This window comes from Xyrauchen texanus, chromosome 27, assembly GCF_025860055.1.
Source record: "Xyrauchen texanus isolate HMW12.3.18 chromosome 27, RBS_HiC_50CHRs, whole genome shotgun sequence".
Lineage (NCBI taxonomy): Eukaryota > Metazoa > Chordata > Actinopteri > Cypriniformes > Catostomidae > Xyrauchen > Xyrauchen texanus.
In genome coordinates, this window is record NC_068302.1 from 12,230,419 (window position 1) to 12,346,392 (window position 115,974).

The following is a 115,974-nucleotide window of genomic DNA, read 5'->3' on the forward strand; positions in this document are numbered from 1 at the left end:
ATTTAAAGGAATATCCCAGGTTCAATACAAGTTAATCTCAATTGACAGCATTTGTGACATAATGTTGATTACCACAAAAATGTGTTTTGACTCGTCCCTCCTTTCTTTAAAAAAAGCAAACATCTGGGTGACAGTGAGGCACTTACATTGGAAGTGAATGGGGCCAATTTTTTCAAATTAAAATACTAACTTTTTCAAAAGTATAAACAATATGTGTGTAAACATGATTTTAGTGTGAAAAGTCCAATTTTGCTAGAAATTATTCTCCCTGCCCAGTAGGGGGCATATGCAAGAAGAATGTGAATCACCAAAAACACAAGAAGATGAATGTGAAAGTGAAAGTTAAAGTGGAGATTGACTGAGCAGAGAGGATAATTTATAGTAAATTATGATTTAAACACACCTGTTTCTCACCCACACCTATCATATCACTTCTGAAGATATTAATTTAACCACCGGAGTCTTTATGTGATGTTTGGAGCTTCAACATTTTGGCACCCATTTACTTGCATTGTGAGGATCTACAGAGCTGAGAAATTCTTCTAAAAATATTAATTTAGTAATTAAGAGTAAACGATGGAGAGAATTGTTATTTTTGGGTGAACTGTCCCTTTAATGCATTAGGTGTCATGAACTAATAATAAACAATATCTTTTTTACAACATTTATTAGTCTTTGATAATGTTCGTTAATAAAAATGCAATTGTTCATTGTTAATGTTAGTTCATACTGTATCGACAAATGTTTACGTATAGAACTTTTGATTTAAAAAATTTATATACTGTACAATGTACATCTTAAAATTAACCAAGATTAATAAATGCTTTAAAAGTTCAATGTTAGTTCATGTTAACCTAAGCAACCTAATGCCTTATGGATTGTCCCGGATCCCCCAGTAATATAGATAGATAGATAGATAGATAGATAGATAGATAGATAGATAGATAGATAGATAGATAGATAGATAGATAGATAGATAGATGGATGGATGGATGGATGGACGGACGGACGGACGGACGGACGGACGGACGGACGGATGGAAGGCAAAGTTTCCCACATGGATTTGATTTAAAGGGACATTTAACCCTTATGAGGGCATATTTTTTTCTGACCGTTTAAAACACTAACAATGTCTCATACTTAAATTGTTTCGATTTGTTAATACAAATTCTAAAGATTGAGAAAGCATTTTTGCCGCAAGCTTCCCTTATTCCCTTACAGAATACAATCATTTTGTAATTCCCACCGTGCACCACGAGTACATCTCCCACAGTACACGTCCAGAGGGCGGCGCTTTTGAGCAGTGTTTCCAGCGGGGTTTCGCTTTCAGAAGGCGGAGACAGTTTAGTGAGACAGAGTGATGTTGACTGGATGGACACAATGTTGACGCTTGTTTGGACAGTTACGCTGTAATCTTTTTTGTCTGCCGTCTGGTCTCTTGAATCACTTGAATTACACTTCAGTCCACTTTGAAATCAATTTTACACATCCAGAAACGGACACAGAGATGAACTCTGGAAGCGACCGACAACATTTACCTTTTAAGCTTTGAGGATTTCCAGCAATGGACAAGCAAAAAGGTATTTCTCTCTGTCTGTGAAATGCTCATAAATGTGGAAGTTTAAAAAATAAATAAAAGGTTTACTAGATCTGCTTCATATCATCCACACAGCAACCTTTTCAGACTTTTTTTTTGTTGTTGTTGTATTTAGTAAACTAGTGAGTGTAGTGGTTAAACTTTGGGCTGGTACAGGTAGTTAACGGTTGTATGTTTAGTAATAAATGGTAATAAATGTACTGTACGTTTGTCCAGTTACTGGATGATACTGGGACATTTTTGTCTTTTTCATTTTAGTTTTTTCGAGCATTTGGGCTGTGTTAATGCCAACGACATACATTTCGCCAAAGGTGGGAATTTTTGGGAGGAATTTTTATATTTCAACCTCAGTTCCTATAATACATCTATAATACACTGGGTACACAAAATTACACTCAGGACCTAAAAGACAAAAACGTCCCCATTGAAAATCATTAATATTGCAATATTTGATATCAGTGACAATAAAGCATACAATCATTCTGGTTTTATTCTGGAGCCCTGGTTACAACATTTTTTATATTTTCCACCAGATGGCAAAATTGTTCTCATGTTTAGCCTATGGAGCAAATACATCCTTTTTTTCCTATTTTCTGTTTGCTGTATTATAGAGAACTGCAGGCCAATTGAATAAATGATGCAGGCAGCTAAAATTGTGGGGGTGTGTTGGTATGGATGTCAGAGTGTGTTTTGTATGTGTGTGTATTGAGACATTTGTGTGTGTGTGGAAAAACAACAGTGGCATTATGTAAACAAACTAGGATTTAAAGGGTTAAAACCCTGAAACTGAATTAATATTTGGTAGTTATGATCAGGACTGATGTTGGTTAAAAAAATCAGTGAAAATTGGAAAATAATAATAATACATTGGTGGCCAAAAGTTTGGAATACTGTACAGATTTTGGTCTTATAAATGCCACTTTTATTCACCGAAGTGGCATTCAACTGATCACAATGTATAGTCAGTCAGGACATTAATAACATGAAAAATTACTATTACAATTTGAAAAAAAATGTCAGAACTTCTTAAACTACTTCAATGAGTTCTCATTAAAAAATCCTCCATGTGCAGCAATGTTTTGCAGATCTTTGACATTCTAGCTGTCAGTTTGTCCAGATACTCAGGTGACATTTCACCCCACACTTCCTGTAGCACTTGCCATAGATGTGGCTGTCTTGTCGGGCACTCCTCTCACACCTTACAGTCTAACTGATCCCACAAAAGCTCAGTGGGGTTAAGATCCATAACACTCTTTTCCAATTATCTGTTGTCTAATGTCTGTTTCTTTGCCCACTCAAACCTTTTCTTTTTGTTTTTCTGTTTCAAAAGTGGCTTTTTCTTTGCAGTTCTTCCCATAACGTCTGCACCCCTGAGTCTTCTGTTTACTGTTGTACATGAAACTGGTGTTGAGCGGGTAGAATTCAATGAAGCTGTCAGCTGAGGACATGTGAGGCGTCTATTTCTCAAACTAGAGACTCTGATGTATTTATCCTCTTGTTTAGTTGTACATCTGGCCTTCCACATCTCTTTCTGTCCTTGTAAGAGCCAGTTGTCCTTCGTCTTTGAGGACCGTAGTGTACACCTTTTTAGCAATTTCAAGCATTGTATAGCCTTCATTCCTTAAAACAATGATTGACTGATGAGTTTCTAAAGAAAGATGTTTCTTTTTTGCCATTTTTGACCTAATTGTTACCTTAAGACATGCCAGTCTATTGCATACTGTGGCAACTCAAAAACAAACACAATGTTAAGCTTCATTTAATGAACCAAATAACTTTCAACTGTGTTTGATATAATGGCAAGTGATTTTCTAGTAACAAATGATCAATTTAGCATGATTACTCAAGGATAAGTTGTTGGAGTGTTGACTGCTGGAAATTGGATCTGTCTAGATTTGATAAAAAATTACCATTTTCAAATAGTGATGGTGCTGTTTTTTAACATCAGTAATGTCCAAACTATACTTTGTGATCAGTTGAATGCCACTTTGATGAATTAATGTACCAATTTCCTTCCGAAACAGCAAAACCTGTAAATTATTCCAAACTTTTGGCCGTTAGCAGTGTATTTATTATTTTTATTGCAGTTTTTTGACGCAGACATTTTTTTGTCCTGTAAGGAGTGTTTGTTTTTAATCTGACATGGCACAAAAAATAATAATGCATCAAAATCAATGTTGTTGCTAATCATTGACATATCCCAGACCTTAGCATTTAGTATATGGAAATTATTTTTTTCATAAAAAACAACAGTGGCATTATATAAACAAACTGGTATTTAAATGGTTAAAATCCTGAAAATGAATGAGTATTTGGTAGTTATGATCAGGACTTAAATAATGTAACTCATTAAAAGTGGAAAATAATATTAAAATATAATATTATTTTGCCAGTTTTTACGTGGACATTTTTGTCCTCTAAGGACCTCTCAGTAACATTTTTCAATTGACGCACAAGGGTTAAATAGTTTCTTAAGTGCACAGATAGGTTGCAAATTTGGACACCTCTTTTGCCTGTTTTGTGCCCCAACTTAAAAGGTTGTATTAAACGTGCTTACTAACAATAAAGAGGACAAAATCATCTTTTAAAAATACCTCTAAATTACATTCACTGAATTAAAGGGGGAAAAATACTTTGGAATATTATTGTAAAGGAGTTCAATGGGAAGGAGGAGGCGAGAACCGGCTTGGCAATATAAATAATATTTTAATGAATAATTTAAACCACAAGACAAACACACACATGACGGACCTGTCCGTAAACTATCTCTCTCTCTTCGCACCACCGTCTGCCATCGGCCTTTATCCCTCTCGGAGGCTTAATTAGCCTGATAAGGGACCGGGTGTGTATAATCACAACCCGGCCCCGCCCTCCGCCCTGCCACATTCCTCCCTTGTTCTCTCAGGCTGGGGAGCCCCATGACCTGCCCCATGACCTGCCGGCAGATCCGGCTTAAAGCACGCCCCCCACACACACTTTCACTGGGGGAGGGCGTGCTTTAAGCCTGATCTGCCGGCAGGTCATCCCCATCTACCTGGACGAGGGAGGGGTTAAGGGGAGGGAAACAGAAATAATTAAACTTCATGTAACAGTGTAGTACCCCCCCCCAAAAAAAAAACACTAAAATTTAAACGAGAGGGAAAAGGCCAATCTACTTGTTTGGTTATCTTTTGGTTACACCCCATAGTGGAATCAACTGCTATGTAGATGGAAACGTGTATGTGTATTTCTGTGTTTTTTTCTGTGTTTACTCATTTTCTAAACACAGTACCACTTCAAGGGCATTAGCGGCCGTTCTGTTGCGAGCACAGAATATGGTGATGATATGAGAACAGCACTCTTTAAATCTAACTGTCAATGTTCCTGTATGATTGAATTAGACTTTGCAATAACCTCCTTTACACTTGGTGATTACGTAATAGATTTATACAATCACATTTCTCAGTGTAACTAACACGTTATGAGAACTAATTGTGATGGAATTATTAAAACAAGCACCCGCAGAAAGTCACAGATCATGACATCACAATGAGCTTTATTACAAGGTATGCTTCCACGCACAATGAATTTGTCATGGTAACAGAAGCTTCCAGTGCACAAACAATACAACAACAAGACAGAAATAATAAAAAATAGAATAAAGAATGAAAATAAGTGAACAGAATATAAAGTTTATATTAAAAACAAAATAAGACACAAAAATGTACGGATATACAAACACAATACAGATAGTGCAAGGGAATGTAATGTGCGGAAGATTTAGGATATGTTAAATAAGTATAATTGACTAAGTTTGTTATTGCACATAATTAATTATTGCTTGTTGGGGCAGTTATAACTGTTCATGAGATGGATAACATGAGGGAAAAAACTTTCTGGTGCTCAGTGCTCTGTAGCGTCGTCCAGAAGGCAACAGTTCAAAGAGGTAGTGGGCCGGGTTAGTGGGGTCCAGGGTGATTTATCCAGCCCTTTTCCTCAAGTGCACAGTTCTTGAAGGGAGGGGCAGGGGAGAACCAATAATCAGCTCAGCAGTCCGAACTGTCGTTTGTAGTCTTCTGATGTCTGATTTCGTAGCTGTTAAGGAAGTACACAGGACAGACTTAATGACTGTTGAGTAGAACTTGTTGTACTTACTCAACTGTCGAAGGAAGTACAACCTCTACTGGACATTTCTTTTACAATGTGGGTCTCCCATTGATGGTAATGCCCAGGAACCTGAATGACTCCACTGCTGACACAGTGCTGTTTAGAACGGTGAGCGGGGTCAATATTGGGGTGTTCCTCCTAAAGTCCACTATCACCTCCACTGTTTTAAACTTGTTCACTTGGTTACTTGGGTGTGCTATGTGGCTAGTCAGTTGCTTACTAGGGATAGGAATCGTAAGGAATTTAACATTTCTGGTTCTGATTCATCTAAACAGTTCCATCAATGATACTTTTCGTACTATTGAGAAAGAAATATTCGGAAATAGGAAATGCAATTCTTATTGGATTTAATGCTCTCAGATCATTTAATATTTTTACAGATCAGATTCTTGCAAAAGGTGTTTACACAGACTTTTTAATTAAGATATTTTATTAATTGATTCATTTTAAAAGAACCAAGTCATTATATTCATTCACTCCTGAATTCGGACTTAACTGGTTGAACTATATGTTTCACGCTGTAGGTTTTTAAAAAAGTGGCACATGAGTAATTTGTTCAGGAATCAGACTATTGATTCCTGAACATGTTTCACGCTGTATGTTTCACACTGTAGATTCAAAGGAACTGGCGGGACTAAACTGGTTGCATTGTACGTTTTGCGCTGCATATTCAAAATGAACGGCTCATAAGAGTCATTAGTTCGGAAATCCGACTAAACTGGTCGTGCTGTATGTTTCACGCTGCAAATTCAAAAGACCCGGCTAATAAGAGTAATTTGTTTGTGATTCATACTTTAGATTCAAAAGAACCGCATCATAAGAGCCATTCGTTTGAACTGTTAACCGTAAACGGAAACGAAAGTCATGAAAACAATTCGGTTCCAGTATTTTCTTTTTAAAAGTTCCTCTGAGAACTGGTTCTCACTCAGTTCCCAACCATATTGCTATCGGGAAGTATAGTAGCTTTTCTTTCCTTTTTTAGCTTTTTACATCTGTGTTGTGACTGCTTTATGATCCATCTGAGATCATGTGATTGTGCTACCGTGGACCTCTGCTTGAGATTTCATTCATCCTGTGTTCAGAAAGACTATCTATTGTGTCAGACAAAAGGGTCGACTGGACAACAAGGGGTCAAGTCAGTTGACATGAGGTTAAACAGCCTTTTGAAGCATTTCAGCAAGGAGCGCAAAATGTCTCTCTGTGTCCTCACCAACACAAACAAACAAAGTGGGAGTTCGAGGCATTTCCGAAATGTTGATGACGCCCATGCACCTCGGGGCATTCGTTTTGCTAATGAATCAAATGCAGAGTGGTCTCGCCTCCTCATAGAACGTGACAGCTAAATAATGAGCCTGAAGTGCTTGCTGTTTTGGCATGAGTGTGAATGAAGCCACTGTAGTGTGTTTGGAAAGATTCAATGACTGAGCATAAATTACATTCTAAGGGCTGAGATTTTATATTGATTAAGGTAACAAAAAAATACAATCAAGCATACACAATTTTTTTAGTAATGTAAAGCAGACACATTAGTAACACCAAATCAGTAGGGATGGGACAGTATGGTTATCTTATGATTAGGTTCAATGTCAAGTCAAGTCTTGATTTGATATAACAACCAGGAGTGAAACTACAGGGAGAGCAGAGTGGCCAGCCACCCTAGCGCCCAGGGTGAGAGCAATGACTGCGGGCCTGACAAGTGATGATAAGCGAACCAGTCCACTATCTCCACTCTTTTGAGCATGTTTAGCTCAAGGTTGTTGTGATTGCACTAGACAGCCAGCTGTTCAGCCTCCCATCTGTATGCAAACTCGTCACAGTCATGGATGAGACCAATGACTGTGGTGTCGTCTGCAAACTTCAGGAGCTTGACAGAGGGGTCCTTTGCAGTGCAGTCATTTGTGTACAGGGAGAAGAGCAATGGAGAATGATTGCATCTCTGAGAAGCATCAGTGCTAATAGTGAGGGTCCTGGATGGGAGTTTCCCCAGTCTCACTAGCTGCTGCCTGTCTGTCAGAAAGCTGTTGATCCACTGACAGATTGTATTGAAGGCTGAAGTCCACAAATAGAATCCTTGCATAGGTCCCAGTTCTGTCAAGGTGTTGGTAAATGCATGTTCCACTGCTTCTCGTTTTCCCCGATGAACATGATCCGCTCTGAACAGCCAGAAGCCCGGCAGATGTAACTCGCTGTCTGGGATGGCTTCATTCAGAACAGAAAAGTTCTTATTTGTTTGAGTGAGCAGAAACAGTTCGTCTGTTTTGTCGGTGAGGGAGCGAACATTCTGCACATGAATACTCGTCAGCGGAGTCCTAAAGCCGTGTTGACGAAGCTTCACAAGCAGGCTGGCTCGCTTACCTCGCTTGCGTCTCTTGGATAGCTTGTAGAGCACCGATGCTCCTTCAGCTAAGATGTCAAATATAACGTCCGAATAATCAAACATTGGCAAAAAGTGATCAGGTTTTCTCTGCAGAATATTCAGCAGTTCATCCCAGGTGAAACTGATCGGAAAAGAGTGACAAAAAAACATGACAAACAAACAAAAGTTACAAAAAGCTAGAGAGTTCCACACCGAAGCAGCCATGCACGTTGCCATCTCCGAACTCAGACAGTAATTCTTTTAATATGTCGATTTGTATGTCGGACTTACACTGACACCTAGGGCTGTGGATGCAATATCATTACAACACTACAGTTTTCAGTTTTAGACGCCATTGTAGAAATATAGTGTTCACAGTGAGCCACAATTACTTTAATCAATGAGTGAAAGTGTCAAATAACAGGACTGTGACTGAGATTAAGCAAGCAGTATTCGGCAGGTCATGTGATTCTAACATGGCCGCCCCCATGTGCGGACCCTCTCCATGTAGAATAAAACAGCTTTTATAAGGTTTTTGATATGCTTGGAGTCTTTTACAATTTTATTTTATCATTAGTTTTTGATCATTTTGGTCAAATTTTAGCACTTTAAAAACAAAGTCAAAGTCCTTGTATTCTATCAATAAATAGGCCTATGTCTTAAAATTGCATATATTATATTGCATATATACTGTATAGATACTATGTAGTGGCAAATTCCAAATAACAAAAACGTTATGCCACTTCTTTGATACAGGGGTACATTTTCCAATGCACAAAAGGTAGTCAAAAGGGTCTGTGACGAGGAGAAGGGCGGGGCCTGGCCTTGAGTGCGCACGACCGGCCCCTAATCGGGCTAATCAAGCCTCACCCTCCTCCTCGTCACAGGGTCCTTGTCCTTAATTTATTTATTATTTTCCTTTTTTTCCATTCAATGGAGATGTGTGTGGTTTGAAAACGATATGCTCACCCCTGCACACACGCTCCCCCCACAGTTAAAAATGTACTGTATATTGCATGTTGACAAATCACATTAAAGGTGGTGCTGGGTAGTAAATTAACACACAGAAAAGTAAAAATAAACATTCATATTATAACTGGCTCCTACATACTATATATACAGTATATACAGTATATACTGTATATATATATATATATATATATATATATATATATATATATATATATTTATAAAATACATTTTTTAAGCAATATCTCACGAGCAAGAGTGCGATATGGCTCTACCTCTTCTTTGCTGTAGGTAATCACAGCAGTGCTGATTTAGGTCCATATAGCATGATTGCGAGTGTGATATTGCTTATAAACAACAGTTCAGTGGACAAGTAAATTTTAAAAACTTGGTAAAACTGATTACGGTCATAAAAACGCATTTGTGTATGGAAATACTTTCTTACGCGACGAATCAGAATCTGCCGTTGCTGGTTCAAACCAAATGATGCGTCCATGCCTTCGTTAGTAATTCAAAAATGTCACTTCAGAAATAGTATCACGGCTTGTGCTGTTTCAAACAAGTTATTGGATAAACAAGGATGGATGGGTGTGTGTGTGTGTGTGAGTGTGAGAGAAAAAGAGCGAGAGAGAGAGAGAGAGAGAGAGAGAGAGAGAGAGAGATGGAGTGATGTGTGATCACCTGTTTCCACACCCAAGCAGAGTTGCTGTCAGCTTTCTGAAGATCAGCTTTCTCAGTGGAAAAACAGCATCCAAGCGGAGGTATTTCTCCCTATTTCACGGTAGCTGGTATGCAAGCGTCGATCACTATAGAAAGTGCAATGTCCTCTGCCATTTTAAACAGTACCCATTGTGTAGTAAATCAGTCTGTTGTGTCTCTCATCTGTGCTTATCCGTAATGCTGAAGTTGTTCTTTTAAAGCCGTTTAAAGCTATTTCCTAGCTTTAGTATTGTAGTAATACATGCGATCACGAAGAGCTGTTGTATGTAAACACTAGCTGACGCGGATTCACTTCACGTCACCAACTGCTCATAACACACAAATGATCATTTGCCACCACCTGCTGGCTAACATTTGTAATGTAAAAAAAAAAAAAAAAAAGACAAACAGTAGCTCTTAACACATATACACTGCTCTTACACTTATTAGTTATTTCTTTAATGATTACATGGAGAGAAAACAATTATGCAAATTCAGATATATCGAATTTTACCTCTATATGATTCATAATTTATTTTGCCGATATTTTGCATTTTGAGATGTTGTCCCATCCCTACAAATCAGTTTAGTATAATTTAAGTAGTTACTACGGCTGTCAATCAATAAAAAAATTTTATTCAATTTAATTACATAATATGCTAATATACTGTATATAGTAATATTTGCAGAGAAAGGCCCATAAATAAAGATAATTCAGTAAACTATCATTAAAAATAAATATAGCATTGTGCATTCATTCCTAAATTTAATGTTGTGATATGCATCCCTTAGTGAATCGGGTGCTAAAACAACACAGGCAGCATGTGCAAATAAACGGTGCTACAAGCGTGCACAATTCATTCTTAATACATTTCACCCATAGTGACCCAAATCAATGTAAAGAGAGTAACAAGTAACAAGTGCCCTCTATGTTTTTCAAACCTTGATGGATAAAACCACTTACCCTTAGGGCTCTGTCATGGTGAGGGAAGGTTAAATATAGAGATAATGAAATAACAGAGTACAATTTTTACAAAGAGTAGAGTAATTCACCTCATCAAACAGTTCATGTGAAATGGGAACAAAATGTTTAACCAGCATTTGTGTTCAGCAACATTACAGTAAACTGAGTTTGGGCATGTGTTTGTTTTTAATGGAAACCAGTAGGCGCCTTTCAGCTGGTTAGTTTGACCTTTGACCTTTATTTTATATTTATCCTCCACACATTTTACAGTACCTGCATCAAAAGCGAGAATGGGTGGGGCAACTTCATAGCGATCAGTTGTTATTGGCTCAAGTCTACAAAAATGTCAAATGAATAAAATCCTATTTAACCTAAATGTGAAAATAAAGAAATAAAACATGTAAATGCCATGTATTATTACATCTAGTGAAATGTTTCGTATTTGTACATAAACAGTCATTTAAAGGGAGTAAAGATGAAGTCTACAGATTGTTTTGATCATCTGTTCATGGAAGAGGAGCTAAAAGTTGCCCAAACACTGTGAGCAGGGGGAAATGGAGGACTCCGGAGAAGAAGTGAGGCTAGTTTGAAGACTGAAACCTTGGGAATGACAATCTGAAGGATGTAGAGCCTCCACCACAGTCAGCCATTGACATCTGGTTAAGGCTCTGTTTGCTTAATGACTTTACTGTTAGCACTCCAGTGCAAACTCTGTCACATGTGAAGGTCAGCGTGTTCAATAAATGAAAATCACATTTAATCTCAAACTTTTTAAAGGAAGCTTCTGGAATCGGTGGTAACTATGTAAGTGATATTTGCCATCTCCTTACAGCCCTCAATTTCCTTAAAAAAACAGCTTTCTGGTCATTTCCATACAATATTTAACTTTAAGTTGTGCCTCTATGCTAACTTTTATTTTAGTTTATTTGTTCTTTATTTATTGTATGTTAATACGAAATCTGGAAGTTATCTGATAACTTACAGGGGGCTGCCAAAGATGCAATTTTTAAACAACAATGTTTATACATTTACTTTACTAGGACCCTATGAACTTTTTCCAAATTCCTTTTTATTTTTTCCCAAATTCTGTGTTCTCTGTTAAATTTTTTTCTGAATTCAATGTTTTTGCACTTTCAGTTTGTATGTTTCTGATGACACAGCTTCACACCTTCACAAAAAGCAGTTTGCTTTATGGCCTGATGTGCTTATTTAATGGCAAAAGCCTTTGATTTAAAAAGAATAAATGCAGTATATAGTCTGCACAGAGCGAGCGTGCCTCACACATTCCTTTTGAAGTGCGCAGCACATGCAGACTGTAAAAGTATTCAATTAAATCTATTCCTTTTGTGGTTTATATCATCACAATTTTTATTTGACTAAATTTGCATTCATGCATTTATTTTATCCCAAATATATCAAATTCTGTGACATTCCGCATTTGGTTCATTCCGTTTTTATGACTGGATTCCACGATTCTGCATTATGGTATTATATTGCCCTACTTAACAAACCTTTTTAACACAGTTTCAGCCAAAGTACCATAGTTAGTTATTGACAGTCCTAGTTTATATACATTATGATAAATGTATGTATGTATGTATGTATATACATTGTATACAACATAGGTAACTAAATCTCCATCCCATCCCGCCAAAATATTATTTTTGCAACATTATTATTATGAACGTGTGGAATGCAGGAGAAGGCAGACGGGTGGTTTGGATCCAGTTGCGGTTTTATTAAATAATAATAGAAGGAACACAAAACACTGGAACAAAATAAAAGGTCCACGATGGGAAAAGTAACTCAAACATAAGCTAACACACGGGTGAAAAGAACACTAACACTGGAACAAATAAAAGGTCCACAATGGGAAAATGAAATTAACACACGAACACAAAACATCCACGAAGGGCAAGGCTATCCTCGAACGAACAAACATGGGAACAAGAGCAGGCATAAAACATTGGAAAACATGAAACATCACATACAACGATCGACGAGGGAAAGGAAAACAAACAGGGTTTAAATACACGAGGTGATGGAACTAAACGATAAACAGGTGAAAACAGTGAGTGAGTGCTGGCAGGTGGTGAGGGCAAGGAAAGATGGGAAGTGTAGTTTTCTTAGACAAGGACTGGTGAAAACACGGGCCGGACAACAAGGAAACGTAACATGGAGTGTGACGTGCTGAGTGAAACAGAAAACACGGGGCGGACAACAAGGGATCGTGACAATTATTATCACTTTACAACATTTCTGCAGGCTCAGTCACCGTCCACACTAATACGATATCACTAATAGTTCTTTGCTATGTTTACACCTCACATCCACACCAGAGCTACGCCCACATTAATCTGGATATATTTGAAAACAGAGTTTTCGTTTTCTAAACACTCTCCATTCACACGAAATGCAATTACCCTCAAGTTCCATCACCGGACAGAAGTCTGCGTAAACTTCCCATCACCTTTGAAGGAATGAACTGTGATTGTTGTTCAAAGTACCATTTATCTTTAACAATGCTATCAAAGTGAATATCAGGCACAACATGGGGCGCCATCTTAGTTGTTTTGGGTTGAATGATCACATGACTGCATCCAAGACAATCGTTTTCATATATCTCTGTTTTCCCAGTCCACACTACAATGCGAAGACAACGTTTTCAAATGTATCCACTTGGAAGAGCGCTTTCAAAAAGATCCAATTTCGCTGGACAAAACCGCTGTCTCAGTGTGGATGGAAGGCCAAAACATAGAGAAAATTATGCATTTTCAAACGAAAACGTATTAGTGTGGACGTGGACTGGAACAGTATTTTGAAAACTCTCTCCAATAACGCATACTTTGAAAAACAATGATGTTAGGAAATTGAAAACTGAGTTTTCAAACAGGGTCTTTCAATATTTCTGCAGATTTCCACAGAATTGGATCGCCAATCTTTCAGAAAGTTCTCCCACACCTCTTGAATGTTTTTTATTTTGGCTAATTTGATTTTGCTTTCATCTACAAATAAGAGTGTAGCAATCTCAGCTCCATTTAACACATTTTATGAAACATATTATTTAAATACAGAATTCCACAGATTTCCTCTCAAAATGCAAAAAAGTCTACAAATTCCATGTGGACTAGCATATCTTTTAATAAACCTCAAAGAATCCTGAAGCCACTGGAAAATAGAAACAAGCTTTTCACCATCAGCTCCCTTGTTCCATGTTCTCCAGAGTTTGGTCAAACAAGATCCCCAGTCTTAAGAAGGTACACACATTTTTTATTGTGGTTGGATTTACTGGGTTCTCAAATCTCTTTTTGTGTTCTTGCAAAGGTTGCTTGAGCTGCACTACAGAGGCATTGTCAGATGTCTAGAGTACTAATCAATGACCATATTTGAACCCATGAGAATGGCTTATTTAAGCTGGTTTGAATACTTGGTTTGGGTTGGTTCACCTAGCCCGATCGGATATGTTGCTTTAGGGGTGTAAAATTAGATGCATTTGTACACTACAGCTAGACAGGGCACAGTGGAATGGAGCATAATGTAGGGTCATCACATTGTCATTTAAATGCAACACTCATGGCAGATACTCCGTTTGAATTAGATGACCGTCTGAATGTGAATGGCTCTGCTGGTGGTGCTTTAAAGAGAATACATTTAGAGACACATTTCCAAGAGGTTTACCATGCATACTGTATTCACTGCAGACTAATTTAAGCACCACTGATAAAACAGATTGATCTTACTCTTAATTAAGGCGACATTTTGGTTGAAATATTTTTTTTTTTAGCTTGAAGCGGTCTGTTCTTATTTTAACCACTGCAAAATGGTTATTTAACTTTCAGATGCAACATGATTCGTGCAAAAGGAACCCAGACCAAGTATTGAGTGTAACTTAACACTTTTCAGAAGGTGGAAATTTTTTTGAGATACTGGATTTTTGATTTCCATGAGCTGTAAGCCGTAATCATCAAGATTACAACAAACAAAGGCTTGATATATTTCACTTTATGTGTAATTAATCTAGAATATATGAAAGTTCCACTTTTTGAATTAAATTATGGATAAACTGAACTTTTTTTTTTTTAAAATGCACCTGTATACCCCTGTGAACAAGATGAGTCATCAATATATTTAGTCCATTTTACTTTGGGAAAAAAAGACTAAATTTATATTAAAATATCTGCTAAAGGTCTATTTAATCAACCTTTAGGTATACAAACTACACTAGCTAGCATATAATGAACTCAAAGCTAACAGATATGGACTAAAATACTCAAATTATGATTTCATGGGGTCTATAAATTAGTTATGAATCATCAGTTGTACCCATGGGTTTCAAAAGCTCCATGCAGGTCTTGAAGTGGTTGCTATAGGGAGCTTTTCAAAAGACCATTAAGTTTGATCAGAAGAGCTCACCTGTGTTGAGGTTTTTCACTAAATAGAGATCGTCATGGTGTATTGTGAAGGACTAGGATTTTCTGTTGTGATTCATCACATGGGATGAAGAGAAGGGACATATAAATACAGTAATAGTGTCACTTGCCTTAGCAAAAACCACTAACTAGATATACTTTGAGATACAGGGAGAGCGAGAGTGTGAAATTGTGTGTGTGTGTGTGTGTGTGTGTGTGTGTGTGTGTGTGTGTGTGTGTGTGTGTGTGTGTGTGTGTGTGTAAGTGAGAGAGAGAGAGAGAGAGAGAGAGAAAGATTGACTGCAGCACAAAGGCCCACTGATGGTGTCTCTGTAATGTACACAGTATGTAGAGTCTCTGTATGTTTACTGTGGTAAGGGCTTGAACAGTGGCCTGTTTGTCTGCAGCCAACATAAAAAGGGCAAGACAGAGAACAGACCTCTCGCTAAAATATTATACAACAGGACTTTTTCTCCTCAAGTCACCACATATCACAGCGTGATCAAAAATCACAGTCCTCAAGAGAGGAGGGTAATTCAATTCTAAATGACTTTTGCCAGCATGCAATAAAGATACAACCACACACATGGCATGCGCCAGTGTTAGTGAGCGTGTTTACATGCACGTTCTAACACCGATTATGCTTAATAAGCCAACAACGTGTTAGGTCATGTAATACTTTAAACGGTTTTCCTTCGGGAGGTAAGGTCATGAACAGTTTAAGTAAAAACCAATATGCCCCTGCAGCTTTTTGGCCATTGCCCCAATTTAAAATTTTGCACATGGGCATTCTTATCGTTTTCCAATTTGCGCAAGGGTTATGTATATGACTGTTTACACTAAGCAAAATCCTGCTGGGGGCTTTAAGTGAAATCGAAATATAAGAATAGAAATAAAAACGAAAGTAAAAATGTATGACTATGGTAACCATTATGCATCTGTGTCAGGGCGGAGGGCGGGGCCGGGTCGTGATGCTACACGCCTGGCCCCTAATCAGGCTAATCAAGTCTCAGAGAGGGATAAAGGCCAACTGGAGACTGCAGTAAGACAGAGAGAGAGATTTACGGGCAGCTGTCCAACACCTTTGTGTGTTTGACTTTTTGGTTGATTTTCATTTTGAAATATTATTTATATTGTCAAGCCAGTTCTCGTCTCCTCCCTTTCCATTAATCCATTTACAGCATCTGTGTGTGTGTGTGTGTGCTAGAGACATGTGTTTTGCTGTTTATGTAGATGCAGGCCTGATTACTTGTGTGGTTTATAAATCAAAAACAGATCTTTCCTGGAAACAATGAGCATTAGTTATAGGTTATAGTACTCTATAGTTATTGTTACAGGTTAGTCAGGGAGATAGTTTTAACTTGTGTTTATGTTCAGATAAGTTCATTCAAGATATCCTTTTGGTTTCTATTCATAACTTCATAAAATGGTTGTGGTTTTACCCTTGATGTGCTGTAGGATTAAATGTTTTCTGAATGCCGTGTGGTTTGTTTGATTCTGCAGTGCTGGCCCGGCTGGTTTTGGACCTGCAGGCATTCCTGTTGGTTCTGGAGAGTGAGAATCTCAGCTATATTGCTCAGGCCCAGAAAAAATCCATCTCAGAGCTGCTTTCTAAACTGCAGGACAATAAGGACACACCAGGTAAACAGGTCATTCTCATCCGTATGGTGTGAAGAATGAGCGACTGTATGTATAACCAATATATGCCAAGTATATGTTCAACCCCAATTCTAAAATGTTTGGGACTGTATGAAAAATGCTAATAATAAAGAAATAAGGACTGATTTGTAAATTATATTCATACATTATGCTATAATGAAAGCTGTACAACTACACATTATATGATGTTTTACCTTGTGAATTTCATTGTTTGTTTTTTAATGAACAGTAATTTCAAATCTGATGATTGCAATACACTCCAAATAAGTTGAGTCAGTTGAGTGTTTAACACTGTGAAACATCACCATTTCTTCTAATAACACTTATTAAGCATTTGGGCACTGAAGACACAAGTTTGTTAAGTTTAGAATTATGTTTACATTATGTAGGTTTTGCTGCACAATTGTACAGGGTCTTCGTTGCCGGATGGTGTGCTAAATAATGCACCATACATTCTAAACTGGAGATGGTCTGGACTGCAGGCTGGCCAATTTAGCACCCACACTCTCTACTTACGCAGCCATGCTCTTATAGTCCGGGCAGTGTGTGGTTTGAAGTTGTCCTGCTGGAACATTTCAGGACTTCCCTGGAATAGACATTGCTGGATGGCAGTATATGTTGCTCCAAAATGTTTACATATCTGTCTGTATTAATGGTGTTCTCACAGATGTGCGAGTTACCTATACCATGGGCACTGAAACAACCCTGGCCCATACAGACACTGGCTTTTGGACCTGACGCTGATAACAGCTTGGATGGTCCTTTTACTCTTTGGCCCGGATAACAAAAAGCCCAGAGAAGTCGGCAACTCTTCTGCACAGTGTTGATGTATGGCTTCTGCTTTGCATAGTAAAGTCTTAACTTGCATCTGTGGATGCAGCGGCGAGTGGTGTTGAGTAACAAAGGTTTACTTAAGTAATCCCAAGTCCATGTTCATGATATCTATTACAGATGAATGATGTTTAAGACAGTGATGTCTGAGGAATTAGAGATCATGTGCATTCAGAAGTGGTTTTCATCTTGCCCTTTACACACAGACATTTCCTTGAATCTTTTAACTATATTGTGCACTTTAGAGGGTGAAATGCCCAAAATCCTTCCAATTTGTCTTTAGGGAACATTGTTCTCAAAGTGCTGGATTATTTGCTGAAGCATCTGATGGCAAATTAACAAGTCTCGAATGATCCTTGCTCTTGAAGGACTAGACTGTTTTTGGAGGCTCCTTATATACTATGACACGATTGCCTCACCTGTTTAACATCTCCTGTTTCAAATCACCTTGTTATTTCAATACGTCAAATTGTTATTAGTGTAAAATTGCATGTGTCTCAACTTTTTTGGAGCATGTCGCAATCATCTGATTTTAAATTTCAGTACATTGTCAAAAAACAATAAAATTCACAAGGTAAAATATATAATATAATGTGTAGTTGTGGTGCTTTCAATATAGCAAATGGTGAATATAATATACGAATCATTAGTTTTGTTTTTATTAGCATTATTCATACTGTCCCAACTTTTTTGGAATTGGGGTTGTACAAGTCATACTCTATATTTTTTGTAGTTTGCATGTTAATGCACACAGTTCCTTTTATGTAAAGAAATCAAAAATATGTGTAAGTTTTGAGTTTGGTTATTTGTGTGGATAACACATATGGCAGCATATATGTAATATAGAGTGTATAGTATTTATCATATATATTTTATTCTGGGCTGTGGCCATCAAAAGTTATTGTTACTAGTCCTAGGTCTAACCCTAAAGGTCTAAATAATTTTAACCCAATCTCAGTAAGGTTGGAATGAAGATTTATTCCCCTCTTTCCCATTAATGGGTTTTTACAGAAGGTCAATAAGTTTAAAGCCACCTGCACAGATTGAACAGTTATCAGTTGAACAGAGGCCATGTGCAGGAGAGTTGCTGTATAAAAGAGAGTGATTGTGGGGTCATGGAGAGGTTGCGACGGACAGATGTCAAATTCAGAGACTGCTTTATCCCTCATTCTCTCTTGCCTGTAAATTCCTCTGCACTCGTAAACATTCAAGCCTTTCTGTGCTATCCTGACTGTGACCTCATCTCTGTGGGACAGAGCCAAGTTGAGACTGTGCAGCATCATGGTTTATTCACATTGCACAATGATGTTGTCAACACAATGGACCTTATGGTTGCAAAAGTTAAAAGGGACTATATTGTACACTTTTGCAGCATTTTATTTCTTTTATATTTAGGGATGTCAACAGAGCTGAGAAATGATTATTCCTTTTTTTTTACTGAAATATTACTATTATTGAAATATTATTAATTATATTTTAGATATATTCACATTATTTCAGGTTGAAATGTCTAAAAGACATCTGATTTTTTTTTTTTATCAATGTTGTCTCCTGCGTCCAGAAGAGGGCACAACAAATCAATTTAAACCAATCAGCACAATGTTATAGCTATTGCTTCTTGCAAAGAACATATCTTGTGTTAACAAATGTGCGTAAAATTATAGTAAAAACATTAAGCCAGTTCCTATTCTCAAATATTAAAGGGGTCATGAAAAGCTCTTTTTTTAACAGTTTTATTATCTTCCCTGAGGTCAACTGATAGTGTTAGTAATAAATTATACTTTTTCACCCTATCTCGGGCCCTCTGTCTGAAACGCTCGGTTTTGGCCTAAGCAACTCCTTAAAACTTAACGTAAAATTTAAACACCCAATGTTTTGATTGGCTAACATCGTGCAGCCCCTTGAATAGAGCCATTTTTTTAAACTCAATAGGAAGAAACAAGCATCAAACATTATAAAACTAAATGTCAGGGTTTACACATAATGCACATCCAACACATTGCATATGAATATATGAAACTGTTCATCTGAAGCACAACTGTTAACACTCACACCCTGTCTACACCAGACGTGAGTGTCGCGTTGCGTCAAAAGCGATAGAATCCATTATAATGAATGATGTTGTCTACCATGGAAGCGTGCGTCTGTTGCAACGTGACATGACGACAGTAAACAGATATTCCATTCCATTCTGTGGTGCATGCGCTGGTGCTACTACTGTCAACAACACAAATAAAGGGTTTCGAAAGTTTGTGTCGACGCACTCAGTGTAGACAGCCTCAAGGTGTTGCATCGTGTCAACCGACACGCCCGGTGTCATGATGACATATTATATATTCATGAATTAAACTGTGTACTCATGTTTTTTGTGATTGCGTCAGTGTTTTTAACTGCCCCATCCTTCAGACTAAAACAACTAAAAATAGTGCAGATGGGCGAAAGAAATCGTCCATGATGCGTTTGTGCTTAAAACAGCAGAGCAGCAGCTGAATAAAAGAGAGTTTTCCCTCTTCAGAGTTGTAACTTGACACTGCGTATTTAAAAAATGAGATTTGTATCAAGCCATTAAAGATGTCTGTGTACATTTTTATGTAGAAAAACATTTAAATCCAGACACGCACATGAAGGTGTCCTGTGTAAGTCCCCTTTGGATGAAGTACCAGTAGGTGGGGCCAAGGGTGCAATGGCAGAAAACTAGGCAGGTAATTGGTCCTCATGACGGCACAAGTTCCACGAATTCCATTGCAGCTTGGTTTAAATAAATGCTCTTTTTCTATTAAGGAGGAAGTTTTCAGTTCTGAAACTTCTGGGGGCCGTTCACTCCGAACACGTACATCTTTTTCTATGCAAGCATGCACTAGACTGAAATGTGTCAGACCGCAATTAATAACCTAAAGGTATAATTCACCAAAAATGTAAATTATCACATCATTTACTCACCCTCATTCCATTCCAGATGTGTATTTCTTTCTTCTGCGCAACACTAATTAAACATTTTAGAAGAATATTTCAGCTCTGTAGGTCCATACAATGCAAGTGAATGGGTGTCAAAACCTATGTGATTTTTGGAGCTTAAACATTTTGGCACCCATTCACTTGCAATGAAAGGATGAAAAGAGCAGAGAGATTCTTCTAAAATTCTTCATTTTTGTTCTGCTGAAAAATAAGTAAATTATAAGAACATTTTCATTTTTGGGTGAACCATTTCTGTAACACAACTATTCGTTGCATTCTCAACGTTACCACAAGGGGCGCTATAGCAAGATTAGTATGTCCATTTCAACTACTGTCATGGCGGAGCAACAGTTTGATGAAAATATTAACGAGCAAGTAAGTTAAAGTCAGTATATTTATAATAACTTATTAGAATAATAACATGTTCAGTTTAAGGGCACAGCCGTTTGAAAACAACTCTATCGCCCCCCTGAGTACTGAGATTTGTTCCCACCACAGTAACCCAAGAACGCACATTAAACATGTTCAACCAGACCGTGCGTAGACAATGCAGTGGCCTTGTGCTTGTATCTGCGTTCACATACTTGCCTAGAGTGCATTTCGCCTTAAGTCACATATGTAAGTGATTTACTCGCATTGTGATGGTTGCACATAGAGTATAGGCCAAAGTATGCTTTGGTTATCCGCGTTGCTAATCTCTCTGTGCGCAGTATGTGTGACGCAAATTTCATCATTAGCATCGTCTGGCAGCCCAGTGTTTCTCGACCCATGCACAGTCCTCATCTGTGTGTATCATTGTGGGATTGCCATTAACCGGAATCAGATGTTTCATCAGTTGTGTATCAGTTCATCAATATGTATTCATAGTAGCTCTTGTTTTCCATGATATGTACTATTTAGGGTTTATGGTATGTGTGTGTATTTTTAGCAGAGGATGCGGAGTACATGATTATGAACTGTCCCTCTGGAGGCCCCAGTGATCTCAGGGAAAGCACCACTGCTGAGGCTGAATTCATGGACGAACCTGTTTCAAACACCTCTACTGAAAGGCTGCAGTCAGGGGTGAGTCCTGTTCTTCGTTCAAGAGTCATAGTTACTACAATATTATCAAATACAGCTACATTAATATGATGACACGTTACACGTAAATGTATATAAGTCAACATAAAATCGAAATTGACCTATTAATAAATGTTCATGTTAATAAGTTGTTGTGCATGAAGAATTACTCCACCTCTGATGTCACCAAACCCTCGTTTTTCAACCCTGAACTTTATATAGAGCAGTGTTTCCCAACCACTATGCCAAAGATTGTCAGGTATGCCGTGGAAAATTATAAAATTCCACAAAAATAAATAAATGCATGAAAAAAAATAATAAAACATCTTCAGGGATACAAACTCCTCACCTTTCTGAGAAATTTGCCGTTTTGAAACCATAATCGGTCAAATCGGTTCAGTGCTGCAGAATACATTGAAGTCTATGAAGTGATGTCATTTTACACCAACATGTGTTTGCACAGCAGCAAAACAAGTGTTTTACACACACACGTTTTTGCTTCACCAATAATGTCTTTTGTGAAGAGACATTGAATGTCTCATAATTACTTTTAATGAAATATTACCTTATCGTTTAGGAGTATCAGAGACCCCAGTTATTAAACTCATTTAAATTCACCAAGCAAAACGCTTAGACCAAAATATAAAGGAGTCATTTTATTACTTTCTGCTATCAAAGCAACTGCAAGATTTTGTTATCTCTTCCAAATACATGTTTTCAATGTTTATTGTGCACACCTCCCGCTTTTTTACGTGGCAAATTTGTAAAATCGCCCCTCTGTGGTGCTTTCTGCAACTCTTATCATCTGGAGGGTGATGCAGCACTTGACACTGGGTTCTATCTGAGGCAAAGAGTGGTGGTGGCGGTGGCGTAGTGGCTAAAGCACAGGGCTGTTAATCAGAAGGTCGCTGGTTCTAACCCCACGGCCACCACCATTGTGTCCTTGAGCAAGGCGCTTAACTCCTGGTTGTTCCGGGGGGATTGTCCCTGTAATAATTGCACTGTAAGTCGCTTTGGATAAAAGCGTCTGCCAAATGCATAAATGTAAATGTAAGATGCAAAATTGAATGACAATTGCCTCAGCAGTAATAATAGATTATGACGGAAATTTTACGACCCTGTCTGTCAAAATGACAGTCTAACACAAGCACTGTAAGTGACATGTTTTGTTTTTTTGCATAGCTGAATTTCAAACATTACAAGTAAACACGCTACTAAGAAGGACAGAAAACATGGACAAGTTCTTGAAAAGGAAAAATATTGACGATGGTTAGCCTATGTGGGATAGTGGTGTGTCGTAAAAAGTGTGCCGTGGCAGAAAACAGGTTGGGAAACACTGATATAGAGACCACACCCAGCTAGCACTTTAAAAGATCCAATCAATTCCTGATGGCTAAAATGAAGTCCCATCCTACATTAATTTCTCATTAGAAATCTTTTTTGCTTGCAAACACCGCATTACGGAAGTAAACTGTGTTGCGAATGATGTATCATGATGACTTTAATTTTAAAAGGATTTATGGAAGGTAATAATGGTCTCAAACTGTAATATACATTTCATCCAGTGTAATCATGGAAAGCTACCACATACTGTTTATATGAGTCACTTAGCAAACATTTGTTAGTGAAGTATTACATCATGTACATCAATACAATTTAATGTGACTCTGAAGTCTCGCTCACATGCAGGCTAGAATTGACTACAGGCCTCAAAGTATCAAAGAGATATTGTTCAAATGAAAAAGTTTAATCAGTGGCTTAGTCATATGCTTGTATCATTTACAAGCCTGAGGTAGCTTGATATTATCATTTGAAAAATGTATATTTTTTCTAGTCCATTGACACACCATGCACAACAGCATTGAGCACCAAAAATTGTATGAATGGACACCCGGTACCATTCACAAGCATTACATGTCATGAGAGTTTGTGTGTATGTGGGGCAGCTTTTTCATTCGTAATTCCAGAAATACATTAATATGTTATTCAGCCCAGTAACAGTGTAGACAATTGTGCATCAAGTACTCTGTCTATGTTTTTTTGGTGATAACAACAAGCTATCGAAAAATAACATTCAGTTCTCTGGGTCCTTTAAGGTGAAAAAACAAAGATAAAAGAATTTGCTTCAAGGACATAATCCACCACTAAATTATGAGCGGAGAAATTAAATGTAGTTTCCTTTTGTCTACTAAAGTAAACATCAAAAACTAAAACCAAAAACTACCATCAGACATGCAATATGAGTCTATACTGCTTAAATTATTGGCCAAAGTTCAGTAAATGACATATTTAATATTCAAACTTACAAACGTTGATCAAGATATATACTGCATCCAGTAAGTTCTGTGGTTGGGAGACGGGTGCCCATTCATCTCCTTAGATCTTCAGTGGTGATCTTGTTCATGTAAGATCATCGTTAGATCATTGTAACAAGGTTAAGGCTGGGAAAGGAGGTGGCGGGAACCGGCTGAACAGTTAAAATAATATTTAATAAGAATTTAAACAAAAAGACATAAACACACACGGCAGCTGCACGTAGCTCTCTCTCTCTCCTGAACTGCTGCGTCCAGCTGCACTTATCCCTCTCCTCGGCTGATTAGCCCAATTGGGGGCCGGGCAGGCCCCACCCTCCACATATTTGGCCTTGAATTATATTTGACCTTGAAAATTAAAAACAGCCATTTGCAATTGGAATTTGTGCGATTCCTGAAAATGTTAAATCTATCAATAGCAGCTGTGGGGCAAATGGGTCTTAATAGAGCAGCCACAATCACAATGACGGTGATACGTGCAATGTGCCATTCACTCTCTCGAATGCTCTCATTAAAAACTAAGCTGTCTAATCAGTATAATAAATAAATTATTTACACCGCGTCTTTGTCTTTATTAGAATGGGAGTGTTTTAGTTTTATCACGTTGCTCATTAGCAGTGTGGTTACCATCTATATTGTAAGTGAGCGGCGCAACAGGCAATGAATCCAGAATAATTCTGAAAGTGTGTTTCACCATGATCTACAAATTATTTTCAAATGTCAGGTGATGATGACATATTGATAGGAAATTGGTCTTGATGGACTAGTCAAGTCATTTTATTTGTATAGCGCCTTTCACAACACACATCGTTTCAAAGTAGCTTTACAGAAAATCATGCATTAACAGAAAATTAAACTGTAATATCTATAATGTCATAGAGTCATCATTGTGTAGTTTGATAAAATACAATTTTGAAATGTGTTTTAAAATAAGTAATTTAATAATAATTGTATTTAGATACCCAGTGAATAAGCCGAAGGCAACTGTGGAAAGAAACACAAAATTCCATAAATATTGGTTAATGGAGAAAAATTACCTTGGGAGAAACTAGGCTCACTGTGGGGGCCAGTTCTCCTCTGGCTAAACAGCATGAATATAGAGCTGGGTGATATGGCCAAAATGTCATCACGATAATCTTTTTCATATTGTTCGATATCGATATTTATCACGATATACATTTACACATTGCACTTTCTTTTTTTTATTTCAAAGTTGACGGAAGAAGAGTAAATAAATTCTAAACCGTCAAAATAGTCTCTACAAAACTGGACAGGGGGTCCAGAGACGGCCAAAGCAGTGGGGTCTGCAGGATCTTTTACCAAAATATTTTATAGTTTATCAATTGAAAATAAATGTTTAAATATAATCTGTTTGTTCTGAAGCATAGTGATATGCTGATCATTCCAGTATTTGTTGAAAAAAAAAAAAAAAACATTTGTATATTTTCATTAAAGTGAGAGACTAGTCTACCGATTTGTTTATTATTAAAGGCTCGTAACATGCAGATTAATAAAGATACATTTAGAAGGGAAAACCATTTTGGTCTAAAAGGTGCTTTGAAACCACGTTAACTCATGCGGCTCTTCATGTCTGCACACATGCAGGGAAAAGGGGCAACGTGTGCGGAGAGGGACAGGGCAGAATTTATGCATGTATGGTGCTAAAGAACAATATTCAAGATTACAGCGCAGAAAGATCAGAGCTGTTGACACATCACTGTTGTTCTGTCGCGCTCTTCACTAGAGATGATGAGAGGGCGCAACTGTTGTCATGCGGTGCGGATGGAATCAATCCGGTGTCCGATGTAGCCTAATCGTTAGCAAGGCAGCTAGCATTAGCAAGTTCATCCAGTCTGACCCTACGTTACCACTGGCGCATTGTGAGCGAAGCTGAGAGCGTTTTCAATTCATTTCTATGAAAGCTGATGCTCGCAAGGTGGATCGTAGGATTGGCAGTGGTGCAGAGCAAGCGCTCTCCTAAGACTGTGACTGTTTTTCCGCCCCATTGGAAATGCAGCCTGAGAAAGCCAAACTGCTTGTGTTTTAGCAACACACAGTAAATATAGAAAATTCGAGATAAGCTTTTGAGGAATTTTCTTTATCATAATAAATATCGATATCGTTTTATCACCCAGCTCTACATGAATATAATGCCAATATTACTTGTTTGTGTGCAGTGCAAGTCATGATTTTAAAATGATTAAACTAAGGGTCAGTGTTTAAACAACATTTTGTAAGAACTGTAAGTTTAATTACTAATGTCTTTGAACTTCATCCTGGATTTACTGCAGAAGTTCACATAGATGCATTGTTCTTTGTTAGTTGGCTGATGAAGGGATTTTTTGGCAATTAACTGATAGTCTATGCATTCCATTATAAGAGTGTAGTCCATCATTAGGCCGAGGTGAAACAGGCAGAGATCAGTGAGGTGCCTCGCAGTTCAACCGGCCAGTCATTTCGGTGAGGAGAAGTTGGCATCAGTTCATCCTCTGAAGTCCATCGTAATAGACTGAAGTGATGTTTGGCTGGCAACGGCTGCATTTAGTCGTCATCACTCAGAGACCTGTAGGAGTAGAGTCCAACACGAAGCAGGAATGGAGCTGGATCTAGCCTGTTCTGGTGACCTCAGGATAGGAGTCCAGATCTCAGGATAGGAGTCCAGAGGAGTCCAGAGGTTGAGAAAGGGATACAAACAGAATAATATTGGGACAGTGTTGTATATTTTAGAGGACACTAGTGTTTGATGATGTTGTATACTCCAGGGCACACTACAGAGTATTTTAAGAGACACTAGCACTACGGCCATAATAACAGGGCAGATGGGCAGGCTGCACACTAGCGGTTGTGATGCCCAGAGCCTCGGGTTTGGACCAGAGCTTATGTTGTGGCTGCTTGATTACTACCGCCCAGCTTCACCACACCATCACTGTAGTCTTGTCCCCTCATCTTACCCAAGGGTTGTACAGGGCAGGATGTCAGATCTTGCCTCATAACCAAGGTTTTTTAAGTGGCCAACCACATATAAAAACAGGGATGACAAGAACTGAAAGAGAAGACTCTGAGCACTGAAGGAGTAACTGCTGTGAAATCTCACTCATGGCTGTTGATAGACAGAGTGTTAGAATCAGTTAGAACTAGATTTAGAAATTTACTTAAAATGTGAGTGGTGATGGCCTGTGCAAAACTCACTGTCATGGTACTAGGGTGTTTTGAACAGTTCCATGGGGCTGCTATGTGGTTGCTATAGAGTGCAACAGTCTGGTTCCAGATGTAAAAATCTCATATATTTTTTCATTAGGGAATTGATCATTAATAACTTATAAACCTTTAAAGACAGAGCTACCATTAGCTCAGTGGTTGTTAATCAATGGTACACTGATGAGCCAAAATATATATGACCACTCAAAGGTGAAGCGAATAACGTATATCATCCATTAACAAGGCCACATGTCAAGGTCTGGGTAGATAGATGGTAAGCGAACAATCACCTCTCATAGTCAACATGTTGAATGCAGAAGAAATTGGCTGGAGGTAAAACCTGAGCAACTTTGACAAGGGCCAAATTGTTATGGCCAGATGACTAGATCAGAGCATCTCTGTAACGGCAAGACTTGTGGGGTGCTCCCGGTCAGCATTGATGAGTACCTACCGATAGTGGTCCGAAGAGGGACAAACCACAAACCTGCAACAGGGTTTCGGGCGACCAAGGCTCACCGATGTACGATGGCAACTGTCATGACCAGCTCATAGCTGTGGCAAATTAAAGGAGGACACAGTGAATTGGCAGGTTTAAGTTAATTGAAACATTTATTAAATAAAATAGAATGATTTTAAACAGTAAGCAACTTCCTCTCTTAAAGAGACAAATCCGCTGACGGTGCATCTCATCTACTCGAGCCATTCCGCTGATTGCTGTTGCCAGGGGAGATGCTGATTTGTGTATAGGTGACTCCTGACCCAGGGCTTGTCACCGCATTTTTCCTGTGGAGAAGGGAATTTCTTACCAGACCTGACCCATGGCTGAACATTAATGAGCGGCCATCCACGTTTCTATGGGCTGGTCCAGCCCAATGTCTCACAGAGAAATAGAAATTCTGAAATGCCAGGAACCATTGTGTAATTCGAGCATTAGGGTCCTGCACCTTGGGCATCCATTGCTGTGGGGCATGGTCCGTGACCAGAGTGAACGTTCTTCCGAGCAGGTAATACCGGAACTCTTGGACTGCCCATTTGATTGCCAAGGCCTCCTTCTCCACTGTGGCATACTTGGATTCAGCCAAGTTCAGCTTCCGACTAATGTAAGTTAATGGATGTCCCTCCTCACAACATGCTGGGACAGGACGGCCCCTAGTCCTGTGTCAGATGCATCGGTCTGTAGAATGCAGGGAGTTGTCTGGTGCATGTAGAATGGGCTGTGATGTCAGGGTCATCTTGAAATGTTGAAGTGCCTGTTTGGCTTCCTTCATCCACAGCACCTTCTCTGGCTGCTCTTTATTGGTCAGGTTTGTAAGAGGACCAGCCACAGAGGAAAAATACAGGATAAAGCACCAATAATATCCCACCAACCCTAAAAAAGCATGTACCTGGGACTTCATGATGGGGCAAGGGTAATCTTGGATTTTTCCTCTGGGCCATGGCTAGCTGACTTCCTAGATCTACCACTGGCAGTTCTTCCTGTGCCAACAGTACAGGGTTTCCCCTGGGTTCTACCCACCACTTCAACAGGATGATGTGGTAGATCTGCTCGGCCCTGCGTTCAGCCGGTTGGACACAGGTCCCACCCTCTCCATCATGGTGTAGAGTCCCTGCCAAGAAGCCAGAAATGTACAATTAACATTGTATTTGGCGATGTTCACCAATATGGCTTTTCAGAGTGATAAAGCTTCCGGGTACCTTGTGACATAGTCGATGATCACCAGAATATGCTCATGTCCCTGGGAGGACAATGGTAATGGCTCCACAAGATCCATACCTATTTGCTCAAATGGTACCTTGATGATAAGCAGTGGGACCAGGGGGCTGGGGGGCAGTCTCTGAGGGGTTGTTCATTGACACCTTTTACAACTGTGGCAGTATTGTCAGACTTCCACTTCCATCCCGGGCCAGTGGAACCAATCTCGAAGGTGTTGTAGAGTGTTTAGGCACCCAAATGCCCGGCCATGGGGTGTGTATGGGCCAATGCAAGAACCACCTCCAGCTTGGTCCATGGCACCACCAAAAGCTGTTTCTCCTCACCCTGCATGATTGCCATGCTGTACAATAAGCCATTCTGGACCACAAAGTGGGGAGTGGGGTGAGGCAGCTATTTTGATGCTCCTGACCTGGGTCCAACAGTACTTCAGTCGATCGTCCTTCTGCTGTTCACATCCAAAGGAGCCTCCTGATGTTGTCTTTTTTCGAACAGATCAGAATACACATTGAAGTGATCTGAAGCAGACTCACCTTCCTGTTCACTCCACGTGGCCAAAAGTGCCAGCCGGGGGCTTCCAATACCTCCTGGAGGGGGAGCGAGAAACCCTAAAAAACCCTAAAAGTCCCTCCCCAGCAGCAAAGGAACTGGTAAATCCTCCACCACACCAGCCTCCACAGTCCATGAACCTGGCTCCACAGCAATAGTCACAATATGGGCTGAAACATAGTGAGTATCACCGTAGATGGAGGTAATGGCAAAAAGGACTGACCCAGATTTTCTTTTATAATTCAAGGTTGGATCAGGCTGACCGAGCTCCCGGTGTCCAGTATGGCTCATATTCTGTGCCCATTCAGCCATACTTTTCGCCCAGGTGCTCCATTTGACAAATCCCAGGCTCATGCTTCCGGAGGGTTCTGGTCAGTGAGGACTGGATGGCTTGAGGTACCCTCCGGTTCTGTATAGTTCCCCTGGTGCACTCCTTGGGAAAGTTGCAGTTCTCTCTCCAGTGACCCGTTTGGGTAGCTTCGACAATATTCCCATTAAAAAAAAACTGGGCTGCACACACTAGTGATAGCCCCACCCTGGCGAGTACCGCTCGCTTCAGCTCAGGATAAGTGTCAGCCAAGGCCGCTGGTAGGGATTAGTAAGCCTGCTGCACTTCCCCCATTAAAAAGGGGCTATAATGCATGTCCACTCTTCGGGCTCCCATCTCTCCCATTCGGCCACCACTTCAAATGTATATGTGTTGGGCCAGGTGGAGCAGAGTGAGGATGGAGAGGTGCGAGGCTGAGGTGTGCACCTGGAGCGAATGATCTCGCCCAGCTACGAGTGATGACGGCATGAGTACGTGGGGGATAAAGCCTGGAGCAGATTTGCAGATGATGAAGGCAGAGGTGTTCACCTGGGGTGAATGATCTTGCCCAACTGCGAGTTATGATGGTATGAGGACGTGGGGGATAAAGCCAGGAGCAGAGTTACAGTCAAGAGAGAGACACAGAGAGAGAGAGATCTTGAAGCTGTGTGTGTTTATGTAGCTGTGTGATTAGTTTGATGTGGTGTTTGAATTAAAGTTCATAAATTGTCAATCCGGTTCCTGCTTCCTCCTTTCTTGAATCTTGTTACAGTATGTAAATAGGCTTCTTCTTCATCCTGATTCATGAGCTTTGTTAAACACTGCTGGGCATCATGCATTATCTTAGGTCCGCTGTCCGCCTGTGCTTCCACCCACAGTCGAACAATCTCTTCCTCCATGCGGAGCTGGAGGAAGAGATTGTAATACTGTTTTCCGTAATTCCTTGCTGGCGAATTGTGACTCTGGCAAGTTGTCTAAGGAATTCCTCCATTTCGAGAGAGAGGGCTGCATCTGCAACAGAGAACAGATGGGATAAATAGCTGATTCGGAAGACCTGCCCCGGGGAAGAAGCCCGACACCAGTGTAGCGGGGTAAAGAGACATGAACAACGGAAGCCAGTGAATTTAACCTGAGGGCAATTTATTACAATGAACAGGTGAGTAAAGCAGAGGTGAATTTGTCATGTAAAGTCCTTTAAAGAGTGTGGGGTGCATTGTGTTGGTGATGGCTTGTGGTGGGTGAGAGACGCCATAAGAAGTTGTTTCTGGTTGTCTTCGTCCAGTTAATCGCTTCTTGCAAAAGCATAAAGAGAGAAAAACTTTTTAATTTGCAGGAGCTGGACCACCACCCTACTGCTCCTTACTCTGCCATTGATATCTTCCTCAATTAATGAGACAAATCCGCTGCAGGTGCATCTCATTGAATCAAGCCATGCCGCTGATTGATTTTGCCAGGGGACATGCTGATTTGTGTATAGGCATATGATCTTTTCATCGCCCTCATCCTGGTTCTCCCCAACATGCAACCCTACAGACCTTCCAGCAACCTTGGCACCTAGGAAGCAAAATTAAGGTAGGACTAGAGAGAGAACAGATAGAAGAGGGAGAATATATTAGAGGTCATGTGACCACACTTATGTTGTATGACATGAGACAAGACATCAGCTATTATGTTTCCTGAGACTTGCAATAGGAAAGGTTGGTCAAATTTGGGAGCAGCCTATATGGGTAATTCTGCTAGCAGCACCTTTTTTTGCACAAAAGCCTGCTGACAAACAGAAGTCCAGTGAAACTTAACTCCTCCCTGAAAAAAAATCGTAAGGGGCAACGCAACAACTGAAAAATACCTACAAAAACAATGTTAATACCCAACCATTCCCAAGAAACACATTAGTTCCTTTTGGTATTGGGAATGGGAAAATTATTGAGTGCCTCCACCTTAGCTCAGACGGAGCCACATTTCCAAGGTAGATAACTGTTGCCCTCACAAAGTCACACTTTTAGGTAAGAAAGCAAGCCACCCCAGCGGCTCCCTGCCTCGGTCCATCAACCTATGGGTATGAGGCCAGTGCAGCGTGCACTGGGGGCGATTTGGGGACCGCAATGGGACCACTTCTGCCGGTTAAATCCCCACGTACCTCCCATTTCCTCCCACGCCCGTTTGCTCCGGTTAGGCATTCGGATGAGGTAAGTACGGGTCAACCGGCCAGGTATACCTCTTGTGCCTAGCACCTTTCACCTCCCTTAAGCTGAAGATGTGCGTTGTTGATTCCCAGCAGTGTTCACAGATGTGTTCCCTGGTTGATTTCCTCCTAGCCCTGCGGCAGATGAGTTCGCTGAGAAACTCACTGCCAGCCCAGTACTTGTGCTAACTATGCCCAGTACTGGGACATGTGCTTCGCATGCGCTAGTTCCCCATAGGCAACCCCTTGCGAGGTATATTCCGCTGAAAAACGGTTCCCTGTTGGCAAACTGCATCTTCATTGGGCAGAGGCCCCTCTGCCCCAGTCTCCATGCTTTTTCTTTGTGTTTGTATTTTCTTAAGTTACCATATGTGCATCTTATGTTTGTTGTGCTTGTGTAGTTTTGTATAATCCCTAATATCAGTCTTCTTTCACTGATTCTTCAAAATGTATAAAATTATTGCATCTCTGACAGTATAAATAATCAAATTAAATAATGTCCCTTTGCTGACTTATAATGAAACATTAAAGATCCTGGAGTTAAATGTTTAATCCCATTTTCCATAGTGAAATTCCTAGGCTTTCTTAATGACATCACTTTTTTCGCTATCTTCTAAAAACCCAACATGGGCTTTTCTAGATAACGGCAATTAAGTGCAATGGGAAGTTCACCCAATATCAGAAGCACAGCAAATCAAAAGCTTGTTTGAAAAAGACTGAGGGGGATGAAGTGAGGGGGAGGGGCCATATCTTGGACAGGAAATGCCATGTTTAAGCAGGAGGCCCATCTCGACAAGCCAACGCTGCACCATGATTGGCTGGAAAAGAGGCAGAGGGGAGGAAGTGGATAATTATGGCTGTTTACTAGATTGAGGGATCAAGAGACAGCGATGTAGAGACGATAGAGTGATAGAGAGATGGACTGATAGGACAACTGCACAGAGGAAGGAAGTCGGATGTGCAGGAGGATCTCATGGGAGATGTGGTAGGGATGAGGTCACTCAAAAAGTGTGCACCAAAGTCCAGGGTTTTTCATGCCAACCAAATGGGCTCAGTACGGTGAGCATGTGTGCAGTTTAGCGCACATACACATGTATTGGATGTTGTGGAAGCTCATGCATGCATATTCAGTTTGATTATATACTGATAATGAGTGGTTTCAATTTATCCCTATTTATACATCAGTTAACATAGTAACTGTTTGTTTAATTTTGTAAGAATTAATACTTTTTATTTTTCTAATATTATAATATAATTTAAGTTCAAACGTTACTAACAAACTAAATATTTATATTTTTAATGGTAGGGTGTTATTAGAGGTTACCAGGGTGTTGTACTGTTTTGTAAATAATTGTTTTATTCTAAATAGTTTTCTGAGTGGAATTCAGAATTCCACAGTACAAATGCTAATAATAGAATAGAATCCTTTATTTTGGTCACACATTATACACACAGTTTTTTGCATATATACAGTGAAATTTATTAGTTTTCACATATCCCAGCTAAGCTGGGGTCAGAGTGCAGGGTCAGCCATGAATGGACTAATTATGCACTGAAGTTACTTGGGTTTAGGGGTATGTTCAAACCCAACAAATCCATTAGTTTGTTTAAATAGTGATGTAAGCAAATTTATTCATACTGCGCAAAATCATGACAAAGATTATTTTTTTAAATATTAAATATAAATATTACTTTTTTAATGTGTTTGTTTGATGATATTTTTTTTAAATACTTAGCCATGGATAGTTCAGCTTTTCTAAGAGCATTGATGATTAGTTTAAACAGTAGGTGCGATTTGCACATGAAGTTCTTTATTTATATATCTAATTTTAAAATGCTTTAATTCATTCAGCTTCTTCCATTCCAATTGGCAAAAAAAAGTACCATGTATTGCTATTGCTGTTATTTACAATGGTTGCCAAAAGTTTGGAATAATGTGCAGGTTTTGCTGTTTCAGAAGGAAATTGGTACTTTAATTCACCAAAGTGGCATTCAACTGATTACAAGGTATAGTCAGGACATTACTGATGTAAAAAACAGCACACCACTATTTGAAAAAAGTAATTTTTGATAAAATCTAGACAGCAGCCAACACCTTATCCTTAAGTAATCATGCTAAATTAATCATTTGGAACTTGAAAATCACTTGCCATTATATCAAACACAGTTGAAAGCTATTTGGTTTGTTAAATGAAGCTTAACATTGTCTTTGTGTTTGTTTTTGAGTTGCCACAGTATGCAATATACTTGAAGAAACAGCTTTCTCTAGAAACTCACCAGTCAATCATTGTTTTGAGGGATGAAGGCTATACAATGCTTGAAATTGCCAAAAAATACTAAAGATTTCATAAAAAGGTGTACACTACAGTCTTCAAAGATGAAGGACAACTGGCTCTAACAAGGACAGAAAGAGATGTGGAAGACCAGATGTACAACTAAACAAGAGGATAAGTACATCAGAGTCTCTAGTTTGAGAAATGGACGCCTCACATGTCCTCAGCTGACAGCTTCATTGAATTCTACCCGCTCAACACCAGTTTCATGTACAACAGTAAAGAGAAGACTCAGGGGTGCAGGCCTTATGGGAAGAACTGCAAAGAAAAAGACACTTTTGAAGCTGAAAAAGAAAAAGTTGGAGTGGACAAAGAAACAGACATTGGACAACAGATAACTGGAAAAGAGTGTTATGGATCTTAACCCCATTGAGCTTTTGTGGGATCAGCTAGACTGTACGGTGTGTGAGAAGTGCCCGACAAGACAGCCACATCTATGGCAAGTGAAATGTCACCTGAGTATCTGGACAAACTGACAGCTAGAATGCCAAGGATCTGCAAAGCTATCATTGCTGCACATGTGTTATGAATGCGGGAAGCAGGAGAAGGCAGACGGGTGGTAAGGATCCAAATGCGGTTTATTTCAAAATAACAAATAAGCAAAACACAAACAAAAGTCCACGAGGGGAAAAACTAACTCAAATACAAAAGAACACACAGCGGGTAGAACAGACAGCAAAACATCCACAACGAAAAAGGAACCTCGAGCGAACAAGAACAACATATCAACATACAACAACCGACAAGGGAGTGGAGGAACAAACAGGGTTTAAATACACAAGGACACAATAAAGACTAAACGAGACACAGGTGAGAACAATGAAGTGAGGGAGGCCGGGAACTGTGGGAATTGTAGATTTCTACAAGGACAGTGAGACTTGGGGCGGACAACAAGGAAAACATGACATGGAATGTGATCCGTGAAGGGTGAAACGGAAAACACAGGGCAGACAACAAGGAAACGTGACATGGAACGTGAAAAGCGGCATGTGGAACAGACAACACGGGGCAGACAACACAGGAACGTGACAACGTGGAGGATTTTTTGATGAGAATTCTTTGAAGTAGTTTAAGAAGTTCTGAACTTTTTTTTTTTTTCAAATTGTAATAGGAATTATTCCCATTATTAATGTTCTGACTATACATCGTGATTAGTCGAATGCCACTTTGGTGAATAAAAGTGCCAATTTCTTTCCATAAGCGCAAAATTGGTACATTATTCCAAACGTTTGGCCGCCAGTGTATATCTCATTATTGCTATGTTCCATGTTTATAATGATACTAAAGTGATAAAAAATATGATATAACACAAACAGACATATTGAAATTATGTAGAGTTTGATTGAAAATCTCAAACATTGATAGTGGTATCTTCTTATTAACAATAAAAGTTGTTCTAAAAGCCAAAGGCAACAAATAAAACCAGAAAATGTAGGCTGTCAACCCTACAGCACGATGAGATGAAGCATACACGTTAACTTGGCCATTTCACCAAAAGTGAAGTGCTGCCTGATTCATCTGTGCCTCGATATAAGTGACTCGTAATACGCAAATGTTTTACACGGCCTGCGCTCATTTATTGACTTCTGCATTCTCATCACACTTTAATAGTGTTTAGCTTCCCATTCAGCTCTTAACTACATAAAACAGGCCTTCATATAAATAAAATACATACACCTCCTTCTCGCTGTTGCACAAGTGCCAGTGATTGGTGGCCAGTGGTGGCACATGTGCCAAAAGGTTGCCGACCCCTGCTTTAGATCAAACATGTAGGGATATACAAATTCACACTCACACATGCATTAAACTCTGCACACCTGTAGCTCTTTCTCAGCTCTTTTTAGAGGATCTCTGGCTGAGAAATTAAATCATTCTTTCAGTAGTCCTTACATAAGGCTAGTTGGTTTGAGTATGTGGGTTTGCAAGGGAGGTGGGAGGTTTGCAGGCTTAGACTGTTTCCTCCTGTGCTTCATGAGGTAACTTAACAAGCTCAATTTGACGGGGTTACAATGACCCACACATGTTTGTGTATACGCTTATACACTTGTCTGTGTGATGACTGTCTCTCTTCATTAAATTTGATCATGGTTTGTGTGAGACTGATTGCTCAGATTGTGTATAGAGGGAAATGAGGAATGTGCAGTGAATGTTTTACAGGCTTAGCAAGTAGAAACTCACCCTTCTGCCTCTGTTGCCCATCTTAAAAGAATAGTTCACCCAAAAATAAAAGTGATGTCATTATTTATGCACTCTTTTGTCATTACTGAGACTATTTAGCCTGAGATGAATACTGTTATTAAAATGAATTGGAGAAGTGGGAATGGCCAATATGGCGGATGTAGAAAAGAAATCCCCACCTTAGAGGTAAAAGAGCCAATCACCTTTGAGATACAGACATCGCTTGTCAATCAACTCAAGAACGTGCATGTGCATTAGCTGGACTAGCCTTAAAAATTGCATTTTTTAGTGTGATCTAAGCTAAAGAAGCACAATTTATGATACCATTGTTGTCAGATTTAACTGCTGATTTGAAATATGTTCCTTGATTTTAGTGTTTCCCCATTCAATTAGATGTCTGCTGTTATTTGTTCTGTGAGATACAAAAGTAGAAATGTTTGAAGATTCTGTATGCTAAACTATATAATGACAATTCATAGTGACCATGTTTTTCAAGCTACAAAAGGACAAAAAAGCTTTATAAAAACACCCTAAAAGTAGTCCATACAACTTCTGCGCTAGATTCCAAGTTCTTTGAAGCCATATGATAGCTTAAAATAAAATAGTTTGACATTTCAAATGTTTTTTTTTTGGTTCATTATGAAGCATGACAGATACGGGTGGGAGATATAACCAAAATCTTATATCACGATATTAGTCATTTTATATCACAATAACATTATATATCACAATATAGTAAAAGTTTTCTGGAAAATCAACAAAAATGGGTTTATATATTAAATAACCATATTGTAATGCCTATTTTTGGAACTCCAGTCAGTGAATTAAAAACTTTATAAATTAAAAATACTTCCTCTTTATTAGGATCAAGACAAACAATGTCAAAATAAATAAATAAAAATCAACATGTTTTAAAAAATCAACCTTATCAAAATTGAATTAATGCAGAGTTCATCTTTTGTCTTTCATAATATTCTTTTGCGTTCTTCATTTTTAAGGTGGTAAAACAGATTGCTTGTATTACGAGTGATTATCGCCGCTTGGAACAGTTTGCAGATTACATTTTTCTGCCCTGTACTCCATGTTGCACCTGTTTTAATAACAAGCTCCTCTTCATTTTCTTGACCTATTTGGGAGTCATCCTGTTCTGTGGAGATTTCTTTCTCCATTCGGGGTTTTCCTGGATAAAAAATGATTGAGTAGCACAACTGATCCCGCTCTGAGCTCTCTTGTATCTGGAGCACAAATATCGGAAAGCCTGCAGGACTCGCATGCACTTCGGAGCTCCAGAGACAGCGCGCTCCACAATCATGTGAAACATTTGCGTGTCAGATGAGGTCAATATTTTGCACTTTTAAAGCTCAAACGTACGATGAAGGTCAATAAACTTGCTTGAGCGGCCGCAGATAAATTTTCGGAAAACCCTGTCCATGTTTCTTCAATTCTCTCAGTCTCACGTGAAGCCCTGCCCACTGATAGATAAGCCTACACTGCTCACATGGATATTTACATATCATGCACTATTCCTTTAACAACCCCGCCAACTTTAACTTTGTCTGTAGTGAATGCAATTTTACAGAGTGTTTTGCTCAGTCTAACACTCGTTCTTTACTTCATTTTCTTGTCCTCAGTACTTTGTTCTTATCATTCTTATGAATCTTTTGCAGGCTTATGGCACCCTCCTCAAATGTTTTCTAGCCTTACATTCCTATTTGTTCTGCTCCTTCTTTCTATGACCCTGTCCTCTGTCTCACAGACTCGTGGGCACACAAAAACTCTTTTCATCTTTCATTCACAGATATGTATCTGAACCCCAGAGCTATACATGCGGTGCTCTCAATTCCAACCATTCCTTCCCCCAAGAGCTGGAGGGGGTAAATGAAAAGAATGATAATATGTAAGAGATAAAAGAAAAGAAACACTAAAAACAACATTTTTATTAACATTGTTCATTCTTGAGTGAAACACCCACATTACCACATATACACGAATGAGGATAAGAAAAGAGATCATTAACACATTTGTTTAAGGCAAGTCCATTTCAGCCAACTGTGGATGTTAAAAGAATGTTATTTGTGAAAAACAAAACAAAAAAAACACTTAAGGTCAACATGAAATCAAAATTGATGAAACTTGCATTCTTGATTTAATTATTGATCAATTAAATCAAGTCGTGTCCTACTTTTTTCTCTCTCTTTGAATATCATCTTTTACTTGGAAAATATGGCATGTTACAGAAGTAAAATGGGTTGCGACCAGCTTGACCGATTTGACAGATGTGGTCTTCAAAAGTCTGCAGTATTTTCCAGACAATTTTCACAAGGTTTGATTTGCCATGAACATCTGAAAATATTGTAGATTAAATAATTATTGCAAATCATACAAAGCATTGTTAAAACACTGCCTGATGCTTGAAGTTTCTAATAAAAGCATTGGGATCATAAATGCAATGGTATGGATAGGTCATATGCATAAATGAATCTAGCTCCAAAAACATCAATAATATATTTATTTATACAAATCATGTTTGTTTTCAGTTCATATTGTATATGGCAGCAACCCTTCACATAGTAAGTTCTATCCATATGTTTTATAAACTATAAGATTGGCTATTAAACATAATTCATAATTAGAGAGTAAATAATTGCAGTGCAATTTTATAGTCTATAATTTACATATACAGTATACATTACCATAAAATGACATTGTATTACACAGGTATCAAATAATGATACTGCTGTATTCATAATCTATATTAAAGGAGTAGTTCACCCAAAATGATAACTCTCTCGTCATACACACCCTTATGTCGTCTCAAACTTGACTTTCTTCCGTTGAACACATAAAATTATATTTGAATGGAGATATGATGTCTGTTTGTCTATACAATGCAAGTAAACGGTGACTAGCATTTTTAAGCTTTAAAAATAAGGGGCACTTAAATGGGGGTGGGATCACGGTTCCTAACCACATCCTCCACAGTTTTTGCAATAAATGCTTTGAGTTACTATGCATTATTAATAAAAATTGTGTACCTTTCTTATATGCTGAAATTAGAACGTTCCTGCCCCCCGATTTATATATAAAAAAAACATCTTTTATATGTTAAATAGATTTACCCGGACATACGGGTATAAAGGGAAGCGGATATGCGTCTGTCTGTCAGATTTTTTCTTCTGAGCCGAGCAGTTGTGCAGCAGCAAGCTGAATCTCACTACTGTTCCACTCACCTCTACAATCAGAGAATTGCTGTTGGATCTACGGCGCATTACCAGTGGCTTTCTCCCTCTCTGCACACCCCTGGGCGCTTCGACAGCGCTTCTGTTAAAAGAGTGTATTCCTCTAAAAGATAATTCAAAAGAGCAATACACGGCAGGCGTTGAACCTCCTTTTCAGGACGTGTCTTTTTAAAGATGCTCTTCAGACTGCGAGAATATGACCATGACAACATTGCGGTCGCGGCTTTCATTTCTTAAAGTGAATGCCAATTCAGCGGCCCCCTGCATCACTCCTTCTTCCGACAGGATTGAGGACGACCCGGTTGGCGATGGAGGCGATTTAGGGATGACAGCGGGCTCGGTTTCGCTAGGTACGTCCCCACGAACCACCCGCCCCAGCACACTCGCTTGCTTCCGTCCGGGCTCGAGGTGAGTGCGGCTCGCCAAGGCCAAGTGTGCACTCATTAGGCCATGCAAATGTATGACATGCTATCACTAATGATCAACTGTTGAAGATGACAATATGACAATGTTTACTTAAAAAAAAAAATTCTCCCAAATTTGGCATGCCCAATTCCCAATGCTCTCCAAGTCCTCGTGGTGGTGTAGTGACTCGCCTCAATCCGGTTGGTGGAGGACGAATCTCAGTTGCCTCTGCATCTGAGAACGTCAATCCGTGCATCTTATCTCGTGGCTTGTTTAGTGCGTTACCTCAGAGACATAGTGAATGTGGAGGCTTCATGCTATTCTCCGCGGCATCCATGCACAACTAACCACGTGCCCCACCAAGAGCAAATCCCATTATAAGAACCACGAGGAGGTTACCCCATGTGACTCTACCCTTCCTTGCAAAAGGGCCAATTTGGTTGCTTAGGAGACCTGGCTGGAGTCACTCAGCATGCCCTGGATTTGTTTATATTGTAATACGTTATAGAGTATTGTAGGAGTGCACATTTTATTTCCCTTATTTGTTTGATTGAGCAGCACACATTTCAAAATAAGAGTCCCCGGTATATTTCAGCTTTTAAATGTAAAAGTTCCACACTATGAAACAAATCTTTTTAATTTTTTTCCTCCCGGTTATTGGTATTTTGGTTGTACCATAAAGTGCATCTGGAATTTAATTCAATTTGGACACTGGTAGCCTCTGTCTGGCCCTCCCCATCGCAGGAAGGGAAGACTAAGAACATTTAATATATGCTTCCGATTTTTAAATCTATTGGCAGATTAACTGCCTTTCCTTCAACTTATTATGGGGCGGCTGTGGCTCATGGGGTAGAGCGGATTGTCAACTAATCACAGGGTTGGTGTTTCGATTCCTGGCCCACACGACTCTGCATGCCGTTGTGTCCTTGGGCAAGATATTGATCCCCAATTCGCTCCCAACGGCAGGCTAGTGCCTTGCATGGCAGCTCTGCTGTCATTGGTGTGTGAATGGGTGAATGAGACGCTGTGTAAAGCGCTTTGAATACTGCTAAGTTTAAAAAGGCACTACATAAATGCAGACCATTTACCATTATCGTATCAGCAAAATCCAATATTGGTCAACCTCTAATTTGTATTTATTTATATAATAGTACATAAACCAATTTTAATGTGATATACTGTTTATGTGGAAAACATGTCTTGAATATTTAAAACTTGCATATATATCCTACCCTGATTTACTGATAAGCAATCTTAAGGCCATGTTGAATGTGTGCCCCTGCCTGTATAAGTAAGTAAGAGTCTGTGATACATGATTTATTTTGAGATTGTGTGGGTTTGTTTTGGTATCAGGATACGGTATTAATGTGATTTGTTCAGGTCTTGAAAAAGGTTTTTAAAAGCCTTAAATTTGCTTTTATAAACTCTGCAGCAACCCTGGTGTAATCGAGCTTGAAATCATGACTGCAATGCGAGATATACAGTGAAGGAGTTACATTTAGGTCCATTCTCCACTATTGACTTGCATTTAAACGGAGCTCCTTGTTGATCATTCCAAAATGGCAGTGTGGTTGATGTATCCGAACCGGCTAAATGCTGTATCTACGTCTGTATATCTATGGGTTTAATAGATTAGTTTACTTTGCCTGTGCAAAGTTACTGCATATCCAATATTTCAACCTTTAAAAAAGTTAAGGCAATTGTTCATGTCCCTCTGACCAGACATATTTCCTTAATATGGATTTTCCCTACCAAAGGAGCCATCCAAGATTGAAGTACCACCTTCATAGTTTGACGAATCCCAAACAAAAATGTATCTGCTTAGAAAAGTAGTTCCCCTCAGACAATTTTAAGGTTCAAATTACAAAAATGTTTCATGTGCTTCCTACAAGCATCACTTATCTGTGATAAGATTACTTTTTAGGTGTGCATTACAGTAAACTCATTTTCTGTTCTTTTTTTATAAACAGAGGGATGAGTCAATTATTTTCAATGGTAATCGACAGCATGCCACAGATATTCCTTTTTATTCCAAAGGCTACTTCATTACATCTCCCGAAGACAAACCTGTATTTGAATCAAGTCAAGGCACATTGGAATTCAATTTATGATTTAGGACCCAAAAAATCTCTATATGATCTCTGCTTTTGCCTTGCTGTTTTGAACTCCCAGAAACCTTTCTTTCAGAGCCACTGATTTGCTCTTCTGCCCTCAGTGTCTGACTACAAATTACTGACCCCAGAGCAGACCACAGCCATTGTCCCTCAGCTGTTCTCCTCTAGAACAGTCTGCTCCATACCCTCATAAACACTGTGGACCGAGTGACCCTTTGTACAGCTAAAAACATACCCTCTCTCACTTCCTGTAAATGCAGAGCTGTATTTAAACTCTTGGTTGTGAGCTCCATATGAGAAGGCTATCATCTGAAATTGATTTATTTCTTTAAGTAGTGGAACCGAATATGAATGTTCATTATGTTCGGTTCATTAACAGTCCTTGAACTTCTGCATTCTTCAGTAATGGAATCATAAAGGAATTGGAATCAGAACCAGAACTGTTAAATGCTCCGACTGCAATTTCTCTTTGTTCGTCCCTGTAAGTCTCAGATATGATGCTTCTCATGTGCACACTCAGGTGATCCGTTTAGACAGCAGTGTTGTCGTCATTCTTGGCTGTGCAGTTGCTGTGAGCAACTCATGTGAATGTTCAATTGATCAGGGTCCAGATTGGTTGTGTTTGTGTACTTCACTGTGGGTTAATGAGCTGAAACTAGAGTAGTGTATTTGAGTGCTGTTCATTGTCCTGTGTTTTTAGTCTGAAAATAAATCTATTCTGCTTTTTTTTTTTATCTTCAGCCTGTGGGTCCTGCTGTTCCCCCACACCCTCCGTGTTTAGAGGACAAAGACTTTTATGAGGAGGCAGAACCGTTTGTGCCAGCCAGTCAGACTACAGGTCAGTACAGAAACCAACTATTACAAATCAAACATAATGTTGAACACTAAAATAAATAGCATTCAGCTGCATAAAATGGATACAATTGCTATTACCGTAGTTCAAAATACAATAGGGCTCATTTTATAAACATAAGCAGGAACAAATTTTTTTTAATAGTTTTGTAAAACCGTTCTTACTGATATTGAATTAGACCTAGTGAGTGTTTACTTAACACTAGAAAGTTTATTAATTTACAGAAAGAGATATTATAGCTATTGAAACAGTTTAAAGCTGAAGTGTTTCATTTCTGTGCCACTAAAGTCTACTATTGCAAAAATAATCACTAATTTGAAGCAGATTTCAGAAAATCTCCACGTCTTCTATTGGTTGTACAAAGAGTCAGAGGAATGTTACACATTGTGACACTTTTAGGTGAAATCTACAAATGGCTTACTTATATTTGACTGCATATTAAGCTGGTATATGAAAAATAATTGTAACCTCCTATGGTAAAATGGCACCTTCCTTTGGTTTTTAGCGGCCATTTTTGACCAGAAGGTTTAGGTGCGTAACCCTTACTTTTTTTGTGTGATAATGATAAAAAAAATTCTTCCCTGTAGAACAATTAAATCATGTGTTTCTTTTTGGATTTTATGCTATTTTGATCTTATTTACATGTAACAAAAATGTTACCATTAATTTGAATGTACAAATAAGCTCATTTTTGGGAGAAAAATATATAATTTAGAACCTTAATTTCTACAAGTTGAAACATTTTGAAAATGAGAGTGTGACATAAATTGGAGGCAAATTGCTGCCATCTGGTGAACAAAATATAAATAACCATGTCATGCCAGTAACAGCCAGTAGATGGCTATAGCATTTTTTTATATTTATTTTTAATACAATAATTGTAATATTTTAATAATTTTATTTAAAACTTTCTATTGTAAAAATGTATTTTGCAAACGTGTGTGTGTGTGTGTGTGTGTGTGTGTTCTGCATTGTGTGTGTGTTATCATCTCAACCATTAATTTTTGAGTGTGTATGTTTAGCTTTGTGGCTGATTTATTGGTTTTATTTGACAAATGTAAAAACAAATAATTTGTGTTAAAGTCTCACCAGTTCATTCTTGTGTTCGGGTGTGGTGGCTCAGTCGCAGGCCGCTCCCTTTGAGCCCCTTGAGTCAGCAGAGCTAAAGGCGCTCTCTCTCAAGTCCGCCCTCCTGATGGCGCTCAAATCTATCAAGAGGTTAGGGGACCGGCAGGCGTTCTCTGTCAGGGAACTGTGCCTAGAGTTCGGTCTGGCTTACTCTCACATCATCCTGAGACCCCGACCGGGCTACGTGCCCAAGGTTCCCACGACCCCTTTTAGGGATCAGGTGGTGAACCTGCAAGCACTGCCCCAGGAGAAGACAGACACAGCCTTGGCGTTGCTGTGTCCGGTGCGCGCTCTTCGCATCTACTTGGATCGCACGCAGAGCTTTAGAAGCTCCGAGCAGCTCTTTGTCTGCTTCGGTGGACAGCAGAAGGGAAGCGCTGTCTCCAAACAGAGGATCCCGCCTTGCACCGCCAGTCTGCGTAACTTGGTTCAGCTCTTGTGGCGTTTTCCATTGGGAGCCCTAGTGTCAACACATCAACACACCGTCGACTGATGGAGGGAAAGAGACGTTGTGTCCCTCCTGCCACAACACTGTACCAACCGCTGAAATGGCCAGGTCTTTGGCTCAGCTTCTCAGTGCGATACCTGATGTGTGTTTGTTGCGTCACTCCTTTTATACCCGTATGTGGCATGCAAATTCCACACGTCAACTCCATTGGCCTTTTCTCAAGATCAGAGATGTCTGATCAGGGAACGGAGGTTACATTAGTAACCAAGATGTTTTTTTTTTTATGTAAAAAAAATCCAGAGAGCATGATTATACTAGCGATCTAATAGTAGCTGCACGCTTTCACTACATACATACTTTCACTGTGCTAAAATTCATAACACTGAAAAATCAAGCTCAGCTAAATCTCTTAGGTGGGTCACTTTTCTCAATTCCTGTATAGGACAGATAGAACCTGGGTCAGAAATCAACTTTTCCATTTTAGGGAAATATTTGATTTCCAGGGGGAAAAAATTATTTTCTAACCTTATAAAATGACAGTGACGTCCATTTATGTTATAATAAAAGCAATTCATTCAATTTGAAAAATGGCATGTTTCAGTAATTACAAAATTGCTACGATATGTACATTGCATATGTGCATTGTTACTCATTTACATATTTATTAAATGTTTTGGCTATTAAATTAACATAGACTAAAAAACAAATGCATCGACATGGAGGAAACAATGCAAAAAAAAATATTTCACAATGAAAATTAGTCAGAGATGTGATTCATACACTAAAAGTGGTTAACTCTTTCCCCGCCAAACACGGAATTTTCCGGGTATCCGTGTTTTAGGTGGTATACGGTAAGGAAGACCCGCGCGCATGTTTTGAAAGAGTACGCAACTCTTTGATCAAAGAAACAGACTGCGATCGTCTCAAACGTGAAGTGGAACACCATATTAATACTAAAGCACTTGTTTGATAAAAATGCCTTTTTCTCAGCTTTTTGTCCGAAATGTTGTTTTTGACAAAACCTACCTCTGTTCAAGTGGCAATAAAAAAAGAACAAATGAAGATAAAATAAAATCTTTTTTTTTTTGCCTAAAAGCAGAGGCTCAGATCTTTATTTTGATATATAGCATCTTCATATATTCATGGAAGAAAATATTCTGCAGGCCATTAAAATTTAGCAAAAATCATCAAAAACCCTGGCGGTGGCTGGCAACTTTTTTTAAAAACGCTGGCGGGGAAAGAGTTAATGTAAAATTATTATTGTTAAAATCAAGGCTATTTATCCAGATATTATTTTTGTTAATATTATTATTTACTATAGTGTAGCATTTGGCTGTTATATTTTGTGTTTTCTCAGACCTGAATTACTTAATAAATATACAGTATAACATCCATCTTTCCCAAACTTTTGACTTCTAGTTAGGCTTTTTAAACAGATAGACACAGGAGATGAGCCGATGGCAGGGAAGTAGCACAGGGAGTGTTACTCACTAGGACAGTGTTTGAATAAATGACACCGAGCTGCTATGGAGCATGAGAAGCGGAGAGCCAATCTGTGCGTTGATGGCATGAGCATCCGCCACTGTCTCAGCAACATCTGCACAAAGAGACGGCACGAATTGTGTGCAATACCTGAAATCCCATGCCGAATTTCAGGCCCTGGATAAGCTGTTATCAAGAATTGTCAAATTTCACTAACAACTACAGAAATGTTGATATTGTATGTATATATAGTATATGCGCAAGTTAGATCTTGCTGCAATAACATGAAAAAGTAGATTTCATTCCATAGAAGTGTGAGCGCCCCTGCTGTAAATGGTGGCCATGGAGGCATTTCTTTATTTTCAAATCAATCAAATCACTTTATTGTCACACTACCATGTACACAAGTGCAACAGTAGGTGAAAGTCTTGTGTGCAGTTCTGAGCAACATAGCAGTCATGACAGTGACGAGACATATACCAATTACAATAAACAACATATTTACTACCATGCGTAATATTAAATAACTACCATATGACAATATGGCCTCTTCTCCTACCCAGTGCAGTTTACATTTCTGTTGCAGAGAATCAAATTGATTGCATAAGTGTACTTTCAGCTGGGCATGTGGGGATCCTAAGCGAAATCCTGCTTGGAGGCTACCCACAATAATATTATTTACAGATTGGACATTGGGCAGTCCATCTATATGACCTACATTACCCAAATGCCTGTTTTTCCCATTCTCCAATGTCCAATAATATAAATACTGAAACGTAAATAAAACCTTAATGTTCTAAAAAACTAAAACTTAAAAGAACTAACAAACAAAATGAGAACTAAACTAAACTGGAGTGAAAAATTTAAAATGAAATAGAAATACAAATTAAATTAAAAACTCAAATGTATTATAACCTTGATCTCAACACAAACACTTGTTTAGAAAGAACCTAGTTGAATTGGGTAAACCCAACAAAATTGGACGTGTCAATGTAACTAATAAATCTCTCTTATTTCTTTATGTACTAACTAGTAAAAGTGAATATTACCATGATAAATACATGCTGGTTGGAAGCACTACAGAGTGCAGTTTAGTAACTTTGCTTTGTTTAGTACAGCAATTGCTTAACAAAGTGAGCAATCCATTTCAAATGCGACATTTTCCTGTCCTCGTTAGCTCTCTTCACCATAATGGTAACCCCCAAAACTCAAACATAACAGAAACAAAACGTGAATCACTAACAATAACCCCTTTATATTAATCTTCCACAAAAACACATAAAATATCACTTAATTTTAATATTTACTCTCACTTTCGAGTCCAATGCAAAGCATGCTGGGAAAGAAAAATCCCCTCCCAAGTTTCATCAATGCTACATTAACACCACAAAATGTATTCATGTAGTCCCAACTCAAATTGATTAAGTAAATTTCCATTTTACAAATTTAAATGGACAGAACACAGTGTAATCAAGTTGTGACAAAATGTTCTTGAATTTTGTTGATTTAGTTCATGTTAATTAAGTAAACTGAACAAGCAGTAAAAACCCTTTGTTTTTTAGTGTATGCTAGAGATCCAGAAAATCTGTGAAATGCGACGCAACCACAGTGATGCCCTCCAGTAGTATCCGTCTAACGCATATGTACATAGACCAACGCAAGAACGAGTCCTGTGAGAACAGCCCTTTTGCAAAATGGATTACGGTGGCCAGTGATAGGCATATGTTCAATGATGTGGAAGTAAAGCAAACAATATATTGACTTCTACAGCCACTTTTATATTGTCTAATCGTCTGCCACAATAATGTAATGTCTTTGAGTTATCTTAATTATTGTATTTATATTTATTTTAAATTATATTTACTTGAGGGCCTTTTTAACTATATTGATAAATGTGATTAATTAATCAGTTGGCTTGTAATTCATTTGATGTAAAACTTTAATCAATTGACAGCTCCAACAAAAAATACCTTTGTCTTTACTTCAGATAACGTGGATTCAGACAGTAGTCACTATGAGTCGTATGGTGAAGAGGAGGATGAGGAATTTGTGAAGGACAAAGCTCACTACATCCAGTGGAGCTCCTCTCAGCCCTGCTTAAGACCCGTCCCAGAGTCACGCATCTGTGGATATCTCTGGAGAAAGAAGTGGCTTGGCCAGTGGACGCGCCAGCTCTTCATTATTAAACACAACACACTACTGGTAAGAGCCTCACTATAGTTTGACTCAACTGAACATATATGACCTTGTGAAAAGAGCAGTGTAGCTGGTCACCAGAATGATATGCCATGTGCTGGTGTCACCAGGCTTCTTAACCAGTAATATGGTAAATGGTCTGCACTTATATAGTGCCTTTTTAACCTTAACAGTATTCAAAGCACTTTACACTGTGACTCATTCACACACCAATGGTGGCAGAGCTGCCATGCAAGGCGCTAGCCTGCAATTGGGAGCAACTTGGGGTTCAGTGTCTTGCCCAAGGACACTTCAGCATGTGGAGTCATGTGGGCCAGGATTCAAACCACCAATCCTGCGATTGGTTGACCCACTCTACCAACTGAGCCACAGCCGCCCTTGAAAATATATACTATTTTGGGAAACCAGGTTCATCAGATAGAACCTGCTACATTTACATTTATGCATTTAACAGATACTTTCATCGGTACATTTAAGATATACAATTTGTCAGTATGTGTGTTCCCTTGGAACTTTGTGATCCTCTGTGTTTCTGTTCTTCTAACTATGAATTACTTACTTTTCTGTCTGAAATTATTATTTTTTATATGTAGATTTACTAATATATCTGTTTTTATTTCTACATGTTTTTCCCTGGCAGTGTTTTAAGTGTGCGAAAGACCTGCACCCTCTGCTGGAGCTCAACCTGATGGGTTGTTATGTGGTCTACAAATCCAAGCACAATAAGAAGATGCAGCACGAGCTGAAGGTGGTTTCTGGTGCTGAAACACTCATCATGGGCTTCCAAAGTAGCACACAGGCAGAAGAGTGGAGGAAGGTCTGACCATAGGAAATATCTTACTTTAAAGGAAGGTTCTGGACTATTTACAACTTAAGTTTTATTGACAGCATATGTGGCGTGTTATCGAATACCACAGATAATAATTTAGATTCGTCCCTCATTTTGTTAAACAAATGATTGTTAACAGTAATACACTTAAAGTGGGTGCCTAGCTGGCAAGCAGGCAGCAATGGTACAAAAAAAAAAATGGGTAGACTGATATATTAGTTTAACAGATTAATCAATGCCAGTTTACAGTTACTTTTGTAAAATCTATAATCGTCTCATTATGGGAAGACTTCATACATTTTTACTTTCGGCCGATTAATCGGTTTCAGCCTTTTCCATCACATCGCCATTGTCAAAAACCACTATCGGTTGACCCCTAGGGAAATTTAGTTTTTTATATGCAACTATTGCACTGTTTCGGAAGTACAACCATAAAACGTATCAAAATGGACTCTGCAGAGTTACGTTCAATCCAAACTCACGTCATGACCAATTAAAAAGTAAATTTGGTTATATTCACTCAGTATCCACACAAGGCATGGACATTTATTTTGGCTTTGCTATATGCAACGCATAATTTAAATTCATTTAAATCAGCTGATCTCAGTTCAGGAGACTCTGGGCTATCAGTAAAGGGTTAAGCTTTCGACGCACCGAGTCATGTGACAAAACAACATGGCGCCGATCACAGCATAGTTGGTCTTTGGGAGAAACGCCAACCTAACTACATCTGGTAAGAAAACTCATTATGTTTCTACATTGAAACCTGTTTGAGTCAAAAGATTAGAGTCTCTAGTTTCATCCGATATGACACTTTTAAAATTTGAGCAATTTATTGTGAAACGCTGCACTGCTAAACACAATGTACATTGATGTGTACTTTAGCGCTATTTTCCCATAGAAATCCTATTTATTTACTGTGTATTATCACATTTAGAATCAATGGGTTCATCCAAAATCTGAAATATGTTGCTTTCAGAGAATTTATATAGAGATAGGATGAAAATATTGTCCATTTCAAACTGTTCTGAGACCAGTGCAGACAGACAGCTCACTGGAGGTTAAGTCATTCACTAAATAGGGAACAAGTAGCATCCTATAGCTCTCTATGCAGCTAAGTGCATTCAATCCTAAAATCAGACCAGATGTTTAGTTTCAGGCTGCAGATGATTATTGAACCTCTCAACATGTTTGCAGATATGGGATTAGGGGCAGACTGGGACCTGGACTTTCACCCAGAGCGGCCCACCCTCAATTTCAAATGTATATGTTGAAAAAAAGACATTTCTGTTGACTACTAGTCATGACAACAGGCCCCACCAGTGCAAAAATTGTAAATGTGATGAGTGGATTTTTTAGAGAACGCACAAAAAATAAGCACTTAATAGATCAGACAAATAACATGTCAGAATTATTTTTTTCTCTAACATATAGTTATAATGTGCATGAAAGTACTAGGGAAAGTGTGCACTTTAGGTGCTGTGACAAGTCAGCATTTATTCAAAGATTTTATAGATCTTAATAAACTTTCAAATAGTGTAAATAAACTATTCTCTTAGTTAATATGAGGTTGTGGAAACAACAAGTATAATAATAATATGTTATTATATATATATATATACAGTGTATATATATGTATATATATATATATATATACCGAGGTATGCAGCAAAGCATTTGTGAAGCCACAACACGCACAACTTTGAGGCGGATGGGCTACAACAGCAGAAGACCCCACCGGGTACCACTCATCTCCACTAAAAATAGGAAAAAGAGGCTACAATTTGCAAGAGCTCACCAAAATTGGATAGTTGAAGACTGGAAAAATGTTGCCTGGTCTGATGAGTCTCGATTTCTGTTGAGACATTCAGATGGTAGAGTCAGAATTTGGCGTAAACAGAATGAGAACATGGATCCATCATGCCTTGTTACCACTGTGCAGACTGCTGGTGGTGGTGTAATGGTGTGGGGGATGTTTTCTTGGCACACTTTAGGCCCCTTAGTGCCAATTGGGCATTGCTTAAATGCCACGGCCTACCTGAGCATTGTTTCTGACCATGTCCATCCCTTTATGGCCACCATGTACCCATCCTCTGATGGCTACTTCCAGCAGGATAATGCACCATGTCACAAAGCTCGAATCATTTCAAATTGGTTTCTTGAACATGACAATGAGTTCACTGTACTAAAATGGCCCCCACAGTCACCAGATCTCAACCCATTAGAGCATCTTTGGGATGTGGTGGAACGGGAGCTTCGTGCCCTGGATGTGCATCCCACAAATCTCCATCAACTGCAAGATGCTATCCTATCAATATGGGCCAACAGTTCTAAAGAATGCTTTCAGCACCTTGTTGAATCAATGCCACGTAGAATTAAGGCAGTTCTGAAGGCGAAAGGGGGTCAAACACAGTATTAGTATGGTGTTCCTAATAATCCTTTAGGTGAGTGTATATATATAGCTATACAAGATCATAAAATGTGGTTTAAAATAATTAGATGAAGAAAGTGTCTCACAGCAGGACACTGATGACAATGCTTAAAATGTCATGTTATTTACTCACATAAATGTTTATTTTGAATAATGGGTGAAAACAAATTTGGCCAGATTATATACACTGGCGGCTTAAAGTATAATAATGTACAGATTTTGCTCTTATGGAAAGAAATTGTCATTCTAGGTTGTACATCTGGCCTTCAACATCTTTTTCTGTCCTTTGTCTTTAAATGTTTTTAGTATACACCTTTAGATGAAATCTTCAGTTTTTTGGCAATTTCAAGCATTGCATAGCCTTCATTCCTCAAAACAATGATTGACTGACGAGTTTCTAGAGAAAGCTGTTTCTTTTCTGCCATTTTTGACCTAATATTGACCTTAAGACATGCCAGTCTATTGTATACTGTGGCAACTCAAAAACAAACACAAACACAAAGACAATGTTAAGCTTCATTTAATGAACAAAATAGCTTTCAACTGTGTTTGATATAATGGCAAGTGATTTGCTAGTACCAAATTATAAATTTAGCATGATTACTCAAAAGTGATGGCTGCTGGAAATTGGGCCTGTCTAGATTTGATCAATAATGACTTTTTTCAAATAGTGATGGTGCTGTTTTTTACATCAGTAATGTCCTCCTGACTATACTGTGATCAGATGAATCCCACTTTGTGAATAAAAGTACCAATTTCCTGCACATTATTCCAAACTTTTGTCTGCCAATATATATATATATATATATATATATATATATATATATATATATATATATATATATATATATATATAAATATACAAATATAAATACTGTATATGTATATAAATAACTAAATAAACATATTTCTTTGCAGATATTTATCAGATGAATTGCTCATATTTTCCCTCTATGTGAGTTTGTAGTTTATTTATATCTGCAGTTTTAATTCCTTCCCTAGATTATTCTTGAGAAAAAGCTCAATGCTTTGACAAATGCTGTTTCTGCTATCCTTTAAACAAAGTAAGCCTCAAAGACTCAAATAGCCACAAATAAATATTTTTCATGACTTATTGTCTGCATTTGTATCAGGGGTGAGCATTATTCTGGCAAACGAATCGGTTAACTAACGTAACCTCGGTTCTCTCTAGATGAGGGAACGAGTATTGCGTAAGCTAGCTTACGCTACGGGAAAGATTCATCTTTTCTGAGATATTGAAGCCAAAAAATTATCCTTAATTTTGTATCCATTGTCAACGCAGTGCAGCAGCTGCATACCTTGAGCGGGCTAGCTTGCGAGCTCATTGGTTGCTCTGCGGCAACTGCTGCAGCCTATAGACGAACTTGAGTGAACTCGCGTCCAATGAGAGGCCAGCGCCGTCACTGTATCAAAGCCCGCCAGAATGGGCGTGGCTAGAGTGCATATAAGTGTAAGTTCGTGAGGCTGGAACCCTGGTTTTCATTGAACGAAGAGAAAGTCGCTGCGTGGCGCGAAGCACGGCCGGCTACGCAACACTCGTTCCCTCATCTAGAGAGAACCGAGGTTACGTTAGGTAACCGATTCGTTCTCTTCACGAAAGGTTCTCTCGTATGCGTAAGCTAGCTTACGCTACGGGAACCCATTGTCAACGCCGTGCGCGCCAAGCATCCACTGCATGAGCCCGGGGGTGGGGGACCCGGGGAGCCCTTGTGAGTGGGGGAATAATATTTGGCCGGCAAGAGTGCAGGCCAGTGTGTGTGTAATACATAAGCACATAGTGGGAAGGGAAAGACAGAGCGGCGGTGCCGATCTGTGTGGAATGTGTCCCGTCAGTGCAGCTCACCAGGGGAGCTGTAACGTATTAAACCGCTAGTAGTTTTGCCTGCAGGGCGGGCACTTCCAGATTGTAAAATCTGACAAAGGTGGAGGGGGAAGCCCAGCCCGCTGCCACACATATGTCGTGAATGGAAATCCCGCTGGACCATGCCCACGAGGAGGCCATGCCTCTAGTAGAGTGAGCCCTAATGCCTAACGGGCATGGTAGGTCTTTTTACGCGTACGCGGAAGCAATAGCGTCCGCTATCCATCTAGACAGTGTCTGTTTCGAGGCGGCGAAACCTTTGGTGCGCCCTCCGAACGAAACGAAAAGCTGCTCAGAGCGTCTGAAAGAGGCGGAGCGCGCAGTATACAATCTCAGTACTCTGACTGGGCAAAGGAGATTGGCGTCGCATTTGCTATCGGATGCTGGCAGCGCCGATAGGGAAATGATTTGTGCTCGGAAAGGAGTACCGATCACCTTGGGGACATAGCCGTGTCTAGGCTTTAAAATGACCTTGGAGTCACTTGGTCCAAACTCAAGACACGCAGCGCTGACAGACAGCGCGTGAAGGTTTCCCACACGTTTAACTGATGACAGGGCAGTTAGAAAAACGGTTTTGAGTGAAAGGTATTTCAAATCCACGGATTGAAGCGGTTCGAAAGGAGGGGCTTTCATAGCTTCGAGAACTACAGAAAGATCCCAGATAGGAACCGATGGGGGGCGCGGGGGGTTCATCCTTCTAGCTCCCCTGAGGAAGCGGATGACCAGCTCGTTTTTTCCCAGTGACTGGCCGTGCAGGGGTTCAGCGAACGCCGCGATGGCCGCCACGTACACTTTGAGCGTGGATGGGGATCTGCCCTTATCCAGCAGCTCTTGTAAAAACACGAGCAGCGACGACACCCCACATGTCCGTGGGTCCAGGTCTCTGTCAGTGCACCATTTTGAAAACACAGACCATTTGGACACATAGAGTCTTCTCGTGGAAGGGGCTCTAGCGTGTATGATAGTGTTTATTACTCCTTTTGGCAAAGCGACGGGTAGTCGTTGATCACCCACGCGTGCAGCGCCCAGCGCTCTGGGTGGGGATGCCAGATCGTGCCGCGAGCTTGAGAGAGGAGATCTGCTCTCACTGGAATGTGCCACGGGGCTGTCAGTGACAGCTGCGTAAGCTCCGGGAACCATGTCTGATTCTCCCAGCGCGGGGCTATGAGGAGCACCGAGTGACGCGTTTCCCTGATCCTCTGCATTACCTGTGGCAATAGCAAGACGGGAGGGAAGGCGTAAAGCGGGCGGTTGGGCCAGTCCTGGGCCAGCGCGTCCTCGCTTTTCGAGAAAAATACTGGGCAGTGAGAGTTCTCTTCTGACGCAAAGAGGTCTATCGCTGCTCTGCCGAATATGCTCCATAACTTCTGGACTGTTTGAGCGTGCAGGGACCATTCCCCTGGGGAAATATTGTCTCTGGACAGTCTGTCTGGGCCGTCGTTCAGGTGGCCTGGCACGTGCATCGCCCTCAGCGAGCGCAGGTGGCACTGGGACCAACTCAGTATGCGTTTTGTCAGATGGAAGGACGGTTTAGATAGGATACCACAGATCTGTTGTCCGAACAGACCAGGACGTGGTGACCCTGAATGACCGGGAGGAAGCGACGCAGCGTGCATCGACCGCTATCATTTCCAGACAATTTATGTGAAGGAGCTTTTCCTGAACTGACCATAGGCCAAAAACCGGAGAGCCCTCGCGAGACCGCGCCCCAGCCCGTGTTGGACGCTGCCTGTCGAGATGACTTTTCAGCGAGATACAGCTCCCATCGTCACTCCCCGCTGATACCATTCGGCCACTGCCCAGGGCTGCAGAGCTGAGATACAGGTCTGAGTCACTCTGATCGGCTGGCGGCCCATGGCCCAAGCCCGGCGAGACGCGCGGTGTTTAGCCAATGCTGAAGCGGGCGATGCACAGTAAACCCAGCTGAAGTACTGCTGCGGCTGAGACCATGTAACCTAGCATTCTCTGAAATTTTTTCAGAGGCGTGAGGCTGTTCATCTGAAAGGACGCGGCTAGTCGCTGAACACGGCGCTGCTGTGTAGATAAGCGAGCCGTCATCGCCATGGAGTCTAGTTCTATTCCAAGGAAGAAAATTGCCTGACTGGGCTGTAGTGAGCTCTTGGTCCAATTGACTGCAAGACCCAAACTGTTCAGATGACTGAGGAGAACTGTCCTGTGAGACAGAAGCTCCGTATGTGACTGTGCCAAAATCAGCCAATCGTCCAAATAGTTCAGAATTCGCAAGCCCTGACTCCGCAGGGGTGCGAGCGCCGCATCCATGCACTTCGTGAAAGTACGGGGTGCTAAAGACAGGCCGAACGGAAGGATGGTGTATTGATAAACCTGGCCGTCGAGGCGAATCTCAAGAATGGCCTGTGACGGGATTTATCTGAATCTGAAAGTAGGCATCTTTCAGATCGAGAGAAATAAACCAGTCCCCCTGGCGCACATGCGCGAGGAGTTTCCTGATTGTAAGCATTTTGAACGGCCTTTTTGCGAGCACCTTGTTCAAAACCCTGAGATCTAATATTGGTCTGAGGCCGCCGTCTTTCTTGGGGACAAGAAAATTACGGCTGTAAAACCCCGACTCGCTCAGAGAAGGTGGCACTCTCTCTATGGCCCTTTTGCACAGAAGGTTTGCTATTTCTGAACGAAGCATGCAGGCTGCTTCCGTGTTCACAATAGTTTCGAGCCGCGCCCTGAAGCGGGGAGGGCGGCGATCGAACTGTAGCAAATAGCCCTGTTTTATTGTGCTTAACACCCATTTGGATATCCCTGGGATAGCTTTCCACGCTTTGAAGCGTAACGCTAGAGGGTGAATGGCCAAGTCGCCCTGATTGCCGCACACAGCAGCTGAACAGAATGTGTGAGCAGCTTACTGTGCTTATGCATGACTGCTCGCAGACAGCAGGGACAGGCTGTTCTGTGAGTGACTTCCCGATTGAGGTGAATGGGGAAAGAGTCACATCTGTTAAGTGATGCGCGAGCATAGTCACGGGCATGGGACTTACATACAGAGAGGTGTTTGCTGGCCGTGTGACAGAGCGGGCAGAGCAGGGGCGCGCGCACGGACTTGTGGGCGCTTTTATTGACTCTAACACTCGAGCTGGCTGTGCCCGCTTTATGTGAGTGGGCTCTGATAGGGACACGGGAAGTGTAATGCTTGTGTGTAGGGGTGAACACTGGATTGTGGGCACATTTTCTACACATAAGGCATGTTTGCTTTTTACAAGATTTCTTTGTGTCGCCGTGAAAACGGCATTTGAGTGCAGGCAAGCGGGCTGTATCACCGGCTTGTTGGCTGCTGAATCCACCACTGCAGTAGCATGAGAGAAGGGGACTGACAGGGGGCGAAGCTTTGACGGTGGTCCGGCCGCGGCGGGACTGAACCGTCGTTTCCTCAACAAATCTAGGAGGACTTCGGTTGCTCAGGTTTCAGCGCAATCTTAGGCCGAGGCCCGCGGGGGGGCGGCGGTCTGCGGCGGCTGTCTGAGCGCGATCTAGGGCGGCCGCCCTGTCGACGCTGAGAAGTCTGGCTTTGCTGAGCTGGGCGCTGTGAAGAGGCTCGTGCAGGAGGCTGGTCACGTGGGTGGCCTGCAGAGGAGCTAGCGCGACGAGGCAGGAAGAGATTCATGGCTTGGGTGGCTTTCTGGACTTCCGAGAAACGGTCAACAATGCCACTCACCGCGGAACCGAAGAGACCGGACGGAGAGAGCGGCGCGTTGAAGAACGTGGAGCGTTCAGCTTCTCCCATGTCGGCTAGCGTTAGCCATAGGTGTCTCTCGGTCACAGTCAGCGCGGCCATGCACTTCCCTAGGGCTTGAGCTGCAGCTTTAGTGGCGCGAAGGGCGAGATCCATCGCGCTCCTTAGATCTGAAACAGCCTCTGGGTGTGTAAGACGGCCATGGAATGCAGAGCAGATGCGGCTTGGCCGGCGGCGGCATAGGCGCGGCCAACACAGGCGGAAGCCGCGGGAGCCGTGCGGCGACGGCTCTGAAGAAAGCAGCCGTCGAGTCTGTTGGGAGCCTGCTCAGAGGGCGGTGACCACTCGAGCCCGAGGCGGTCGACGGCCTGTGTGAGGAGGCGCGTTAGTTCTTCTTCGACTCCGGCGCGGGTCCTGCTGGATTCCTGGGCCGATGAGGAGGCTTGGGAGTCTGACCACTCCTCGCTGTCCGAAGCCATGATGGAACAGCAGCCCTTATCCTCCGCCTCGTCATCCGAGATGGCAGCAGTGCGGCCGCTCGGCGGCAACTGCGCATCCCGGGGGGGCCGGGAGGGTGAAAGCGAGGCTCGAGGGAGAGGCTCCGGCGAAGTAGTCGCTTCTAACACCGGTTCCAGCAGCCTTTGGGAGCGGTGCTTCTTTCTGCGCGGCGAAACGAAAGGCGGCGCGGTGGCTTCGGTCTTGAGTGCTTCGAGTCGAGCCCGCAGGGTCGACATCAGAAGCTCCTCGCAGAGGTCGCATCCGCCGTCAGCGAGGTCGAGCTCTGCATGTTCCAGTCCCAGGCAGAGAGCGCAGATGAGGTGGCAGTCTCCGGCGCTGAGAGGGGCGCGGCATGAGGCGCAGGTGGTGCGAGGCATCTTTAAAAAGACGCTCGTTGCTCTTTTTGTGAAGTTCGCTGAGGAACTAGCTTGCTCTAAAAAGGATACGTCACCGGATGGCGTAGCTCGCAGGATGGCTGAAGGTGGCGAAGACGGCCGGCTTCTTCGAGCGCTCCAAGCTTGCTAGATGCCCCTCGAACGGCGACGCGGCTTCTGCAGTTCAGAGATGCGAAGAGCTTCGCTGAATAGATGAAAATCAGGGTTCCAGCCTACGAACTTACGCTTATATGCACTCTAGCCACGCCCATTCTGGCGGGCTTTGATACAGTGACGGCGCGGGCGCCTCTCATTGGACGCGAGTTCACTCAAGTTCATCTATAGGCTGCAGCAGTTGCCGCAGAGCAACCAATGAGCTCGCTAGCTGGCCCGCTCAAGGTATGCAGCTGCTGCACTGCGTTGACAATGGATACAAAATTAAGGATAATTTTTTGGCTTCAATATCTCAGAAAAGATGAATCTTTCCCTTAGCGTAAGCTAGCTTACGCAATACGAGAGAACCTCTCGTAAGAGAACCGCGCTTCAGCTCCCAGAAATTATTTGTGGTATGAATAAATTATGCAAATGACTATGTACTGCTCATAGCTTTACTGTTTGCTGATTTTATATAAACTGCTGATATTGTATTTGTTCTAACTTGCAGTCATTTGTCATTTTGTGATTATTCAGAGCTCATCTTATACTTAATATGTTGTTTTTGGTTGTCACCATTATTGAGATTTGTATATCAAATAATGAGGTCCATGTGAGGTAATAATTACAAAATGATATCCATTACATTATTTCAAAATAAAAGCCATAGTGTTGGCTTGTCTTGAAGAGATTATTACATTTTCGCTTTGTTATGAGGTCCGCGGGGGCATGTTGGAGCCCATGGCGGCCGCCTATATTGGCTGTAGGACGGGCTGGTACTTGCACAGGAGCGGGCCAGCCCAAATTACTCAGCGGCCCACCGGGAAAACGACCGGTGCTCCCTATGGCTAGTCCGTCACTGTATGAGATAATGGTAATCAGTACAAAGATTCAGAATTTTTTATGTATAATTTTATTTTAACTTGGTTGGCAGTGATTGGACGATGCTGGCCATTACCTGTTTCAGAATTAATTATGCTCATTTCTGATTGGTAAAATGCTTGAGCACTGGCTATCACTTGTTTGTTTAACAGTGCAAAGAGAGGACATTGAGGGCTTGTTGCCAAAGTAGAAATAAATGTGCAACATAAGAGACAAATCAAGTCAAATAATTTGTATTTGTGTAGTTTTTATTTGTGCTTTTCCCAACAGACATCATTCCAAAGCAGCATGAATAAGCAACACTCCTGGAAACATAACAAACTATTTGATTTAAAAATCTGAGTTTCTATAGCTTGGTATTATTTACAATTTCACAACTTAGTCCCACTGTCCACATATGTGGACATTCATTTATATATATATATATATATATATATATATATATATATATATATATATATATATATATATATATATATATATATATATATATTGTGTTTATTAGGTGCTTATAGTTACAAATCAAAAAGGTAAATGGAAAATGCACACAGCAGTCATGCTGTGGTCTCAGGATGTTATTACAATCATTATTATTATGTTTACATTTATAATTGTCTTTAGATCTTAATTTGTATAAATCATTTCCACCTATTGACCTACACGGATACTTACTTGACAGCAAATGGGGCTAATGGAGGAAGTTGGAGACAGTAAATATTTGGATTTGGGGAGGTGGTTATATAGGAATTTTGGACCACTTTGCTTTTTCATTTTGTTTGTGCAATTTGAATTTGGACGTGAAATGCGTGCAAAAAATGTTGATCCCTCGACAGTGGAGACGGGGGTTGACTATGTAATTAGAATATTTTTTATGCACATATCGTGAAAATATATTTTGCATATCGCCAAGCATTACTGGGCATCATACATTACAGTTCGCCACAGCCAGCGTATAGTACTGGACTTTTATAAACCCAATTGTAATTAATCAACAAATAAGAAAAACTTTTTTAAACAGAAAAGTTCTTATAATGGATGCTGTGGAGACAGGTGTGCCAAAGGATATAAAAGCACAAATGTGAGACTTTTTTTTACGTTGTAAATAGCCTGGAATGTTCCTTTAACTTGACCTGACTTGGATTACCTTAAACTTAGCCTGTAACAGCCTGTATTAACTTAACTTCATTCTTTTTTATCTGTTATGTTTCATGTCTCGTTTGTAGATTATAGAAGAAGTAAGCGGCTCATCTTACTATGAGCCTGAATCACACAGCTCCTCATCTATTCTGAAGAGTGAAAGACTGGACTCTTGCAGGGTAACACGCACACAAACACTGACACCATGCCAGTTACTACTCACTATGTTAATTACATAATCAATATGACGGACAGAGCGAGAGAGGAACAGCATCATTTTACTTCTCTGTATGGAGACATTACTGAATGTAGTAGTTATTTATCTGGACTTCTAGAGATCACCTGCTCTTGAGTCTAAATCATAGAATTTCTTTCATGAATCCTGTACTAAACTGATTGGTGAAGTCTTGTGTTTCATCTTAAGATAATTAGATGATAAAGGACCAACCTGTGTTTGAGAATATTTAATGCTAATGGTTTTACTAATTCTTTCTCTCTCTTATAGTCAAGTACTGTCCTCCATACGGATTCAGATGAAGAGAAAATGTCTGGTCTTCTGTCTGCAGTTAGCAGTGTGGAAATCAAAGACAGAGACAGACGTGAGTAAACACACTTCCTACCAAACTTTCAACTCTACAATGCCTCGTGTACATTTTCTATTTCTATATTAACCCTTGGTTACTGTTCATAACAGGCCGACACATTTACTGTTCCAGGTCGAATTTGACCCGGACACAGTAATCATATAATCAATAGATTTTTTATAAAGGAAATCCATTTCTGTAAATTCATGGCATTAAACCTTTTCATTTCATCTGGAATTTGATCAACTTAAGTTGATTTTTTTAATATATTAAATTATGCAATTTGTTAATTAAATAAACAGTTTATATTAATTTCCTTTTTTTAAAACATAAACTTCATTAATCTGACAAATTAAGAAAATATCATATTTTTCAGGCTTTTGGAGCATTTTCTGCCATCTGGTAAAAAAAAAAAAACAACAAAAAAAAACATAAAATGACTGGCCTATTAAAAATTTATTATGAATCTCTCATTATGTTACATTATCACCAAATATTGGATTCGATATTTTTGTCAGCTTGTTTTCTTTCAATTATCACAGACTTTGTATTTCTTTTAGGAACTTAGATCATAGGCCTCATTGACCTTGAGTTTATGCACCTCTATTTTTGAGTGAAAAAATTATTATTTGTGGATAATTTTGGCAATATTAAATAAAATATGAAAACATTCTGTATTATTTATCACACTAGTTTGCTTTAATATTTAACTTGGAATATTTTTTTAAATGCTTTTATTTTGTACAAAATGGCACAAAGTCACACTTGTGGTTTTCCCGGTCAAAAAGGACCAGCCATTGAAAATCAATGGGGGAGATCAAAAATAAGAGACAAATTGAGTGTTCAGGAGCATGTTCATCATGTTCATGTTCACATATGTGCATTTGTGCTTGCAAACATAAAGCCTCGAACCTATACACGTGCACTAACACACACATTATCATGCACACAAACACACACTTGCTCATGTACACAAACTCTTTTGAGTATTATTATTGCTTTCTTTTTCAAAGAGATTAACTTTATCCTATCCTGAACTGCATCCATTCATCCATCCAACATTACCACACACACACAAACACGCACGCACACACACACACACACACACACACACACACACACCCATAGTGACCCCTCTCCAATAGAATCTTTCTTTGATGATCTTTATTTCATCAAGCATTGTGTTTCAAAAGCAGAGCACACATTTGCAAGTCACATGCAAAAATCTATTGTCAGTTATGTGCATGAGGACACAAAACAACAGGTGTTCATTAATTTAGTTTGTTGTTGATTCGAAAATATAATTGAAATATGAACAGTGTTGGTATTTCTTTATATGACAGTGTTAATGTGTAAATAGTCTTAGGCCAGTTTTCTTTGTCACAATGGTCATATTTGACAGGGAACAGCACAAATGTTATGTTGTGCCCCTTTTTAGAAGGCCTGTTTTTTGTTATCTTCCCCATTCATTTTCAATGGCCGGTCATCTTTAACTGGGAACACCTCAATGCTATTGATTCTATTGGAGAGGGGTCAATTTAGGGCAAAGACAGTTCTCTGTGTGTGTGTGCATGCGTGCGTGCGTTAATGCATGTGTGTGTGATAATGTTGGATGAACGAATGGATGTTGGATGGGTAGGATAAAGTTCATCTGTGAAAAAGAAAGCATGTAATGCTCAAAATGTGTGCACGCATGTGTGAGTGTGCGTTAGTGTGCATTAGAGCTGCATGATTAATCATATCGCAATCACATTCGCGATGTCAGCCTGTGCGATTATATGACGGCAAATGCTGCGATTTTATTAAATAAATAAGTGCATGTGTGGACGTGACAGCCCATTCTCTCTGAGAGCTGTTTGTCCATTTTCTACACCGCTAATAAAAAGATGACCAGTCAGTCTCAGTTTAGGGAGTGGCAAGTGTGGTCATGTCATGTGAGTTTCCGGTGTGCAGGGCAGACCGACACTGAACTGGTGGCCAGAAAAAATAACACAGACCACAGCTTGGCGATATGTCTTTATTTCATCAATAATTAAAGTTAGTATAATACAGGAGCATGACATGTAAATAAGCTCAAACTCCAAAACTTTCATTCTCGGTGCGGTCAGAGCTGCTTCAACCAGTCGCGGAAGAGACATAATCTGAGCGGGAGTTGAGACCATGAGAGATTTAAAGTTCCGCCGGCTGATGCGCACGCTAACACAGAGACGCTCGTCTCTCACATGCACATACTGTATGTGAACATGAACATGTAAGAAAGCATGTAATACTCAAAGAGTTTGTGCGTGTCCGTGCGCATGTGTGCGTTTGGGTGCGCATGTTTGTGTGTGTGTGTTTGTGTGTTTGTGTGTTTGTATGTGTGTGGTAATGATGGATGGATGAATGAATGTTGGATGCAGTTCAGGGTAGGATAAAGTTAAACTCTGTGAAAAAGAAAGCATGTAATACTCAAAAGAGTTTGTTCGTGTTCTCGAGCATGTGTGTGTTTGTGGGGAGCGGTAGTGTAGCAGTTAGCGCGCTGCGCTACGAACCTGGCGACCTGAGTTTGATTCCTGCTCATGGCCAACACCAGTGACAATTATCTGAACCGGTCCTGGACCTCCCCTAGGTTGACTCAGCCGAAAATGAGTACCTGGTGTGGTGTGTAAACATCACCACTTGGGGAGACAAAGGCGGTCGGGTGTGGTGCTGGCCACCCACCCCCTCGTGTACTGTTCCGGCCTTAATAGGTGCTCGCTAACAGCACTTGCCCCTACAGTCTGTTAAGGCTAAATGGGGGATCTTTGTGTGTGTGTGCACACTTGCACAGGTTCGAGGCCTTTATGTCTGCAAGTACATATTTTTTATTTTAAAAAAGCATTAAAAAACTTCCTGGTTAAACATTAAAGCACACCAGTGTGATAAATAGCACAGAAAGTTTTCATATTTTATTTCATGTTGCCAACATTATCCACAAATAATATTTTTTTCAGTAAAAAAATGGAGGTAAATAAGCGCAGGTCAATGAGGCCTAAGTTTAATAAGTTCCAAAAAGCAATACAAAGAATTGAAAGAAAACAAGTTGACAAAAAGATCGAATCCAGTATTTGGTGATAATTTAGCATAATGACAGATTTATAAGCTATTTTTATAGGCCGGCCATTTTTGAAATACATAAAGTGTAACAAGGTGATTCCCTGTCTTAGGTTAGTTAGGATCACTATTTTATTTTAAGATTGTGAAATGTCATAATAATATTAGAGAGAATTATTTATTTCAGCTTGTATTTCTTTCATCACATTCCCAGTGGGTCAGAAGTTTACATACACTTTTTTAGTATTTGCTTGCGTTTCCTTTAAATTGTTTAACTTGGGTCAAACGTTTTGGGTTTCTGGAATATTTGCCCATTCCTCCAGACAGAACTGGTGTAACTGAGTCAGGTTTGTAGACCTCCTTGCTCTGAATGAGGTCAGTGCTTTGTGATGGTCACTCCAATACCTTGAATTTGTTGTCCTTAAGCCATTTTGCCACAAATTTTGGGTTATGATTTTTGGGATCATTGTCCGTTTGGAAGATCCATTTGCGACCGAGCTTTAACTTTCTGGCTGATGTCTTGAGATTTTACTTCAATATAGCAACATAATTTTCCTTCCTCATGTTGCCATCTATTTTGTGAAGTGCACCAGTACCTCCTGCAGCAAAGCACCCCCACAACATGCTGCTTCCACCCCCATGCTTCAAGCTGGAATGGTGTTCTTCAACTTGAAAGCCTCTCCCCTTTTTCCCCTAAACATAATGATGGTCGTTATGGCCAAATAGTAAAATTTGTGTTTCATCAGATCAGAGGACATTTCTCCAAAAAGTAAAATCTTTGTCCCCATGTGCACTTTAAAACTGTAATCTGGCTTTTTTATGGCGGTTTGGAGCAGTGGCTTCTTCCTTGCTGAGCAGCATTTCAGGTGATGTCGATATAAGACTTGTTTTACTGTGGATATAGATACTTGTCTACATGTTTCCTCCAGTATCTTCACATGCTCATTTGCTGTTGTTCTAGGATTGATTTGCACTTTTCACACCAAACTACATTCATCTCTAGGAGACAGAATGAGTCTCCTTCCTGAGCAGTACAATAGCTGTGTGGTCCCATGTACTATTGTTTGTACAGATGAACGTGGTACCTTCAGGCATTTGTAAATTGCTCCTAAGGATGAACCAGACTTTTTTATTTTCTGAGGTCTTGGCTGATTTCTTTTGATTTCCCCATGATGTCAAGAAAAGAGGCACTGAGTTTGAAGGTAGGCCTTAAAATACATCCACAGGTACACCTACAATTCAGTACACCTCCTATCAGAAGCTAATTGCCTAAAGGCTTGACATAATTTTCTGGATTATTATTATTATCGTTCTAAACGACTTGCCAAATCTATAGTTTCTAATATGAAATCTGTGGAGTGGTTAAAAAAATGGTTTAATGACTTAATGACTTAAGTGTGTGTAAACTTTTGACTTCAACTCTACATGCCGAGCCCGGACTGCTTTATGAAAACAAAGTACAGAATGCTAGTGTTGTAAATTCAAGAATCAATTTATTGTCATTGAGCATTTACAAAGATGTACACAAGATAAAAATATTTGACTAAAGGGTCAAGACGAACACGTACAAACAGGAGAAACTTTCAGGTAAACATTAGCGTACCATTTGACTGTACTGTAGCCTTTAGCTGGTCATTACTTGTCTGAATTATTCCAGTATCAACGAGAGATATATCCTAATGGTTCCAAGATTTATTTTAAAAGAGCTGAAAGTTTTTCCCCCTTCTATTCCTCCTGGCTAAGTATCCCTTCAATTCTTAAATAAGTGCTCTGATGTCCACTCCTTTGTGTTTCTTTGCCCGTTGGCCAGATTATAGCACTATACAACTGGTTACCATTTAAAAATACAAACGACCAGTTTATAACGCATATGAACTTGATAGTTTATACCAAATTTTAAATACTACACAAAACTTTACGTGCCCTGGCAGACAAACTGTTTTGATTCTCCAGACAAGATGGTGACAGCGCTTGCCGTTGTGACGAGGCAGGCAAAGAATGAGGATCTAAGTGCAGCTTCAATGCAAACAAAAGATGAACAAAGTAACTCAGAATATAACAAAATGCAGGAAACCAGGCACAGAACATGACAATACATGCAAAAATGGACCAACTAACCGGGGGAAACAAGGGCTTAAATATACAAGGGAAAAGGAACACAATCAGGGAATGGGAAACAATCAGAGAGAATCAATCAATGAATAAAACTACAAGGACTACAAAACTAACACAGGAAACAGGAAACTAAACAAGAATTTCAACATAAAAGCACAAAAGACAACAGGGAATATGTGACAGTCATGACTTAATCAAAATACTATCTGTAGTGATCCACTGATGTAAATGGGCCTAGCCTCTGTAACCAAATGTTAAAACAAACTTAATTTCTAGATGTATTTCACAAGTTATGAATTTGAATATATATACTTAAGCCCTATTCGGACGGGACTAGTTTCCCCTGAGAGGTAAGGAAAATTTGTGTTTCACAGACGTACTTTGTGATTTATTCCCATCTGAATCTGACAAGTCTGTTTTTCTCACACAACCTTTGAACCACTTGTTTTGAAATGTCAGTTTTTGTAATAATGCTACATTATGCTTACAGTCGAACCTGAGGCACAATGAAGAGACAAGCATTTTGTTAACGAGTAAATGAAAATAAATGTCAATAAAACAAACATCAATAAACACAAATGAACAGTGATAATACAATTTGTGTACAAACATAAAACTGCAATGGCAAACGTTTTTGCAAATTTTTACAAACATCTAAATTCAAATCAAATTCAAATTTGTGCATGTGTGTGATTGATTTTTATTTATTTTTTTCAAATTAAAAGTGTTTGTGTGTGTGTGTGTGTGTGCGTGTGCGTGTGCGTGTGCGTGTGCGTGTGCGTGTGTGTGTATTCAACATTATGGATGATTGATTTTATTTGAGAAATAATAATAAATAAAAAAAAAAAGCTCTGTGTTATGGTCTCACCCATTCATTTTGTCAAATTAGACCCGGAACAGTAAGAGTCTCACACTTTGATTTTGCAACCACAAGGAAACTATTTTTCATTTTAAAAAGAAAAGAATTTACATTATTGAATTACATTAAGAAAGTAAATATGGTCCATTTTTGATTTCATTTTGATGACTTTAAACAACACCAGTATGTCCCACTGTCTTTTCTTGTCAATTCCGTAATCTAAAGGGGGGTCGCACATCAGATTCGTCCTAAACTTTGAAACCATTGTTTATTTGTTTTGTTTGCACTTCAGCACCATTGCTTGGCATTCATCAGCAGCCAGCTATGACTTCGGGGGCTGCTTAAAATTCTGCCGTGCAACTCACATAATTTTCCATAAAATTCATCCCAAAATATTAAGGGGACATACACTATTGAACTAAGCTGTGAGATATATTTTGTATAGGCAATTCTTCAGTATATAGATATATTCTTGAATAAAGCCTATATAAGGCTAAACACAGTATAATAAAGTCGTCCTTTCTAATCTTTCAGTTTGAGCAGTTGAATCAGGGTTTTGTTTTTAGACTGGCACCTACAAACTCATTAAGTGATGACTGACTCATTAACTGATGAGTTTGGACTGCCACCTCTGTTCACAACATGTTTTGTTTATGATACTTATGCGTTGTCTTACCCATGGAGTGGCGTAACACTTCTCATCCAGTTTGCAACCAGCTTAATGCTATTTGTTTTATTTAAAAAGTTTATCACTAACTTACTCTTTATGTCCCCGTATGTAGTAATGGGCTGCATACATTGTGCCTGTGCTAGCACTGCTGTTATCACAAATATGCTATTGTTCACTCCCTAGTGTTTTGGTCTCATTCATTATGGGCTAAATTCACTGCATGCCGCTCAGGACGCTGGCAGGGTGTTTTCTACACTGTGCCATTGTCTGTGGGCAGATTCCTGTTAGATTTGATTGTCACCTTTGTCACCGGGTTGATAGCCACAGCAATGACCTTAGATGTTTGGTTTGTAAATTGACTGGTGAATTTTTTGATCATCATTCTGAGTTTACAGAAGCATATAGCATATATTTGTTTATGAACACAAAAAAGGTATTACCTTTATTAAATAAATAATACAAGAAAAGGATTTTGAGACAGATCAAAAAATCTTTGATTGTTTAAAAAAAAAAGAAAAATCTCTCCAAGTGGTTATGTTTACAACTCTTGAGAATTTTTGTAATGTTTGTTATTGAAAACATGAGCTCACTGATTAAACCCATGTGTGTAGATGTCTATTTGATGTGTCTCCACAAACAATTTAAAAGGGAAGTTTGTTTGTTTATTTATGTTTCACTAGTGCACTTTGATTAGCGACTCAACTCCGGCTTCTACCATAGCAAGCCTTTTGTGAAGTGAAAATAAATTCTTACTTCAAAAAGTATTTTACATAATCAAACTGTATACAGTATTTACGTGAAACGTAATGCTATGCATTTTCTTTTACGCATACACTTTCTTTGTGATGCCAATTGTTTTTTATGTTTATATTGTGTGTATTGTTTAAGTTTGAGAAGTAATAAACATCACAAAGGTACATCACACACACACATATTACCTTTACAAAAGTTGTAAAGACATGTTACAGTGGTAACAAAGGGTAATAGCATGGTACTGTGATATATATATATATATATATACCATGGTACAGAATTGAAACCATATTCATGTACCATAGTATTTGCAGTGGCAAGAAAATGTATGTGAACCCTTTGGAATTAGCTGGTTCTCTTACGAGAGGTTCTCTCGTATTGCGTAAGCTAGCTTACGCTACGGGAAAGATTCATCTTTTCTGAGATATTGAAGCCAAAAAATTATCCTTAATTTTGTATCCATTGTCAACACAGTGCAGCAGCTGCATACCTTGAGCGGGCTAGCTAGCGAGCTCATTGGTTGCTCTGCGGCAACTGCTGCAGCCTATAGACGAACTTGAGTGAACTCGCGTCCAATGAGAGGCGCCCGCGCCGTCACTGTATCAAAGCCCGCCAGAATGGGCGTGGCTAGAGTGCATATAAGCGTAAGTTCGTAGGCTGGAACCCTGATTTTCATCTATTCAGCGAAGCTCTTCGCATCTCTGAACTGCAGAAGCCGCGTCGCCGTTCGAGGGGCATCTAGCAAGCTTGGACAGCGCTCGAAGAAGCCGGCCGTCTTCGCCACCTTCAGCCATCCTGCGAGCTACGCCGTCCGGCGACGTGTCCTTTTTAGAGCAAGCTAGTTCCTCAGCGAACTTCACAAAAAGAGCAACGAGCGTCTTTTTAAAGATGCCTCGCACCACCTGCGCCTCATGCCGCGCACCTCTCAGCGCCGGAGACTATGCCGCCGCCAGCCAAGCCGCATCTGCTCTGCATTCCATGGCCGTCTTACAGATCCTCCAAGCGGACCTTCTTCGAGAGTTGGATGAGAAAGGCAGGCACCCAGAGGCTGTTTCAGATCTAAGGAGCGCGACAGATCTCGCCCTTCGCGCCACCAAAGCTGCAGCTCAAGCCCTAGGGAAGTGCATGGCCGCGTTGACTGTGACCGAGAGACACCTATGGCTAACGCTAGCCGACATGGGAGAAGCTGAACGCTCCACGTTCCTCAACGCGCCGCTCTCTCCGTCCGGTCTCTTCGGTTCCGCGGTGAGTGGCATTGTTGACCGTTTCTCGGAAGTCCAGAAAGCCACCCAAGCCATGAATCTCTTCCTGCCTCATCGCGCTAGCTCCTCTGCAGGCCGCCCACGTGACCAGCCTCCTGCCCGAGCCTCTTCACAGCGCCCAGCTCAGCAAAGCCAGACTTCTCAGCGTCGACAGGGCAGCCGCCCTAGATCGCGCTCAGACAGCCGCCGCAGACCACCGCCCCCCCCCCACGGGCCTCGGCCTAAGATTGCGCTGAAACCTGAGCAACCGAAGTCCTCCTAGCTTTGTTGAGGAAACGACGGCTCAGTCCCACCGCGGCCGGACCACCGTCAAAGCTTCGCCCCCTGTCAGTCCCCTTTTCTCAGGCTACTGCAGTGGTGGATTCAGCAGCCAACAAGCCGGTGATACTGCCCGCTTGCCTGCACTCAAATGCCGTTTTCACGGCGACCCAAAGAAACTTGTAAAAAGCAAACATGCCTTATGTTTAGAAAATGAGCCCACAATCCAGTGTTCACCCCTACACACAAGCATTACACTTCCCGTGTCCCTATCAGAGCCCACTCACATAAAGCGGGCACAGCCAGCTCGAGTGTTAGAGTCAATAAAAGCGCCCACGAGTCCGTGCGCGTGCCCCTTCTCTGCCCGCTCTGTCACACGGCCAGCAAACACCTCTCTGTATGTAAGTCCCATGCCCGTGACTATGCTCGCGCATCACTTAACAGATGTGACTCTTTCCCCATTCACCTCAATCGGGAAGTCACTCACAGAACAGCCTGTCCCTGCTGTCTGCGAGCAGTCATGCATATGGACAGTAAGCGCGCTCACACATTCTGTTCAACTCGCTGTGTGCGGCAATCAGGGCGACTTGGCCATTCACCCTCTAGCGTTACGCTTCAAAGCGTGGAAAGCTATCCCAGGGATATCCAAATGGGTGTTAAGCACAATAAAACAGGGCTATTTGCTACAGTTCGATCGCCGCCCTCCCGCTTCAGAGCTGGCTCGAAACTACTGTGAACACGGAAGCAGCCTGCATGCTTCGTTCAGAAATAGCAAACCTTCTGTGCAAAAGGGCCATAGAGAGAGTGCCACCTTCTCTGAGCGAAGTCGGGGTTTTACAGCCGTTATTTTCTTGTCCCCAAGAAAGATGGCGGCCTCAGACCAATATTAGATCTCAGGGTTTTGAACAAGGTGCTCGCAAAAAGACCGTTCAAAATGCTTACAATCAGGAAACTCCTCGCGCATGTGCGCCAGGGGGACTGGTTTATTTCTCTCGATCTGAAAGAGGCCTACTTTCAGATTCAGATAAATCCCCATCACAGGCCATTCTTGAGATTTGGGATGCGGCGCTCGCACCCCTGCGGAGTCAGGGCTTGTGAATTCTGAACTATTTGGATGATTGGCTGATTTTGGCACAGTCACATACGGAGCTTCTGTCTCACAGGACAGTTCTCCTCAGTCATCTGAACAGTTTGGTTCTTGCAGTCAATTGGACCAAGAGCTCACTACAGCCCAGTCAGGCAATTTCCTTCCTTGGAATAGAACTAGACTCCATGGCGATGACGGCTCGCTTATCTACACAGCGCGCGCGCCGTGTTCAGCGACAAGCCGCGTCCTTTCAGATGAACAGCCTCATGCCTCTGGAAAAAATTTCAGAGAATGCTAGGTTACATGGCCTCAGCCGCAGCAGTACTTCAGCTGGGTTTACTGTGCATGCACCCGCTTCAGCATTGGCTAAACACCCGCGCGTCTCTCCGGGCTTGGACCACGGGCCGCCAGCCGATCAGAGTGACTCAGACCTGTATCTCAGCTCTGCAGCCCTGGGCAGTGGCCGAATGGTATCAGCGGGGAGTGACGATGGGAGCTGTATCTCGCCGAAAAGTCATCTCGACAGACGCGTCCAACACGGGTTGGGGCGCGGTCTGCGAGGGCTCTCCGGTTTTTGGCCTATGGTCAGTTCAGGAAAAGCTCCTTCACATAAATTGTCTGGAAATGATAGCGGTCGAGTACACACTCGTGCGCTTCCTCCCGGTTATTCAGGGTCACCACGTCCTGGTCCGTTCGGACAACAGATCTGTGGTATCCTATCTAAACCGTCAGGGCGTTGTCAGATCCAGGAACCTCTTCCATCTGACAAAACGCATACTGAGTTGGTCCCAGTGCCACCTGCGCTCGCTGAGGGCGACGCACGTGCCAGGCCACCTGAACGACGGCCCAGACAGACTGTCCAGAGACAATATTTCCCCAGGGGAATGGTCCCTGCACGCTCAAACAGTCCAGAAGTTGTGGAGCATATTCGGCAGAGCAGAGATAGACCTCTTTGCGTCAGAAGAGAACTCTCACTGCCCAGTATTTTTCTCGAGAAGCGAGGACGCGCTGGCCCAGGACTGGCCCAACCGCCCGCTTTACGCCTTCCCTCTCGTCTCGCTATTGCCACAGGTAATGCAGAGGATCAGGGAAACGCGTCACTCGGTGCTCCTCATAGCCCCGCACTGGGAGAATCAGACATGGTTCCCGGAGCTTACGCAGCTGTCACTGACTGCCCCGTGGCCCATTGCAGTGAGAGCAGATCTCCTCTCTCAAGCTCGCGGCACGATCTGGCATCCCCACCCAGAGCGCTGGGCACTGCACGCGTGGGTGATCAACGACTACCCGTCGCTTTGCCAGAAGGAGTAATAAACACTATCATACACGCTAGAGCCCCTTCCACGAGAAGACTCTATGCGTCCAAATGGTCTGTGTTTTCAAAATGGTGCACCGACAGAGACCTGGACCCACGGACATGTGGGGTGTCGTCGCTGCTCGTGTTTTTACAAGAGCTACTGGATAAGGTCAGATCCCCATCCACGCTCAAAGTGTACGTGGCGGCCGTCACGGCGTTCGCTGAACCCCTGCACGGCCAGTCACTGGGAAAAAACGAGCTGGTCATCCGCTTCCTCAGGGGAGCTAGAAGGATGAACCCCCCGCGCCCCCCATCGGTTCCTATCTGGGATCTTTCTGTAGTTCTCGAAGCTATGAAAGCCCCCCCTTTCGAACCGCTTCAATCCGTGGATTTGAAATACCTTTCACTCAAAACCGTTTTTCTAACTGCCCTGTCATCAGTTAAACGTGTGGGAGACCTTCACGCACTGTCTGTCAGCGCTGCGTGTCTTGAATTTAGACCAAGTGACTCCAAGGTCATTTTAAAGCCTAGACACGGCTATGTCCCCAAGGTGATCGGTACTCCTTTCAGAGCACAAATCATTTCCCCATCGGCGCTTCCAGCATCCGATAGCGAACGCGACGCCAATCTCCTTTGCCCAGTCAGAGCACTGAGATTGTATACTGCGCGCTCCGCCTCTTTCAGACGCTCTGAGCAGCTTTTCGTTTCGTTCGGAGGGCGCACCAAAGGTTTCGCCGCCTCGAAACAGACACTGTCTAGATGGATAGTGGACGCTATTGCTGCCGCGTACGCGTCAAAAGACCTACCATGCCCGTTAGGCATTAGGGCTCACTCCACTAGAGGCATGGCCTCCTCGTGGGCATGGTCCAGCGGGATTTCCATTCACGACATATGTGTGGCAGCAGGCTGAGCTTCCCCCTCCACCTTTGTCAGATTTTACAATCTGGAAGTGCCCGCCCTGCAGGCAAAACTACTAGCGGTTTAATACGCTACAGCTCCGCTGGTGAGCTGCACTGACTGGACACATTCCACACAGACCGGCACCGCCGCTCTGTCTTTCCCTTCCCACTATGTGCTTATGTATTACACACACACTGGCCCGCACTCTTGCCGGCCAAATATTATTCCCCCACTCACAAGGGCTCCCCCACTCACAAGGGCTCCCTCGCTAGCTAACAGAACAGCCACTTATAGGGAGAGTACCCACAGTACTAGATTGTCTCTATTTATATACAATTAGTCTAACTGTGGACAGATGAATATCTGAGCTCTTCAAGAAAACTTTGTAACCTTTTCCAGCTTTATGCAAAACAGCATTTCTTAATCGTAGGTGTTCTGAGGTCTCTTTTATGCAACACATGGTCCAGGTCAGTAGATCATGTGAATAGCCAATTCAAAATGTTTGAGTGCTTTTTATTAGTCAAAGTATTTCTAACCCACACCTCCAATCTTCTTTCATTAATTGGATGCTAGGTTTGCCAACTCCTGACTGTAATTAGCTTTTATTGTTGTCATTAGCCTAGCTTTTACATACACTTTCCCACATACTTTTTCCAACCTACTCTGTGAAAGTTTGAATGATGTATTCAATATGTACATGAACAATACAGTAATTTGTTGTTAGGTAACACAGATTGTGTTTGTTCATTATTGTAACTGATCATGATCAAACCAGATTTTAAGTAAAAAAGAAAATACATAAATGCAGGAAATTCCAAAGGATTCACATACTTTTTCTTGCTACTGTATATGGTACTCCAAGGTACTTAAAAAATACCATGCTTGGTATTACCAGAGTTACATGTCCCAAAACAAAACATGGTATTTCCATTGTGCCATCATATCCTGGTATTACCATAGTACCGTGTCAAGAAACATGGCTTTACTGGTCTAAAAATGTTTCATAGTAATACCATGAAATACATCTAAAACATTTTCACTCTCAAAAAAGTACCCTCATATTACAAAAATACCATGGTAGTACTATGTATTTAGGACATGTAACATGGTATTTTCAAAAACCATTGTAATACCACAGTACTTTTTTGCTAATGTATTGTCAAGCATTGGTCATGTGTATGAACATGTATATTATTCGGTTTACTCTCTTGTCTCTCTGTCCTCCCTCCTCAGCTGCCTTCTTGAATGTTCTGATGAACTGTCAGTGGCAGAGTCTGTGGTGTCGGGTGGACAAGGGCGTTCTGAAGATGTGTCGGGATGAGGCATCAGAGGAGACCCCTCAGTACACGGTTCAGCTAAGAGGGAGTGAGGTCCAACCCGGCCCGGATACAGCACATGCTTACCGCATTACCATCATACAGCATGGAGACCAGGTGGCTGTACTGGAGGTATGGTATTAATCAATTGCATTGGCTGATTTGAGATCAGCTTATCAAAGTCTTGGAACATGAAATGTAAATAAGTGAAATTTCAATTGTATGTTGGCTTCAACTGTTCTCACATTGTTTTCAATGACAGTCAATGTGATTGTGTGTACAGGCCAGTTGTGCAGATGATAAAGAACAGTGGGTTCAGCTCCTGCAAGACGGGAGTTCCACTGCAGCTGCTTCTCCAAATCAACACACCAGCCACGAGTCACTGAGGTACACACACACACACACTTACACAATTTTACCTACAGAACATAGACTTCTATTGTTTTTATATAAAGCTAATTGAGCATGTCCCAAAATGTTTTGTGAAATTTAGCTCTCTTCTGGGGACAAAGTATAGCTAAGTATGTACACACACACACGCAGTCTGTTTGCTGGCAGCATTCTATACGAACCAACCATGAATCACTGAAGTTGACTCACAGACAAATACTCAAATTCTTTCCTTATCCTCTTTCCGTTCTTCAGTGGTCTGAAAAGCCGCAGGTTCCCCACCTCAAACATGTACATGGATGACCCCTTTCACCAGCTCTGTGGTGCAGTCCACTCTCAGCCCATCTATTCAAACTCAACCATACTAGAGCAAATGGTACGTGTGGGGGGTGGGGGGTGTTAAGAAGAGCATTAAGGAATGAATAGTGAATTGAGGCTGTGGCCTATACAACCAGATTGAAAACAAATGCTGATTGTGTGGTTTGGGTTGACAGTTCAATGTTGTTTACATTTTAATTAAGTTAAAAGGGTCATGACATACTCTTTTTTTAATCATTTTATTATCTTTCCTGAGGTCCACTGATAATGTTTCACACTGTGAATAATGTTTTTTTGCACCAAAATGATCATTTTCCACCCTTTATCTGGCCCTCTGTCTGAAACACTTGGTTTAGACCTCAGCTTCTTTAAACTTCTACATAAATGCATACTGTTATGATTGGCTAACATCGTGCAGTCCCTCAAATACAGCCATATTTGAAACTCAGCCGGAAGAGAATGAACAAACTCCACAACTTTATAAAACAAAATTTCAGGGTTTACACATAACACACATCCAACACCTTGCATCCTAATATATTAATCTGTTCACTTCAATACAGCAGCACTATAAACTATCAAACAGTCATGACATTTTAAATATTCATGAATTAAACTGTTTACTTACAGTTTTGCAATCGGTTCCAATAGTTTATTAACTACCCCATCTTCAATAACAGTTCCTTAAGGTTGAATTGTATTATGTGACTGGTTCACAAGCAATCCAGGCTGATATGAGCTGAAAAACCGCACTTACATTGCCCAAAGTGCGATGAAACAGGACAGTAACGCAGTATCATCCTGCACTGAGGCGCACATTGCTGGAAACACATCAAAGTGGTCAGAGACGCCCATCTAGTGCATGTTTAGATACACCAACAATTGAACTAGTGCAGATGGGTGCAAGAAGGAGACCGTGATGCGTTTGTGCTCAAAACAACAAGATGCAGAGCAGCTGAATGAAACCGAATGGGGTCTCGAATCTTGAGACTCTCGTTGTATGAACTGAGTGCCAGTGGGCGGGGCCAAGGCTACGATGATGTTAAGTAGGCGTTGATGTTTCTTTTTTTGTGGAGGCGGTCATGAATTAGTGAGCCACCTAGTGAAGTTGGGAAGTTGCAGAAGTAGAGAACGAGGTGTCTTTGTAACTTGGTTTCAATAAATGTTTTTATTGCATTGAGGAATAAGTGTTGAGTTCTGAAATTTACAGTGTGTTTTTATAGTGATATGTCAAAATATTAAGGAAAATTGTATTCCTCATGACCGCTTTAAGGTTACTTGAACTTACATTATGGTCCCTTTTTATGCATGTTTTGTGATAAAGAAGCATTTTTAAAAATGTTTTGTGTTACAGGACTATTCGGGGTCAAACATGCCCCATAGACGTGCAGAACACTTTTTTATTTTTAACAATATGAGGCACGTCAAAACAATATTCTGTGATAATTAACAGCCTCCCATAGATGTTGGATTGTGTTTAATTGTGTTTAAAGTCAACATGACATGGCAGTTGCACCCCATTTTATTTCCACAATGTGATGTTTTTGTGATGAAGTGGATTTTCAATGAAGAAAATGTAAGAATGTACTTTTCCATCAGAAATGGTTTGGATTATGAAGAGTCGTCTCTATATGACAAGTGGTTGGAGGGGAGGGGTTGAAAAATAATCGGGCTTGTTGATGTCAGGCAAAAAGTAGTTGTTTCAGAAGCATTGGAATTATTACATTTCTAATTAAAGATGATGAAGGAAAACAGTTTTGTTTTTGGAATAATTTGCACAGATGAATTGTTTACAGTAAGACCTGAAAAGTGTTTAAGAAAGTGAATAGCATAGATTTTGATTGTATGCAGACTTTAAAAGATTTTATTTGAATTTATTGACATTTGTTGAACATTCAGCCTATGAATGTATATTGCTACTCTCACAAACTACCATTACTTCTTACTTATACAGCTCTTGCATACATTTTTCAGTTTCAGAAACCCTACACTGGTGAAAATGGAGAATTAGTGTCAACCAAGGATTTTGCCAACTACAGCAATAATGAAATCTTCAGTGACCACAGTGAGTCAGTCTTATTGCCTCAGTCCCTAATCCTGAGTGGCACTTTTTTAAAGAAAGGAAACATAAAGTTTAAAATATACTGTATATTTATAGTTCTTTCTCATTTGATCTCTATCTGCTCTTAGTGCCTGGCCCTTGCTCACTTTGTGTCACCAACTTTGTCGTAAAACTAATTTTAAAACTGGTTTTACTTTCATGGGAATCTTCATCCATTCTAACCTCATTGCCTAAAGCAGTTCTGCATCATCACATATAATCAGTCTTTACCAGCAAATGATTCTCTTATAAGCATGTTTGTGTCAAGAGAACACAGTAATGTGATGTTCAGTAAAGTGACAGACACACAACTCCTGTTCGTTGACTTGCTATTTGTACTTATGTACCTGAAAACATCCTTACAATGCAAGCCAAATAATTCAGTATTGATTCAATTCTCCCATCAGATCAATGATATCAGTATACAAACAGCCAATTACAGTGTGTTTTTGTGTGTGTACTGCTAAAAGTCATTTTCTTTTAGAATCTTGAATTAAGTTTATTCTTCTGACCCCATTAGAAAATAGTTTTTTTCCTATTATATGTAAATGTCTCAACAAGAAAAGAAAAAAAGTTGCCCATGGCATAATAAAATATATTTAATTCATGATATGTTTTCTGAAAACAAGTTATATCTTACAGAATTTTGTTTCTCAAGTGCATTTATCTTTTTTTAACCTCCTGAGACCTGAGCGTTTTCCATTTCCCTTTTTGATTTGTAACTATTCGCACCTAATAAGCATGCAATAAATAATCTTAAACATGTATGTCCACATATGTGGACAGTGGGACTGAGTTGTGAAATCTTTAATAATACAAAGCTATAGAAAGGTAGATTTTTTTTTTTATCAAATAGTTTATTATGTTTCCAGGAGTGTTGCTTATTCATGTTATTGAGACGTTACAGACATGAAAGTAAATGTAAAGCTGCTTTGGAACAGTGTGTATTGGGAAAAGAGCAAATAAAAAACTATACAAATATAAATAATTTGATCTGACTTTTGTTATTAAAAGATTTTTTTTTTTTACTTTGGCAAACAAAATCTCATCGTTCTCAAAGTGACAGTGAGTGCTTAAGCATTTTACCAATCAGAAATTAGCATACCGGTAATTAATTCTGAATCAAATAATGTCCAGCATCATCCAATCACTGCCAACTACATTCAAATAAAGTTATACATTATAAATTCTGAATCTATGTACTGATGACCATTGCCTCATGTCTGCCAAACATGTTGAGTGGTCAAAACATCATCTGCAGCCTGAAACTGAACTTTTGATAGGAAGTTTGGATTGAATGCACTTAGCTGCATAGAAAGTTATAAGATGCTCCCTTGCTCCCTATTTAGTGAATGACTTCCTCCAGTGTGCTGTCTGTCTGCACTGGTCTCAGAACAGTTCGAAATGCACCTTATTTTCATCCTAACTCCATATAAAACCTCTGAAAGCAACATATTTTTTACTCAATGTGATAATGGACTGTAAATATAAGATTTCAAATGAAAACCTTGTGCTATTGTACACATCAGTGTACATTGTGTTTAGCAGTGTGGCGTTTCATTATAAATTACTAAAATGTTAAAATGGCATATCAGATGAAACTAGAGACTCTAATCTTTTGACTCAAACAGGTTTAAGTGTAAAAACTCAATTTGTTTTCTTACCAGATGTAGTTTGGTTGACGTTTCTCCCAAAGACAAACTACGCAAACTACGATGTTGTTTTGTCACATGACTCCATATGTCAAAAGTTGAACCCTTTTGCTGACAGCACTGGGTCTCCTGAACTGGGATCAGTCAGTTTAAATGAATTTAAATTATGCATCGCATACAGCGAAGCCAAAATACAACGTCCACACATGTGGATGCGGAGTCGCACAATGTTAAGGATGTTTGGATATTTGTTCTGGAAAAAAGACAATAATGCTGATTAAGGAAATAATTTTTTGCAGTGTGAGAGGGAAAGAAACTTCACTTGCAATACCAACTCACTGAAATCAAGAGTTTGATGTGGCCAAGCACAGGCCCATTTTCCCACGTGTGCACAAAAAGACAAATATCTGTCTTTCCTAACCCATTACCCCATCTTAACATATTCTGGGGCAAATGCCTGACAATTCAGAGGCATCTGCTTTTAATTTAGACAGTGCTAAATAATTATATGGTGGCTGATGTTGTTGCTTGAAGTTTCCATGCTCTTGGTTCATGGGATTTGCATAAGGTTCCAGTGCATCATTTCGTGCAGACTGAAAACTATTTAATGCATGTTTCATTTGCTTAATGAGGTCACTGTGAGCTAAATGATACTTATAATGGTACATTAACAGGGAACGTTTGAGGTGCTTCGATCAAAACAGGATGAGATGTCAAGTGAGAGATTGTGATTGAGGAAGGATTATTTCATTTGGGGAGATGTTTTCCATATTCTTGTGTAGAAGTGGCCCGTCTCTGCTAAATGGTCTCTGTTTTGACAAGCAGGAAATGTTCACGGAACAGTGATGTTGCTTGACGTCACAAACGAACAGTCCTTGAAATGTTCTATAGGATGTTGTTTTGTTTGGCAGTGACCTCAGTGTGGGCAGGGCTTCGTACACAGCTACACTGAATATTCACATTGGACCGGGATTTCATTTGAACTTCTCACAGAGTTTTAAGTGAAGCATTAAAAAGAGGCTGCTTGGCAATTCGTTTTTTGATGGTTTCACATGCGCTCAGTGTCCGTCCACTCCTTTTTTGCCCACAGAATTTGGCAGCGTGAAGGTAAATGCAACCGCGCCTTTAGTCCCCATTCATTTTAATAACATGGGAATATAATGACCAGAACCATTCTTCTTTTTTTGTGTTCCACAGAAGAAAGAAAGTCATATGGCTTTGGAATGATTTTATTTTTGGCTGAACTAATATTTAACTACCAGTTTAGTTACTTTAATTTGGGGAAGTGTTTTTTTTTTTTTAGAAAAAACGCAATGCACTGAACAAATGAACAGTTTCTATAAGACATCAGTGTATGAGGGTGTGTTTTATAGTGTTGTGTGTGTTATAGAGCATGTGAGGTGACGTTTAAGACTCTTCCACGCTTCCATTTTGGCATCCACGGCGGCTAGTCCTTTTTTTTTCATTCTCTCGTGGTTGTGGTTACACGCACACACACAAATCCTTTTAAGATTCTTCAGTCAAAACCATGAGAATATCAAGTTTTCATTTTAAACCCAACTTTCCAGTGCATGCTCTTCTCATGGAGGAGATTAAGTGAGGGTGAAAAGTAGAAAAGTGAAGGGTATAAACTTACTCAAAACCATGAAGAACTCGGAAAAAGAGGGTGTGTGTGGAAGGTCATATTATCATACTAGTATATTACCCTACTATTAATATTTCTGCAGTTTATAGTATGCATACTGTCTGTATGCTAGTATCCTGCTATGCAATGTGCTCAGCTTGACCTTCCATTTAACATCTTGTTCTTGATTCACTATCTTAAGTGGGCTGCTTAAGTGCTGACTGAGAAATTAAAGATTAAATAAAACTGTGTGTGTTTATGGTTTTAGGTACAAAAATGTTTGAGATTGAGAGGAGTGTGCAGAAACTGGACCTGACACGAAAGAGACGTGTGCAGTTGCGAGCAGGGTCAGAGGTCAACCTTGTCAGTGTGGGGACTAAGCCAGCTAAACGAAATTCCTTCAGACGGTCTCTTGCTTTCTGCACTGAACGAGCACAGGTTACAGCACTCCATCATACAGTCACAACCTGACTTTTAACATACTGATATCTCCCTTGTGGGGAGAAAAAAAAGTGGTGGTACCATAGTATAGTGATAGTGGTAATAAAATGGTGTTTTGATATAGACCAAGGTACTAAGTGATTACCATATTCGTATACCTTGGTATTGGCAAGGTACTTCAAAGAATACCATGGTATTATCACTATGGTTTTGGGTGTTCAAAAACATAGTATATGTGGCATCAATAAAAAAAACACACATGGTATTACCATGGTACATTTCTAAGGGATGACTGGGGCAGTTTAAAAAAAAGTGTCACTTTAAGTGAAGTTTTATTGTTACACTGCCACCTGTTGTTTGCATTATGTAACTGTTACACAGAGCAATAATTACCGCCAGAAACGGATTAGCCACAGACATTAGACAAAGATGTGTTCATTTGGTTTTCTGGAATTTATTTAAAGTATTTATTTATTTATTTTATGTAAGAAAAAAAGATTTTTGACTGGTCTTGTTTGGTGCTTTATTTGGTTGTCGCTGCTGTTTCAGTAATTACAGTGGGTTGATTTAGGGGCCGCTTCCTCCCAAAGGAGTAGACAATATGTTTAGAAAAAAGCTGCTGTGCCCTCCATTACAAACTGCTCCACCAAGCAACAATGAGTGGGCTTACTAGAGAACTTAGAAAGGACAATGATGTTCACTCTTGTTTGAATAATTTAGGATAGTTAACTTTTTTCAAGCAAGCCCTATACAAGGAAATATAGTAAAAGGGGTAGTTCACCCAAAAATCTAAATTCTCTAATTTACTCACCCTCACGCCATCCCTGATGTGTATGAATTTCTTTCATCTGCTGAACATAAATGAAGATTTTTAGAAAAATATTTCAGCTCTGTAGGTCCTCACAATGCAAGTGAATGGTGTCCAGACCTTTGAAGCTCCAAAATTCACATAAAGGCAGCATAAAAGTAATCCATTTTTAATCCATGTCTTCAGAAGTGATATGATAGGTGTGGGGGAGAAACAGATAAATAATGAAGTACTTTTTTACTTAAAGTCTCCAATATGTCCAGCCATCTTATGTGCGGTCACGAAAGGACAGAGTTCTTCCTCTGTTCTTTTGGTCGCATTCTTCGTGCACATCGCCACTGTGGAGATGGGGGCGTGGCCGAGCGACGTCTGTGGAGAGCGAGGCCACGAGAGGAAGAACAGAAAGGATTGACACCCTTGGGAAATTATCCTTAACAGCTGTTTGTGTTTGCAGTGAGAGCTAATATGGATATAAAAGAGCAGTCCAGTCCACCAGAGGAGAGAGAGAGAGAGATGCACAAAGCTATGTGTGCATGTGGTGCTGAAAAGCAAACAGTGATGAAAATACTGAAAAGTGTGTAGAAATAAAGACTCACTTGGATTGTTAATCTGGCACCCGCTTCCTCATTTACAAGAGCGCTAAGAACCTGTCACAGCCACCTACTGGGCAGGGAGGAGGAAAAAAAGAGAGGGATAAAGCAAAGGAAAATAATAAATAAATAATATTTGCACTACAGGCCAGTAGAAGCCGAAATGCACGAAAATGTTGAATCGACCAAAAAACTGACAAATAATTTTCTTGAATGATTTATAGAAAAACTGACTTAAATATTTATCTGTTTCTCAACCACACTTATCATATCACTTCTGAAGACATGGATTAAACCATTGGAGTCATATGGATTACTTTTATGCTGCCTTTATGTTATTTTTGGACCTTCAAAGTTCTGGCCACCATTCACTTACATTGTAGGGACCAAAAGAGCTGAAATATTCTTCTAAATAGCTTTTGTGTTTTCTTCAGATGAAAGAAAGTCATACACATCTGGGATGGCATGAGGGTGAGTAGATGAGAGAATTTTCATTTTTGGGTCAACTATCCCTTTTATACAAAGTGTTTAGCACTCACCCACTCTATACTTTCTCTCTTTAAAGGGAGGGTTCCTGACCCCACTCTTAAGAAGAACTTCTTCAGCAAAAAACACCCTAAAGAATGCTCCATCTGCCCTGTTTATTGAGCATGGCAGGGTCTTTCAAAGGAGGAAGGTAAGATTCCATCAATGTGAGCATACTTACTGTATGTCAGTAACTCCCACATGAATTTGACACATTGAATTCTGCCTACCTAGACATTTTCGGCATAATAGACCTGCTCCAGACTGTTCTGAACAGTGAGCAAAGTAAGATGCCTCATAAGTTACCTTGTTTTAGCCCATATTTTGGTCTATAGCAGCGTCACATTTCAGATAATCCTTTTCTATGGATTCTGCTATGTAGATAATAAGATGTTTTCAGGAAAGCCTTCACAAGTCTAATGATTAACTTAACAAGAGCCACAACTGACATGATCAAACCTGAGAGTTAATTCCCTTCGGTAAATGTCAATATGACCCTTAACCTTGTCCTGTCTTTGTCTTTGTAGGAGTGTGAAACCAAAGCATCAGGTTGACATTGAGACTTCTCTCACACATTTCTCTCACATTGTCAGTATATCATTGCACTGAATATAATATTATTTCCAAGCATGTTGATCATGCAGTGGTTTGGATTTTTGAAGTTTGTTCCTCTCTTTTTGGGGTACTTGGTACAATCAGGATAATATGATTACTATACTGATTACAAGACTTCTTAAGTACAATAAACAAACTTAAATCTGCCAACACAGAGCATTGCAAGATTATCAGGGTGCATTTGTTGTAAATGTCTGAGATGTTACTGATGTACATTTCTTTGAAAAATAAGTTTTACACCAACATTTCAGGTGTCCTGGAGATTTTTACTTTTTAACAAAGTCTATCATCAAAGCACAGTATTTATGCTTATGTAAATCACTTATGTGACTTTGCACTGTTTTGAAGTAGACCTAAACTGCGTTTGCGTTTTTTTTACGAAGGCATTGCCACAGTCAGGAATCGTCAGTGTGAAGATCAGGATGTGTTTATAGCCAGTTAATTATTCAAGAGTAATTACCTCTTTTATTTTTATTTTCACTAGACTCACAAATCTGTGGTAATTTATCAGCATTTTTACTCTGTTTAATACCAGTGCACATGTAGTATTTTATCTGTTTGAGCTTTCCTAATAATGTGCCTTAACCATGTTTTTATCTATGTTTTTTATGCTCTTGAATGAAGCATTGATTTTTCTTTACAGCTGAAGAGATTTTGCTGGTATTAATCCCACTTTAGGGGTGTCATTTTGTATAGTTTGCTTGTTTGGTTAAAACAGGATGGCCTAATGTTGCTGTACAAAAAGATATCTGTGGTAAAGGAAAAACACCAATGATGAAACTATTTGTATTTGTACTATAAATAAAACAATGCTGGATAAAGCAACGTTTTTGCAATTGTCATTTTCTATATATCCTGATTTCCTTTTCTGGCTGTCATTCCTTTTGATAGATGACATCATTTCCTAGAATAGAATGAAACAGTTAATACAATGTTTACAAACCCCATTGTTGTATAAATTAATCATTATTTAAGTAAAAAAGCAAGAAGTTTTAATACAATTGACATGTGCATGAAATATGTGTGTCAGTCCTCTAAATACGTTTAAATGGAATGGAAAAAAAAGTTCCATAAAATGTTTTTACAAGAATAAAAATATCTAAATAATATTACGGTAAAATATATTCTTTAACATAACAACAAATGAACCATCATTTACTCCCCCTCATGCCATCCCAGATGTTAATGACTTTCTTTCTTCTGCTGAACACCAATGAAGATTTGTAGAAGAATATTTCAGCTCTGTCGGTCCATACAATGTAAATGAATGGTGTCCAGAACTTTGAAGGTCCAAAAAGCACATAAAGGTAGCATAAAAGTAATCCATAAAACTCCAGTGGTTTATTCCATGTCTTCTGAAGTGATGTCATAGGTGTGGGTGCGAAACAGATCAATATTGAAGTCCTTTTTTACTATAAATGTCCACTTTCACTTCCACATTCTTCTTTTGTTTTTGTCGATTCACATTCTTCCTGCAATAAAAGGACTTGAGCATTTGAGCGTTGTTCTGATGTTAAAGCAATTACATTGTGGAATCAGTGACCAGGGTTCGGGAGTAATGGAATACATGAAAAGGGATTACATATTTAAAATACAAAATATTAGTAACTGTATTCCACTACAGTAACAATTTAAATAGTTGGTAATTAGAAGTTTCATTCAAAAAGTGTTTTAATTACTGAATAGATTACTTTGTATTTTATTGTGATTTGTTTAATTTAATATTTCTTTCTATTCCTTTCAGATGGAAAACATTTATACATATAAATAATGTGATCCAAAGTGCATTTGAACAGCGGTGAAACACTTTCTTATGAAGTGTTACATTCATACAAGCAGACAGAGAAGTACGTTTGGAGCACAAGAAATCGAAATAAACCTTGTGTAAATTGTCAGCTTTATGCTAAGCTAAAATGCTATTTCTAGCCATTTTACATGCACATGTTACCAGACATGATCATATTTTGAATATTTAAGCAATATCACATGAGCAAGAGTGTGATATGGCCCCAAATCAGCACTGCTGTGATTACCTATGGCTTCATTACATTTATCTATGATTGGGAAGTTTTATGTTATTAAAATTAACTGTATTCAAAAATTCAACTATCTGCTACAATCTCTCCCTGTATAGATGTCCATCTCTCTTATTTCAAGCAATTTGATAGCATTGCAAAGTCCTTTATTTGGAATGGTAAGTGTCCCAGATTACATACTATGCATTCAGTCTCAAACATTTGGCTCATTGGTCACTTCCACCTGAGAGAGCCCCTCCCTGGTTTTGTATTGAACAGGAAGTTCTTGCCCCTATTTCGCCATTGCAAAGCCTTTCTATCAAACTAATCAGAGAAGTTAAGTTACACCCCATTTTTTGCATTTGCACTCGGTATGGACAAAAGTGTCCAGAGTGTTTAAGGCAGAACCCAAGATATGTGTATTGTTATGTCCCCTTTCTGCTGGTCAGAGGATTGTGAGGGGGGTTAATACACTCTGTGACCTGTTTGAGAGTGGAGTGTTGAGATCTTTTGAAAATTTGGTTCAACATTTTAGGATCCCCAGATCTCAGTTTTATAGATATTTACAGCTGTGTCACCTGCTTTATACTACTTCTGGGAGTAGCATCCACCCCTTAAGCAGCCGATACTCTGGGAGAGGTGATTAACTGCTTTTGGAAAAGGTCATGAGGCATCAGTGTATTACTCCCTGCTAACTCTGAGTCTGGGGGACAGAGCATCAAGAGAGTGTGGGAGTAAGATTTCAATTCCAATACTTGCTATTGGAGGAGGGAGTGTGGGATAGGATTCTTAAAAATGTTAAATCTGCATCTAGAGATGCAAGGGTGTGTCTTTTGCAATTCAAGGTTTTGCATAGATTTTATGGGACCCCATCTAGATTGTATAGGCTTGGTCTTAAGGACACACCCACATGCTGGCGATGCCAATTGGAAGATGGAGACATGGCCCATGTTTTTTGGTGGTGCATCGAGACCACTAATGGTACCAGACAAACCTACAGGTTTTGGGCCAGGTTCGGGTCAGTTTTTCTAGAAGGCTATAGGAGGAGTTACGGGCTGTTCACACGTGCTTCGAGGCGATGTAAACATGCGCTGGACAGACATCTTTGATCATTATGCCACAACTCACTGTAAAGTTTAGAAGAACTTTAATATTTACAAACACCTCTCAAGACACTTGCGTACTGTTCTAACATTCGTTGTGCAGGACCATCACATTTTTTAGAGACCGTTAACTTAAATATAATTGTAGTATTTATTAACACATCTCGAGACACCTGTGTTCTGTTTCCCCATTTGTTGCACTGCATCAAGTTTTTTTCAGCACTGATGAAATTCAGGTTGCAAAGAGGATGTAATGTGACTGTTTCACATGATTCCAGATGCTGAATCATTTTAAAATCAAAGCATACCAAAGAAGTCCAATAATCTGTAGCGTTCACTGCCTCACGGAAAGTGAAACTGCCGGGCAGAATTACGCATTTTCCATTGATTACGAATTGGCCAGCTATGTTGCAGGCAGTGACAGAGATTATTTTTGTTCGACTTTAATGGGATTTTATCATTTGAAGATTTATGCAGGCCTATTGTGCTATTTAGGCTCATAGCTAACTGTGCACTTTATTCCCTGCTATCTGACATTGTGTTGATGCATCCATGGCAATAACATCCTGACAAATAACAGAATAACCATTCGTAAACTCTTGCGGTTAACCAAATATTACAAAAGGTTACCATGCACATATTTAGGGTATTAAGGTACCTTTCTCTTTATCATTAAACATTAAATGCAAGTAGGACCAGGGACGGATTACCGTACTGGCCAATGGGGCCAGTACCCAGGAGCCCTTGACTACCAGGGGGCCATTGACTGCCCGCGGGTGCCCTGGAATTTAAGGCTGCGCAAGTTACAATAATGAACAAACACAATCTGTTTTAGCTAATACCAAATTACTGTAATGTTCATGTACATATTGAATACATCATTCATACTTTCACAGAGTAGGTTGGAAAAAGTATGTGGGAAAGTGTAAGTATGTAAAAGCTAGGCTAATGACAACAATAAAAGCTAATTACAGTCAGGAGGTGGCAAACCTAGCATCCAATTAATGAAACGAGATTGGAGGTGTGGGCTAGAGCTACTCAAGTTTTGACATTTTGAGTTTGCTTTTCACACAAAGCATCTGCCTATGTTGACCAAGCCTTGTAAAAAAGAGACCTCAGAAGACCTACGATTAAGAAATGCTGTTTTGCATAAAGCTGGAAAAGGTTACAAAGTTTTCTTGAAGAGCTCAGATATTCATCTGTCCACAGTTAGACTAATTGTATATAAATAGAGACAATCTAGTACTGTGGGTACTCTCCCTATAAGTGGCTGTTCAGCCAAGATGACTTAAAGAGCACACCGCAGAATGACCAATGAGGTAAATAAGAACCCTAAACAGCTGAAGACTTGAAGGAATCATTGGAAGTGGTTAATATCTCTGTTCATGAGTCTATTATACTGAAACCTTTAAACAGGCATGGTGTTCTTGGCAGGACACCACAAAGAAAACCGCTGCTCTCCAACAAAAACATTGCTAGGCACCTGAAGTTTGCCAAAGACCACCTAAAATCTCTAAAACACAACTGAGAAAATGTTTTGTGGACAGATGAAACTAAGGTTAAAATGTTTGGGAAGATCACGCAGCATTATGTATGGAGTAAAAAGGACACTGCATACCAACATGAAAATATCATCCCAATGGTGAAGTACGGTGGACTGGAACGCTTGCCATCATCGAGGGGAAAAGTAATTCCCAAGTTTATCAAGATATCCTACAGGATTATGTCAGGGTGACTGTGTGCCAGCTGAAGCTCAGTAGATGTTGAGTGATGCAGCAGAACAATGACCCTAAACATAGAAGTAAATCCACTACAGAATGGCTTCAAAAAAAGAAAATCCAACTTTTGGAGTGGCCCTGTCAGATCTTAACCCAATAGAGATGCTGTGGAATGACCTCAAGAGAGCCGTTTACACTGGACATCCAAAGAATATGGCTGAGGTGAAGCAGTTCTGTAGAGGGAGAATGATCCAAAATTCCTTCTGAACATTGTGCAGGTCTAATTCACATCTACCAGAAACACTTGGTTGAGGTTTTTGCAGCCAAAGAAGGATCAACCAGTTATTAAATACAAGTGTTCACTTACTTTTTCCACAGCACTGTGAATGTTTAATGGGATGTGTTTAGTAAAGACATGAAAGATTATAACTGTTTGTGTGTTGTTAGCTTAAGCACATTGTGTTTGTATATACTTGTGACTGATGAAGATGAGATCACATTGTATGAGCAAATAATGCAGAAAACCAGCTAATTCCAAAGGGTTCACATACATATTCTTGCCACTGTACATTGAATCTGAAAATGTGTAATATGAAAATACTGTGAATTATTTTTCTTTTGTCCACATCTGACCAATGATCATTCCATATAAATGTTGAACTGTTTACATTTTTGGGAACTACATGATGAAAGCAGAGTACTGGCTCCACCTCTCAGTTTGGCCTAACAGCATGCTACATAATAACGAATACTATTGTTTTAAGTAAAAAAATATCTGTTGGGAATGTGTATCTTCAACTCTATGTTTAGTAAATACTTTAGTAATCACTTTTATTCGGGTATATAAACTTTACACGTATACATTTGGCACACCATTTCATTTGCAAACATTCCATTTCAAATTATTCACATCTGATCTGATGTGAACAGACCTTTAGAGGAGCCCTGTCAAGCATGTAGTCACAGAGATTCTCTCTCTCTCCTTTAGAAAAGTCGAATTGCACTCAGAGCCCTTGAGAGTTTGTTGCTACTGGTCAGTTAACCACAGGAAGACACTGGAAAGTTGCTGGCTGAGGGAACTCCACTTTGTCACCTACTAGCTCAGAGACTGATTGAAGTTTATTGCCTCATACCCTCAACACTCGACCCTGCAGACACAGTGGAGGTGTGTCTACGGAGCCCCTTATAGGACAGGGCACCACTTTTTTGTTTTTAAGTTTTATTCCCAATAAATTTACCCTGGTTTAACTACACTAACTTTAGCTTAGTAACAATATTTTAGACTGTAGTAATCATAGTTTTTGGCAGGAATCAAGATTTTAATATACGGTAGTTATATTATAGTAATTATGAAAAATAACCTTGTTTTCTTTTATAGATTAACCATGGTCAATCTTTTGATTGCTATGGTTTTACTATAAATACCATGGTTTTGCAGGGTTTGCTTCACACAGGACCAAACAAAGGACAGCCGGTCTTTCCCTGGCATTGAACACGTCCAGAAGTTCTTCTGCTTTTTGGACTAATGTGATCAACTCATCAAGGAAGCACCAATGGTTTGACAAAGTTATTTATTTTGTGTGTTTTATCTGTGCATCTGCAATGATTACCTTGAAAGATAATCTGAATTTGAATCCTTAACTTTAATATGAGTAAGAATGTTTTACCAGTTTCTAAATACGGTCCTAATAATAAGAAATAACATTGAAACAGAAATCAGTCATGTCTTTGTCCTTAGATTTTTTTTCTCTAGGAAGTGGACGATTTTTGGATGTGTATTAACATTACAATTGGCCTATAAATATGTCTGTGTACAGACGGACACACTTTTTTTCTATAGGTACCTGCTATTCAAATAGCCAAAGCAATTCACCATCAGTGGCTTTAAGGAGTTGTCCAGCCTCATCTGTTACAGATGTGAGTATACAAAGCCTATATGAAAATATTTGTGAGAAGGACACAAAACCTCCCCAACGGTTGCCGTTTAACATCACTATTCTTTATTAAAAAGCCAAAAAGTATTTAAGGCAGAGCTGTAGCAGCATGTACTGCATTCATTATGAAGAGTGTTGTTTATTTTCAAATCACACCTTTATGTTTCCTACTGATAAATCTTTAAAAGCTGATATATTGTCTCTGGTTGTCTAGGTCAGAGGTTGTGATCCTGCTACACACAGCTCTGCTCTCTTGTTCTGTGTGTCACACATTCTCCTGTGCTCCTCAGTTTCTTTTAGGGAGCGATACACACTGCGAACAGCGAGAGGACACATGTTCACACATCCTTCGTTATCACCTTATTGAATACTGCAGTCACGTATCAGATGAGGTAACTGTGTTTGCACCATTAATATGGTACTGTAAAGCATTTTACTGCTGTGGGTTGTTTTTATGGACAGTCTTGGTATCGATTATCCAGGTCTACTTTTTTAGTACAGCATCACTTTTTTTGCCCTGTGTTAGATCAGTATCACAACATTACGTCTGTTTGAGGAGCTTCTACAGAAGCCAAACAGAAACATCTTGACCAGTCTGGTGCCGCAGAATCTTGAGAATCGCAGCTATAGGCTGCCTGCATCATGAGCTGGGGATTAAAGACAAGGAGGCAAGCCAGATCTTTCAGAAGTATCAGAGTGAGTAAAGGAATTGTCTCAAAGAAAAAACATATTTTGTCACTTATCATAGTGACTAAATGTCATATGAATGTCATTCATAATAAGTGTAGTATTTGTAGAAAGCAAGTGTCCTCTTATATTAATTATCAAGTTGTTTAGTGAATTTTATAATGGAATGCTTGGCCATTCCAACAGGATAATTCCAATATATTATATTATAAAGTAAAGTTCAGACTCGAAATTCACTCCAAATGCAGTATCCAATGACAAATGCTATTGTTAGTTCTCTTACGAGAGGTTCTCTCGTATTGCGTAAGCTAGCTTACGCTACGGGAAAGATTCATCTTTTCTGAGATATTGAAGCCAAAAAATTATCCTTAATTTTGTATCATTTGTCAACGCAGTGCAGCAACTGCAGACCTTGAGCGGGCTAGCTAGCGAGCTCATTGGTTTCTCTGCGGCAACTGCTGCAGCCTATAGATCGAACTTGCGTGAACTTCGCTCCAATGAGAGCGCCAGCGCTCGCTGTCCCAAAGCCCGCCAGAATGGGCGTGGCTAGGGTGCATATAAGCGCAGTTCAGTAGGCTGGAACCCTGATTTTCATCTCTTCAGCGAGCTCTTTGCATCTCTGAAACTGCAAGAAGCGCGTCGCCGTTCGAGGGGCATCAAGCAAGCTTGGACAGCGCCGAAGAAGCCGCCGCCGCCACCTTCAGCCATCCTGCGAGCTACGCCATCCGCGATGTATCCTTTTTAAAGCAAACTAGTTCCTCAGTGAACTTCACAAAGAGCACGAGCATCTTTTTAAAGATGCCTCGCGACCTCGCGGTTCATGCCGCACCCTCTCAGCGCCGGAGACTGCCACATCATCTGCGCTCTCTGCCTGGGACTGGGGCATGCAGAGCTTCGCCTCGCTGACGGCGGATGTGACCTCTGCGAGGAGCTTCCGATGTCGACCCCTGCGGGCTCGACTCGAGCGCTCAGGACCGAGCCACCGCGCCCGAAGAAGCGCCGCTCCCAAAGGCTGACGGAACCGGGTTTAAAGCGACTGTCTCGCCGGAGCCTCTCCCTCGAGCATCGCGTTCACCCTCCCCGCCCCGGACGCCAGCAGTTGCTGCCGAGCGGCGCGACTGCTGCCACCTCGGAGAGCGAGGCAGAGGACAAGGGCTGCTGTTCCATCATGGCTTCGGACAGCAGGAGTGGTCACAAGCCTCCTCATCAGCCCAGGAATCCAGCAGGACCCGCCCGAGTCGAAGGGGAACTGATACGCCTCCTCACACAGGCCGTCGACCGTCTCGGGCTCGAGTGGTCACCGCCCCCTGAGCAGGCTCCCAACAGACTCGACGGCTGCTTTCTTCAAAGCGTCACTGCGCGGCGCCCGCGGCCCGGGCCGCTCCCTTCCTGCCGGAACTCCACGCCGAGCTCTCTAAATCGTGGAACGTGCCTCCTCGGCCAGGATTCGATCCCACGTCTCCACCTCTCTCGCTTCAGTGGACGGCGCCGCCGAGAAGGGCTACTCTTCCATCCCCCCGGTCGAGGATTCGGTAGCAGCACACCTTTGCCCGCCCTCCGCGAGATGGAGAACTACTTCCGCCTGTGAACTACTTCCGCCTGTGTTGGCCGCGCCTATTCCGCCGCCGGCCAAGCCGCATCTGCTCTGCATTCCATGGCCATCTTGCAGATCCTCCAAGCGGACCTTCTTCGGGAATGGGATGAGAAAGGCAGGCACCCAGAGGCTGTTACAGATCTAAGGAGCTGACGGACCTCGCCCTTCAGCGCCACCAAAGCTGCAGCTCAAGCCCTAGGGAAGTGCATGGCCTCACTGACTGTAACCGAGAGACACCTGTGGCTAACGCTAGTCGACATGGGAGAAGCTGAGCGCTCCACGTTCCTCAACGCGCCGCTCTCTCCATCCGGTCTCTTCGGTTCCGCGGTAAGTGGCATTGTTGACCGCTTTGAAGTCCAGAAAGCCACCCAAGCCATGAATCTCTTCCTGCCTCGCCACGCTAGCTCCTCTGCAGGCCGCCCACGTAACCAGCCTCCTGCACGAGCATCTTCACAGCGCCCAGCTCAACAAAGCCAGACTTCCCAGCGTCGACAGGGCGGCCGCCCCAGATCGCGCTCAGACAGCCGGCGCAGACCGCCGCCCCCGCGGGCCTCGGCCTAAGATTGCGCTGAAACCTGAACAACCGAAGTCCTCCTAGCTTTGTTGAAAAAACGACGGCTCAGTCCCGCCGCGGCCGGACCACCGTCAAAGCTTCGCCTCCTGTCAGTCCCCTTCTCTCAGGCTACTACAGTGGTGAATTCAGCAGCCAACAAGCCGGTGTTACTACCCGCTTGCCTGCACTCAAACGCCGTTTTCACGGCGATACAAAAAGATATTGTAAAGGGCAAACATGTCTTATGTGTAGAAAATGTGCCCACAATCCAGTGTTCACCCCTACACACAAGCATTACACTTCCCCTGTCCCTATCAGAGAGCAAACATGTCTTATGTGTAGAAAATGTGCCCACAATCCAGTGTTCACCCCTACACACAAGCATTACACTTCCCGTGTTCCTATCAGAGCACACTCACATAAAGTGGGCACAGCCCGCTCGAGTGTTAGAGTCAATAAACGTGCCCACGAGCCCGTGCGCGCGTCCCCTCTCTGCCCGCTCTCTCACATGGCCAGCAAACACCTCTCTATGTGTAAGTCCCGTGCCCGTGACTATGCTCGCGCATCACTTAACAGATGTGACTCTTTCCCCATTCATCTCAATTGGGAAGTCACTCACAGAACAGCATGTCCCTGCTGTCTGCGAGCAGTCATGCATAAGCACAATAAGCACGCTCACACATTCTGTTCAGCCCACTGTGTACGGCAATCAGGGCGACTCGGCCATTCACCCTCTAGCGTTACGCTTCAAAGCGTGGGAAGCTATCCCAGGGATATGCAAATGGGTGTTAAGCACAATAAAACAGGGCTATTTGCTACAGTTTGATCGCCGCCCTCCCGCTTCAGGGCGTGCTCGAACTACTGTGAACACGGAAGCAGCCTGCATGCTCCGTTCAGAAATAGCAAACCTTCTGTGCAAAAGGGCCATAGAGAGAGTGCCGCCTTCACTGAGCGAGTCGGGGTTTTACAGCCGTTATTTTCTTGTCCCCAAGAAAGACGGCGGCCTCAGACTAATATTAGATCTCAGGGTTTTGAACAAGGTGCTTGCAAAAAGACCGTTCAAAATGCTTACAATCAGGAAACTCCTCGCACATTTCTCTCGATCTGAAAGATGCCTATTTTCAGATTCAGATAAATCCCCGTCACAGGCCATTCTTGAGATTCGCCTTCGACGGTCAGGTTTATCAATACACCGTCCTTCCGTTCGGCCTGTCCTTAGCACCCGTACTTTCACGAGTGCATGGATGCGGCGCTCGCACCCCTGCGGAGTCAGGGCTTGCGAATTCTGAACTATTTGGACGATTGGCTGATTTTGGCACAGTCACATACGGAGCTTCTGTCTCACAGGACAGTTCTCCTCAGTCATCTGAACAGTCTGGGTCTTGCAGTCAATTGGACCAAGAGCTCACTACAGCCCAGTCAGGCAATTTCCTTCCTTGGAATAGAACTAGACTCTGTGGCAATGACGGCTCGCTTATCTACACGGCGCGTTCAGCGACTAGCCGCATCTTTTCAGATGAACAGCCTCACGCCTCTGAAAAAATTTCAGAGAGTGTTAGGTTACATGGCCTCAGCCGCAGCAGTACTTCAGCTGAGTTTACTGTGCATGCGCCCGCTTCAGCATTGGCTAAACACCCGCGCGTCTCGAGGAGTAATGAACACTATCATACACGCTAGAGCCCCTTCCACGAGAAGACTCTATGCGTCCAAATGGTCTGTGTTTTCAAAATAGTGCACCGACAGAGACCTGGACCCACGGACATGTGGGGTGTCGTCACTGCTCGTGTTTTTACAAGAGCTGTTGGATAAGGGCAGATCCCCATCCATGCTCAAAGTGTACGTGGCGACCGTCGCGGCGTTCGCCGAACCCCTGCACGGCCAGTCACGGGGAAAAAACGAGCTGGTCATCCGCTTCCTCAGGGGAGCTAGAAGGATGAACCCCCGCGCTCCCATCGGTTCCTATCTGGGATCTTTCTGTAGTTCTCGAAGCTATGAAAGCCCCCTTTCGAACCACTTGAATCCGTGGATTTGAAATACCTTTCACTCAAAACCGTTTTTCTGACTGCCCTGTCATCAGTTAAACGTGTGGGAGACCTTCACGCAGCTGTCTGTCAGCGCTGCGTGTATGGAGTTTGGACCAAGTGACTCCAAGGTCATTTTAAAGCCTAGACACGGCTATGTTCCCAAGGTGATCGGTACTCCTTTCAGAGCACAGATTATTTCCCTATCGGCTCTGCCAGCATCCGATAGCGTAACGCGACACAAATCTCCTTTGCCCAGTCAGAGCACTGAGATTGTATACTGCGCGCTCCGCCTCTTTCAGACGCCGCTGAGCAGCTGTTTCGTTCGGAGGGCGCACCAAGGGTCTCGCCACCTCGAAACAGACACTATCTAGATGGATAGTGGACGCTATTGCTGCCGCGTACGCGTCGAAAGACCTGCCATGCCCGTTAGGCATTAGGGCTCACTCCACCAGAGGCATAGCCTCCTCGTGGGCATGGTCCAGCGGGATTTCCATTCAGGACATATGTGTGGCAGCGGACTGGGCTTCCCCCTCCACCTTTGTCAGATTTTACAATCTGGAAGTGCCCGCTCTGCAGGCAAAACTACTAACGGTTTAATACGCTACAGCTCCCCTGGTGAGCTGCACTAATGGGACACATTCCACACAGACCGGCACCGCCGCTCTGTTTTTCCCTTCCCACTATGTGCTTATGTATCACACACACACTGACCCGCACTCTTGCCGGCCAAATATTATTTCCCCACTCACAAGGGCTCCCCGGTCCCCCACCCCCTGGGGCTCATGCAGTGGATGCTTGGCACGCACGGCGTTGACAATGGGTTCCCGTAGCGTAAGCTAGCTTACGCAATACGAGAGAACCTCTCGTAAGAGAAACTTCTCGGTTACCTACGTAACCTCGGTTCTCTCTAGATGAGGGAACGAGTATTGCGTAGCTGGCCGTGCTTCGCGCCCACGGCGATTTTCGCTTCATTCAATGAAAACCAGGGTTCCAGCCTCACGAACTGCGCTTATATGCACCCTAGCCACGCCCATTCTGGCGGGCTTTGGGACAGTGAGCGCTGGCGCCTCTCATTGGGCGCGAGTTCACGCAAGTTCGTCTATAGGCTGCAGCAGTTGCCGCAGAGCAACCAATGAGCTCGCTAGCTAGCCCGCTCAAGGTCTGCAGTTGCTGCACTGCGTTGACAAATGATACAAAATTAAGGATAATTTTTTGGCTTCAATATCTCAGAAAAGATGAATCTTTCCCGTAGCTTAAGCTAGCTTACGCAATACTCGTTCCCTCATCTAGAGAGAACCGAGGTTACATAGGTAACCGAGACGATTTTAGAGCTGACACAAGGGGGAGTTAACAACATCTGTTAATCAGCCAAGTGCAAGTAGGGATAGCTGCAGCCCTCAGATCTCCAAGAGGAGGCAGAAACTCCATAAGAGGGCGGGGTTAACTCTACAAGAGGGTGGGGTTACTCCAGAAGGGGGCTGGGCCAACTCCAAAACAGGGTGACACTTCCACACACAGTTAGGGAGATGGAAAGGGTTAGGTTTTCATGCATAACAGATGCTGAATTTATATGTTTTTTTTATTTTATTAGCTTCTTGTGTTTAGTGCCCCAAGAGGCAAAAACATCTCACCTAAAAACAATGTGCATGGAGCAGGGTATGACACGTACGTTCATGACGCACACAAATTGGTGAGTTAACTGTAAAAAATATTTTGTCAGGTAACCTAAAAATGTTCTTCATGTGGAAACATTTAAATTAAATGGGTTTTATTCAAGTCAAAATTAGGATTTAATCTGACTAAATCAGCCTGACAAATAAGGTTACACCAATGTAAGCGCAGCGTAGTTCTAGCGGAAAGACTAGCAGCTGTACATCATCGCACCAGATGGGTAATTCCCAGCCAATCACATGTAAGCCGTTGCTTTATAAGTCTGCTCACAATCTATCACATTGCTGTTTCAGTGTGCTAACACGGCAACCACCACCACCCCACCACCACCAGTTGAGTCCCGTCCTGCACAGGGGTAGGCTCCTCCCCCTGCCTCCTATCTCCGGCAGGATATGACGGTTCCGAGTACAACTTCTTTGGACCACCAGACGGGGCCTACGCCAAAGAGAGAGACATTACTTTTCTGTTTTATATTCATCAAATAAATGCCATCTTAAGTTTCACTCAAGTCTGCAAGTCTTCCTGATAGAAATGAAAGTCATTTTTTATGAGTTAGATTGTAGAAATTAAGGCTGGGTATTGATACAGACTTCCAGATTATTTTCCGATTCACAAGCTCTTGATTCGATTCTTCTAATATGGGTATATTTCTGTTATAATGTCCCTTTTGCTTACAGATGAAATAAATTATCTCCCAGCTAATGCTGTTAATTATACAGGGGACCTTCTAACTAGTTATTAGTCTAACTAAAAATATTAATTTACTAATTACAGTATATTTTACTAGTTTTTCATAATTTTGGTCACATTTTAGCTTTTTTTTTTTTTTTAAATGAACAAATCAAAGTATATAATCAATAAATATGAAATTGTTTTGCTGTATTATATTTTGTTACATTTTTATTGTTTAATTGCATATTTTGTTGTCTCTCTGTCAGTTTGGGTTTTTGTCTGACAGGACTGTGGCATCCTCATCCCATGTCTGTCTTGTGTTTCATTGTCTGTGTGCCAGTGCACGGTTTTGGTTGAATTCCCTGCTGTGCGCTCTTCAGTCTGTCTTGTTTCATGTCTGGAGCATGGTGTCTGGATCCTGACTTCCTGTCCTTTTTGGACACTCTACGTCCCGCCTGTTTTTGACACGGGTGCATCGCGCTTATGTCATCTTGGCGGCATGCACTCGCGCCAAAGTCATGTCTGTCTCTCGTGAACACGAGTGCACCTTGCGTTGTGCCGTGCGCCTCGATCGCAAGCTGTCTTGTGTTTCATGTCTGGATCCTGACTTCCTTGTCTGGTTCAGTTTCGGTCTGTGTCAGGATACGGACACTCATGCTCCATGCTCTGTGTCGGTCTCTCGTGACCGCACGTTGCGCTCGCTTTGCGGTGCGTGTCCACTGTCATGTGTGTTGGTTGGTCTAATTCATGTCAATCAGTGTATTCCCATTCCTGCCCAGTCCAGTCGGTCCTGTCTCCAGTTTCCCATGCCCCAGCCTGGATTATATTTCCTTAGTTTTTTCCCCTTTGGGGTAGTTTGTGCATTTCCCTTTATTTTTTGTATAAAATAAACCTGTTATTTTTTCACTATACATTTGGGTCCTGAGTATTATCTCTGCTCCTGACATTTGCACTATTTACAGGTAGTGATTAGTTGGACATGTGCTAAAACCGGTACTGTCTCTTTAAGAAAACCAGCATTTCTTACTGCTGAATAATATGTCACTATACAGAATTACTGGTGAATGAAATGTAAACATTTACCAGCCATTTGCCAAATATTTACATTTTTAATCGCATAGCACTGTGTAATTTGGTTGCTAATGCAAGTGATTTCCTCTCATTGTAGTGGAGGGTTGCGTATAAAGTAAAATAATGATCTTGGGATTCAAGAATCGATATATAGATCTTTCAAATGAAGACAATATTCCGGAAATCACTATTTTTACCCACCCATAGTAGAAATAGATCCTTGAGGGAACAATTGCAGGTTACCACTTTCTTCAATATACTGAACACTGAAGAGCACTGTAGTATTATACCACTCTTTTGTGTTACTTATTCCTTTGATGTGTAACTGTGCCACTTGGCCATATTATCAGTCACTGTGTACCTTTCAACTGCAAGCAAAAACTAACATTGCTACTTTTTAAAGTTTGGTTTTCAAATATTCTGCTCTCTTTTTATAGTTAAAAGAATGTTCTGCGCTGTCACTGGAGTGGAATTGGCTAGATTCTGCCAAAGCCACTGAAAACTCTCCAGCTACAGACTTCTTTGAAGGGCACTTCCTAAAAATCCTGTTTGACAGGATTGCACGCATACTAGAGCAGGTAGATGTGCAGTCACAGTAAGATGCCTTCCTCTCCACTTGAAATGATTTTCTGTTATATATTCTGTATGCAGTATATATTAGGGCAGTCAATCGTTTACTTAGTGCGATTAATTATATGAAAAATAACATGTTATAATAACCTCCCAACCCTGCCTTTATAAAATAAAAAAAAAATAATAAAATAAAAAAAAAAACCCTGCCTTTATAGCTAATGCGCATGTGCGTTAGCGAGTTGACTGACAGGCGATGTCTGTATCTAAAAGGTGATTGGCTCTTTTACCTGTAAGGTGGGACTTCATTTCTACATCCGTTGACCGTTCCATTTTCTTCTATACATTTTAATATAAGTGGCCCGTCTCTGCTAAATATTCTCTGGTGGTGGTGGTGATGATGATGACTAATTAAGATACATCTGTTATGCAATTATGACATATTCAGTAGCAATTGTGCCATTACCTTTGAGTTGAAGATAACCGCGCAGACTGCAAGACATACGATTTTCCGCGTGACCGCCTCCATTTGTTCAGAGAGCGAATGAAACTGTCACCTCGTGTCCTTCACCCTTCAACATCTTCACCATCTCCTAAAGTTTTGAGACGTCAGGGCTATGATGAAACAATCTCAATATATTTACTGTAAAACTTGAAAATTAATAATTTATCGGCTTTATAATAATTCTGTCAAGATGCGTGATAAGGGTGAGTGATCGCTTATATATTTCTGTGGTTTGAGGCTTTCGCGGTTTTATTTTGCTCTTCCTGAATTTAGCCTATTTAATTCAACTACAATTTGAATTTAGTGTAGTGCGCTAATTACAGCAGACTACAGGTAAACATTATTGTACTTTTATCGTGTTTTTATTAGACTTTTTATAGTAAGATATATTTTTTTTTTTTTAAAACAAAGTTAAACCTTACTTGCAGGGGCGTAGCAATCATTTCAAAAGTGAGGGGGACACAACGATTAGCACAAGACAAACATACATTTATATATTTTTAATGCTCTCAATCGATTGCATTTTTTTTATTGAATTAATTACATGATTGACCAGTGAATTTAAACTTTTGCATGTATACATTTAGACATTTGCTGTATGAAAGACACAGCGTAAACACATTTGCCCTGTGAAAAAGTGCGGTGGATGAACTTTGGTTTTATTGAAAGTGAGGGGGCATGTCCCCTGCATATTCTAAGCCTATGGGTACTTGCAAAATATCCATTCAAAACGCCTCGGTTACTGACGTAACCTCCGTTCCCTGATGGAGGGAACGAGACATTGTGTCGCTGAGTTGACACTAGGGGTCGCTCTTGCGGAGCACGGCCATCTCTGATTTTGAGAAAAGGCCAATGAGAATTGGCGTGTGGAATTTGCATGCCACTCCCCCGGACATACGGGTATAAAAGGAGTGACGCTGCAAATACACATCAGGAATCGCATTGAGGAGCCGAGCCAAAGACCCGGCGCTTTTAGCGGATGGTTCAGTATCGTGGCTAGGGGGAACACAACGTCTCGTTCCCTCCATCAGGGAACGGAGGTTACGTCAGTAACCGAGACGTTCCCGTCTGTCACTCAGTCGGCGTTGTGTCGCTGAGCTGACACTAGGGGTCCCATGGAAGCGCCACAGAGCTGAACCGTGTTACGTCAGACAAGCGGTCGCGAGGCGGGCAAACCTCTGTGTGCCTCGTAGCCAGCGCAGCAAGCCGTCGCATAACTACCCCCAACACACTGGCAGGCGTGAAGCGGTCCCCTGCACCTAGGGGAACAGCTAACTGCTCAGAAGTATAAGGACTGGCTGGCCCAGCCGGGCCTCTCTCTATTTTCTCCCCTGTAAAAGGAATGCAATCGTTAGGCTGGGGGCCAATTATAAATGGTCCAAGCTGGGGGTGTCCCTCCAAAGAGGAGGACACCGCCGAGACCACACCCGGCCCGAGAGGGGGTTTAGGTGGAATACACACACCGTCTTACCAGCCAGCAGCGGAAGCACATGCGTGTGGAGCAGCGCCGTGGTAGACCCTACCCAAAGGTGGGGAGGGGTTACTACAGACAGGGCGACCGGGGCCGAGGACCCTCTGTCCAAGGAAGACGCGGTTTGCCGGTAGGGAAACCATTTTGCAGGATATACGTCTACAGGGGTTGCCGAAGGGGCAACCAGCACATGTGGAGCACTTACCTCAGTCACGGGGGCCTGGTGACGCCCGTGCGGGCGACAGTGAACCTCTCCGAAGACTCAGCGGCCGCTAGGCTAGGGAGGAAGAGCGTCCAGGGTTCACACTTCCTCGCGAACGCAACTGGGGAAAAGAGCGCGTGTTCACCTCAAGGGAGGGAAAGAGCTATGCACAAGCGATACACTCGGCCGGCTGACCCGAACTTACCTGTTTGTGTCACCTGATAACACACGGGACGAAACTGGCTCAACCCTGAGGTTATAGAACCTCGCAAAGGTGTTAGGTGCTGCCCAACCCGCGGCTCTACATATGTCTGCTAGAGAGGCGCCATGAGACAACGCCCATGAAGCCGCAACACCCCTGGTAGAATGGGTTCGTAGGCCAGCAGGGGGCGGCATGTGCTGGGCGTGGTATGCCATCGTGATGGCATCGACGACCCAGTGGGAGATCCTCTGTTTGGAGACAGCGCTTCCCTTCCGCTGTCCGCCAAAGCAAACAAAGAGCTGCTCGGAGCTTCTAAAACTCTGCGTCTTGGTCCAAGTAGATCGCGAAGAGCACACACGGACACAGCAGCGTAAAGGTTGGGTCTGCCTCCTCCAGGGGCAGCGCTTGCAGGTTCACCACTTGATCCCTAAAGGGGGTCGTGGTAACCTTGGGCACATAGCCCGGTCGGGGTCTCAGGATGGCGTGAGAGTAAGCGGACCGAACTCTAGGCACAGTTCAGCTAAAAGAGAATGCCTGCAGGTCCCCTACCCTCTTGATGGAGGTGGCGCCGTCAGGAGGCGGTCTTCAGAGAGGCGCCTTTAGCTCTGCTGACTCAAGGGGCTCAAAGGGAGCTCCCGAAGGCCCGAAGGACCACGGAGAGGTCCCACGAAGGAAGCAGGCTGGCCTGGGGGGTTTAACCTCCTCGCGCCCCTCAGGAACCTGATGATCAAGTCGTGCTTCCCTAAATACTTACCTTCCACTGCATCGTGATGTGCCGATATAGCGGCTACATACACCTTCAAGTTGGAGGGGACAGCCGTCCCTCCAACCTTTCCTGCAGAAAGGAAAGCACTGATCCAACTGCGCATCTCTGGGGGTCTTCACCACGGGAAGAACACCACTGAGCAAACAGACGCCACTTCAGGCGTAAAGGCGCCTGCGTTGAGGGGCTCTCGCCTGAGTGATCGTGTCTACCACAGGCGGTGGTAGGCCACCTAAGTCTACAGCGTCCGATCCAAGGGCCAGACATGGAGATTCCAGAGGTCTGGTCACGGGTGCCAGATGGTGCCCTGACCCTGAGAAAGAAGGTCCTTCCTCAGGGAATTCGCCGGGGGCTGTCGCTGAGGAGCGTGAGGTCCGAGAACCAGATCCGGGAGGGCCAATAAGGGGCCACTAAGAGGACCTGCTCCCTGTCCTCCCTGACTTTGCACAACGTCTGTGCAAGTAGGCTCACTGGGGAAAACGCATACTTGCGAAGCCCTGGGGGCCAGCTGTGTGCCAAGGCATCTGTGCCGAGGGGGGCCTCGGCCAGAGAGTACCAGGGTGGGCAATGGGAGGATTCCGGGGAAGTGAACAGGTCTACCTGCGCTTGGCCGAATCGACTCCAGATCAGCTGAACCACCTGGGGGTGGAGCCTCCACTCTCCCCTGGATGTAACCTGCCGCGACAGTGCGTCCGCTGTGCTGTTGAGGTAACCTGGGATGTGAGTGGCCCGCAGCGACTTGAGTCGGTGCTGACTCCAAAGGAGGAGGCGGCGCAAGTTGTGACAAGCGGCGAGCGTGGACCGCCTTGGCGGTTGATATACGCCACCGCGGCTGTGTTGTCCGTCCGGAGCAACACGTGCTTGCCCCGGATCAACGGCAAAAGCCTCCTCAGGGCAAGTAATACTGCCAGCAACTCGAGGCAGTTGATGTGCCAAGACAGTCGCGGGCACCCCAGCCCCGTTGGGAGGCATCTGTCATAACCACGACGTGCCTGGAGACCTGGCCTAGGGGAACTCCTGCCCATAAGAACGCTAGGTCTGACCAGGGGCTGAGAGAGCAGCAACACGTCTGCGTGACAAGGACGCGGTGTGTGCCGTGGCGCCATGCTTGTCTCTCGACTCGGGTCTGCAGCCATTGCTGGAGTGGTCTCATATGTATCAAACCAAGCGGTGTAACCGTGGCTGATAATGCCATATGCCCCAGGAGCCTCTGAATGGATTTCAGTGGGACCAACGTGTTCTGTCTGAACGTACGCAGACAGCTCAGCACTGACTGTGCACGCTCGCTGGTGAGACACGCCAACATTGAGACCGAGTCCAACTCCATACCGAGAAAAGAGATGCTCTGAACCGGGACGAGCTTGCTCTTTTCCCAGTTGACCCGAAGCCCCAAGCGGCTGAGGTGCCTGAGCACCAAGTCCCTGTGAGCACACAACATGTCTCGTGAGTGAGCTAAGATTAGCCAGTCATCGAGATAGTTGAGGATGCGGACGCCCGCTTCCCTCAGTGGGGCAAGGGCTGCCTCTGCAACCTTCGTGGAAGGCGAGGGACAGGGACAGGCCGAAGGGGAGGACTTTGTACTGATATGCCTGACCCTCAAAGGCAAACCCGGAGAAAGGGTCTGTGCCGAGGAAGGATCGAGACATGAAAGTACGGCGTCCTTCAGGTCTACCGCCATGAACCAATCCAGATGCCGGACGCTCGCTAGAATGCGTCTCTGTGTAAGCATCTTGAGCGGGAGTCTGTGCAGAGCCGGTTCAGAACTTCGCAGGTCGAGGATTGGCCGCAACCCGCCGCCTTTTTGGAGTGCGATGAAGTAGGGGCTGTAAAACCCTTCTTCATCTCGGCTGGAGGGACAGGCTCTATCAGCCCTTCTGTAGAAGGGAGGCGATTTCATGACGCAAGGCAGCGGCGTTCTCGCCTCTCACCGTGGTGGGGCGGATGCCGTTGAACCTGGGCGGCGCCTGGCGAACTGAATCGCATAGCCGAGTCGGACTGTCCTGATCAACCAACGCGACGGGTTGGGGAGCTGAGCCACGCCCCAAACTCCGGCGAGAGGGACCAAGGGGACTATAGCGTCGGACGTACCGGTAGGCGGGGCCTCGCGACGGGGCGGAGCCCGGGGTGCTCAGTCTAGGGACATCGAAGCACTTACCTGGCTCCTTGTGACCGCTCACGGAACAGCCTGGGATGGGGGAGGAAGAATTTCGTCCTCGTGGCCCGCGGGACCGTCGGCTCGGGGGCGGGGTTGTGCCGCGGCTGGACGCGTGGAAGCGGAAGACCCGGTTCCAGGGCGCTGTACCTGCCAAAGAGAACCGGTGGCCGGCAGTCGTGATAATGATGGCCGGGGAGACCGGAAGTGGAGCCCGGGGGCTGAGGGAACTGCTTTTTTTAAAAAAAAATGTGGGTACCGCAGCCCGTTGGCCGTGCGGTGAAATAAATTTCAAAAGGAAATAAGGATTCTCCACCCGCCCCTCCGGCGGGGGAGGGAGTGGTCTGCTTACCAGCTCCCGAAGTGCAGTTCCCTGAGTCCCGGGGCTGCCCATCTCAGGGGCGCTTCGAAGCCTTCTTAGGGTTCTTGGTGGCCGGCCGTGAGGCGGGGGGCTGTCTTCAGAGAGAGCGCCTTTAGCTCTGCTGACTCAAGGGGCTCAAAGGGAGCTCCCCGAAGGCCCTGAAGGACCACAGAGAGGTCCCACGAGGGAACGAGGCGCGGCCTGGGGGGGTTTAACCTCCTCGCGCCCCTCAGGAACCTGATGATCAAGTCGTGCTTCCCTAAATACTTACCTTGCACTGCATCGTGATGTGCCGATATAGCGGCTACATACACCTTCAAGGTGGAGGGGGACAGCCGTCCCTCCAACCTTTCCTGCAGAAAGGAAAGCACTGATCCAACTGCGCATCTCTGGGGGTCTCAGGGGCGCTTCGAAGCCTTCTTAGGGTTCTTGGCGGCCGGCCGTGAGGCGGGGGGTTCAGAGCAGGGGGACACGCTACCGCAGGGGGTGCGGGGCCTGTAGCTCCGCCTGGGCAGGATGTGCTGTATAGCCTCCGTCTGCCTCCTTACCGTTGTGAACTGCCGGGCGAAGTCCCCAACAGTGTCGCCAAACAGCCCAACCTGGGAGATGGGGGCGTCAAGGAAACGTACCTCGTCAGCCTCTCGCGACTCGACCAGGTTGAGCCATAGGTGGCGCTCCTGGACCACCAAGGTGGACATCGCCTGCCCGAGAGCCCGCGCCGTGACCTTCGTTGCCCGGAGGGCAAAGTCGGTCGCCGAACGCAGCTCCTGCATTAGACCCGGGTCAGGACTACCCTCGTGTAGTTCTCTAAGTGCCTTGGCTTGGTGCACCTGCAGGAGTGCCATGGCATGTAAGGCGGAGGCGGCGTGTCCAGCAGCTGTAGGCTTTAGCCATCAGAGACGGCGTCAGCCTACAGGCCTTGGGCCGAGGCGTCGGGCGGTTCCGCCAGGTGGAGGCGTTTTGCGGGCATAAGTGCACCGCAACCGCTAGTCCACCTGGGGAATCGCCATGTAGCCCCTTGCCGTCCCGCCGTCGAGGGTAGTGAGAGCGGAGGAGCTTACCGCTCGCGTGCGGCCTGTGAAAGGCGCGCGCCACGATCGCGTAAGCTCCTCATGCACCTCCGGGAAGAAAGGAACGGGGGCGGAGCGTGGCCGTAAGCGACGCTCCGGCCCCAGGAACCAATCATCGAGCCGCGAGGGTTCAGGGGGGGGGCGGAGGATTCCACTCCAGCCCGACACTCGTGGCTGCCCGGGCAAGCATGGCTGTCAGCTCCGCGTCAGCCTGCGACTGAGCCACCGCACCCGAGGGTGGGAGCTCAGCCGAGTCTTCAGCGTCAGACATCGAAATCTCATCGTCGTCAGGCGCTCCGACTGAGTGACAGACGGGGAACATGGAGTTCTGGCGCATATCATGTGCCACGAACATCAGGATCAAGATACTTTCTCTTTCGCATTTCGAAATGTACAGTAACAAATTTGATGTTTCAGGCTTTACGCAGGATTTCATTGTAATACCTGTCCTGTATAGTTTACAGTTCAGTACTGTTTAGATTATAAAATTATATAAACTTGATATACTTAACTTATAGAACAATAAATGTCTGCTTTTCACTTCAAAATGTATTGTAAATCACCATAGTAACTACAAAAGGCAACATGATGACTAAAGATGATGAAGATGATCAAGAGTGGCCTTTCCAGGAACAATATGTAATATACATGTAGAGAAAGTGAACAGTGTCACTCACACAAAATACAATCAGGGTCAAGGGCATAGATTTGTCTTGAACATTGGGGGGGGGCTAACACATGTGACACAATAAAATAATGCAATAAACATTAACTAACCTACATAGAATATCACACAGAACACCCCAATGTACATAACTGAATAAAAAGAAACATCCAATAAACAAATTCCCATAAAACACAATGAAATTAAACAGCCACACAGGGACATCTGGGAATGACCAATTATTGATTTTCTCCATAATTACAGCAACACTTTACCATTAAAAGAACATGTATTCTCTTGTTAAACATAATGTACATTTTTTTCATGAATCATACTGTAAAATCATACTTTTTACATGTTTTTTTTTTTTTTTTTTACATATTTTACCATAAAATTGCATGAATTTTTTAAAGGTGCAATATGTAAAAATGTTCATGTCATATTCACTCTTTTTTTGTCAATGTGTGTAAGTCTTGTAAAGCAACTTAAAAAATTAGCCCTTTCCAGACTTCCTAGGTTGCCTATTAAAGCCTGTAGACTGATTTTCATGGGAAGGGAGCGGGTCGCTTTTGCTGGGAAAATTCAAAGGTTGTGACAATTATGTGTGCTCCCGAGATCCTTGACTCAGTGCTGCCACTGTTCATCAGTGACAACAAAATGTATCTACTGAATCCCGTCTGGCTAAGCAGAAATATGATCGTGGTCGAGCTAAAACTAGAGTGAACATCGGCAGGGCATTTGATTCCTGGAGGGACCGACCCTGAAATGGCGTTCTTCTTATTGGACAGGTAAGCTTACAAAACTGCAAATCATGTGAAATATAGTGCCATAAGGATTGATCTGTGTAATTTTAGCTAAACTACTGACATGTAGCTGGCTACTGTTCACTTAACAGCCAGGGGTGTCATTAATAACAAGGGTGTCTGAATTTACATACTGCAACTTTAACCAATGAAAGTCTTTTTTACTATAGATTTATTACATTCTTTTACTTTTAAAATTACAGATTTGTTACAGTGCAGGTCAAGAGAAATTTCCTATTGGATTCCATTAATGGTCTTCTCATACACACAGGCAGTCTATTAAGCAACTACACACTGTTAGATTATGCCGCATAGCTGCGTACACACTGCCAGCGACTTTATTGCTGCAGGTCGCCAGTGGCTGGCGGTGAAGTCGCTAGTGGGTGTTCCCACTACTAGTTGCCTAGTAACGTTTATAAATGACATTCACGGATGTCATTCCATTGCTGTTGACAGCGAATATCTTTTCTTGCCACTAAAAACAAACATTTTGGAGGGAAAAGCTAAATATAAATGGAATCAGTACATAAAATGCTTTATATCAAAGATGAATGAGAAACAAGTCGTGCTGTTTGCCAGAGTGGCTGTTTATCTGCGGCGAAAATGCAAATGTCGGTCTGTCTGGGTCCATAAAATCCCTGCGATCTCAGATACACCTTTCCACGCAGTATTTTTCTTTAAAATGTCCTTGTACGTGGGAAGAGACATATCATAGAGCACTGGAAAATTTCTAACAGCAAGAATTAGCCTTTCATCCATCTTTCCGTTACTGCAGGAGAGGGAGAGAGAGAGAGAGAGAGAGAGAGAGAGAGAGAGAGGGAGAGGGATCACGTGAGCTCTCCGTCGTCTCTCCTATTGGCTGTCAGCTTCGTTAGTCGCTCCAAAGTTGAACTTTTCTCAACTCTGTCGCGTCGCTGGACACGCCCACATCTAAGCGCTAACGGTCGCGACAGCTCGTGTCGCCGGAAGTCGCTGTGCTCGCATTGAAAATGAATGGTATTGAGTCGCTGTCGCGCGCGATGTCGCTGGCAGTGTGTACGCACCTTAAGTCATCGTGTTCAGGTATCATATCAAAGCATAGATTGTCATAGTTTTTTCTTCTTATTCAAAATAGTGGTTTAGACAATTAGACATTTATTTAAAGCATTATAAGTCTAATGAAATTAAAATTTCTATTTCATATTTTTTATAAAAATGTGTAAAGGTAAATTACTCTATATGTTCTAGCTCATGACAAGTAGAAGACCAACAAACCTTGAAATAGTAATGGCTGTAAATCAAGATCATGTTTTCATGCAACCATTTATAGAGGTCGACCGATTAATCGGACGATTTTTTTGCATTTTTTAACATAATCGGCATCGGCCAATATCCAAGTATAGCCTAGTGTTGTTGTGGAACACGTGTTCGACGCACGCTGCCCCTAGAGTCATTTTCCAGCTGAGTGAGCAGACCTCATCCAGTGCCTAAGGAAGGAGCTAAGTTCCTTGGAGAAAACAGTAAGGATTAAATTTGTAAAACTACTTTATATTTAATTAAAAACGTTTGATCTGTTACTGCCAACTTCAAGAAAAAAACGCAACAAACGCGATAGGCGACATGACGTTCGGTTACTTTGGATATTGATAGCATAGCAGAAGGGTTGCTATCATGTCACAATAAGTAAGCAAGAATTTTGCAATTACAGACAGTGAATCTGAGACTTTTATTTGTTCTGTTCGTGTGTCTTATATTTGAGAGGGTTGTCACTCAATGCAGAGAAATAAGTAATAAAAAACATACCAACGCACTATAGGCTATTGATGGACTGGCTTTGGTAAGCTCGGACGTTATCGGTTCTGCTGTCGGTACTGGAGAAATTAAGAAAAAAAATTTATTATTGCTATAAAGAGAAAGTTATTTTATCTCGCCAGCCATTTCTATGTACAATAATATGAAACCATTTGTCTGTGATGCAATTTAGTTATTCGCAGTCAGAGAGAGAGAGAGAGAGAACTCGCTCACGCGGTGCCACAGCGAGCACAACACGAGCCCTGCTTAATGAATGACGACGGAGGATAGAACTGGTTACACTTTAAATCTGTGATATTAGTCTGATTTTATTTTAGATTTCGCCTTCCAAAGATTATAAAAAGAATATTTATACATAAGCCGCATTCTGTCTAGCACAACTTCCTTCCCTTCACAGCGGTGCACTGACATTTCTCCCTAAAACTCAAACTTAACGTCAGAATCAGCACGATCGGTGATTGTTGTAAAATGCAGTCTCGCTACTGTTGCTAAATTGCGGGATGCGTTTAATAATAAAAAGAGCGCAAGAGATACCGTTCCCAAGGTGGCGCGCGCTCCCAAACAGACCGCAACGAGACAAGCAAAGTATAGGCTACTTTGGGTTTCATGTGCGCATCTAAACGATCAAATATACACAAAAATATGTCAAAACGACCGGCTTGGAGATTCACTTAAACACAGTTTATGTCTTAAATGGACGTAGTTATGGAAATAGTTGGAAGAAAATATGGTGCATCAGGAGCCTATTAGATCTGAACTCGGTCTTAAAGGGGAAGCAGTCTAATAAACATGCAAAAGGCAAAGAGAAAATCACTTACAGCTCTTGAATGAATAACTTCTGCATTAATAAGCATTGATCTATCTATGATAAACTATGCAGTGTTATTTTACAATTGATTACTTTATTAGATTTCTTTTTAGACCACACCTGAACAGTAATGTTAGTAGACCTTCCTGAAATTAAATCACTGTGCCTATATAACGTTTATCTTTGTGTAATTGTTTATCTTTTGTTTATCTTTGTTTAATATATATATATATATTATAAAAAAAAGAACCGTTAAGAATACCGTTAAAGTACCGGATCGATAAGCAGTATCGGTAAGAGTAGTAATACCATTAAAACCTTAACGATACCCATCCCTAGTAATGCCTGTGCTTCTCTTGGATGCTCTGAATATTGGATTACGTGTCCGGATTGCCCCTTAATTAAAGCTGCATTTGGATCTCAACCTTCGTGTCTCGGAGCAGTTCGTAACACCTGCTTTGTTTATTTAATATATTTGTTATACATTATTTATACAATATGTTTTTACATTATACATTTTTAATTTACGTGTAGAAGTGTTCAATAAATGTATTTGTTGAGAAATTTTGTCTATCTTAATTAATTATTTGTGTTACATTTTATCTTTCAAATAAAAGGTTCAAATAAGAGGTTAAAAACAAGCACATATCGGCCAAAATAAATCGGCAGCATTAATCGGCCATCGGCCGACCCGGATTTCAAAAGATCGGCATCGGCCTGAAAAAAAACAATATCGGTCGACCTCTAACCATTTACTCTTTATTGTGGGAAATGGAGCCTTTAGTCTGTTCTTGAAATTATTTTATGACTGTTTTAGATTAAATTAAAGCTCTTAAAACCTTTTTCAAAACGTAACTGTACATCTACACTCATCTTTGATTAATTAACTTGAGCATTAAGTCTGTAAAGTAGATTCCCCCTAGTAAATTATGCAATACATACAATGGAAATAAGTGTTCAGTGTATCATTTACTTTAGTAAATGTGAAGTCTACAGTTTATTTTCTAACCGCATTTTACAGCATATCATCATCATACAGCACATGCACTGATATATCATCACTATTTTTTTATCTATATTAAATTATATACCATATATCATTAGCTATGGTAATGTGCTATGTATACATTTTGGAGGTATTTCAATCCATAGAACAAAGTTACAATTTCACTCTGGGGATAGAGGGAGTCACAATATTGTGAGATTAGAGAGAGAGAGAGAGAGAGAGAGATGAGTGAGAGTGAGTGTTACCTCCACAAACTCTCAAACCTCATGCCACAGTTTTCCAGTTCAGCAGAAACCGATCAGATGCTGGTGTTACTGGGGGAGGACCATCATGCATCAGTTGCAGCTAAATTCATTTTAGAGCTGCACACCCTCAGAAACCAATTACTGCCTTAATGTACTTCAGTCACAGTACTTTTATTTTCTTATGTTCATAATGTCCTGTTAAATGCATATTTTATTTTATATTGTATAGTGTATATTGTTATTATAGTTTTTTATTTTTTATTTGATTCATTACCTGGCACCTTATTTTAATTCTATCTTATCATTATTATTTGTCTTGTCATTATCTGTTTTGTGTATTAATGCTTTGGCAATATTGTATGTAAACACAATCATGCCAATAAAGTACTTTTAAATTGAAATTGAAAAATTGAGAGAGAGAGAGAGACCCAGTTATGTGATTCCCGCCCTTCCCTCTGAATGTTCCAATAGCACAAGAGTGTTGGAGCAGACCCCATCTGTTTTCCCAGGAACTCGCCCGTTCCTGGGAAAACACTCCCGCTGCACTCCCAGAATCCCACATGTGTTAACATTTAGCTGGTAGTATGATGAAGGCATGCACTCCTGAAGCAGTCTGAGAACGGTCCACGTGATTGTGTGTGTTCTAACTGATACTGTAATAGAAAGAGAAAGGGATATGAACTGGAATTACCAGCAACATCCATAGGTGGCTATCATTACTGTTGTCATTGTTGGAGATGAATGTAAGAAAAAGTCTTTGGCAAATAACATGACAAGGTAAGTCAACAGGTTGAAAGGCAGGGAACCAGGGATTCTGGCGATATTTGATCCGTCAATGAGAGGCAGGATGTGAAGTCCATAAAGAGAAAGTGGAGACTCATGAGCACCACCGAGCTTGCAGTGACTCTGCATCTGCCTCAGTCATTAGAGAACCCCCTGGTGGAGGGAAGGTGGCATAATTGGAGAAAGACCTCTTGTTAAATCTTTTCAAAGGTAAATACATGCCTAATAATTAACCTATTAGCAGATCATTTTAATTTGACCCCTTCTTTTACAACTAAGAAACATTGTCAGAAGGAAACAGAAGTTCATCTTTGTTACAAACATAACCAGGTGCAGACAGAATCTGTGGACTTTTTCTGTGCTGAAATATTCACTTAGAGAGGTTATCTGAGTTACCGAAGACTTTGTCAATTCGAACCAGTCTGGCCATTCTCTGTTGACCTCTTTCATCAACAAGGTGTTTTCATCTGCAGAACTGCTGCTCACTGGATGGTTTTTGGCACCATTCGGAGTAAATTCTGGAGAATGTTGTGCGTAAAAATCCCAGAAGATCAGCAGTTACAGAAATACTCAAACCAGCCTGTCTCTCAGGGAGAGGAAGTGATACTCGCACCTTAGGAGGAAGTGACGTGTCAATCTCAACAGTGGCGGTGAATGAATTCTACATTGGCGGTTTATATATGCCACTACTGTCATGTTGTCTTAGGGAACCAGGATGTGACAGCTTGTTATTTCTGACTGAAAAGCCTTTAAGGCTAGGAATACAGGCGATAGATCTAGGCGGTTGAAGTGCCACACTTTCTTCGCACCTGTCCAGGTGCCGAAAGTCGGGCTTCCATTGCACACCGCCCCCAACCTGTGTTGGAAGCATCCATAGAAACCACTTTCTGCCTGACAACCTGCTCCAGCACGACACCTCACTGGTAAAATGCAGGAGATGTCCATAGTGCTAAAGCAGCAATACAGCTGCAGGATATAGGAATGCACACTTGGCATCAAGCATGTCATGGCACACAGTGCTTGAGCCAGAACTGAAGAGGTCTCATGTGTAAGAGACCTAAAGGATTGATGGATGCCGCCGCCATAAATCCCAATGCATTTTAAAACAGCTTCAGTGGAAGTGTTCTCACCAGTCTGAACTGAGACAGACACTGTAGAATGGCCTGAACGCGCTCGCTCGTGAGGTTCACGCGCCTGCTCGTGGAGTCGAGACGCACTCCCAAAAAGGTGATTTGTTTGCTGGGGGAGAGCATGCTCGTCGCCCAGTTCACATTGAGGCCCAAGCTGTTTAGACGTTGAAGCAGTAAGTCTCTGTGCTAGCATAACAGAGCCTTTGATTGTTCCAGTAACGGCCAATCATCGAGGTAGTTATAGGTGCGCATGCCGCTCAGTTTCAGAAGGGCGAGAACCGCATATATGTACTTTGTGAACATGCGAGGAGCCAGAGACAGTCCGAAGGGCTGGACTTTGAATTGATACACTGTTCACTCGAACGCAAATCTCAAAAACATCCTGTGATGTCGTACAATTAGGATATGAAAGTATGCGTCCTTCAGATTTATTGACGCAATTCATGTGTGCGTACATGCGATAAGATCCGTTTCTGAGTAATAATTTTGAAAAGGCACTTTGTGAGTGCGCGAATCAAATGTCTCAGATCCAGGATCGCCTGAAATCTCAGTTGTATTATAAGTGAACCGAACTTTTGAGCATCTACATCTGAGATGTTGGTCGTGAGTAGCGCTCAAATATTGCGCACCGCTGTGAAGTCTAAAAATAGCCCCGAGTGCAGCACCAGCATGTGTGTGTCAACAGAGCAGCCCCATTCACTAATGCGCTGGCGCTGTGCGTACTATATATTTACTTATTAAACACAGCCTTTTGTTATTCACAGAGCTATCACACATCTTTAAGTGGCTTTGAATAAAATGCACATGTAATATGAACTGCTTCAATTGTGTTTTAATGGTTCTTTTATATATTTTTTTGTGTTTTTTGCATTCATTGCATTTTTTTTTTATTGCATTTATTTGAGTGCAAGACACAGAAACAACATTTTGAACAATATTATGAACAACATTATTCCTTTCCCAACAAACAGCAATGGGGAGATGGGGAACAGTGTTTTGTGTCTCCAATCGAGTCTTCTTTGGAGCAGACATGGAGGGAACAACAGGCTCTGCCTTCCGCTTCAAAGGGTTGTGCCCGTAAGCAGGCATGGGGCTTTTATGGGGCTTTTTGTCGGGCGCTGACCCGAAACCGGCTGTGATGTACTCCGTTTGGGCATAAAGTGTCGTGACATAACGCTCAGCAAACTTATTCACAGAGCTGCCAAAGAGGCCGGCTGGAGACACTGGAGCATCCAACAGAGTGGCTTTTTGCTTATCACTCATTTCTGTGAGGGTCAGCCATATATGTTGATCCAGAACTGTCAGGTTGGCCGACTTGCCGATGGCCTGCGCAGTGACTTTCGTGGCACGCAGTGCTGTCTGTAGCAGTTCGGAGCTCTTTGAATGTCTCTGGATCGAAGCATTGCTCTTCCATTTGCTTGAGGAGGTTGGCTTGAAATACCTGGTGCACCATCATTGTGTGGAGTGCTGATCCAGCTTGTTCTGCCGCTGAGAACACTTTTCCAGCCAATTTGGTAGTTTGTCGACACAGCTTGGAAGGATGTATGTGGGTGATTTCCTCACTCCATTACTCGCTGGGCAGAGGTGTGCTGCTACCACCTCCTCCACAGGGGGTAGTTGGGCATAACCGTTTTCTTCTCCATGATCCACATTAGAGAATATGGCATCACTGCACGAGCCTGCTGAGAAGGGCGCATCCAGGACTTAGACAGTTCGTTATGCACTTCGGGAAAGAATGGGGCAGATTTGCGGGACGTGGCGGCGTCTGGACTGCAGGAACCATTCATCGAGGCAAGACTGTTCAGGTTCCTCTGGGTGAGATCACTTAAGGTGAAGCTCTTGACACCCCTTGCAATTACTCGGAGAATCTCCCTGTCAGATAGCCCTCACTAGGGGAGGGGCGGCAGCATGATCCACTGGCCACTCACCTGATGCAGCGAAAGACATGACATCGTCATTGGCATCCCCAGCATCAGAACCGCTGAAAGAGATGAGGCCGCATTCTCTTTCAGAGGGCTGGAGCTTGTCTCGCACATAGCGTATCGGAAAACATGCGCTTTGTGGAGATTAAGGTGCTCGCAGAGCGTGCGGGCACAAGAACCACCTCAAAGTCATCCTGCTCAACCTTGTGGCCCAGCCGTGCCTCCTCGTGTGAATCCTTGGGTATCACATAAGAATCTGGTGGAAGAGCATGTGAGGCTGAATCATCCCTCAGAATGAGGGCGATTCATGAGCGAAGTGTCTTGAGACTCATGCCCTCACAGTGAGGACAGACTTATCTCCATGAGGGCTGTCTCTGCATGAGAGCGGCCCAGACAGTAAACACAGCTCTCATGCTGATCTGATGCCGGGATGTGCCTCTCGCACAAGGAAAATTTACGGAACAACGCGTAAATGACTCTTTTAAATATATACATATATATTAATATTTATATCGCACAGTATGCAATACACAATATACAATTGCTTTGTAAGAATACACAACACCTGCTGAAGCACTTCAGGGAATCAGTATGCTGAGGCCCTTTCGCCATCGAAGCATCAAGCGGCGAGTCGCCGTGATGTTAGCCGGAGCACTGCAAGTGGAGAGGAGAGTCTTCTCATTGCCGTGAAGATTCTGACTGCTTACTCGTGTATATCGATGGCGAAGGGTAGAGAGTGGTTTTCTTCTAGACAAGAGATGATTGATGTCTTGAAGGAAGTAATACTGAGGAAATGGTGTTTGTGCACCTGTTTTTATAATGGACAGCTTTGCGCCAAAACAGGCGGGGCTCAAACACCATAGCCAATATTGGAATATTGGGGTTATTGTAGAGAGGTTTAAACTAGGTCGTGTAAGAACCTGTATAAGTGTCAATAAACGCAAAGTCAAGTGTCCTGAGTCCTAGGGGAACACCGTTTACGATACCATGAAATTAATGGGGAGTACCGTACAATGAATCCTACCTGTCGCAAAATGTTCCGTTATTTATCTTCTAAATTAAAACAAAAATGTTCTTAGTAA

The 115,974-nt window shown here is 41.8% G+C and overlaps 1 protein-coding gene and 1 long non-coding RNA gene across 3 annotated transcripts; both read left to right on the forward strand.

Moving 5' to 3' along the window:
- Window positions 1–1,376: 1,376 nt before the first annotated feature.
- Window positions 1,377–84,219, forward strand: LOC127620591 (actin filament-associated protein 1-like 2). Of its 2 annotated transcripts, none has more exons than XM_052093759.1 (15): window positions 1,377–1,580; window positions 16,644–16,781; window positions 21,514–21,647; window positions 42,914–43,010; window positions 48,071–48,285; window positions 48,920–49,096; window positions 60,255–60,347; window positions 60,674–60,767; window positions 74,256–74,470; window positions 74,622–74,725; window positions 74,984–75,104; window positions 77,021–77,111; window positions 80,692–80,861; window positions 82,828–82,938; window positions 83,315–84,219. In XM_052093759.1, exons 1-15 carry the CDS (start codon window positions 1,565–1,567, stop codon window positions 83,339–83,341), a joined length of 1,803 nt encoding a protein of 600 aa, XP_051949719.1. In that variant the 5' UTR covers window positions 1,377–1,564; the 3' UTR covers window positions 83,342–84,219. The 2 variants fall into 2 exon arrangements, with proteins under 2 accessions (XP_051949719.1, XP_051949720.1); XM_052093760.1 differs by having other exon boundaries at window positions 21,517–21,647.
- A 6,315-nt stretch (window positions 84,220–90,534) lies between these two features.
- Window positions 90,535–97,496, forward strand: LOC127620590 (uncharacterized). The gene is made up of 3 exons (XR_007967759.1): window positions 90,535–90,564; window positions 90,699–90,868; window positions 96,995–97,496. It is a non-coding gene; the product is annotated as an uncharacterized LOC127620590 (long non-coding RNA).
- Window positions 97,497–115,974: the final 18,478 nt, after the last annotated feature.

What these genes read in the sequence shown, in the direction of transcription:
- LOC127620591 (XM_052093759.1), top strand. An exon ending in CTGAAAGGCTGCAGTCAGGG is followed by an intron (nt 21,648 to 42,913) that starts GTGAGTCCTGTT and finishes TTTTATCTTCAG; the next exon opens with CCTGTGGGTCCTGCTGTTCC. An exon ending in TTAAACACAACACACTACTG is followed by an intron (nt 48,286 to 48,919) that starts GTAAGAGCCTCA and finishes TTTCCCTGGCAG; the next exon opens with TGTTTTAAGTGTGCGAAAGA.